Below are 133,597 nucleotides of genomic sequence, written 5' to 3'. Positions count from 1 at the left end.
TCTAGAATTGTGGGAAATTAAAGATATTTATGGAAATTGAATGAGATTTCATAAGGGGGAGTTTTCAGATCTTTATTTGCTTGTGCCCAATCTACAAAAGAATGAAGGCTGTTCAATTTCATGCTTTAAGGTTCTACAGATAGTAATTTTACAGTTTTAATCATAGCAAAGCACACTTCCTTAGTTCTGCCTGCAATTCATGTCTGTGTAATAGCTTCTTTGTTTGCACTTTGATGAATCTTAACTTTGAAAAGCAACATAGAACACTACGGGATCACAATGAAGATATTTTCATTTCCATTTTAACAAAATGGCTGTAGATGCATCCTAAAAATTCTACAATTTATTTTCTCCTGTATTGGAACCCCACGTTGAAGGCCTAGAAATGGTTCGGGTCGTATCTGGGGTTGCCTGTAGGAACATTCCTGTTGCATAACAGGAAGTCTATCTCCACCATGTTGTGGCCATCTGCTAGTGGAGCAGCTCCTACATTATTAAACCTTCAGGAACAGTTACAGAAGACTGGAGGTGATCCCTGCATGGTCAAGTGCTCATTGACCAAAAAGTGAGGGTCTTGTGCACCTACGTTTCTGTTGTCCATGGCAGCAGAGGACATTAGCAGAGGGTGAAGGGAGAAGCAAATGGCTGAAGTTGGAGGCTGATGAGAACCAGTGAAAGCATGCTTGATTAATTGGAGGAATGTTTTTAGTGTACTGCTCACAAATACACTCAGTGAGCACTTTATTTGGTATTTCTTAGACTTATTTTTTAGACTTATTGGTCTTCTGCTGCTGCAGCCTATCTACTTACTTGAGTTGTGTGTTCAGAGATGCTCTTCTGCATACCAATGTTGTAATATGTGGCTATTTGTGTTACTATCACCTTCCTGTCAGCTTTTAATCATTCCACGGTCAAAGTCACTTAGATCACATTTCTTCCTCATGCAGACATTTGGCCTGAAAAACAGCTGAACCTCTTGACCATGTCTGCATGCTTTTATGCTGCCACATGATTGGCTGATTAAATAATGCAATGAGAAGCTGGTGTACAGGTCTACCTAAGACGTTCACTGTGGAATGATTGTTGGTGTCAGACAGGGTGGTTTGAGTATCTCAGGCACTCCTGGGATTTTCACGCACAACTGTCTCTAGAGTTGAATGAGAATGTTGCGAAAAACAAAAAACATTGAGTGAGCAGCAGTTCTGTGGCCAGAAACGCGTTGATAATGAGAGAGGTCAGAGGAGAAGGGCTAGACTGGTCAAAGCTGACAGGAAGATGACAGTAACACAAATAACTACGCATTACAACAGTGGTGTACAGAATAACATCTTTGAGCACACAACGTGTCAAACCTCACGCATCAAAAAATATATCAAATAAATACCTAATAAAGTGCTCATTGAGTGTATGTATAATGTACATTTCAGCCTCCTCACTCAAACCTACCTGACAGTTAATGGTGATTGTCACAACATAAATGCATACTCACACACAAATACACAGATTCACAGAAACTCTCACACACATGCGCACATGTCTGTGCGTGTGCTCTTACACACACACACACACACACACACACACACATATACACTCATGCATGCACAAAGATACATATTTTGTTTCACTGCGATTATTGTGAATTCCAACAGTGCACAGTATGGAGCGAGGAAGAACTGTGGTAGGTGGAGCTAGCTTAGCTAACACTGTTAACCAGAGAAGCTAGCTCACAAAAAAATCGTGACTACCTCTAAAACAACATGGGTGCCATTAAAGCGCTCACTTCAGCTGTTGAGGCTGGCTCCAAGCCACTGGGTAAAATGGAGCTGGAGGCATTGTGTCAACAGCGCTGTGTGCGCCTTTACAGATGAGCTGTGCCAGTGCCAAAGATGCTGAAATGATTTTGTTGGCAAGGCGTGAAATCTCATCAATGAATTAGGTGTATTCTGCACAGGGAAGGGCCAGTCACAGAAGAGCAGCCAGGTGGGGAGTGGAGGAAAAACAGAATTTTCCCCAGAAAAATAACTGAGAAGGGAAGTTTGACATCTGCTATGCAAATGAATTGTGAGCAGGCAATTATTTCCAAATGTTCTCTACAGTTCGCTCATTTCCCAACACAAACAGCACCCGAGCAGAAATTAGATTTCAGGGAGAGTGAAGCTGTACAATCAGGGCCAGTGAGCAGGTAGTGCCTGTCCGGGATTCTCAATAGTGTGGATAAGAAAACAGGAAGACTGTGTAGGTGATTGCACATATGTAACTCAACCTACTCATATAGGAGCAGGGCAGATGCATGCACAGTCGTATCTTTCTGTTGCCCATGGGCTTGGAGAGAGGGCTCGCGGTCTTACCCTTTATACTGTTCACAGGTCTGGGAGAGGCATGGGGGCAGCCCTCCCGGATCAGCCCATTGGATAACATGGCCAAAGAACTGGGATCCCATCTGCTTCAGGTGAGCACACTACCCGGTCACTGCAGAGTCGGCAAAGTCGTCAAACAGGAAGTGAGTTCATATTTCAGTAACGCTTTGATGTATCGACACCAAACTTGGTACATAGACTCTTGAGGACATGCAAAACAACGTGACTCATTTGACCAGTGGGGGGCACCGCAATAAGTAAAAACACATTTTGCCCAATAACTGTTGATGGGTTTGCCATAAAAAAGTAATTGTTGTGTGTGGTTATATCTTGGGAGATACAAAAGCATTCGTCCATTACAGTCAATCAAAAATGGTGGCAAAGTCACCAAACCGGAAGTTATAACTGGACATGGACTCAGGACCCCATTTTGAGGAAACACAAAAAATGCATTTTGGCTAATAACCGGTGATGTGTTTGTTTAAAAAAATTTTTTCCATGAGAGGTCCGAAGGCCAAGACATGGCAACTTTTCATGTCAACCTAATTGATGCAGCCGACATATTTCACAGACCACCAAGTTTGCCCAATCTTTTTGGCACAAATTATCTTCAGACCAAGCCTCACAAAAGTTTTCGAAATTGTTTGTTCAGTACAGCCAATTGAACAGGAAGTGAGGGAATATCTCAGCAAAGCTTTGATATGTTGATACCAAACTTGGTATATGGACTCAGTGGGATGTGGGAAAAAATTGGTGTCATGGTGACCCTACCCTGCTGGACTGCTTGGCCCCCTTAAACCCTGCTTGCAGGTTTAATTCTAATTGTATTAATTTTATATTTCAGTTGATATCACTATGTGAGTTGCAGATAAACAATGGAATTACAATGTACTGTAATACTAAGAAGGAGTAAATATAAAAATACATTTGCAGAGTGAGCATGAGCAGAATATAACATCTCTGAAGTTACTGTACAGCTCATTTTCCATTCCCTGCTTGTTTTGGCATGGTGTTTCTGAATTCACATTCTCTAATAATCACTGTGTGTGTCTCTGTTCAAGACTCTGGACGGCTTTGTGTTTGTTGTCGCCTCGGATGGAAAAATCATGTACATCTCAGAGACAGCGTCTGTTCACCTGGGGCTATCACAGGTGAGTGTGCTGAAATTTTTTCTATAACATTCATTTCATTCTTAACTTTCTCACTTAGCAAATGTCAGTATCATAAACAATTTTGTAAACATTGACTGTGCAATCCCATAGTAAAACGTACAGTCACAATAAAATAGAAAATATACCACTGTCAAAACATATAAATGTATGAATGCCTAAAACATATTTGCCTTGGTCCACAGAAACAGATTCATAGGATCTGTGTGTCCTGGGGGGGTCTTTGTACACATCTGTAGTATTTGGAGTCCTCACTCAAATCAAGGTCATGTTAGGAACACCTGGCCTCAGCTATCCAAATTTAAACATTTATTCAACATGTAAAACAGAGTAGACAATGCAAAGTAAAGGTTGTCCCGAGGTTTACTGACACAGATAAGCTAGAGGCAAGCGAAAGGTGTTGGCAACGGAACTGATTCCACTGGCCTGAGTTTTGACGTTGTCAGCTACCTTTTGTGCTCCTGCCGTCAGCATATACTGTTTTGCGAAAACAGGAAACCCCTGCAGTCTAGCGCCGTGAACTGCGATCATGAAAGACAACCTACAATACGGGGCAGGTCTCAATAGCGTTAAGAGGTCAGCCAGGATTCATATTCCTGTAGCTGCCAGAGGATGACGCTTGATGCAGATGTTGAGGAGCAATCTCACACCTGTACACGCAGTTCCCAAAATCTCCTGCATTTCAAGGGAGGCAATCATGTTGGCTTTTAGTGGCTTGCAACCTTGTGGCTTGCACAGCCCATTGGCACTGCCCCTCTCCTCCAAAATCTCACTCACTTCTCAGTAAAATGTTCAGTGGTACATCAACTATGGTCCAGAGTCAAAGCAAATTTACTCTGTTATAATTGAATTCATGGATTTCAGAAAGTTATGATCTATGCTCTAGTCAGTGTGTATTGTATATGCACTGACCGTGTTCTTGTGCTACCAGTGTAGATGTATGGAGGGCAGCAGATAGAAGGCATGGTGTGTTAGTGCCTGCCCCACATGCCACCTGTTACTGACAGAGCTCTGCACTGACAAGGGATTTAGTTAAGCCAAATGTATCAGTTTTGTGTCTTCAGCCCTGTTCCCAGATGAGAGAGACTCACACAGCAAAGAGCCTTTGTTGTTTCTCTATTATCTGTGGTTGTAATGGAGGGGTGTGGGGGCACCATTGCAAACAGCGGGGTGGAGATATTAACAGTCTGTTCTCTGTAGGGAGGTTTACAGTATCGTTGTTCAAATGTAACTCTATGGGGTCACTGGCCATATTTTGTCTGCAAACACATGAGCAGAACGGAGAGCCTCTCTCGGAAAGTCCATTGGCATGTCTCCAAGTTCACAAATGCTTGTTTTCTCAGCCGTGCCGATTCCAAGGGCCCTGAGTGACAGGGGCCCTCAAAATCAGGTTGTAATTGTACAGGGATGGGGTGGCCTGGGATGCTGGGGCCCAATGTGAGATCTTTGCCTAGGGCCCAAAATGCTTGGCTGAGTGAGATCATTGTGATTCTAACAATTCATTACATTTTATGATGACGTTCAGGAACATCTATTCACAAGAAAACATTTAATTGCCCTGTGATGGACCGGCGACCTGTCCAGGGTGTATTCCTGCCTTTCGCCCAATGTATGCTGGGATAGGCTCCAGCCCCCCTGCGACCCTGTTCAGGATAAGCGGGTTAAGATAATGGATGGATGGATGGATGGATGGTGTTGTCTCGTCTGAGTTTGAATTCTGAATTCTCATTGGGGGAAAATACTGTATATATGGGCTACTTTTAATTTAAGGCAACATTAACTTGCACAAAATGTTTTTGTTCAATTAGGATAAAACATATTGATCAAAAACAAAAGTAATATTTAATATGTTGCTTGAGTGAAGGCAAGACTTCATTGAGCTAAACCTGACTTCATAGCTTTATAGTACCTCAGGCAAATGCCTTGGGTTCTTAAGGGATTGTCTTGTCCTTTTTGGATAATTATCAATAAAGGATAGCTGGAAGTGAATGGAAGGCTCATACAAAATATGGGAGATTAATGTATAATATGGCTTTTGATAATGTCCCATAGGGAATGTGTACTGCACATAGATGCAATAGCGGTACGCTCATCCTTAATGATATTTCTCTGCTAGTGTCCTAGTGTGCTTACCCAGCCTGATGCAGTGCTGGAGACTGGACTGGTCTCTGGTGCTGTGTGTAACATGATGAAAGGAATGGTCAGATCCAGCTCCATCACACATCTGCTGATTGGCTAACGCAAACCTTCACCACGGCAACCCCAGTCTTCAGCCTGCCAAAAGAGTTAGGGTTGAAGACCCATGTGCAGGCTCTGTCAGCATAGTTTCCTCTGGATCAAATAAACAAGTAATTGCATCATTTAAAAATGGCCATGAACAGCGGGGAACATGAGAGGAGGTATAGAGCAAACACAGCCAGAGCAGTTTGATTGCATTATTTGAAGAATGCATGATCAAATTAATGCCTCTGTTTAACAGATAACTTCAAGCAACAAATTAAAATGAATGTTATTATTGTCAATGCTTATTCACCGTAGTTTGCAAATGAATTACACTGAGGCAAAAATGCGCACAAATTTAATACAGACTGGTTGGTCCTATTTTCTCACACCACAAAGAAAGTGAGCCAAACATGCTGATATAAAGAGCGTGTATTCAGAGAGAAAAGAAGCCTTGATACATCACCTGAGCAAACTGCAGTTGACTTGACCTGACTGATGTGGCTAACAGACACCTTTCAATGCACTACAAAAAACCTAGTATTTAAGTCTTATATTTAAACTTCAGATCTTTTTTCTATTACTTTTTTTGCTGAACAAGACAAAAATGATTGCCAATGAGGTGAGATAGTTTGACTCATTTCAAGATTTCACTTGACAAGCAAAAAGTAACTTAAAACAAGCTAATAGTTTCTACTTGAGAGACAAAATATATATTTTAAGTCTCGTTACAAGACTAAAACAGTTTTTAAGATTTTTTTGCAGTGTGAGGAGCTTAAGGGTGTCAGGCAGAGTGTGAGATTGTGTAACCGGGACGGCTTTCAGTACACGTCTAATTATATGCAAATGCCCCAGCCATGCCACTGCGCTCATGACAGCAACACCTGTGCCAGCCAAAACATTCAAATGCTTCTCTGACCTGTGGTTTTCTGTGTGCTTAGGCTGTGCTCCACTCATTACCATTTTATATCTGGGAAACTTGTGACTGGATGGCGTGTGTTTCAAATCTTGGACAAGAATGAGCACACTTCGCTTTGGGACACGCAAGTTTGTTGGGAGGTTAACGAAATAGAGTGACCTCATAGGTAAAAATAAGTGTAAATAGGTAAACATCTCAGGTTAAAATAAGTGTGTCTATCAGTGATGGTCTGCAGCGCATTCAACGTTAGCCGCTCCTCAAGTGACTACAGCCACCAGGCAGGCCTCACACATGCTGTTCTCCCCAGTCCATTAGCCTGCAGTAATTCTGCGGCACTTTACATACCCCCAAAGCAGAGCAGTTCCCGTCACCACAATACCCCTGAACTACAAAGCTAGGATTAATCCACAGGACTGATGCTGTGAAGAAACCAATTTGTACTTGAAGTGCGGAGCAGCAACCCGCATTTGTGTCTGATCCGACCCACAAATTTGGAAGGAAAAATAGATCAAAGTGTAACCAGCCAGAGGGGGAAACATTGTTTTGTTTTCACATGCAAATTTCTGCCCCTAAAAAAAATAAAAAATGTAACCTCCCTGTTCCCTGACACCAGCCTCTTTTACATCTGCTGTAAAAACTGAGCCGCTCTGTTGAATGAGTTGCAGAGATCGATTTCAGCAGTAGTGGGATTTGTTCCCACACACAGGCATGAGCATGCACGCGTACACACACACACACATGCGCGCGCACACACGTAGACACACACATACATGCATCATCACTGCACAATATGCTTTCTCCAAAGTGATGTCAACCTAACACAATATCACAAAATGTCAATGGTCCCCCACCATACAGGGTTCAAATGACCATCAGAAAATAAGGATTGAGGTATTTTCTTTTTTATGACCAACCTATGCTCACCCTAACCTACTCAGTTCTAGGCTTGGTTTGGTGAATGAAAAAAGAAACAATGGAGCAAACCATGGTGTCTGACTGATTAAAAATGAACCACGGTTAATTGGTCCTGGTTCAATTGATCCATTCTCTGTCTCTCAATCACACATCATAGCACTTCTAGAGTAAATAGTTGACTTGTCTGTACTTGTGTCAGGTGGAGCTGACTGGGAACAGCATCTTTGAGTACATCCACCCATCGGACCATGACGAGATGACAGCAGTGCTGACGGCCCATCAGCCCCTCCACCCCCACTTCCTGCAAGGTACCGCTGGCAGCCAATCAGCACTGCCCGCTTCATATCACATCCCTGAGTACAACCAAGGAGCCACATACATAAATGTGTATCATTAAAATGCATTTCGCAAATATATATACCTTTTTCTCTTTAATCGCCTTCTTCATCTGGTTTATTAGCAGGTAGCTTAATCCCGTTTTCTGCTTTGAATTTGATATTGAACTGGTTTACTTCAGAATTGGTTACTCAACTGAAATTTCACACATTTTAATAGCTGGAGTCCTGCTGAAGCATTTGGGGTTCAGTGGCTTGCACAAAGGTGCAAACGCAGAGTCGCCCAACATGTAAGTGCGGGACCTGCAGAGTCAATAGGTCTCCACACTGCAGCCACATTTTAATTGAGCACTAAGACAATTGTTCTATTGCAGTATCTCAGAGCTGAAGATATTTGGGTTTTCTTTGTTAGAAAAAGAAGAATTTATATGACTGCAGTTGAACATATGAGGGAATGGTGGGGGAGGGTAATTCTGTTCAATACATAAAATAGAATAATCTAACACAGGAGCATAAGAAAGGTAGGCATGTTGTCATTATTGTTTTTGAAGGCACAGTGTGTGGCATTACCTGTCAACAGCTCTCACGAGCTCAAGTGCTACCCTCCTGTGGAATTTAATAAGACACAGCTCCCCGACTGGATTACTCTGAAATCTACGCAGGGAGAGCCCCGGTCAGCCCGCACCATGGAAACGGCGATGCCCCCGTGCAAAGCGCATTACCGTGGGCGGTGTCATTTCAGCGTCGAGAGGGCGGCGCGGCTTAAGTGTTGTTGCCGCTCACGTTTCTCATGTTATTATTACTGCTTTCCCGCGGTCTCCCACGTGCCTCCGCACCGCCGCAGAGTACGAGATGGAGCGCTCCTTCTTCCTGAGGATGAAGTGCGTACTGGCCAAGCGCAACGCCGGACTCACATGCGGGGGCTATAAGGTGAGAGGGAGCCGGGTGGAGGGGAGGAGATTGGTCATGCACGCTGGATGTAATCTGGTGAAGAGGCATCCGTAACTAAATTAATTTATTCACTACTTCTATTGGCCATGTTAAATGTTAAATTTGTTTGTAGCATCATATTTGTTCATGCTGTATAGTACTGAATGCTTGAAAGGAGAGTAATCAAATTTAAACAGCGGTAGCTACTGAAATGTTTTAAATGAAAGGTCAGCTGTTCAGCTTTTGGTTGTAAGACAATGGAAGCACAAGGAACAACTGGCTGGTCCAGAGTAACCACTGTGAGATTCTGTGAAAACCTATGGGCTCTACTCCTGCCAGACATAAGTCTATCAAAATAAATATTCCTCCTCTAATGAATCCATTCTGGTACTTTTCCTGCACCTTTCTTTGAGTGGAACAGCTGTGTGCCCCAACATTCGATACAGCTTTCTCAAACAGTCCTCTCCATAAATCAGCCTTTGAAAATTTACTTTAAAAATGTACATTAGCAATAAGCAGCCAATTTATGCCAAGTAGCGGATAAATCATTCCTTGCTCAGCAGTGTTACGGAATGCCTGGTAAACAGGAAGTGAGAAAGATAAATACTGCTGGGCAGGTTCCCATCCACCCCAAAGCACACATCAGCCTTGGGCCCAGAGGAGAGAGAAGGCCAAGTCCACTGTTCTGGGCAGCAGGTGATGGGCATGAACATGTGGAAAGTGCAGCATATCTGTGTGCAACTGTACCATTGAGCAACAGAGAGAGGCCCACTGCTGGTCACACTGCACAACTAGCTACACAATTAGCTCATTGAGCTTGAGACCAGAGGGGTCCCCAGTCAAGGGAACTAATCAACTTTTATTGAAGCTTTAGGGCATGAGGTCACGTGTAGCAGATGTTCACAGGCTTACGCATGTCTCCAACTGCATCGACAAACCATAATAAGCCAGCCCAACTAGTAACATGCAAATGTCAAATGGTTGGTTATTGGTGGATATGGTGGGTGATCTTAGATGGTTGGCCACCACTTGCATGTCAACAGCCTCCCGACATAAAAATGACATACAGCCGACATTTAACCAACTGGGTCACATATGCTGGGTAGTAGGGCAAAGGAGCTGAAATAATTACAGATGGGTACCTGCCAAGCAGGTTTTGGATTGCAAATGTTTCACAGGCTCTGTGACAATAAATGTATTTGGACAGAAGCAATATCTGCGGAATAAACTCTCTCCACTCCCCACGTAACTCGTCCTGGTCCTCAGGTGATCCACTGCAGCGGGTACCTGAAGATCCGGCAGTACGTCATGGACATGGCTCTGTATGACTCCTGCTACCAGATTGTGGGGCTGGTGGCAGTGGGCCATTCACTGCCCCCTAGTGGCATCACCGAGATCAAGCTGCACAGCAACATGTTCATGTTCCGCGCCAGCCTGGACCTTAAGCTCATCTTCCTCGACTCTCGGTAAGCTCACCCATAATGTGACATTACTCCCCTCCAAAGCTTGGTTCTTCCACTGGTTTGTCACACGTGAACTTGCTCCATATGCTGTGGCCCCTGAAAGTAGAATTGGCGGACGGCCTCAGAACCACCGTGGCTTCAGACAGAAAGTATCTCCCACGAGTTGACTGTTAGCCATATATTGTTGTTGGTCATTACTGCAAAAGGCTAATCATGGCAAAACACATGTTTAACCTTTACAGACAATAATCATGATACTATTGATTATATGCACATGCTTTTGTGCCATAGATTGTTTTGGGACCTAATGGATTGAGAATGCTTAAGATGTGCTTTCTCTTACCATACCGCAGCTCCTCCTACTTTCCTCCTCTTGTGTGTCACAGGGTGGCTGAGCTGACGGGTTACGAGCCGCAGGATCTGATAGAGAAGACCCTGTACCACCATGTCCACGGCTGTGATGTGTTCCACCTGAGATACGCCCATCATCTGTGTGAGTCTTCCCAGAATCCTCAGGGCTCACCAGAATCACTTCACTACAATGACCAACATTTTAGCGTTCAACTATAGAAGGCAAAACAAAGTTTGAAGAATTTACCTTTCTGAAATATTGCTATAAAATGCAGGATGTTTCATGTCCATAGAAATGACCAGTTAAATGTCCCCTGGTTTTGTCTGCAGAAACATTGGGAAGGCTCCATAAATTATGACTTGCCATCACAGTATGAGATTTATGCTAAACACCCTCAGTTTCTGAGATGCTGTGGGTCTGGACTGGGGTCATGCCTAAAATGAAAGCAAAGGGTTCCATACTAATCAGCCAATTCAAAGCACTCCTTTTTATTATTTCATTAATTCCCAAGATAACATGTTCCATGGTGCCTGTAGGCACGGCAGCTCTCAATAAGCTCGGTTATTTGAATTACAAATATACTTGGTTGGACAAAAAGGCTTTATTGAATTTAGTATGAGTGAAGTTGTTTGTTGATTTAATGCTTAAATGAAGAGCTACCTCAGTCAAACTGAACACAGGCTATTTCCTTTGTGGTGCAGAAGTGACAGTTTTTTTTGACACCATTTGAAAGGGTTATAGCTGCGAAGCTGAAAACCCTCCAGCTATGTCTCTCTACCAGGCGTATGGGTTTGGTCCTGCTATGGCACATTCCCTGCTGTCTTGTTCTCTGGGGAGGTTGGGGGGGGGGGGGTTATAACGGAATTCTTATCAAAATGGCAGAAAGACATTGTTACTCCTTACGTTAGCTCTCTCAGTTTGGGCCGTGGGAATGGCTGTGTGCTGCTGGAGGCAGGTGTGAACAGGCTCTCTCCTGCTTTGTTCTTGCAGTGCTGGTGAAAGGCCAGGTCACCACAAAGTACTACCGGCTGCTGTCCAAGCACGGGGGCTGGGTGTGGGTGCAGAGCTACGCCACCATTGTGCACAACAGCCGCTCCTCGCGCCCCCACTGCATCGTCAGCGTCAACTACGTCCTGACGTGAGTGCCAACGGCCCCTGACATGATTTGTACCGTGCATGTATGACACAACCGAATCCCGTTCACAGGGGATCTGCTGGCCACCACTGAAATGTGTAGTGCTCCTATGAATTCTATGGTGTGTAATGCTGCATTGTCACTGCAAAGAATGCTGATTTCAGTTGTACTGCTTACTTACTCTAGTGCAGCTCTTTGGTTCACTCTATGGTATGCAATGCTGGTGCAAGTTGTGCTGTGTTGTTCCACTGTAACCATCATTTCTGTGTCTCGCATGCTTTCTGTGATCTGTAAGGCTGAATACAGGCCATGCTGTGGGCTTGTTGAAATGACAAGGTCTAGGTCTTCCACAATTTCTATGGTGTGCAATATAACCATCTGTGTTGTGGTGTCATGGCCACTCTGCTCAACCTTGCAGTTTGTAGTTCTAGGTCTCTTGTGCTTTCGATGGTATGCAATGCTGCAACAGTCTTGGCTGTGTGCAGCGTCTGCTCTAGCTCTCACATGCTTTCTCTAGTGTGTAATGCTAAAACAAGCTGTGCTGTGTGCTGCCAGCCTTTGGCTGCTCCAGTACTGTCAGAGGTCCTGCTGTTGGCTGTGATGCTAAAACAAGCTGCTCTGTGTTCCCGCAGGGAGATTGAGTACAAAGACCTGCAGCTCTCCCAAGACCAGAGCAGAACTGCCAAGCCTGGCCTCGCCTTCAAGACCACACTCACTTCCTCTCAGGACTCCCGCAAACAACTCAAAGCCAAAGCAGTCAAGATCAAAACCAAACCCAAAATGGCCCCCTACCCCCAGGTAAGACCTCATATTCTGGCACAGGCCATATTGAGGAAAACAAACTCAAAACAAAATGTTGCACTGTCAGTTCCCCTGAGGAAACATAGCTCAGCTGGACATGTTTTCATAGTTGGAGACACCAGTGCAAGATACAAAAATCATTCTTGTTTTGTGTTTTTTTGTGATTGACTCAAATGATTTTGAACTGCTGAGTGACTGAAGGGGACTATTTAACTCAAACTCAAATCCTGGAGCCACTGTGTCTGCTAGTTTTGATGTGTTCCTGCAGTGCTTATTTTAAGTCATTGATTGGCAAACGTCTGCACACCTTGGTTCCAAGGCCTAAACCAGCTGCTGATTGAAAGGAAATCACAAAAACCAACAGAGTTTGAGGTCCCTGATTTAACCACTGCTTACCTTAATACTATGGTAGTAATGTAAATAATTACCTGCTGTACTGTATGCTCTATTCTCTCCACTGATGCTCCAGCCAAACAACGCGTTTAATCCGGACAAAATGGATTGTGCCTCGCAGGCAGGGACCTGGAAAGAAAGCCCCCCATTCGGTCTGACACCCTGCCAGGAGACGGGCGGGGCGCCCGAGGGGGGCGAGGTCCTGTGTGAGGTGCCTTACGGGCTGTCCTTCCCCTTCCCGTACGGACCCTTCCCCACGGACGCCCCCACGCTGGCAGGCAGGAAGCTGCGGCCTGCCCAGGGCTCGCCGTGCCAGGCTGCACGCCAGCTCCTCAGCTCCCTGCAGGCCCGGGGCGAAGGCCACTGGAGCTGCAGCAGCCCCTGCTCCGTCCGCCCCGCCAAGACCCTGCCCAGCCAGGCCCACAGCACCTCCCCCCTCCCCTGCACCCCAACATTCTCAGGTACCTCCCGCTGGGGGACTCGTCCAGGACGAAAATACATCGCAGCTCCTTTTCAAATCTCTAAGCTTGAGCTTGCAATACTACTACCAGTGAACATGACACATAATCAAACGGGTATCAATATACTGTAACCATATTTTGGGAGTTACAGTATACAGACATGAGTGTCTGTGACGTGTAATACAGTTAAGTTTCCAATATTGGACTTTTTGCTCTCTTCTGGGTGGCCTTGGTGTACTGTTCTCAGCATTAACATGTTTTAGTTTTGGTATTAATCAACCCAGCAAACTGTCTTTTTGAAGAAAAAACATGAATATTTGCGTTTATTTGTAAATCAGTGATAATATTTTATTTTTTACTGAGTGAGAGCCTTAAAGAATTGTACATCAGAAACAGGTTTTGAGATGTACAATTTCATAAGGGGTTAAGGAAATGACAGTGGGTTTAGAATGAACGACTGGAGGAGAGAATAGGGTTACGCAGTAGGCGTAGGTTGGAATGATACTGAATGCTGAACAAAAGTGCTGCAATGAATTCCGTAAAATATGCATTTTCTCCAGCGTTTTGTACAGGGGTTGCTTGTGAGCCAGGTATCTGCTATATCGTTCAGTCCATTTTCCCCCCCACTTCGCGTAGCCAGCCGAGCACTTGTCCCTTTCTAACGTAGCGTTTCATTTCCGATGGCAGGGCCCGCAGCGAGCAGGAGGTACGCAGGTGGCGATGCGGCGCATGAGGGATTCTCCAGCTGCTCGACCCCCAGACCCAACAGCAGGTTGAAGGAAGAGCCTTACGAACATCACCCGGTCGGACAGGCCAAGGCAGAGGGCAGGCTGCAGGCTCCACAGCAGACCCCGAAAGAAGACACCAAGATGCAGTTCATCCGAGACCCCAAACACCTCCTGGGCTGCAGGGAGAAGCCCCTCGCAGGGCCCCTGGGAAGCCCCGCCCTGAGCAAAGCCAGCTGCGACCACCCGCGGCCCCTCCACGGCCTCGGCCAGCACTTGCCCATGCAGGTGGTGCTGGAGCAGAGGAGGAGATTGTGCATGATGGAGGCCCCGCACACAGCCCACCTGGCGGAGCAGCCCGGCCTGGGGCAGTCCGACGGCCTGGAGCACGGAGGGGAGGAGGAGCAGAGGGCGCCGTACGTCTCCCTCAACTTTCACCACGTCCTGGCCAAGCACGGATCCTTCCAGGCCCCGCCCTACACCCTGGCAGGACACCTGACGGACAGCTACGGCTACAGGGGGGCGGAGACGAACCCTTACCTCTACAAGAACCAAAGCCCCGCCTCCAGCTCCTCTCCAGAGATGCACAGGGAAATCCCGCACTACATTGGCACGTCCGTCATTATAACCAACGAGAGGTGACACACTACAGGCCCAGAGAGGGTGGGCAGAACTCGCCTGGCTCCGCCCCTCCACCATGCCCTGGGACTTAATGCTTAATTATTTTCAGTACAATGTCAGAAGCCATTACTACTAAGATGTAAGATGAGACTTTTTTCAGCCACAGCCCTCACATACACATGTCAACATTAGTTGCTGATGGATCTTTTTTGCACAGAGTAATAGGTTCACCAACATCAAGACTCCTCAGATGGGGAAGAAACAGTAATTTCAGGTTTATTGCCTGAGCATTTTATACATATTTTTTGCAAGCCATTTTAACAATTAGTATATCTAATGTATTGCAATGCCCTAGTTCTAACCGTAATTTTTTCTTAGAAAGTCAGTGCTTATGAAAAAAACATTCTTATGAGAGCTCACTGTATCTTCATCTTCAATCTGGCCTGAAAATGTTGAAACTGTTTATACAACATTGTTGTATTCATTCCAAGGTGTTATGTGAATGCTAGTGTTGTCCTAACTTCTGTTGCTTATGTTGTAATCAGCTCAATCCTTCAGCATTTTAAGTAAACTACAGTTTGTATCTCAATTTAATACCCGTGCCCTATAGGAACTGCACAGGTGTAAATCTATACAGCTTAGCAGGCATACATACAACTCCAAGAATCAAGTTTGACCCCCCTGATTTATACTCATCAGCTGCTTGCAATAAAAAAGTCCAACTCAAAGCTTCAGCTTCTTTAAAAACAAGTGTGAATTTCTGAGAATATCAAATTCAATTCCAAGCATGTTTTGCAATATCACTGAATTTTCAATTTCATTCAAAGCAATCCCAGTACAGTAGAAAGTACATGGTACATCATTTCCCAAAAATGTGCTAATTCCTTAAATAAATAAATTGTTCAAATGTAATACACACAGAATGTAAGCCTGGGATATGTGTTCATGTGAAGAAATGTCATTCTGTAAGGATCCTATTGCCTTTATATTAAAATAACCAACACTTTTTGACAGTGATGTGACTCCATTTGTTGCGATTTGCCATCTGGTAATGATGAAAAACATGTAACCTGCTTGGCTTATTTGTGACATTAATTCAGGGTCATAATGTGCATAATGGAAACAAATGAAAACAAAAATGGAAAATACTAGTTTGCTTAAAGACTCAATCAAAGTGGAATGAGATGCTGTGGGTCTGGACTGGGGTCATGCCTAAAACCGGATTGTATCAGCCGGTTCACATGGACAAACCTAATTTCAGTTTTTGGCCGTTTCCTCAGGGACAGTACAGACAGTCCACCTAGTTCTCCCACTAACAGAAATCAATGCAAGGGCACGGTACTGATCAACAGCCCCCAGTCAGATAGTCTGCAAAGGGCTTAAACACAGACTAAGGGGGGCTGCAGTGATGTACTCTGATCATTGGCATAGACAGAAGCAGGCCGTGAGAGAACAGAACCTGCACACCAACTGAGAGTGACTAGGTCAGAGTCAAATTCACTCATGGATTCAACTGTATGATGGGACATACACAACTAGGCCTGTTAAGTCTTCAAAATCACTAAAGAACAGATTTAAAGCCGCAACATGAAATCATTTATAAGCGCTGTTACCACCAATATGTGAAATTGTACTACCCTAACACACCAAATCAAAACATGATGGGGCGTTACATGATATTCAAGCTGATGTGCAGTAGCGTACGGAATGACAGTTTATGTCTGCTGACAAATGTTTATGAATGTTTCTGTGTCTGTAATGTGTTACGTATTGCGTATGCGCAAAGTAGAAAAGTGTAAAGAACTGCACTGGGATTTAAAAAAAAAGGAAAGATATTACCCTGAAGGTGAGCCAAATGATTCTACTGCACACTGCTGCACTTCTTCAGTCTCTGGGGATGCCAGATTGAGATATGGTATTATGCAGCCAATATTAAAGAGCATAGATTTCCTTTGACCCTGGACACCTTCCAGCCAAATTGCTTAATAGGATATTGAGATGGCCACATTTATGGATCCAAAGGTGAGCTATTTGCGTAATGAACTTTGGAAACTGCTTCAGGCTTGAGGGTACAGGATTTGGATTTAACTGCCACTTCAGAGAAGCCCGATACTGTGAGGGGCAGACAGACAGGGCGTGGCCAGAGCAGACCGCTCCGCTCATGTTTCACTGGCTAACAGAAGCTGAAGCCTCCAGTGGTTCCTATTGACTGGGTTACACAATTCACAGGCACAATGACAAAATAAGCCACGGGTAAATTATTTCTTCCTTAATCGTCGACAGCAACCACTACAAATTCTCAGTTGCAGCTTTTGAGCAATGAACCATAGGCGAGACTTGGGTTTGAATCAGGGATACAGTTGGGGTATTAGGCTTAAATGAGCTGGGGCTGTGTACACACTGGAGGGCCAGCTTGCATATTTCCACTTCATCTGGCAGAGATGAGCCAATGGCTTGAGGTGCCAAAGACAAATGAAGTGTCTTTTAGGAGGCCAGCGATGAGCCAAACGCTGCACTCCCCCGCCCCTCCCCCGCTCTCACCGCACAGGAACGCGGCCCTTCCACATTCACAGGCCGCTGCCTCACCCCACACCCGTCTGGAGCCCACCTGCAACCGGGGCGTCTCCAGCACCTCATTACCTGCCACCGGAAGAAGGGGGCGGTCCGCTTCCTCCCAGGTCCCCACGGGTGAGCGGTTGTGCCCCGCCGACAACATGTTTCCCATTAGCAATCCTCCCACAGGCACCGCCCCCTACAGCCGGCAGAGAAGAGTAGACCAATGGGAGGAAGGGAGAGAGGACTCCTCTTCTGTGGTGCAAAACCAAATCCTGCCCCTATTCTTAAAAGACCGGTTTTCATAGGTACACATATAGAGCCAATGAGAACCAGCACTATGATATTAAGCCTATTCTATTCAAGTGAGATTAAAGTTACCTGGCACAGCCGGAGGATTTGGAATCGGTCTTTTGGACAGCAATGTTGGTTACATAAGTAGCACGGTGGTTTGTGTTTTAATCAATTAGCAGTGTGTCCGTTTTGTGCGCTGCCAGAAATGGACGTGAGGCGCCAGAGCAGACATGCCGCTGTCAGACCACCAGCACTGGAGTTTAGAAATGGCTTCAATTTTATTATTCCCCTGCTTATAAATCTGGAGACATCTTCATATTGTGGCTTGAAAAACACTATAAATGCAAGAAATGAGACTGCACAGGGTCTTTAATAGTGGAGGCTCCATACTTACTGCAAGACTGCCTTGCGAACTACCTCACTAAAACAAACTAAACTAAAGCTAAAACACTAATCGGCCTGTTGTTAATGTTACACTTCACAGCTACACAAGCTCAGGCCCTAAGGGAATCCTAAATCTTTTTCCTATTATGATTACAAATCCATCCTGCTCTCTTTGAACTTGTATTCAATGCAACTGAGCATTTCAAAAACTGACAAAAATGGGTAAAGTTCCTGCATAATCCAGTTATTAATAAGCATGAAAACAAATGATCATAGAGTACATTTCTCTGTAGTGTTATTCATCAGTAGTCAAGTGGTGTTCAACAGCAATTTCACTTAACTAAATAAACAAATCACTTCAAAATACAAAATAACATGAGGTTGTCTGATAAATGTTTCATAAGAACAACCAACTGCAGCAGCTAAAAACAACATAATTACTGAAAGACCAGGTATATAGTAAGTTCAGCATGCACATTGATAAGTGTGCAAATATTAGGCACAATTTAACAGACGCTGAAATCTTAATATCTCATCAATAGTCCAACATACAGCTCTCTTGGGGGGGGGGGGGGGGGAGAGAGAAAAAAAAAAAAAAAAGCAAAGCTGTTTGTAATTCAAAATTGATTTGGATCATATAAGTGAAACATCGCATACAATAGTTTACAGGCCATTGGTTATTTATAGGCATGAAACTACAAATGTTAAACAAAAATCAATTTGCACTTTCCTGCCTCCTGAATTGGAGTCAGCTTTTTTGGAAGTCTATTACAATGTGTTTGCATCAAAACTGACACATTCGCATTAAACCGGGTGACCTCACATGTCAATAACATTTGAGTACTGTTAAACACTGTTTACCAGACCGAAATATGTTTGAAATGTTCAATCACCATCACATACCAAATGTACAAGTCCTACTGGTTCTGTGTTACAACGAAATGCCCTGGTGGGTTGCCAGACAAAAGCAACATCACTGTGCTATGAAGTGAATATCAATAAACTGACGGATGTCTAGCATTTAAGCAGATGGAAATCAGCCCCATGTATAGGAGTCTTTAATACACTGCTGGTACAAGGAAGGAAGACTTACAGAGTTACAGTTCTTAACTAATCACTCAACTGACACACAGATCTCATTATGAATTTTAAGTGCTTACACTAAATTTGTCTAATTAATAATTTGCTTTACATCAAACAAAAATATACTCAACTCAAATCCAGAGTAAGGATTTGCCCCCAAAAAAACGATATAAAGATGAAGAAATTTACCCTGTGTTAGTAACTACACAATACACAAGTCCCCTCCATTGTAATTTCTATAAAAATAAATACTCAGTTCCTTTAATATAACTATTATCCTATATCTTTATTCAAAATCATGTATTCCTTGCCCTTTGGTTCCCCCAGGTTCCAATCTTGAATTTTTACACAGAAAAGAAAATAATTAAACTTCAACAGTTTCTGCCTTCAACAAAAAAGTCTTCTTGGTCAATAATGCCTTGCCGTGTAAACCGACGCATTTGAGGCTGGTCGGGTGGTTCCACACGGTCTAGCTGTGCTTGCTCACGACCAGGTTCCTCAGCATGTCGAAGGAGTTTCCATCCGGCTGCACCGAGACCACGCCCTGCTCCTGGGACCGCACCTGCAGGAAGCCGTTGTCGTCCAGTCCCACCACGGCTGCTTTCGGCCCATCCTCACTCCAGAGACGCACCTGCGTGCCGCTGACACACCGGACAAAACACCGCAGGTCAGAGGTCACCAAGCACCAAGCCACACGACAGCCACCATTCAATCAACAGTCATCCTTATCTCTAGCAAACCAATAAAAACCAGTGTTGTTGGCTTCTGAAACACAGTTTGGTGAGCTCATTTTGGGCTTGACAAAGTATTAGTGAAGTAGTTATGCAAATACAAAATGAAGGACAAAGCCCCGTCATACACAATCGCTCACGCACAAAGGCAGCGTGGGCCTTGAAACAGGCAGGAGTGATGTATATTAGTGAAGAGTTGAGTTACCCATGCACCCATCTCTTGTAGTAGAGGGGCAGGACGGCTTGAGGGCCCTGCTCCTGGAAGTCGCAGATGAGCTTCTCCAGGACGGTGACGGTGCGAGCGATCAGCTGGTCCGTGCCCAGAGGCTCCAGGGCCGTCCCGCGCTCCCGGTTGTGCTGCACCACCAGGTCGTTGATGCAGATGGTGGGGTTGCTGTTACTCACGTTGAATCCACAGCCTGAGAGAAACGCAGCTACAATCAGTATCTTCATTCATAAGAATCCGCACTCTACATTTTCCTATTAGGATGCTAAATATTACCATTTCTTCAGCATACTGTATTAACTACATGCTGCTGCAAAATGGCTGCCGTGCATCTTTCCCTCTCATCACTAAGTGTGAGAAAAGCATGACATAAAGGCAACCATCAATCTATGAGTAAAAATGATTTTAAAAATGTCTTTCTCTCATTTATTTTTTCTCTTCCCGAGTAATGTTCTGTCACAAATGCAACTTCAGACAGAAATTAACGGGGCACATCTGGGTACTTTTACACCAAAGGGCACCCAACCACACTGACTGCACTAGAACCCAACCCCCATACCACTAAAACCAATGACCATGGACAGAATGGAGGTCTTACCAATAAGCAAATGAAATGTCGGTCCCATAAGCGTGGAGTTCACCAAAACTCCGCCTAATTTCATGAGGTCACAGTAGTAAATGTCATTAGGCCACTTCAGTCTCAAATCAATGTCCTGTAAAAAAAAAAAAACGGATAAACAAATTAAATATAATAAACCTAGTATAACAAAATTTGCATTTAAAAACAATCATAGTATTAGAACATCTTTTAGAACGGGTATTTGGAAGTACATTAAAACCATCATAGTACCATGAGCAACAATCATAGTACCATAGTACCATTCTCATTAAAACAATCATAGTACCTGGGTAACTATGTATCTGTTGTATCTGTTACAACTGGTATGTCAAGGTAAAACTAACTGTGAGAACATACCATTACTGCATGGTCTCATCTGCCACAAATCTACCGTAGGTTAATCTATTTAGTCCAAGAATACATTTCCCATATCCCTGAAGGGCACAGCTTCTCTGTAAATGCCACAAATCAATCTCATCAGTGTAATATCCTGAAATACTGACTCTTCCTTGAGTGTGTGCTAACAGACAGTGTCCTGGCTGAACACTGACACATGTTGCCATCCCATCAGTCCACCCCAGCACCCTGTCATTGGGCAGTAACAGCAACTAATGACAAACTACCCAGTGTTGGGCGTACAGTGGGACTAAGGCTGACGTGAGGAGATTAACGGGGGGCTACTCCAGCGTTGGGCGTACAGTGGGACTAAGGCTGACGTGAGGAGATTAACGGGGGGCTACCCCAGTGTTGGGCGTACAGTGGGACTAAGGCTGACATGAGGAGATTAACGGGGGGCTACCCCAGTGTTGGGCGTACAGTGGGACTAAGGCTGACGTGAGGAGATTAATGGGGGGCTACCCCAGTGTTGGGCGTACAGTGGGACTAAGGCTGATGTGAGGAGATTAACGGGGGGCTACCTCGTATCCGGGCAGGGTCCGCACTGCCTCCACCACGGCCAGTGCAGCCAGGTGCTGCAGGAAGGGGATTCTCTGGCCCAGCCGGGAGCTGACGGGCACCTGCACGTGCAGGCTGAACATGGCACACCCCAGCGGGCTGAGCCAGGCGTTGCCCCCGCGACCTGCCACACAGCCAATCACAGAGCCTCATTACCCCAGTCGGGTCCGCCGAGCTTTCACCACAGTATTGTATATACTGAATGTAAAAATGAGCACGGTACCGCTGGTATATTTTTCAAACATATCACATTTGAATTAGCATGAAAACGTAACATTAGTGAAAGTGAGCCAGTGCAGCTCTCAGTGAGATTAAGCTTAATGGAATGTTGTATTCTGTATTGTAAAAGATGCTTTGAGCAGCACTGAGTGCATCAGAGTGGAGAGGTTTATTTAGGTACAATAACACAAAAGTGTCATTAACGGCCAACTTACTGTCACTGCGCAAACAATGTGAAGCTCATCGGAACAGCAGTGGAAAAAAAACTCATGACTGGACCCGTCTCTCTGAAAATGGCTCCCACTCGGACAGAATCTACCTCCTGAGGTCTTCACAGCCCAAAGGGTGAATGTTAAACAAACTGAGAGAGGTGGGAAAAACAGTGCCGATTGGTGGCTGTGACGGAAAAGCACTGACCTTTGCCCTGAGTCTGCCGGGCCGCAACAGCGATTAACCCTACTTCCTGTGGCAGCTGGAGCATCAACCTGCATATTGGGGAGGGGGAGAAAGAAGCCAGAATAGCAATCACCTTCAAAAGTAACCGTCACTCCACTCAAATAGCAAATTATACTCAATTGTTGGGAAAAAAAAACAAAAAAACAACAACATTAATGATGAATCACTCAATGATTCCTGAGCCAATAACTTACACCTATACTATGAATACTGACACAGAACATCAACCTTCTCCGCTAAGCAGGCCTGTTGATGTGTGAGAGTTGAAGTCCCATCAGTAATTAGCTCCTCACAGAGAAACCATTTCCCCAGGTAGAGGTTTGTCGAGCAGCGGAAAGCGCTAATGCGGTTTCGAAATCCCAGGGAAGGCCACTGGAGTAGTCCCTGCCCCCCGGACTGTAATTGAACCCACGACCTTCCCCCACAGGGTTCACATCCCAGTGCAGCCGTCAAATAAAATTCCAGCTTAAGAAAACAAGTGTCCACTTGACCTCTCGCTTCACCACATGTATGTTACCTCCAGGCCGAGGAAATCCCCAAGATCGAGCTGACACCGGGATGCCAATCACGATTCCAACACGAAGAAGAAACACCCTGAACCAAACGGACATCCCCTCCAGCCAGCTCCAGAGAACACTGGCTACCTTTTCACTTTTCTCAGAGTTTAAACTGAACTACCCATTGAGAAGATGAGGCACTACCTCCACAATAATATTTTGAATATTTGGTAGCAACTTGCCTTGTCACTGACTGAGAAGGCCTATAGACACTTTGGTTCTTTGCTGTCAAACGACAGAAATCCCAGTTTAAAATGAAGTGGAATCATACAGCAAAAAAGATACAAAAGCACTGCGGTCAGCTACACAACCATAACGTCAATCTAAACCCAACAGAAAGCTGACAGAGATGACATGGCTCAAGGCACATGGGAAGAAACAAAAAATTCAGTCGCCTGGGGCACCGTCAGGAAGCTTTCATACTTCCCAACCGATGGCATCTTTAAACATCTACACAGAGCGTGTGCCCAGGATCGTTTTCATCTCGTTACTGCCCAGGGTTCCTCCAAAATCACACTGCCATATTCTCCTGCAGACATAAATGGAGTGTACTGTTCAGCTTAATGAAGAAATGCAATGCGCTACTTCAAGTGATTGACCAATCATTTGCAAACACCTACAATATGCGTACCTGAGATATTTCCAGGTTAATGTTTGTTTAAATTAAGGCTGCAGGCTATTTCGCTCAGCATAAACCTTTGGGCACTCTAAATTCATCAAATACAAAGTTAAACATTAACTGCAGCTTAAATTTTAACCCAAGAACTTTCTCCAAAAAAACCCCCCACTCAATTCAAACAAGCCCTCCAACTCTCAAGACCATCTTTGTTTGTTTTGTTTTGAGAGGGATAAATCAGCTTTTGACATAAATTCCCCTGAATTTTACCAATGTAAAAATATTATTGTTGAAAACCGATCAGAACCATATGCAATAGAAAGTACAAATAAAAAAACAATAATAAGATGACAGAAGCAAAAGCGAAGGATCATACAAGCACTCATTGTTCTCACTGTAGTGCACTGCTTTTATTTAATTCTTTTAATTATAAGGAATATCTGGTCATTCTTTTAAAGTCTCAGGGCATCATTTTAAAGTTTGCACCCATCCAAACCTTGTCTGAAAACAGCGAGGGGCAGGACTTGGGGCTCTGCTGTAAATGTCCACAATGTTTCTGAATATTGCGGCCATGGAGGCTGAATGCCAACAGGTGCCACAGGAGCCCAGCACAGCTCACAAGAAGTGCGGCCTTCTCTCAACTGCAGGCTGGCAGGGCTATCTCAGCGATCTCCCCAAAAAGCAAAACAAAATGACTGAGCCATGAAGGGGGAAATTAAGAGATACACAATCTTGAAAACACCTCAACTAAAATAAATGTGGATATTTCTTCGACGGGTCTCATGTCGACAGTGCGGGATATGCTTGAGTTTGAACAGGGATAACCATTCTGCTAAGGGGGTGGGAGCGCTTTACACAGGGAAGTGAGTTCAGTATAATTACTTTCTCCAGCTCAGCACCGAGCACATATGACAGCCTCAAGAAAGGTCCCTCAGCCAAACAGAGCGTATTCCCTTTTCCCCCCTCTTTTTCTCAACGGTCGGATGAGATACACTGACGGTAATCTGAGGAGCAATCTGTCAGTTACAGAGGAAATGAATTTACCCAACAGATTAGGCGAGAAGACCTCCATTTAGTTGGAAGTTAACAAAGATTCTAAAAGCTGGCAAAGCTCAAAGAAACAGGGGAATGCACGCTTTTATAATGCAAAGGAACTGTGTCAGGGAGGCAGATTAAACAGTTCATGATTAATCCTTCAAATTCGCCGGCCACAAAAAACGCTTCCAAAAGCCTGTTTTGTGACCCGGCTTATTGAGACAGCTGGGTTGTCCTCTGACGAAACTTCAATTTTAAAAGTGTGATGGCGGGAAAGGACTTACTTTTCTTCATTACAATGAGGGGTTCGCCGAGATATATATATCGTTAAAATGAAACGGACACGCTTAAATACAATAAAGCCAGTTTCAATTTCCTGACGGGTTCGTTTATTTTACATTTTTGAAAACTTTTACTTTTTACAAAGAAGCACAATAAAAGTTTTCAACCATTTGGAATCATTTTACAACAAAGGAATTTGCTGGTAATAATTCTCAGGCCAAACATGACATGGAATGTGTCAGGGAGAGAACTGAAAAGGGACAGAAGTGGGATAGTAAAATGGATGCACGCTGATTTGCAGATGAGGAATTTCGATTTTCAAAAAACAGTAATTATGTGGGGAAAAAATGGCCCAGTGGCCAAGCTGCTGCCACCACCTACTAAATGAGGAAAAAGCTACAAAAACCTAAAACCTGGGCGGTTACTACGTCAAAAACATCCAAGAACTCAAAACCTCAACTCATTTCTGGCAACGGCCTCAAATCAAAACACTCTCCCTTTCTCTCACGCTCGCTTGCAGAACCTGAATAAATTAAAATGAGATCGGTTTAATCTGGCTTCCAAAAAAAAGCATTGAAGATAAAGCATACCAATGCCGAGTAAATAATACAGACATTATATTTTATTGTTAATGAACCATGAAACCATGAGTGCTGCTCAATTTATCCACTTTTACAAAGTACACAAATAAGAGTGGGAAAATAATGTACGTAACCATGCGCTGCACAAAGCTCTTAAAACTCCTTGCAATTAAACACACACACCCAGACAGACAGACACACACACACACACACACACTCACACACTCACACACTCACACACTCACACACACACACACACACACACACACACACACACACTCACACTCACACTCACACTCACACTCACACTCACACACGCTCACACACGCTCACGCACACACACGCACACACACGCAGCACACGCACACACACGCTCAGACACACACACGCTCAGACACACATACGCTCACACACACACACACACACACACACACGGGCTGCAGTAACAATGGGCACAGTGAGGGTGGCAGGCGTGCCGCAGGCCGGTTCCTGTGGCGGTCTGCAGGCGGGCTGTGGAGCCCGCAGGAACATGACCTCCTCGGCGCAGAGGCAGGTTAAGCAGACCGATTGAGCGCAGTGCCTAATTGAGAGCTTTCACTGTTTGGCAGGACCACCGGAGAACCCTGTGCACTTGTTCGTGCCGGTGGCAGCTCCGCTGCGAATCAAGGCCTGACGAGCGCAGACAGGGGGCCCAGCTGGCTCTCTGGAGTCCTCCAACCAAATAAATCAACTTTTAATAAGAACATCAGCGCCTAACAAGGCAAGGAAGGCCAGTCATGACCTCTTAGTCAAGCCGCTAGTGTACTTGTGCAGCGACTAAATTGGGCACACCTAAGGGAGCGTATGATACAGGGGTGTGTGTGTGTGTGTGTGTGTGTGTGTGTGTGTGTGTGTGTGAGTGTGTGTGTGTCTGAGAGATAGATGAGACAGTGACTGAGGAGAGTGCCTGCATTTTGTATGCGAGATGTTAGAGGTTTTACACAAAGAATAAAAATATCTAGAAAACAATTTAGCAATTGAGCAAAATGTAGAGTTTTAGATCTATTATGCATTATGTGAAATACAAAAAAATTCACATACTACTGATGAATTGCAAAAAATGTTTGGAAAAATGCTTTGGATGTGCATTCAAAAACTCATCGGGAAAAGCTTAATGGCATCAATGTGAAGACTTCTACAATTCTACAATACTGATCTGGGAATATGGTTAGCGACTGAGCTGATGAAGATGTTGGCAATGAATCATCACTAGATAATTACAGTCCATACCAAATCAACACAAGGCAATCCTGCCTACAGCTAGCCAATGTTAGTTTGCTTATGTTAGCTAGCCAAGTTAGCCAAGATAATTAAATTCCTGCTCATTCCTCCTTAGACGTCAATGGCGTGATGTTGACAAAGCAATCTATTGCTAAATCCGTGAAGATGAAACAGGGTGAATTGTGTTTTAAGTGAATTAGTCTACTCAATTACTCAATAGTCTACTCAGCTTTTATTGTTAAACATTATAAATAGTTTTTATTTTATTTTTTTTACTGTTAAAGTTTTACTGTTAAAGCATTTTTAAATGGGTTAACAGTAGTGTGTGCCAATGTGGCTTCTTCCATGTATAAGACCTACCAGCAGGTCAATGCATCCTCATAAAAATAGATAAATAATAAAACTATGAGAATGTCCTCAATATGATCTGTGTCTACAATCAGGTTTAGATTTCTGTATCACATAATTAAATATTTCTAAAGCCTAAAAGAAACTCAGTTTATCAAAAGCATATCTACTAGCAGTTAAACACATTTGGAAAGATGTGTTTTTAGCTATGTAACGGATGCTAAAAGGTTGCATATGAAACACCAGTGTTTCCTCTTGGACCATTGGACCCCCGCGCTGAGGGGGGGGGCCCCTGCAGTCCTGAGGGGGGGACCCCTGCAGCCCTGAGGGGGGGACCCCTGCAGCCCTGCTCCTCTCCCGGTTCATGCCCACGCTTCCACACATCCTGGAGCGACAGATTCATCCCCCTCCCCTCTGAACTGCATACTCTACATCCATCTGGACTTTCCAGATTACCTGCTAGCTTAATACCTGAACCATCTTAACCTACAGGCCAGCGGAGGACGGGCATCCCCCCATAGCCGGGTTCCTCTGGAGATGTCTTCCCAATCGAGGAGTTTTTTCTGGCCACTGTTTGAGGGTTCACCTCATATGCTATTTTGGGGGCTGATATTTCACATTTTTACTTCCCTTCTGTTTACTATGTAAAGTGTCTTTGTGGCAGTCTACTGTGAAAAGCACTATACAAATAAAATTGAATTGAATTGAATTGAGTGTTTCTGGACAGGGCGAGACAGAAATGTCACCTCTGGGTGCAGTAATCTGTGGGGGGAGCCAGGGGCAGACTGAAGAAAAGGGATTGTCCGGGGGCCCACAAAGAGCCTTTCTGGGTTATTTTTTTACCCCAAAAAATATCTCTTTTGCAGCCTCATTCTGCCTCCTGTGTCCCCGCTGAAATCAATCCTGGGCAGATTAGCATGCAAAGCAGCGTCAAATTAATTTCTGAAACGCAAATATGAGATCAGCCCGGGATCATACAAAACATCTCAATCCTAAACACAGTAATGCTCTTATACGCTCAATGAGAGACTGTCAATAAAAGAGGGGGGGGGGGGGGGGGAGCTCAAGTGAAGAGCAATCTATAATAAGCTAGCTCAGCCCGCGCAGTGCAAAGCTGGATGCTAATGCATTCCTCTAGAAGTTAATCTCATTTTGAAAGCACATCCACCAAGAAGCACTGAGGTCGGCTGTGGCCGAGAAACCAAAACTCCATTAAAAAAATTCTCAATAACGGCCACAAAAGAAATAGAGGAGAGAAGAAAAAAAGGCACACAATTAGCAATTAGATCCCAACAATGGCCATTTTCACTGCAAGTGCAACTTATCAAACACAGCCATTCCACCCACCCACCAACCGACCCACCCCCCTCCCCGGGCAGGGAGCGGGAGGCTTCAGTTAGCAGGGAGAAAAAGTGGTGTGTTAATCCCTTCAGTGCTCACAGGGGAGTGTTGAGCAGCTCAGATCCCATACCCCCACCTCAAAATGAACCGTCATATAACTCTGGAAGGAAACTGGACCCAAAAAATTCATAAATTAAAGAACTTTGTAGAGGGAGGATTGTTAAGTTCATGTATGCTGTCCAATCCCTTCTCTAGGGATGTCGGTAGGAGGCTAAAAACATACATGTGAAGGAGTGGTGTGAAGTGTAGCAGAGGTTATGGAAGCAGAAAACTGTTTGTCTGGCTGTCATTGGACACTTTAGCAAAGTGCTAAACATGAAAAGCTTCAATACGTATCCTGAAGTACGAATGGTTATTGGTTACATGGATAACCTGCCAAAAGTATTGTGGTGTAAGTCAGTATAGATAACAATGATCATTCAGCAGGTGAAACACAGAGATGCTAATAAACAGAAAAACGGTGTAGCCCCCCATAACTGGGGATCGAACCTCCGTCCACACAGGGGGTCTCACGCACGGCTGGAGAGCAGACCGCAGGACTGAGGAACAGCAAAAAGCCAGATGCTCGGTAACACGCCCGATCGGCAGCCGGGCAGACCTGGGAGCAGCGCGGCTCTCCCGCCAACATGGAGGAATGAGCAGCCAACCTGGGAGCAGCGCGGCTCTCCCGCCAACATGGAGGAATGAGCAGCCAACCTGGGAGCAGCGCGGCTCTCCCGCCAACGCAGAGGAATGAGCAGCCAACCTGGGAGCAGCGCGGCTCTCCCACCAACGCAGAGGAATGAGCAGCCAACCTGGGAGCAGCGCGGCTCTCCCGCCAACACGGTGGAATAAGCAGCCAACCTGGGAGCAGCGCGGCTCTCCCGCCAACGCGGTGGAATGAGCAGCCAACCTGGGAGCAGCGCGGCTCTCCCGCCAACACGGTGGAATGAGCAGCCAACCTGGGAGCAGCGCGGCTCTCCCGCCAACACGGTGGAATGAGCAGCCAACCTGGGAGCAGCACGGCTCTCCCGCCAATGCGGTGGAATGAGCAGCCAACCTGGGAGCAGCGGGGGCCCGGACGGTCAGCCCCATCGATCGCTCCATCGGCGTCAACGGGGCGCAAGGAGCATTCGCGCCCCGGTAATTACAACAAGCACACAACAAAGACATACAAAGTAGCATGTCTGGAGATGAAAGAGGGTGGCCACATCGTCCCAACAGAGAACCGAAGCTTTTAAGTCAAGACACCCCCTTTGTTTGCCTCTGGTGAGCCAGCCAGCTCTCAAAAGCTTTTGTTGGAGACCAGCTGAACCACCCCCTAAGGGTCACTTACCCAGGGCCTTGGGTCAGGGATTGGGATAAATGATCACCACCCAAGTCATCCATGTGACAAGTGGGAGAGAAGTGGTAACAGACACGCCCAGACTGGGAAATTCTCTCAGTTCTGGATTAGTCCACCGGTCACCTTGTTTGGGACGTCCACAGGGTTGGCTGACAAAAAGAGGATTTGTGTCCAAAGGAACCCCAGTCTCTAGCTTGACTGCCACTTTACCCACACACACACACACACACACACACACACACACGCTCACACAAACCACACACAAACGCACACACAAACCACACACACACGCACACAAACCACACATACCCACAAACCACGCACACGCACACACAAACCACACACACACACACACATTATAAGAGCAAACTTCATTTACAGCTGAATTTCCATTTGATAAGGCTAAAATCACCTGGAGCCCAGCACTGCAGCCTTCATTTAGCACATTTAGCACACTCATTTTATTTGACAAATTGCAATTTCAGCAGTCAGCACCTCTCAAGCGCAATCACCCGGCAATATAAAAGACAGACATATCCGAAATTAAGAGCTTTTAGAGATTGTTCTTCACATCAATGCTCATTTTAAAAACTGGATTTGTGGTTATTAGCATAAGCATATTTGTATTGACTGGCCAGGGGCAAAAAATAAATAAATAAATAAAAAAGACATCATAATCAATAAAAGTAAAAAAGTAATCTGTAAATGTGATTAATTGAGCTAATCCTGTTTCCTGAAGAGCACAGCCAAATTATCCTTTTCAAATAGCACTCCTCGCACTGATCAATACGAGTGGTTCCCCTGTAACCCCACACTACGGGGGCGTAATTCCCATTTTCCGCAGTGCTGCGGAACCTGAGGTCGGGCTGCTTTCAGAAACACAAGGCGGACGTCTCTTAGGGGCAGGGCAGACCTGGCAGAGGTGTGTGCCTCCTGGCACAGCGATACCCCCACCTATGCCTCAGTTGCGTGGTTTTGACTTCTCAGCAGTTCCACAGATAGCGCCCGTAGACTCATTTAACCCACCTAATTTTTTGCCCATTCTTAGGCGCCAATGTGTTATCGCTTGCAAAATGAACAAAGGGAGCCTTTCTGCAACTTCTATACCTGGGACTCGTGTTAATATTTTACATTAATCTGTTTCCCCCCACCCAACCTGCCACCTTGCCACCACTAGTTTCCTATCAGCCTGGGTATAGTTTGTAACTATGCGCTCACAGGAGATGTAAAGTTTTACTTTACCCTGCCACGCCAGATGTTGGGAGAATATGAAATGAGACTGCAGGCATCTGCTTACAATTTGACGTAATTGCAGGTAGAGCATGCAAGGTCAATTGGCCCAATTTTATTTTGTGTACAAACCTGCTGCAGTTATTGCCATGCTTTTCTTTTTACAGGGTTGGTATTTTTCACAGGAAACAGGACCTAATTCCATAGTGTGTCAGTTTTGATTGTGGATTCCCTGTCAAAACAAACACTGATTGCCAGCCCTTTCGCTAGACAACTGCTGCATTTTGACCAGGAACACCCCCTACCCCCTTTTGCAAGAGTGAGGTGCTGTGCTCAATTTGTATTAAAAAAAAGAAAAAAAAGGCCCTCTGTATATTTCTGCCCAGAAAACGGTTTCTCCTGCTTTAGAACAATCTGCCGATGCTGCATTTTTAATAGGAAAAACTAACAGTAGCCTAAATGTACACTTGGTGGGCTGGGAGGCAGCGAACACTTGCCAATATGTTTCTTTTTAAATAAATATTAAACGTAAATTTAAGATTTCCACAAACAGTATCGGTCTTGGGCCGATCTTGTCGTTTGGTTCTACATATGCATTTTTGGACGTCCAGCGAATGTTCAGTTCTTCAACTCCACATCACCCTCCACAGAATAAAATGAAAAAGCAGACCCCCTGGGGCCCTATGTATACTAACCTGACAACTGCACCAGAGACAGGGAAGAACGCGGACAAAAAGAAGCAAAGTGCTCCAGGCGCAAGGATCGGGTTTTCTAGAACAGGAAAAGCATCATTAAAATGGCTACCAGCAAAGCCGTATCGCGTAGGAACACCGTGGGTCTATCCCGTCTGCTCACATGTGCTTAACAAATAAACACTTCCACACACTTAACCACCACTCCGGGAGCCAACTGTCCTTAACAAAACAGAGTGTTTAAAACCGCTGTCTGATCGAACTCACCGGTGTTGTTCGGAATAGGTATGCTTCAAGCGGGCCTGTTTGAATATTAACTCGAACAGATAATTAAAGCTAATAACCCACGGTCACGTTCGGTCAGACACGCCAGCCACAGTATGGGGAGCTTCCTTTCAATTGAATGTGACAAATCTAATTAAAATACGCAATTATTATTTTTTTAAATAGAAACGCTGTGGAGGTGCTAAAATAAGTGTGCAGTCTTGCAGGTCAAAGGACTATCCGCCGCCACTGCCTCGACGCAGAATCTCGATGTCTACATTACTGAAGCTGATTTGGGAAAATTGGGAGTGAGGGTCCGCGGTCAGGCAGGCGGACTAGCCGGGCGAACTGCCGGGGCATTGAGATTCCAGCTCGGTTCTGACCTTGTGAGAACACCATCCTTCTGTCTCGGCTCCCTATTATTAGCTGCTCCTGGCCAAACAAAAGCCTAATACTCTGGACAAACAGACGGCCCCCACTCGGCCAGCTCTGCTAGCTCTGCTGTCAGTATTAGCCTACAAGTCTTCATCAGCTCCCCCAGCATACAGCACAAATAGCACTTTACCCGTCCTTCGTTCATTTCTTGCTTACTGGCCGACAAATGATCTCACAATTATGGACGGTTTTAAGAGTTCTGGTATTGGGCTAAAACACAGAGACAATTTGCTGAAAAATTAAAATATCTGTTAAATTTGAAAATCGTTTATATCTCACCCTGGTGTACATTGAGAGAACGAATAGTCTATTTTTCATGCACACCTTAACTGCTCATAATGAAGATGGCATGGAAAAGTGCTGTTGCTTAAAAAAAGAAACTAATGCAATACTAGTATGAAGCTAAAGCTGATCGTTAAAATATGGGCTTTAAGATTTTGTAACAACAAAACATTTTATAGTACCACATCTGTTGCGATGGAAGAAGTGAAAAACCAAGTATGACTGTATGTTCTCTTTCATATTCTGTGCAATATAACTATATATATAATATATATATAATATAATTTAATATTATATATATATATATATATATACATATATATCTTTATTCTGAGAATTCCTACTCCGACGCAATGCATAATTCTATTAAATTAATAATAAAACATAAAAACTAAATTCCACTTTGGACTTTTAATTTCTAACTAGAAAAAAGAAAGAAAAAAGATTTACATCGGAATGTACAATTAATTGCTGTTCATAGCCAGATCAATTATATCCATAAATTATTCAGTCTATTTCCACTTCCCGTTTCAGGTTTAGTGAAGAAAAAATAACAGCACTTACGGCAAGAAAGTGTTATTGTTTCTGCACTTACACTTGGCTAGAAAGACCCTTCCCCTCTTCCTGCATTGGAAATATTCCCTCTTGTATTAAATAAACACTTTATAATAAAGGAAGCAGTCATTAAAGCAGATGGGGGAAGGGTTTATTGGTAAGACCCCAAAGAAAATGTGTAAAAACCATGTGTAAAACCATATACGCGACCCTCTTACGCGACCGGATACTGTTCTCCGGTGACCACCTGTACTATGACAGCACGGATTACCGTTATCCATTATCGAGTTAAGGGATGAGGGGCAGTGCACCCCCACACCCGAAAGAAAGAAAAAACTTTCCTCAGTGAACTCAGGATAGCGCCAACCCCATGGTACTGGGATCATTAGCAGCAAACCACAATCCAAACGCACTCATTTGTACCTGTCACTCTCCTGGACAAAGTAATCCAGAAGGTGGTGCTTCATAAGATCATGAGAGAATTAACTTATCTGGGAAGGGGTGAGAGGTAATCAAGAAGATATTATATACATCTTCACTTTAATAGTACAAATTGAAAATAAAAAAAATATATATGACATGAGCCTTATGTGTCATCTTGGAAACACATGAACTTGAAAAATGAAAGGAGTCTATGAAAGACACTTACGTCAAGAATAATAACATTTAATCAGGCCATAGCATGGGACATCTGGAAATTAAACGAATAATCAAGGGGATGTGAAATCAAACTTTTTGCCTTTTCCCCTCCGTCTCCCCCCGTCTCCCCCACCCTCCCCCCCCCCACACTTTTTCGTTACCTTACAACCCTAATGACAACACTGTCAGTTCCAATCACTTCAGTGCAGGTCTAGAATCCATTTTTCAAACTTTATGACAGGTCTAATAGCTTCCACCTGTTTCTGGGATCCCGTCTGTTGACTGGCAAGTTTCCCAGTAAGATGTGGAGATGTAGACAAAGACCTCTATTAGGTGCAGCCTGCTTCTACTGCTGTGAGGTCATTCAGGCATTAAATTAGTTCCAGCCTACTAGCCTGCCCCCCAACTGCATGGTGGAGCGCTCTCTCTCTCTCTCTCTCTCTCTCTCTCTCTCTCTCTCTCTCTCTCTCTCTCCTCTCTCTCTCTCTCTCTCTCTCTCTCTCTCTCTCTCTCTCTCTCTCTCTCTCTCTCTCTCTCTCTCTCTCTCTCTCTCTCTCGCTCCTCTCTCTCGCTCTCTCTCTCTCTCGCTCTCTCTCTCTCCCTCTCTCGCTCTCTCTCCCTCTCTCGCCCTCTCTCCCTCTCTCGCCCTCTCTCGCTCTCTCACTCTCTCTCTACCTTTCCTTCACTGCATGGTCTTTTCTTTTAGGTAGTGATAAAACTGATCACTCTGAGCAAATCACAGCCCAGGGGTTTCAGTGCTTAGCTACAGGACGGTTGCCAACACGACAGCGCTGCCTGTCAATCTCTCACACGGGCCAATATGGCGCAAACCCGGCACCGCTTGGCCTCCCCTCCACCCCAGACCCCCACTCCGCCCAGGACCCACGGCCCTCAGCCACACATTACCCCTCCAGCAGGTCCATGGTGGTGGGGGTGACCTCGGCGAACAGCAGGCTCTGGCCCAGGGTTCGGGTCCGCAGGTTGAGGCAGTAGGTCTCCAGGCTGAACTGCTGGGAGACGACCTCTGGGGGCTCGGTGACCAGGGCAAGCACCCCCTCCGGTAGGACCAGCTGGGGCTCCACACACGAAACCACTTTGAGCTTCGCTTTGGGAGACTTCAGGAGCCCCTCTCCATCCACCTGCCTCTGCAGCCAGGCCAGCAGCTGGCTGCGGGACTCCTGGGCAACGTGGAGAGGAAACGACAGCTCATCATTACGCTCTCCACCCCAGCCCACTAAACTGCCATTACAGCATTCACACTTCATATTTAGCACCAGCCATTTTCTTTTCTTAACCAAGCGTAATGACAGCCTCAAGTGACACCACTGATGGCATTTGGAAGAGCTGCGCTGCTTGATGCACAATTCTCATTGGCCAAATATTTACTTTACAACAGTTAATGATATAAAGTGGAGAAATTGTTCAATTATAAGACAAGTGACAATTTAAAGCATCCACACTTTAATAGGGGAAAATTTATACATTTGAAGAGAATAGTGATAATGAGGACAGAAAGCTATAATAAATGGTATGCTTTATGCCAATCAAATTAAAGAACATAAATAGAAGTGTTTCTCTTCAGCAGAATTTTAACAGTTTTAGTTTTTATTCCAAAACCCCCACTACTCAAAGACTGTGTCAAATTTAGGAATTACTTCCTTATGACACACTATAATTCAATGCCTCTAGCTTCAAGAGTCATTTAGGACAACTTATATTTGATTAATAATGTTGTAATGTAAAATTGTACAATAAAAAAAATATACATACAATGAGCTCCAGAATTATTAAATATGCGCCAAAAATACTGCAAACTAAAATAATACAGTTATTTACAGAACATAACCAACATGTGTACAGTGTTGTGCTTTAATAATGATTCAATGGAATCAACCATTGAATTATTAACAACCAACGTTTGTGACACGGCTAGAGAACACATTTTGAGGGATTTTTTGACCATTGACATCTTTGGTTTTGCTCTTATGGGCCCCCCTCTTGCGTTCAGACCACAGGTTTTTGATGGACCATCCATTGAACAACATGGATTTCGTCTTCACCATTCCTGAGTGGATTTTGATGTACTGTAGGTTTGGAGTAATTTTCATGCTGGACACTACCTACAACCAGGTCTCAGATTCCGAGCATGAACAACCAGATTTTCTGCCAAGATCTCCTGGTACTTTGCAACCATTCCTTTTTATTTATATATATATATATATATATATATATATATATATATATATATATATATATACATACACACACATACATTATTGCCTTTACTGTGCTAAGTGGTATGTTTAACTATTTACATACATACAAACACCATGCTCCTGAAATCCAGGAACAAACAATTGCATTAATCATTTATGAACTTCCCCAAATCTAAAGGATGTCTCTCAGACTCCCATCACCATATGATTCAACATACTCTACCTCCACTGTGCCAGCTGACTTTGGCTGTTTCAGTGGCAAACATCTCCACTTGAACTTATTCATAAAAGATGAGAACGAGATATGCACGGATGACGATACGCTTGAGTAAATAGGAGTCCGCGGTTTGGATTCTCGGGGTGCTGCAAGAGTCCGTACTTGGCCCCCAGGTTTCTTTGCTGAAAACCTCTGAAACAGTCAGAGTGGAGAGCAAACACAGTGAGTTATGTGTGTTTGTTTAGCTGCCCCCACGGTATCCCTCCAGCAGCATGTACCAATCTAGAGCCTCATCAGACCCGCAGAGCAGCACTTTGTTTAACCTTAGCACCGAGGAGAAATCGCCCACGGGAGATCCTTTAAAATGAGTAATGTCATTAGGACCACAGAGAGTCCATCACAGCCTGCACTCCTGGAAAAGCTCCCTTTTACCTGAGCTGGGGAGAGGGAGGGGGGGGAAATTGCTCTTGAATGCATGGCAAGTCGTCTGAGGGGAAAGCAAACTGGCCACATGACGACAGCAGTGGATTGATGAAGGCATAAGGCAGTGCTTTTAAACCAAAAAAATAAAAATCCATGTTTTTATTTAATTTATTTTTTTACAACACCACAAACTGACTGACAGGCTTGCTGTGGCAGTTGTAGCCAGTGAAAGTGATAATGGGAAATGGGGAAAATATAGAGTGTAGTACCCATGATGAAATGCATTGTTGCTGGTGGGTGCAGAGGGGAAGGATGAAGGCTGAGGATGTTCGGACATGATTTTCCTTGTTCTGGGAGGGGCACGTGGACGAGAGGGAGACCGATTCTTTCATCAAACAAATGAGGTGTACGGGGAAAAAAAACCCTTTCAGTCACCATCTGCTGTCCCAAACTGTGTGATTAGCACTGTGGGTGGGGGGGTGCTGGTGAAAGGACAAGGATGATAGTCTAATTAGGTGAAATCCATATTTAGGGAATACAGTGATGGTTAATCAATTAGAATCGCTTATCTGCAAGCTTCAATTATCCGCTTTGTGCAAATTACAAAAGGGTGGTGGGAGGGGAGTCCCAGGAGACCAATTCAGCCACTGTTAACCCCCTTTCATCTGGGGTGGGGGCTGAATGGGTTTCTCCAGCCAAGGACAATGGGCTGAAACTCTTCTACAGCGTGCAGCACAATGATCACACCATTTCAAATGCATCCCTACGTCGTGTAATAACAGTATTTCAATGGAAAAGGTATTGGTAAAAACACTGGGTATTACACAAACCTTTTCACCATTGTTATTTACAGGAATTGTTGGGCTGCCATCTTTAAAATAAAATAAAAATAAAATAAAAAGAGGCAGGGTCCCTCATAACTGGTTTACATAAACGGTGTCACACTTACTATAATAATGTATTTGAAGTTCACGCTCGAAAATGGTGCAGAAATGGCTTGGCTGAACCCATGAAGCATAACTTCAATAATTTATTTAGAATGGCCTTTTCAAAATATATTTAGAATTCTGAGAGTTACCAGACTGACAAAATCAAAACTGTGCTCACTTGATGCACTTTCCACTTCCAGTTTTTTTCTGTTCAGCAGCAACCCACACAAACATTATTTTTAGCATTTGTTGTCTTTACTGAGTGTGGAATTTCATGAAAAGAACTTCAGCCAGTGACCAGAACAGAACATATGGAGACACTGAATACTCTACTCACACTGTAGCAACTCAAGCCACGTTTTTGCAAGTGTATCAAACTTTAAAACTATGCCATCACTCATTTAATGCAGTACCCCCCTCCCCCCAAATTTTATTTTTAGTAGCATTCTACAAAGGTAGTCAATTTTAAAATGTTCCCTTAAATTAGAAATAGGCCATCACTCACTCAATGTAATTTCTACTTTCTACTTTCCTTTTTCAACAGCAGTTATACATATGTGGAGGACGTCCATTTCCAAGGGACCGCTCAAATCAAAAATAGGAAATCATCACTCACTGAATATGATTTTGTTGTTGAGTTTAGTTTTTTTGACACAGTAGGAGGTTTCCTCTGGGACCGTGGATGTGGCTATGTCTCTGCTCTGGTCACCAGTCCAGGTGACAGAACTTGGAGGGTAAAAGTAAGCTCTGAAGGCCCCCATAGGGCAGGGCGGGTGAGAATGTGCGAACCCCACGCTCCTCCAGGGGGACAGGCGTTTCTCTCTCCAGAGTCGGCAAGGTGCACAGACCTCTCACTATTCGCCTCTCCCTGCAATTTTCACCACCAATCTGGAAGCAATCCCACAGGCAGCTGCTTTCATCATCCATGTGTTTGTTGTCACAAAAGTGGCTGGGGGCAGGGGTCAGAGGTCAGCCTGAACTCAAAACAAACCCCATAAATAAAATAAATAAAAAATGATACTACAGTTTTCAGTTTTCGGAAACACTGTTCATTGTGTCTGCTCAAAAGGCCAACAGGGCCAAGTGGGTGAACAAATGAGTAACTTAACTTGTCAGAGCCGTTCAAGTGTAGACACTGTGTAGAAACGGGCAAAATGCCTCGTGTAGACACGCACGGCCTGTAGTACACCCTTCAGTTATGTCACTGAAACAGCACTGTGCGGGAACAGAAAACTGCTTACAGCAAATGCAAAGGCAGACAAACCCAGGGTTATTTTACCACTGTTGCTTGTAACCAAGTAAGATCTGTGCTGCAAAATAACACAAGCCAAAAAAAAAAACTGACATTTGCAAAATGATTTATTGTTTAAAGGTATAACGTTTAACCTAGTTAAGTCTTTCTATCTGCTGGACACTTGCTATGGATGATTAATGCTTTCTCTGAAAGAAAATGCAGCGCGAAAGCAGTTTTAACACAAGGTGGAATTTGGCTGCCACCTAGCGGCCATTTATGTCTAATGCAGGCAGAGTTCATACATGCAGTACTTGCTAAACAGCTTTTTTGTTCAGGAAAAATTAAGGCAGTAGGATAATATTCATGCTTTTACACATTTCTACACGCAGATATCTTTATTCTTGTGGGCACCGTTAAGTTCTGACGGCTGCAGAGAAATGTCAGTTGAAATCATTGACAAAATTCAATCCAACAGCCACTGAAATACGGATTACATTACATTATTGGCATTTGGCAGACGCTCTTATCCAGAGCGACGTACAACAAAGTGCATACCCATAACCAGGGCTAAGTGTTTTTAAGGAGGTTTCATTCATTCATTGCCAAGCGGCCCTGAATTTCCTTTCAGGAACCTGTGAAATGCAGATAGACACAGAAGCCCCGTAGACACCCTGTAGAAATGCAGCGGATAGCTTCATGCGGCCCATCTCCAGCACTGATTAATGCAGGGTGCACACTGCCCACATATGTCCACTTGTCCAATAGGGCCATCACTGTTGAGAAGTTCTGATGTGAATGCTATTACCATGGCCAGTAGCAAGCTGTTATGGCAGCAGCCTTTTCAAGCCACAGGTTTCTGTATCATTTTCCACGCAATTATATATGGAACCAGTAAGTGACACTGCTACCCAGTGTCTTAATGCGAGCCATTTTTTGTCTATGGGGCATACTAGCTATAATACAGTTGAAACCATCTTCATTATGATTACCCAACAGGATTATGGTTATATGGAGATTGGGACAGGCTTAGTCACCAGAGGCAGGGTCGAGGCTGAATACCAATGGGCCAGAGGGCCTCACAGAAACAATGGGGGAATCAAGCCCAGAGGTGTGCCCCATAGACAAAAAACGTCTAGCTGCAATAAGCTCCATGCCGCTGGCCCTTCCCTTAACTATTTGCTGACTGCCTTCTTCCACCGCGCGGCTCACCATCGCCCATGTAAATGTTTATTATGGCAGCCAAGGAGAGAACCGGCCCAGACAGGATGGACATATGGAAAACATTTAGGATTTGTAATGTATGCAAATGGATGTCCAATATGCAACAGCTCACAGAGTTTATATGTCCAGAGGGCCCATGGACATACAGTGGACCAGGGGGTATATCAAAAGCAGGATTACGGAGTTAGCTGAATAACTTCACCGAGCAAACACCATAACAGCTGTTTTTACTGTAGTCCATGTTCCAGTTTTGGAAGGATTCCGGGTTTTACTCTGAAATTCTCCAGCTAACCTCCATAATCCTGCTTCATTATACACCCCCCAGAATCCAATGCAAAGACAAACAGCATCGGTGGAAGATGTCTTTGATTGCCATTCTTCCAAATCCTTCAGTAGCTGGAACTGAATGAAGAACAAACCTTTTTTCTGTAAACATTTGGAGAATGTCAAAAAGAAGAAGAAAAAAGGGAAGCGGAGAAAAAAAAAAATTGACAAGAATAAACCACGGGAGACAAAGTCTCTACAATATGTTGTCAAGACTCTGTATGTTATTCAAAGGAGTTCCTAAACTTTAGAGACCTGCAATCCACGGTCGGTGTTTGTCTACGGCCAGTCAAACCTAAAGAGGGAGCCCTTAAAGAGATAGTTTGAATAAAATGTCAGATTGTTTTTCCTGTATGTTTTTAATTGGGTCAGACAGTTTTGTGGTTGATTAAGTATATTTTTGATATTTCTAGTTTCTGATGACATACGGGATACACAAGGACAGGCAAAGGGCATTGGAGAGTGTGTGGTCTAAAAAAGGAAAACACAATGCAAGCAAAGCAGCTTGTACATTAATGTTGTGCCTCTTAGAGGATGGCATTGCATATATTACACAATTATTCCATGCTTTGGTTGGAACCATTTCTGTTGGCACACGCAACCCGAGATGACTACTCAACTTGAGACGTACCGCACAATAAAAACACTGAGACTTGTGTTCATAGTTATCGTACAGTTTAGTTTACACGATGAAGAAACAGAATGAATCTGGAAACATAACATTGCTGCACACTTTGGAAATAAGTGATGTGTATTACTGTATTTTAAATCTCTGAAGACTCTACACCTGCCATTGTAAAGCGGACAGGTCATTTTTTTTTTAAATTTTTTTTTTTAAAAGTAATTCCAAATCCCAGAAAGCCAATCACTTTGACACTCGCAAAGCACATTTACACTGGTAATCCACTGTATCAATATACACTTTTACTTACTGATGATCATGAGTCTGCTAAATAAATTGAACAAGCAAAGAGCTACAAAAATTGCCAAGCTCATTCTCCAGCAAATACAGCATTCTTACTGAAGTAAAAGGACTGGCTGGTGGATGGGGTCAGAGCTCAGGCCTTACCGGAGAGGCTGAGAGGAGGTAGACGGGGCTGGGCGGAGGCACCTGGCTCAGCTCACAGCTCAGCCCCAGGGAGCTCAGCACTTCCGTCAGAACCTCGTAGCGCCGGGTGTTGCTCATTTTCAGCTCGTCAAAATCCTGCACGCGCTCCACCTCCTGGGAGTCAGGCGCCGTCTCCAGGCGGACCTGCGGCCGGGCCAGAGACAGGAGGGAGTTGGTGGATTCAGAGGCAGAGATCGCACTGGCATCACATACTGGTTCTGTCCAGTTCAATTTTATACAGCCCGTTAGACAAAGGACCAATAACTCAAAGCACTTTGCAGACATATTCGGCCCAACCCCCACCACAGTTTAGAAATAACGACAATTAACAAACACTTTAGTCATATGTTGTCAAACTAGAGTGAACTTCAGCAGTTGAGACCTGTCAAATATGTATTTGAAATGCAGCCAATCCTACAGATATGAAGCCATCCAGAATGGGGGTTATTTGGAAGTCAAATTTGGAAATGGTAACTATGAGTACTCTAGACTTCTTTTTAAAAGAGGGTCTCCCAGCATAGTGGAAGAAACTGCCCTAAAGTGTGAATTTTTATCAGCCCTAATCTGATTATAGAGAGGATGCCACACTTAATTATCATGGTTACTAAGAAACAGGGCCCTCCATTTCGAATTGCCTCCACATTTGGCTACAAAGAAATGAATCTAGTTAAGGAGAGATATGACTCATGAATCATAGAATGAGACAGGGAGTGGGTGATTGGGAACAGGCTCAGACATCAGGAGCAGAGCTTCATATGCAGAGGTGCAACTGCACTGGCAGGAAACTGTAGCTTACAACTGAATATACTAGTATAGAGTCCAGGGCTCAGATTGACTCGGCTGAACCCAGGGGTGTTTCACGCATTTCAGATCATACAGTAGCTATAGCTATATCGTTTCAGAAGCGCAAACAATGTTAAAATGCGCTTCAGAGGAGAGCACATGGTTGTCTGCCTTCTCCAGAATCAATAGCAGAGGTTGCAGCAATGAGATAATATGCCAGTGAAAAAACTACACTGAACTACACTGGTGTCTGTGCCAATTGCAGGGTGCTTAGCTGGAGTTTAAACCTCAGGTTTAAACCCCTATACCACAGAACTGCATTATATCTGGGACCGTTAATCCATATTTCACAGATTTGGATATGTGGTCAAGTTGTAATACAGTTCTGTGGCTTCCCGTTTAAACTAAATGATAAGAATGGTTATAGGTGGGACTGACCAGATTACCAAAGCCCCTCACTTTCTACACAAAGATTAGCCTTGCTTGTGTTTGGCATGTAGGACTCATATTTACTGTGTTCTGAGGGCAGCATTAAGTGATAAGTACAGGGATTTTAAGACTCGTTTATGTGATCCGTTTTTTGTTTGCTGAACACAGTGAAGGTTATGTAAGCGTTTTGGCAGGCCAGTGAGTAATGCAATACACTGATCAGGACACTGTAAAATAAAAGAACAGCAGTTCGTTTACCCAGCCACGATGATATGCTTCCTTTTCAGAACAGCCTATTTGTACCCATCAAGACAAGCCCTCCATTTTCAGAAATGAACCCATTTCTGTTGTTTATAAGCATAAAATAGAGCACAGACAAATCTATCTGCTATTCTGCCAGTCCTGTTATGGGAAGAGTCCCTCAGATGGTATGGGTTAGGGTTAGGGTTAGGGTTAGGGTGAGGGTGAGGGTTATGCCTGTGCTGTTGTGTTTACTGTCCCTCAAGCTGTAAGGGTGAGGGGTATGCATGTGCAGTGGTGTGAGCGGTCCCTCAGGTGGTGTGGGTTTAGTGGACAGAACGTCTCTCCAGCGTGTACCTGGCAGAGTATGGCCTCCCCTCCCTCCTCTCCGTGCGTCACCCGGACGATGGCCATGTCGCGGGCATCCCCGTGCAGCTCGCCCCAGAGCTCCACCTGGTCCTTGGGGCCCAGGGCCCCCTCCCGCTCGAAGGCCCTCCCACCGGCCATGACACTGAGCTCCAGCTCGGAGGAGTCGGCCTTGGTGAAGCTCAGCCTGTGAACCCGGTTCCTCTGGGCCTCCCGGGGCACCACGGACAGGGGCCCGGGGCAGAACGTGGAGCAGAGACCCAGGACCTTCCCGCCCCGGCCCAGGTAGGCCAGGAAACGCTCGTGGAGCTGCGGGGTGAGGGCCTCGTCGGACGCCAGCACCAGCAGGAGGGCGCTGTCGAGCCAGGGCTCACTCAGGGCCTGCTGGGGTCGCAGGGGGTAGACGGTGTAGTTGTCCGTGTCCACGCACTCGGCCAGGACCGAGCGCACCCGCTCGAACCGCTCCAGGCAGCCGCCAGTGTACACCAGCACATTGGGCGGCTTGCCACTGGGGTTGACCCTCCGGGTCTGGCCCGCAAAGCCCTCGCCCTCCTCCTCACTCTCGCCCTCCTCCCCGCCGTAGTCGTCGGGAAGGTCGGGGATGTTCTCGGCCGAGGCGAACTTGACCGACAGGATGGTGCTGTTCTCCAGCTCCTGACACTCGTGGCAGCTGGACAGGTGGAGGTGGTGGTGGCCCTCCATGTGGCTGCCCCTGGTGGAGTCGCAGTCCCCGTCCTCCTCCTCCGCCCTCGGCCCGGAGCTACGCCTGCCCTCCAAAACTCGCCGCTCCTCCAGACACCGCTGGCCCTCCTTCGCAGGGGTGGGCGGCAGCCGCAGACTGCTCTCCTGGGATGCGTGTGGCGTGGCGCCTCGTCCCACAGCGTTTTCCTCCTTGCAGGGCGAAGGTTCTTCCACGGGCAGGTCTGAGATGAGCTCCGTGCGTCCACGGCTCTCCAGACGTTTCTTCTCTACAAGCTCTTCAAGTGCAGAGTCCTTGAGGAAGACAGCTGACAAAACACAAAGGGGGGAAACACAATTCAAAAACATTCAGTCGCAGAACTGGGATTTCAAATTAATGAGTCAAATTTTGATGAGTCATGCTAAGCACAATTGCAGAATCTACTCTTACACCTTTTTTTCTCTTCCACCAATACAAAATCACAAACTACCCCTCTCCTCACTGCTGTGCCAAGCATACACACTTAGAGCTAAAGCTTGTCCACACTGCTGTGCACTTGGCAGTGAGCCAGATTTATACATCACAGGCCAACTGTACTAAAGGAGCCCTGTTGCATCCATAGACATCCTGTGGCTCCCTGACATGTCAGTTTCAGATAATGCTGCAGTAATCGCAGAGACTAATATAAACCTACCTAACACATGTCAAAAGCAGGCACCAGACTTCAGCCCACAGAGGCAGTGTGTGCTAAGACCAACCACATTTACTAGCAGAGTCCTCAGCCAAATGTCTCGATTCCAAAATATTTTTTTTTCCCCCACAATGATCTCTCATTAACTTTTAATCTGTCTGGAACCAGGACAAGATAGTTGGAATATGGCTGTTTACTGAAGTACTTCACAATTGAAGCTTATCTGCTACCGCTAAGATAAAAGTGCCATCTCTCTGAAATTTGAGGATATTGATCTTAGATGACTTGCCAGGCAGGATGATTTTTATATAGAAGTCACATGCCATGTAATGTATCACAGCCGTTAGATGATGGGCACAGATAATTTGAGCTCTGCCTTGCTAAAAATGCCTCATCTGCAGTGTTGCAATGACATTTCATGAATATTCAACAGTCAATTGGCCAAAATTCTGGAGGATAATGGACATAGCAGGAAAGATAATCATTCATGGAAGTGATTCAGAGACATTGGTATACAGAGCCCAACTGTACTGCAGCCATCTCCCTTTGGCACGATTCAGCTTATCCGCACAAGACTATTTCTACCCTATCAGCCAATCCCAGTACAGAATCACAATGCGACAATCCTCACAGGCCAGCTTTATGTGACCGGCGTTCAACTCACAGACTATCTTTTCAGGTATAAGACCATGGTCCATTCGCAGCCGGTTTTCCATGAAGGCCACTCCGAGCCGGCTGAAGTTCTCCGCGCTGGCCTCTGCCACCGCCTTGTATGGCTGGCCAGGGCTGCAGGCAAGAGGCAGGCAGTGATCTGACCACTTAAGCACCTGGACAATACAACAACAATGATTAATGTCCACTATCATAGATATACCCCATGTAAAAGGCAATGAATTCACAATTAGGATAAGAAATAAAAGGCAAACTAATATTGACGTTTGACGCTTATAGACGTGATGGATTTACCATGAATGTTAAGTTTTATTACTTCACAATTTACAGTTACAGTTGAAAGCTGCCAAATTTTCCTAGAACTGGACTGGGTTTTACAGTGCAGACTTAAGAGCGCGGAGGAGGCGTTGACAAATCTATATACATTATCACTGAAGTTGAGATTTTCGGCATCATATAGTTGATTATACTTATTTGTGATAAACACAATGTTATTTATAATTACTGAATGACTGTATTGCTACTATTATTTAGCACAAAGTGAAGTTTCAGCTATCCAATCAGCCACATGTTTCCAAGCATCTCGACGGGAGATTGAAATTCAAAATAATATCAGCAGACCTACCTTCTTGTTTGATGAAGTAGGTGAATTGCCCACTCTTTGGCCAGATGCTGCCTCTATTACGAAAGCAATGTTTTCTGTCCTTGGACCATAAGCCACAGATGATCCTAACAGCAATGTCCACTTACTGATGTCATCACAAGCCTAGAAACACCAAAACAGTCTTAGTTATTTTATTTTGCGAACAGTAACATCACTAACGTTAACCTTTTTTAAGGCTATGGCCCAGCTAATAGGCACTTCCTTAGCATTAGCAGTTCGTTTTCATCACATAGGGTTAGTTTTACCTTAAATGCCCCCCAAAGACATGTATGCTAATGATTTTTTTTTTTTTTTTTTTTTACTTGCCAAAAGTCGTCGCAGATCTACAGCTAGTCGTCATAGCTAACAAACGTTAGGTAAACTTGTAAATCTGCCGCCTTTGTTAGCTTGCTCATTCAATTACCCAGAACTGAAACGACAGGGGAAACAATGCAGTCTTGACCATTCATATTCATGTCCCACACAAACTGACAAGGCCTGAACAAGACGTATAAAAGCAAGCTACACAACAACTAGCCAGTTCGCATGTCAGCTAATCACCTGCGGTTCGGTAATGTAAATGACCTTGTTGCCAAGCTTGAGAAAAACTGTATCTTCGGTCGAGGTAGAACGCTGCTGTTGAATGAAACTTTGATCACCGGTGTCTTGCCAGCTCTGTGCAATTGGTGGTTTCACAGCGCAAAATGTAAAACTGCTTCTCGTTCCGCACAGCCTGTTCACGGTACTCCGGATAACCAATGTGTAGCATTTCTGAAACCGCACCCAAAGATAGACATAGCACAGCGTTATGAGCATTTTTGTGTCATCGGGAAAGTCGTCCTGGAACCCATCTGGCTGCAGACCTTAGGTAGATTCTGAGTCGCCCTCGTTGTTGCTTCCCTGTTGCCCAATATACTCCGCCCATAGTGAATCGTCATCTCCCCAGTGCACTTGATTTTCAGTGGAAATCAATGCGTTTCATGTGCCAGCAGAGGGCGGCAAAAGTAATTAGGGGGGTCACCTCATATTATAGCTTGATTGTCTGTATTAGATATAATGAGGAATCTGTATTAATTGCATCAATTTCATGGACATTCCTAAATATACAAGTGTTCGCAAACATCCTTGGTTTGGTTATTCGGTAGAAATATATGTGATATCAGAAGTGTAAAGTTTTCTCAGAAGATAAATCGCCCCCCCCCCCCCCCCCAACACACACACACACACACACACACACAACGCACGCCCCCTTTACACAGCGTACCTCACAGAGCGCTCTTCACTTAAGGAATTTCATCTGGTAAAGCCGGTCCAAGAGTGAGGATGCTCCCACTTAATGTGGATATGAAACCTGCAGCACACAGAGTTCAGTCCAATGAAAGTTCCCGAGCTACAGGAGTTTCCGTCAACCTTGGGCAAATAGAAAGGTAAGGTGACATCTCATTATTTAAAATAGCAGACATAATAGCCTCCTACAACGACTGATTAACTGCTCTCCGCTTCCACATTTCAGATATCCTGCCATATGGAGACCGTGGGTTCTGGCGCATAGAGAAGTTGGAAAGCTGCAAGAAAAAGTATATTTAATTACTGTAATAGAAAAATGTCCGATGGAGATCATGGCCGAGCATATTACGAGATTCATATCGATTACACATTAGCTACACGATTAGCTCAAAAGTTGTCTTGGCTAAAGTTCAAAAGCATTTTAGAATTATAAAAGCATTTCAAACTTTAATGTACTGTTAGTTTTTAGATGTCTCTGTATCTTGATGGCTGTATATAAATGACTATATATGTGACTATAAATGTATGTTTCTTCCTGTTTCTAGTGTGGAGCAGGTGGGAAGGACCAATTTAATACACAGATGGCTAAAGGCGCTCTGGGATTTCAACATCCTGTCAGGTTTGTAATTATTTTGCAATTGCATATAAACATCTGTAGTCCTTAACATTGATATGGTATTGGATACATATCCTTATTACAAAAATGACAGCATATTTTGCAGTACAAAAACCTCTTAGTTTATTTTGAAATGATATAGTGTGAGCAAAATATTTCTGCTCTCCCATATAAAATCTTCTTATAAAAGAAGAAGCTGAACTTTTGGTCTTATGGCTGTTATTACAGGAGACGTCTTGCAGTTTAAAGGTGGAAAGACTGCATCTTGTTAAAGAGTCCTAAAACATACAGTGTAGTATATGTATTTGGACTGTGACACAATCTTTGTTGTTTTGGCTCCAGCACAGTAGATTTTTTAAATGAAACAATGAATGCAAATATTATGAGTCAGCCAGGGACACAACTAAGAAAATAGTGAAAGTACAAAAAAGACAAACTTGAACAAGACACTTGTTGTTTTGTGAGCAATAGAAGGCAGTGTTCCCTCAAAAAAAAGAAAAAAGAAAAAAATCAATGGCCAACTGCAGTGATGAGGACACAGTGCTGCAAAACGTTGACTGCAAAGTCATTCCGACAGGGATCACTCCATATGGATGTAAATACCCTAGTTTTCATTGTTTTAGTTACTCCAGTGTGATCAAGCAGTGTAGCACCAAAACAACAAAAATTGTGCCACTGTCCAAATACTTATAGACTGCACTGTATACCAAATAATTTAGACAATGCACTTTTAAATATTTTAAATATATCTACATATTCCCACTGATGTTCCTACATCACAGTGAGGCAGGCAATGAATACTCCTTTCTGTAGTATTCTCTACATCCTGCGATTCTGCAGTAATGTCATTACTCATGTCCTTTAGGCTATGCGTGCCAAAGTCCAGGACCCAGGAGTACCTGTCTCATCTGGGAAAGAAGGTTCTAGCCAGTTTCCCCATCCAGGCTACCCTCCATTTCTACAACGATGAGTCCAGCTCTGAAGAGGAGGAGGAGGAGGAGGAGGAGTAGAGCAAGAAAGAGGCAGAGTGACGTGATGGAGGAAGGGCAACTTCCTGCGGTCCATGTGCAGAACACTCTGCATGTGTGTTCATGCAGTGCTGAGCCATTTTGAGAGACAGCTGTAATCACTGCTCAGTCTTTCCATTTTTGTGCTGTTTTCTGAGGAAAAAATATGTTTATATTTCCGATTACATTTTTGTGTACAGCACCACAAAAAGGGCAGTGGAATTATCTAAATTGTTGAAATGTGATATTTTTGAGTATTTACATATTTCAAAGCGATGTTGACTAGGTGTCATATTGCAAAATATTCATGTATGAAATGTAAATGCCTACCTGGTGTTAGATTGACTTTTTCTCATTTTTTAAAGAATAAAGTGTTTTCAAACATGTTTATCTATTTTTTATTTTATGGCAAATATTTATGTTCATATCAAAAAGGAAGAATACTAGTCACCCAGTGACTGCCTTAGAAGATATAATATTGAGTGGCACATAGAAAGTACACTGACTAGTCAGACATCACTGAATGTCACTGTACAGTATAATATATATTTGACCCTATAATAAATCATTTTGCATTTTTGGTTCTCTTCCAGGGATTTCCATTTTTTGTTTATGTGTCACAAAAAGTTTAATGGTGAAAAAGTGGTGTGACCTCAGAAGTACCTAAAACACATTAACAAGAGTTACCATAAAGTGATGAATCACCAAGTTCTGTAAGGTGAGATGATCAATTTCAGCTGATGGGGAACTGGGAGAAACTGCTGTTCAGCCAGTGCACATACAGCTGATGGTATGAGGGCCTGACCCTGTGAACTTCTGATCCCTGGGTCACAGCCTTCCTTGGCTGTTCCAGCACTGCTCTGAACAATGCAGGCTTTGGGTATGGACAATCCCAAACTCAGTGATCCATTTCCAGGCTATGTGAAAAAGGAAATGGGTCTGCAAAGAGGGAAACTGAGAAGCTCTGCTGCATCCTCTCCCAGGTTTCTTCTTACCTGCCCTTCAATGTCAGGAAAACCCCAGTTTTCGCAGACACTTAAGAGTACTTTTTGACCTCCATTGATGGATGACCCATTCATAAATTGAGTTAGTCAGTTAGTATCGTAGCACAATAACTAGCATTGCGTATGAAGTTGGGATCTAACCCAAGTACATGTGATTCCTATGGAATGCAAAAGAGACCTGAAATAAAAAAGCTCCTCAAAATTCCAGGCCAAAGTATGTGTTGGATACTATAAATATGGCCTTTAGTAAGAAATGCTAAAGGCCAAAGGATGCTTTTCTGCTCTGACTCATAAGATTGGATCAAGGATTACCAAAATTATAAAGATATATTCATAATATAGTAATACCAGTATCTGTTCACAATTGGCACAATGAAGGCTGAAATTCCTTTTTTTAACACATTCAAAAAGGCACACAATTCTGGTGCTCATCTGCTTCTTACATTTAAAAAAGGAACATAATTATTTTTGATGTAATATAGTATATCATTCCTGCATACACTGGAGTTGTGCCCCTTCTGGTTGAAATGTAAAATGGCATATTCGTTTTCTATGACAATCTCCCAATGACCAAATTCCCAACACAATCTCCAAATGACCAATTCCAGACCCTCCTGTTGTGGGCAATAAAACATTTTTTTTGTTGCTGCAGGTTAAAAAACAAATTTAAAATCTCAACTGTATTTAACAGTCTTGATATTACAGTACTCGTATTCTATGCATCTTTACAGGTAATGTAACGGTTAACAAATTATGAGTTGGCCTACACAGGGTCTGCAAAACTGGGAACAATGCTCAGGTCATATCATCAGTTGCACCTTTAAAGAATATGCATGATGGGGTAGAAAAAAATACAAAGATGGATTGGACACTGGCCACTGATCTATGTGTTGACAGAGGTCAAAGTGATCAAAGTCTAGGATTGAGGTCAGCCTTGGGGCAAGTTTAGCTCACAGCCTACAGTGAGGTCAGCCACTGCTGGAGATGGTGGGATTGGGGGGTGAGTGCTGGACACGGTGGCGCATACAGGGTTAACATTGCCCAGCCACATGATCCAGCCCTGTTTGGTTTTGATGCCTTATCTCCTGCAGTGGTCAATAAGGCTCACTGAACTGTCTGGAGCGAGGGCTGGGTCGAGATTACAGGAGGTGGGAGGGGGTCGAGTCGGGGTGGGCACTGGACATGGATATGGCGATGACGGTCAGACTGATTGAAGAGCCCTGGTGAAAATCCGGCAGATTTTGAGATAGGGGATCAGACGTTTCACTTGCGGTCTGAGCACTATGAGAGGTCATGAACTGCCCTGACCCTTTACATACAGGCACTCCACTCAGTAACAGAGAAATGCAAAATAACTTAAATATGGGCCAATGGAATTACAACTTCATGTAATGGCCAGTGAAAAACAATTATGCATTGCATGCAAATTTCTAGGAAAAATAACATATTAAATACTAGAGTAACTCTAAGCGGCAAGGAGTATCGGTTAAGCAGCTTAAGCATTGCGGCAAATTAACCAAGTAGTAAGCTGGAATGAAAATTCACATATACACGAGGGTCAAGAGTTGAGATATAAATATCTATCTAAGTCCATCATTCTTGTCATACAAAGAGCCAACCACAGACAGCAAAAGCTATTATTGATAATCATCAGAAGCCGATGAGTTTATGAGGAGCTAGAGCAAGGGGTTCATCTGCAAGTCAAATCTTTGTCCTGTGACAGGTAAGTGATGGAAAAGCTGCATCTAAAACCTCAGTAAACTCCCTTAGTGAGGAGAGATGCCAGGTATGGCTGCAAGCTAACACAAGGCCACCAACTCCACTCCTATTTACCTGTCACACCACATGTATTGTAATAGCAGGAATTTCTGAATCAAGATATGTCAAACCAGGCAAATACCAAAATTAGCTACATTTAAAAGGACGCTCGGGAATTCTGAGAATGCAAAGTAGATACTAACAATGAATTTTTGGTTCATTTGCCTAGTTCGACAGTTTAATGGAGAGAGACTGAGGGTGGAGAAGAAAACTGAAACCAGAAAACTGTTGACATTCTATTAGCCCTTGTCTCTCTGGGAAAATGGTAACATATTTTTTTTAATATTTGGTCTGGAGATTTTCAATGCAAAATTTTTATGCTGGTTGTACACAAAGTCGTCTATGAAGCTGATACATTTTAGTAGCATTATTGAACTAGTTTCAAATGGTAATTTAATTAAATTCCCAAGCGAAAAGATTATTGCTTTAGGAAATAAAACCCAGGTTATCCTTTCATTTTTAACTCATAATTTCAAGCCAAAATACCGAAACAGTATTTTACCTTCATCTTTTTACCAAAATTTGTGATTTTAAAAATGAATCGCAAGAACAACCACAGACATGAGACGCATGAGATAATAAAGGTTGTGAATGGAACTAGTGTGACTTGACAAACGTTTCAGAGAATAGCACTGTGGACCACCATAAGCCTGATTTACATAAGGCACTCCATTTGCATGAAAATGCTGCAAGACCAGGAGTAGAGCAGGGAGACTAAGGTTCAACATGACTTATGCCTAGAATGTGAAATACCATTAGGATTTCCTGCCCACATTGAGGCAAACAATTTTCTTAAACATACTGCATTTTAAATAATGCTGTATTCAAAGCCATTACACAGGATGAATGAATTCAAATACTAAGAACTTTACATGACAATTTATTCAGTTACAGTTTATCACAATTGAAAATATATTAAGATAAGAACAAATGTCACAAACATTTGTTCAGGAACACAGGATCATAACACGTGATTATTTTCTGGCTTCTCACTAATATTTATATTTCAAGGAAGTATATCAAGGAAATATGTGCATTTAGGGCTGCTGGTGGCATCCTGTTCTAATGCATCAGCTTGGCACACAACACAGAATTGGCTCTAGTGTCTCCCAGACATGGATGGGTTTCAGTAGGCTGGTATGACAGCATCTCATTGCAAACACGCAACCCTTGTTCATTGATCGGCCACCAATAAGTCTTATGCCGTACATTAAACTTCTACCTCTGACTCATGTCTGTGCAAGCCCAACTTACCAACTACCAGATGAAAAGAAGCAGTGACTAATCGCACGCATCAGAGGAGAGGACATGTGGTCTCCTGAATTAGTAGCAGAGGTTAAGGTAAATGACTGGGACACGCAAGGTCGGTGGTTCTAATCCCGGTGTAGCCATAATAAGATCCGCACAGCCGTTGGGCCCTTGAGCAAGGCCCTTAACCCTGCACTGCTCCAGGGGAGGATTGTCTCCTGCTTAGTCTAATCAACTGTACGTTGCTCTGGATAAGAGCCTCTGCCAAATGCCATTAATGGGTCAGATGGGTGCCTGGGATCAGCCAGCACAAGTTATGCTAAATTATTGGCTTAGTTATTGGCAAGTTATGGATTGTAGAACAAAGAGTGATTGACTGGCTACAAAAAAATTCAGAAGATCCACATGCTAGCTGTCCCACCAAAACAGACACAGATGCCTGCATGGTAGAGGCCAACAATCATGCTTTGGGTTTATAAAAATATAATAAAAAATACTTTCACTATTTTGGTCAATTATATTCTTGAGGCGACAGATAAAAAATTCTATTCACTTCACTAATGGAGATGTCTTTTAACCTGGGTATCGCCTCCTTTTGACAGCGCTCCACCTGCTGGCTTCGGGCATACCCATCTGCAAAAATCACAGACACAAGAAGTCTGAATACAAGTGGTGAATAGGCCATGTTCATACACTTGGCTTGATCTCTTGACAGTGATGCAATTGTAGTGTCATCTGCATCATACCTGTATTTCTGAAAGGCAACCAATTAAGAAAAAAATACAGCCTGTTAATATTCTGGGATTCTAACTGTGGTAGAAACGAAAACCAGCATACACAGGGGTACCCCAAAAAGCCACCCACCTGTAACAGTGTCCACAGAGCAGAGGGGAGCAGTGTTCATCATATTCACTCCAAACAGAAGGATGAAGCATATGGTTATGGCTACCAGGAGATAGATTGGCACAGCAAGTGCCCAGTACCTAAAACAAATAAAATATGAAGTTCACGTTGAGTGAATAAACCCTCACCACGCACGCACGCACGCACGCACGCACGCAATTAAGAAAACTCTGATCTCATGCACTTACTTTTGAGGCCAGTAGGTCAGCCCAATTGAATGTAGCCAAGATTCTGGAACATACGCCCACACTAAATACAGACCTAGGAAGACAAAACGTAAGAGTCAGGTCTTTCTGCCTTACTCTACTGGCGACTAGAACACCAAGTATAGCATGTTTTAAGTTTATTGCTGGCAGTTACAACTACACGCAACATCGCCTTCACACCACGATGGTCGATTTCAAACTGCTTTAACTCGATCCTATAGTGCTAAATGCAGCTGTGCCAGTGTTTATATTTTATATCAAGTTTCTGGTATCGAGGTTTACAATAATATTTTTAGAACAACCATCGTGTACACACGCAGGCGAACTATGTAGAGTTTTGTACGTTTTATGTAAATTCTGGAAACCAGTAATATGCAACTGCACATGCACGGTTTCCAAAAGGCAATTTGAGACAAAACAATCTATATTGTCTGCAGCGTAAATTCCCCTGGTTACAACGTGCATCAATAGTTTACATACTATTTAACACAACCACAGATGAAGTTTACATACTATTTAACACAACCACAGACTAATCTAGCTAACAACCGGTCTCATTCAAACGATCAAACTGAAATGTGCGTAGATAAATTGACTCACAAAAACCAAACTGAGAGCCGAGGAAGAGAACAAATCCGTAAATGGCCCTCTCTGGTAGCGGGGAAGGGGAGTTTTCCACCATAATCGTTAATTTACTTGAAATAAAAAGAGAAAGATTAATTAGATGTCTATAGCAAGCGGTGACTAATATGCATGGATACGCCAATTAACCTACCAATCCGTTTGAACAGTACCAACACCGAGCAGACCACATATGATTGGTCGTATCGTAGTAGAAACGTGTTGGAATCCTCGTTAACTACCAAGAGATATGCCACCGTTTAAATATAAAAGCAATTCAATACAGTTATTGCCACCCTGAACAACATAATCGAGACGTAGACTCATTTCATTGTCGGTAACTTCGCATTTCTATGGTAGCTACACCGCGATGCAAATGCGCCTACCGCCACCTACTGTGTTGGAATGCGCATTCATTTCAAATGTAGCGGTTCGGGTCATATACTGTACATACTAATAGTATATCTCGATGTTTTCTATTGGCGTCACTGTCTCTATATACCGTATTATAAACTGTGAGGTCAACTAACATTGATATATTGATATAGATGATGGTTCTAGTTGTTTTTGAGAGGTATGAACACTAAACGAATTAACATAGCATGCTTTCGAATATAAAAACTATCCCTCCCTTTCTTTATATCTATTGTAGCAAGCATTTTGGTGATAACACTTTATTTTAGGGTAGTGACAAACAACATATAACCTATCTCGCAATGGCTTGTAGCCTATAACATTTAAAAATGCCTAACCACTTCTCTTTCACTTGGTCTTTGTCATTTGACCCACAGTGAACCATCACAGAGGAGACGTATCCACAAAACCCTCATAATTTGGCTAAACTAGCGCGCGTGCTTGTTTGCTAGGTTCTATTCAAGATTTCCGGAAAATAACTTTCATTTCTGGTCACGTGACATTCATCATTACGCTAGCAATTCTTAGCTGGCTATTGTCTCAGGGGGAAGCGACTGGGTATGTAAAGCTAGCCAGTTAGGACATCCAGACTTGGTGAACCCGTTGAGTAAGGTAATTGAGGTCGGGGCAAGACGTGGTAACCTGCAGCTGAACACTTCTTGATATTCTCGAATTGTTGATATTTCGAAGTGAACTAGCTGCTTAAATAGGTGGAGTCTTTGGCCGCAAGCCAAACATTAGAAACGACGAAGGTACTGAGCTAACGTTCGTGAATCTACCACTGCCAATTAACGTTAGTGAAACTGTAGCTCGCTGTTTAGCTAAGACATGATAACAAGGTAGGTAGACACTACATTTTAATGTATAGTTGGCTCATTGGAAAACGTAGCTAATTTCATCATCAGGCATGTCGGCCTAACGTGGCATTACTACCTAGCTACTAGCTAGCTAGCTGCATGGGGTTGCCACGTAAATTTGCATGGCAAATGTTGAAAAGGGAATTTTTGTGTTCAGTCTGTCGCTAGATAGTTTGATATTTTGGCTTGACCTGAGGCCATCATATTAGCTAGCGGTGTATTATAGCTAACGTCACAACTGGGACTTATTTTCGCGCTCTTTAAGTTCTGTTTTCACGCCAGCTTGCTACCATAGTAAAATAGCTAATTAATATATATAGGTAACTATACACATAGATAACTTTAAATTACTAGTTGTGCTATTAGCCTTAGCTTCATAAAGTTATAACTAGCTATTTCGTCAGCACAAGGTCCAGTAACTTAACCGAGAAGCATCTGAAGGAAGGGCTTCTAGCGTTGTCCCAAAATTCAACGTTAGTAACGTTAACGTTAGTGGTTGCACGTCCAGCTCTTGACAGTCGGTTATTATTACTGTTATGGTAGCCTAGCTAGCTAATAGCTGTGGTTTGCTCAATCGCCGAACCACGCACTGACTATAATCGGATTCCATGTTTGGACAGTATAATATTTTAAGATCAGCGATGGTATTGTTGTAAGGTGGCAGGTATCAGACAACCCACCATTGTAGCCAAACATCTGCCATTCGTATTTTTAGTCTTGACACCTGGTTTGTCTGGTGTTAGTTTTGACTTCAGACATTGTCTCTGGAGCGAATCGCACAATCACACGTTTACGTATACACAGAGGAATCGGTTGTGTTTTGAACCCGGAAGACGCCTCAAATGTTCTCACAGTACCACGATTGTCCGATTAACGTTAAATATGTTGTAACCGACTTTCACATTGACGCTATTTAAATATGATTTTTTCTTTGATAAGCCTTTCAGAATGTCAGATTCAGACGTAGAATCGGACATCGACGAAGGTCCGGAAGAAATCCCACACACGACAAGTAGGGTGAGTGTTGGAGTGGTTAATCCTGACATAAAAATGTAATGTAAAAAAATAATTGCCGTAATTAAATTGTAAAAAGGTCAAATCCTGAATGGAAGTCTTCAATTGGTTCATTTACATTGGCAGGGACGTGTAATTCATCAAATGTGAATCTTTAGTGCTGTTTTCCTGTGTTTGTGCAAGCAGTTAGTTCACTGTTGGTATTAGATTAGATCGAGAGCTTTGAGCATTGGAGTTACATCCCCAGCTGTACAACAGCAATGTTGGAAAACGACTGATCTTTTTACCCACAGGTCTATTTAAAAAAAGTTTCACCGCCAGTAAATTCTTTTGGTAAGTTGCAGTACTTATAATTCACAATTATTATTATAATTTTTTTTTACACAAGATTGATGTATTATGATTTCATACAAGTGAGTTATTGTGAGTGTTGTTCTGCTGATATTTGGTTGAAGACCATGGTTTAAAAATTGCATATTATAGTTGCCATTTGAAACCTTGCTGTGTGCTGGAATGAACATCAAGGATATTGAGGTGATTTTAAAAAAGCAAAATGTTTTGTGTGTCTGAACCTGAAGATGTTTTTGAGCAATGGAAGCAGATCCCTGTGTCAGTGAAAAAGAAGTCGGGCCACTTGATGCACATGGGTGTGTTCTGGTGGAACATTCTGCTTCGGCAACAGGACAAAACCAGCGTCACGCACTGGGCTGTACAAGTGGGGTTCCTGGATGGCTAGTGAGTTCCTCCTTTTCTTTTCGAACAGAGTTTTTAGTTTGATTCTACTTGAGATATTGTTCCTCTTGAGTTGCTGCCCTGCCCCAAGTACATATGCAAGAAGCACTGCAGCTGAAGCATGTATTCAGTGCTCTTGCCCAAGAGCTAGTGACTGCTTTGAGCACAAGAGATTACACAATTGTTACACAATTGCTTGCAATGATGAGAGGAGAGGATTCGCAGATGGTTGCCTATGGCATATTGGTGGCAGGAGTTACTGCGGCGGCAACTCAAGGGGCCCTGGCCACCATAAGACTATACCACCCACGGTGGGGTGGGATCATGCAGTCTAAAGTAATGAATCTCATGCTTTGGAGCACCTAATTTTTTTTTCTCTTGCTTTTTGTCCCGCAGCGTGACTAGTGACTTGAGTTTGAAGAGACTCTTTAAGATAGAAATCTTGGAATCTCTTTTCCGAGCTTTGGAGAAAGGATGTGTAAGTCCCCACCCCGATTTGTGGTTATAAAATATTGTATGTGACACTGATTTTGTTTACATTTCGGATTGTTCCATAATGATTTGTTTCCCCTCCAGTTATCTGACGAGTTAACACGGCATTTGGTTTCTCTGGGTACCCGATTTGACATGGTAAGCCTTTGTCCCAGAAGTTGAATATGTACTTGACTACTGTCAGTTCCTCATCCAGATATCATAATTCAATGTGATTTTCTGTCTTGATGATTGTGTAACCCATTTCTTGTTGGGTGGTTGAATGAACAAGTCCATTGTCTCGTCAAACATAACATAACGTCATGGCGAGAACAGGCCATTCAGCCCAGCAATGCTCGCCTTTTCTTGGCACAAAGTGTACCTACTGCTTAGTTTGGCTAAAAGCTAAATGGTATCTAGCACCATATCTAGCCTGGTTTTGAAAACTCCCGGTGTTTCTGCCTCTGTAATATCTATAGTATACTTTCAGTGCTGCAGATGATGCGAGTTTTCCTGACCAGTAACAATATACCAATTTTTGAAGTGACCATTGAACACCATCCATTTTGTCTTTCCCAGTGTCCTTCTAGTCAGCAAGCAGACTGTATGGTTGGAGCTATGCGCTGGCTGGAAATGACAGGAGAGCCTGGGATCCAATTGCAGGTTCAGCGGCTTGGGAACCCCAAGATTCGTTATCTCACCCTGTCATATTTGTTCACTGAATGTGAGTACAAGTCCAGATCTGATGTGCCACTTGCAGTCTGCACACTAGTGGCAAATTGGGTAGTCTTCTTGCATTAGAACGGGATGGTGGTGCTTATACTGATGAATGAAATACTTTATTTGTGTGTTACATTTCAAGATGACAAAAACATCTACAAGATTGTGTCAAGTTTAGTTGGTGAATTAGGAGTAATGCTTTCTCTTTATGCGCAGGTGTTTGGATGAGACTATAAAGATTAATTTTTGCTGTTGGAGACTCAGTCTCATGACACTTTGCTTCAGTCAAGTAATTGAAAGACTGAGAAGTAGGAGAACAAATATGAAAATGAAAATTATAATGATATCATGAACCAATATCTTGGTGAAATGAAAATGTATATAAAAAGACCATAATGTTAGTGCAGCTAAGCATTAGCCAATTATATGATATTTTTGTCTCCTAATGGAATTGCAACATTGCACAATTCATAATGGGTGTGGTTCAGAACGTTACGGATTAGAGCATACAGTGAAACCTTTTCACTCACAATGTTGTATCAGAACAATACTGGATGTCTGAATTCATACGTGCGCATTCTTCTCTTATTTTTCATCTGTCTCCTGGGCTAACTTGATATTTTCTTGAGGAAAAGAACTTGAGGAAACAAAAAGGAAAATTGGTTAAAATAAATAGAGAAATAAAGAAATAAATAAAATGAATGCAACCAATAATTAATTACTAGAGCTTTCAGCACTGGTATTCCATGAAAGCAGTCCCTTAAGGAACAATCCTTTGTGTCAAGAAAGTACTCGGGAGGGAAGGTGGGGAGACCAGGGCTGAATATCTGACCATTGTACAGAATATGTCTTAACCTATAATTGCATTAGGCAAAAATGTAATGGCAGTTTACAGTAGGTCTTAACATTATTGCACCCCGAGTGTGTTTTTGTGGAAGGAGCTGATGCACAACTCTTAGACTTCTGAATCTTCGCTCTCTTGTTATTTTTCAACTCCAGATGCCCATTATGTCCATGCCATGGCATATGATAAAGAGGACACTATTGAACGGTTGATCACCGCAAACTGCAAGTGTTGTGTAAAGGTATGGACTGTTCCATCATGGCTCTTTTTTTTCCAGGTGTGGTGGGGTGATGTTTTTTTTTATTTGTCAAAATGTGTTTATTTCTTTATTTTTTATAAAGAAGGGGGAAAAGCTAGTGGGAATAATTACTGTTAAAATGGTTAAATGCATAACTGGAGCCAAGAATTTGGGAAGACTATAAAATATTGATCATTTCCCTACCATGCTTTTTTTATGTTGCTTTTTGATGGCTGCACTCTGTGTGACTCACTCACGTGATGACTTAATTCCTGTCATTTTGCCCTCAAACTCTCAATCTGATCTTTAAGAAGCCTCTCTGCCTCATGCCAGTCTGTCATTATAAGTAAGAATCTGTCTTTAATTGACATGCCTGGTAAAATAAAGGTTAAGTGAATACATCAGCTAGTTAGCTTTGAAATTAAAGAAATCAATTTTCCTGAGGACACGACCGGCCAGTGAGTTAAGGAGAACAAGTGATTGCATGTGATTAATATTGTTCAGTTCATCTACGCCACATGACTCAGGGGGCATCGTGCAAGCATGCATGTTGGAAAACTTGGACTGGCTCGCCAATAATGTGGAATTATTTAAAAGTTTGATTTATTCCTCTGTACTTTTGTAAGCAGACAAATAAATACAAAAAGAGGTTGTTTAATATTGTAGAGGAACTAGTGGGTCACTTATGTCCTGTCCCGTAAGGAAACCATGAAACCAAAGCGAAACATGAATGAAAACATCACAGCAGGTGGGCGGGGGGTGATTAGATCCGGGAATCGGGGTGTGGAGGATTTGGACCAAGGTATGGGATGGAGGATGCAACAAAGGTACTGATCAAAGAAGTACATTTCACTGGATTAGGGAATACACAAGGTTCTAGGTCGGCCCAGTACAACGTGAGATATTTAACAGGGGGTTAACTGTACTTGGCTCCCATGTTTTCCAACTATATATGGGCAGTACAGGACACTTGGAGGTTTGTGGTCTAAAGAAAGAACTTAAAATCGGCTTGTACAGTACTTCCTGACATTTCTCCATGTCTCCTCTGCCCCCCCCCCCCCCCCCCCTTTATTTATTTATTTATAATTTAAAAATGATTATTATTCTTTTTTAGAAAAGTGAAGAAATGAAAAATAAGGGAAATGATTTGTTCCGGAGAAAGAAATACGACGCTGCAGTGAAATACTACACCAAAGCAATCCGATACCAGTGAGTTTTATTCTATCACTGCTCCATGTCCAATCTATGAAATGACATCCTATTTACTGTCTTCCATTAGAAGGAATTGCTAGTTGTGTAGTCATGGACAGTTGTATTCAACTTTATTGACTTTTATGACAATTTGCTTTTTTCTTCTTCTACCTTCCTTTCTCCCCAAAGCCCAGACAACCACTTTCTCTATGGAAATCGAGCTCTTTGCTTCATTAACAGTGAAAAATACCAGTAAGTCCTTTTAAAAAAATTAAATTAAATTAAAAAATACAAATCAATGAAAGTGGCTCATGTAAGCATCTGTATATTTTGTTCCCCTAGGAATAACATTCTTTATACAGTGGCTTCAGAAAGTAGTCAGGCCTCTTCACTTTTTGCACACTTTGTGTTGTTGATTTAACCCATAATGACAAAGTGAATACATTTTGGAAATATTGAAAACAAGACAATTTTGCAAATGTATTAAATCAAAAACCGATGCGTCCTTTTTGCTTTTATTATCCTTGATTTGTAAGTCCTGGATATTTGATGGCATGAATTAAATCTTGAATTAAAAATGTCATTTCGAAAATGCTTTTTTTTATTTTTTTATTTTTTAGGAAAGCCATTGGCGATGGAAAACGTGCCACAGTAATCAAACCGGACTGGGCAAAGGTAAACATGTGGCCAGTGTGTGCTCAGCAGAGCCTGCTGGCTGGGACGGGGGTGTTGAGCATTGGCTGGTGAAAGCAGCAGCTCCTCAGTGACTGTGCTTGTGTCCACCAGGGTCACTACCAGTTCTGTCAGGCCCTCTTCGCTCTCGGCGAGCACCGGCCGGCCCTGGCGGCCAATGAGAGAGCCCTGGGGCTGTGTGACGCAGACGCGGGGGGCGTCCGGGACCTGCAGCAGCAGAGGGACCGCTTCCTGAAGGAGATTCAGGAAGGCAGAGGTATGCAGCGCCCTGCCCCTCCCTGGAGAGCCAGCACACGGGTGTTGCTTTTGATGAGTTTGGAAACTGACGACACCTGCTGTCTATTTGCCTGCCAGCAAATTTTAGTGAGGAATTACTGTACGGGGAGCTGTCCTGTGATTAGTCAGGGGGAGGAGTAGGTGTTGCCACTCACTACCAGTTTAAAAAAATATATATATTTATTTGTATCCCTCCCCACAAACCTGTGTGTGAACCGTCCTGTGGCTGGGTGTTGAATTCCTGGCTGACTCTTTCTGTGCTGTTATTCCATCTCTATCGATAACAATCTCTACTTTCCTCGCTGTCTGAATAACGTGAAAGGGTATGAAAGCACGGTGGAAATAAATACATTCATTAATCACCGGAGCAGGTTTATCTCCTCTTTTATTCTTCCCCTCTGGCCTTCATACTTTTCAGAAATTAAAGTCCTGTGTTTGTAGTCTGGTCTCATCAGGTATTGTTCGTAGGTGGCGCAACGAGGAAGAAGGGTGGTGCCAGGAAAGACTTGAGTAAAAGGTGTGGATACTCTTCCTGTGCTCTTATATAGCTGTTCAGTTAGAATAAAGAAATGATGTATATTGCTGATGGTAACATAAGATTTGTGTCATTGATGCGTTGATGTTTTCATTAGGGTGGATTCCGTTCCCAGAATGGATGTTGAGAGTCCACTCCTGACAGACCCTTCTAGCAGAACAGTGCATACAAGGGCCAGCTCTGCCCCAGAAAGCAAGGTGAGATGGGACTTCACAAACATCTCTGTACATGCACATTTTCCTTTCTACCACGTTACTGGAATTGTTTTCATTCAGAAATATTCTCTTATCGTGAGCACACCAATTCAAACTTTTCCCTTCACTCAATCAGGAGCCAGAAGATAGGAGTCGTCCTGCCAATTGTCCAGGTGAGTTTTGTTTGTGACATTTAAATGAATAATCAGAACCGGTACTGGAAAACATAAACTAATGCCGGGCAACGGTGACTTCCTGTTCCACTGCGCTTGTTGGAGAATAAGATTAAAGCTAATGATTGACAATATGAATCCACAAAAGCTAAGTATGTGTCTGCCAAAACAAAACCCACTTTTTTTTTTTTTTTATGAAAAGTGTGTAGCTAAAAACAAATGTTGGGTTCTTGACACCATTACAGGTCACTTATTGCCAAATGTATATTGCTGCATAATGAGCATGTTGTTCCTGCTAAGGTGTTCAAATTAAATTTCAAAGGCTGGTGGAGGTTGCGCTCTTGAGTGCAGTTGAGTTTTATGGTGCAGTGTGGGCGTGTGATATCCAGGATTGTTACTGGCAGAACTTGTTCTCGAGTTATCTATATGTTGTCACACTGCTTTTCAACCTTGTGAATAGATCATCGACTATTTGCCTTGTAAGTTAGGTGTGGCTATGCACATGATTTGACAGTGAATCACATTAGGTATTTCCATGTTGCATGGGAGAGGTGCGTTCTGAAACCTCACAGCGCTGTCACTTCACGTTGTATGTTTATTCTGTTTCATTTTGTCTGTCACAGGTACCGCTGAAGGAGCAACGCGAACGGAGAGAAATTCTAAAGAGCCCAAACAAATGAAAAGGTAACTTGTTTCTTCATTATGCATATCCTTGTACGGGACCTTGCGTGATATACAACCTCATCTGGGCAGCTGCCTGAGGGGAATGTCATTTCACTTGTTGTTCCACAGCTGTGCAAACCTCAGAATCCACACACAACTCCAGTTCAGGGAAAAGAAAGGTTTGAATCATCCAATGTCTGTTAAAAACGAGGGAGCTTGTGTGTCCTGTGCATTATATGTGACAGTCCTTCGAGCTGGGCAGCATTTCCCGTCTTTACTCAGAAGCAGTTCTTTGAAAAATTGTTACCTGTTACAATTAACATTTTACTTGAACTGAAGCTTGTTTTTTTTTCCTTTTTTTATTCATTTTTTAAAGATGGTTGCAACTGGGTCTTACCTGACTATGTCATCTAGGAAATTTCTGTACTTACTGCATTTAACATGTTAAATCATGGCTGTTTAAGGCTTTTTTGGGGTTCATTTTAAGTTTTGCCTCTACCACACAAGAGCCTACTATATTTAGGCTTCCATTACCATTCTTCAAAAGGGGACAATTTTATTTTTTTCTTTCTTGAAAAATGGCTTTTACTTGGCAATAAGGATCATGGCAGAGAGGGATACTCGCTTGCGTACATAGTTTCCTTATACGTATACTTTTAGTTTCTTTTACTTAAAGGTGCAAGTCATGCTTGTTTTTTTTTTTTTGTTTTTTTTTTTTTTTTAGTTGTCGCATTTCAGACAATCGTTTCCTGTGTCTAGAGTATCTGTAGTCAGTTCCTGTAGTTGTAGGTTATTTCATTTTTGTTCCAGAGAAATTAACACTGCACAATATTGATAAAAACTTAGTGAAAAAGGTTACTCTGGGTAAGTAACAGTCGGCATCTAAGAGGCAGTAAAACGGTAAAAGGCTTGAGATTTCATTCAAGTTCATCTCCTTTGAGTTCTGATTTTGAATGGCGAAGTGTGTGCGTGTATTTGTTTTTGCGTAAATAATTGATGCAGCAATCATTGTAATTTATATGAATTTTCTGAATTTTCATTTTCTGATAACATCACATTCTTTTTGATTTTATTCCGTTTTAAACCTGCTGCTACATGGTTACTAACGGCAAACATGCATGCAGTGGGAGTAACCCACCAGACTGAGTCAGTACTTACTTGCTAGTGTTATTCCAGTAAGCTGCATATGCTTTGGCACTCTGCATTACTTATAGGGTTATTCTGTGTGACCACAACTGCACTGAAACGTCTTTGTTTTGATGGAATCTTGTTCAGGTTTGACAAGATTTTATTCTGTTTGTTTCAACTGCATCACACACCGAATAGAATGCACAAAATAATTCTGTTAAGGAAATGTTGTCCAATGTTACCCTCTATGACCTTATTAACCAAAAATATTGAAACTGGAAATGAAAAGCTTACGTACTTATTATTGAACCTGTAGTGAAATGCCAGGCAAGAAGACTCGCAAAACGGAGGCAAGCACTCCTGAAAAACCTAGAACAACAGTGAAGCATCCACCTCCACAAGAAAAGGTAGGTTTTTTTTTTTTCTCAACTTTTTTCAAATATAGAAGTGCAAAACTAGGCTGTTTAAAACTATTCAAATAAGAAATTACATTAACATTCAGCTTCAGTTTCATTTCTGCGTTGCTCTGCAGGCAGGAAATGTTTTTTTCTTCCCTCACCCATTTGCGGTCATAGGTTAAACCATTTTTCTTCCCTGCATGCTTTTTAAGTAACTACTCTTCGCAATATTTGATTGTATTCAACACGATGGTTTATTTGATTAATTAGTCTCCTTGTATTTATTGTGTACTGGTTTACATTTTTATTCCTTTTAAGTATTCTTTACATTAACCACAGTTAATAAAACCTGCAATATGTCTCCCAAAAAAGCATTGCTTAAGCCAGCAAATTTGGTATGTGAACCCAGAAGTTGGATAGATTGGCATTTATCAGGAAAAAATCTGAATGTTTGTCAAAATGAAAACTAAACCTCAGAATAAATGATAATGAGTGTGAGAAATTTTGGTATAAAGTTAAATGATACATTTAACAAATAAAATGGCATTTTAGTGGACTGCATTGACAAAAAATGAATTGACTGTACTCTGATTTTGAATGTTGGTTTATGGCATATTTCAGAGGGGAGTCAGCACAGATGGTGGGGATCTGAGGAGCAAGCTGAAATCCGCTGTAGAGGACGCTCACACTGCCCTGTACGACCAGCGCTGTCGCAATGCTGAACAGGCCTTCTCTCAAGCGCTTTGTTTGCTTGATTCCACGACACCAAAGGTACATTTTCTTCTACTTCATGCTTGTGTATTTGTTATAAATGACTTGGGCCAACACTTACTCAGTCTCTGCTGCTGTGGTGTCAGTAAATCAGGGGTTGAATTGGAGCAAAAACTACCACTGGTAATTAAGCTGCTTGTAATTATTGCCAGAATAGTTCATAAAAAATAATAATTAAAAAAACAGGTTATGAAACTATTTTTATATTAAACTATATAACTGGCTTTATCAAAAACCCAAGAAAGTTAGCAGAGCTGTCGTGGTCCTTACATGCTATATGGGATTGATACCGGTTTATGGTGGTGACATGGCACTCATTTTCTTTCCGAATTTATATCCTTCATAGAAATCATACTGTGTACTTAAAGGTCCAGGAAACTGAAATCTGTGACTTTGCTGATGTGCTGTTTTTATTACTTTTCCCCCCATTCACAAATGGCCCGGAGATTATTATTATTATTATTTTCTTCATGATTCTTGCAAAGAAAATGTAGAAAAGCTTGGCTGAATGTCAGGTTCAGTGGACAGGGTTATTTGGGTAACATCTATGTCACCATGAACTGCCAAATCCTTTCTTGTAATATGTATGTGATGCTCTTGGCATGGCAACTAATGGCAACTAGCAAGTGAGCTGGTTTGTGAAATAACTTGTAAATATGTTTATGACGTTCAACACTGTTACAAAAACGAGTGGCATTCCCATGTTTCTATCATAGCATCAACTGACCTTAACTTTTGACTTGTAAGTACTTGCCATGTTTTCAAATTATTTTGCTGAAATTGTTCATTGATATTTTTTAGGCGCTGGGCATCACCGAACGTGATGTTGTGGTTCTGAAGTATGGTCATGCTACTGCTCTTCTAGAAACCGGGCAACCCGATGTAAGTTCAGTTGACGATTTTGTTATTACGAGTAGAGCTAGTAGTCCATGTAATTTGGACGCCTGGTATAATAATTCATATTTATTTTAAACTCAATAATGAGTGAAGCAAGGTTATGTAAAAGTATTGGACTCTTTGCTGAATTCATCATTGTTTTACTATTTTCCTGCCCAGGAACTCATTCAGGCTAAGGAAGAATTTGACAAGATTCAGAAAATAGCCGACAGGAGCTTTCAGTGTTTGGTTTTCTTTGGAATTGGCAAGGCGTGCCTAAAGGAGAACAGGTATGACATTCTGTTTTTTAAGAAGCAATTCTGAACTGGCACCTGGCTAGAACTTCAATTTTCATTTCCACTTCACCAGGTTTTCAGCAGCTCTGGAAGAGTTCTCTAACTGTCTGCGGATGATCAACCTTCAAATCACACCAGGGAAATTGACATGGCCTACAACAAAAGTTATTGTTGAAGAAACTCAAACTGAAAATTTTAAGGTACAAACTATGGATATATACTCAGGACTTTGATTACATTTCTCATCATTTATAATGTTTCTTGCTTTTCACTGTACATTGTACATAGAGTAAAATTTGTTTATTCTCTGAGCTTGATTAACAAATTCCCTGCCCCACCCACCCATGTGAAGATTGTATCTTGAAGCTGGTTCAGGGGATGCTGTTTGATTACCTTCATATCTTTTTATTTTCTCCATGCAAGGATCTTCTGGAGAAATTTATGGAGATGTGCAAGTTGCCGCCCAAACCAGATGCAGTTTGCAGGCATGCAAATTGCCAGGGACATTCAAAACCCCAAATCTATTTCACAGACCCAGATTTCAAGGTGTGAAAGGTTATTTGTTTTATGTTGAATTAAAGCAGATCTCCTGTGCACTATGAGTACCTTGCTCCCATCACTGAAGTGAATGGTGTGTCACACTGAAGTGTGTCAGTACTGATGTGTTGTCATCAATTTTTTTTTTCAGGGATTCATCCGAATGATTTGCTGTCAAAAGTGCAATGTGGAGTTTCACATCAGCTGCTGGAAAAAAATGAAAGCGGCTGTGTTTTGTGATAAGAACGATAAGGTACTCTCCAGAACCACGATGCTGGAAGTGTCCAAAAATAACGAAGCCTGGATTTGATGCTTAATTACCGCCTGTGCCCTAATGGATCTTCCTTTGTTTCTTCATTGATTCTCAGGATTTTCTACAAGAAATTTGTTTTACTCCAGATTGCGGTGGTAAAATCTGCCATATAGTAATCTTTGGTTTAACTGGGCTGATGAAGTGTGAGGTGAGGTTTGCTTTGCATAGACATGTTTATATTTGTCACATCTTTAGGATTGTTTGAACATAACGTCTCCCCTTTTACCATCCAGTTTGAGTCTGCTATTAAAAAAATCACAGTAACTGCAAAGCCCAGAGTCAAACAGATATGTACAAGGTAAGAAATCTTTCCTCTGAAACTGGTTACCCTTCAGCAAAATTCAGTTCCACCAATTCAGGAAAATATGGCATGTGAATTGTGAGAGTTTGTTGGACAACAAAATTTCAAATTTCAATTTCAATTTTCAAGTTAATTTCATTAACCCTTAGTTGACAAACTCCAATGTAATTATGCTGTGGAGCTCTAGACTCCTTGAATGAGATTTCATGGGGCCATTCTATTATTGTGACTGTTCTAGCTATCATTGAGTAGTGACTGGTCTGGTGCACTAAAGTGATGTTTCCTTTTTAAATGTTTATTATCCATTATCTGTCCCTTATATTTGGAAGGAATTCATCTTGGATTGCATTTTCATGAAATGGCCACCAGCAAAGATGTTTATGAACCGGTTAAAATGAAAATGTGGAAAGGATTACAGGGTCCTTTGATAACCCGCATTTTGTTATTGCAATGCTAAACTTTGTTTTTCCCCACTTTTTTCCTCCAAGTCTCAAGAAGTTGAAATCTAAGGAAGATCGAAAGATAAGAAGAAAACACAACAGGCAAAAGGCCTCTCAAGCAAGAAATGAGCAATCTGAATGGGTACCCTTGGAAAAGAGTGCCATGTCAAGGGTGGAACTGCAAGAAAATGGTAGGAATACTTTAAAAAGATATTTTCTGGGAATGTGAAATTCTCTAGGGTGGCATGTCTGGGAGAGGCAGTTATTCATATGACATGATCCCAATCTGATTGTGTGAGTAGTACCTGGTGGGATGGTCCATAATGCTGCTTGGCCATAGTGCAGAGGGTTTCAGTCATGGTAACTACATTCACAGCTTAGTGATTGGCCATTCAAAGTGTGTGTGGTTTAAAGAAGGTGAAAATGATTGTAAGATTGCTCTTGTTTTTTTCATTTGTGGTGCTCATTCAGTTGCACATTCCATATGAATTGGGTTTGCTTTGAAAATGATGAGAAGCACTAGCATTACTATAAAAAAATAAAAAAGCCTGATAATTCATGTTTGATTTGATTTATTATTTTATTTTCCCCTCCACCACTTTACCCTTTCAGCTTCCCAATCCTGGCTGGTTTTTGGGGACCGTGTTCTACATCAAATATTTGAGAACAAGGAACTACTTAAAGAGGATACCCATAATATTTCTGATTTCATGAAATGCATCCATCCTTGGAGAGCACGAGAGAAGGGAAATGATAGTTCCGTGCAATGTCTAATGGAGCCAGGAACTATGGGAGATATAGTGGACTTGCTGCTGGAGCAGAAAAACCGGGTTTGGGCAAGAATATTCATACAGTATCTGAGTGACCTAGACATCAGCCCAAAACTACACAGCTGGGCACGTGGACTGGACAGTGCAGGTGCGCTTTGACTGCTCATTTCTGAAACACACTTGCGTTGTGGTCTTATATTGGCTTAAAGGTACAATAGGTCATTTCGGACTTCTAACGGTCAAGAGAGGAATTGTGGCAACAGACAGGCTCAATCCACAACACTGTTTATCCCTCCCCCTTCTCTGTGAACGCACGTTTAAACGCCATTGGCTGTGGCTGTGACAAATTTAAGGACATAAACACAGCCAGAGGGTGAGTCAACATGTCGGTGAGCCTATTTCAATGATAGGAAGGGATTTACAATGGTCTTGTAATAATATTTTAAAACAAAAATTGTACCTATTGTACCTTAAAGCACTGACGGAAATCTAAGGGGAAACTACCACTGCTTCATAGTCATCATAGGAAACACAGGAATGTTTGATAAGAACAGGTCTTTTTGCCCATTTAGGTTCATTTCATTATTTAATGAGTGATATCTCTTGCATACCTTGCATTCAACACTTAAGTTATGCTGTTGTATTGGTGTGGGGCTTTGGAACTTGCGGTGACACCATCCAAGAGCAGCAGAGAGGGAAAGTGCCAGGTGGTCTTGGAATATGGTTTCTGAATTATTTACATGATTACTTATTTTTACAACCAAAATGATGTTGGGCTGAGATCTATTATGGGAAGGTATTCTTGGTGAGGTTGGTGATTTTAGCCACAAAGAATAAATTAATTCACTGTCCGATTTAGAATCGGTGTATGCCGGTAGAGCTCAACTTAATGAAACGATAGACACGACAACGGTTTGGAAAATTGTCGTACGGTTTATTGAATATATGAATGTAGATAAAAGAATGATTATCTTACATTATATAACTCTGAGGTGAATTAAGCGACTAACACTCGTTAATCAATAACCTGTTCCTGAGCGTCTTGGTTGCACAGACGCTCCGCCTGGGTCTAGGCTGAAAGGGAAATACGGGGGGGAAAAGAGTGCTTTTCCTCACTGTAACTGTTTATTTGTAAATAAACCGATGTGGTTTCCAATCGTGGTCTGTGGCGGGCCACCACGATCAGGTGAGGTACAAGTTAGGGTGCAGCAACACCCATACAGGTCCTCTTCATTTTGGTTCTTTTTAAGTTTCGGCAGATGCCTTTATCACCGCAAAAGTTAGTTCATTCAGCCTTTTATTACCAAAAGTTGCTGATGTGAAGGAACACTATGTGGGCCCTACCGACCCAGGTTGGTGAAGTGTGAGATTCCAGGCAGCCTTCATGAATTGGTCCCATCAGATTTAACTGTTCATCAAGTGTGGCAGGGCCATCAATGACCCTTGCTGGACACCGATGTCACCCATGAGTAATCAGTGACTCCTCTCTGGTGCCACTAAGTCCGTTCAGTTGGGTCAGTTGTTGGGACAATATATTGGTCCTTATAATTTCAGACTTTGAACAATGCCAACTTCATATCGTCGGTTGGCCAGGATCGGCATTATCTCCTGAGCCATGTATCCCACATTCAAGAATTTAGGATCGGAGTACAGTGAGGAGGTATAAAACAAAATGTGCTTGTTCAGAGAAAGGACCTTAGGGGAGGGGCAATGCCATGAAACCAGATAGAACACCGCAAATGCAATGGAGTAAAATTATGATTTATTTGTGGTACATTCAAACAAAGGGACCATAGTATACACTCAGTGAGAATATTATTTGTTAGACTTTAGTTTTTTGACTTATTGGTCGTCTGCTGATGTAGCCTATCCACTTAAGAGGTTTGATGCGTTGCGTGTTCAGAGATGCTCTTCGGCATACCACTGTTTTAATGTGTGGTTATTTGCGTAAGTTGTAAGATTGGATGACTGTGCAATAGTGGTAGTAATGATAATAATAGTAATACACAGGCTAATTGGGGTTGTGTTCCTGGCAGGTTTGCAAGCGGCCGAGACATTTATCGAGCGCTACGCTAAGCACCTGGAAGAGCTGGACCTGGCCCCGCTCCTGCACTTCGGCCCCTTGCAGGACACCTTCATCCAGAAGTTTGGGACTGTACTCGAGATTTTCAGCGACGGCTTCACTGTGACGGATTACTTAAAACAGGCCCCTCCTCACGAGATGCGCCTTTTCATCTGGACCCTGGAGGAGCATCGCGATCTCTACGCACCTTTCCAACACGCTTTAAATGAGTATTTTGAGATAATGGGTATGTGGTGCTGTAGGGTTTTTTATTATTTATTTATTTATTTATTATCCTTTTGTCTTTTAAATAATGTTGGCCATTTGGATCAGTTAAGAATGGCTTCCTTGCACTCTCAACCATATACCCTAGTCTGAAGAAAAACTTTAATACTGTGTCTTATTTCTCTCCCCAGATGGTCTTTGTTTGATTATTAAGAAGACTGAGCATGAAAATCAAATTGTAAGTACCCACATATTGCTCACTTCTGTACAGGTTTATGAATGGATTTTGTTCCTATCGTGTGAAAACAAACTTGCATTTTACTCTTGTTTACTAAAATTCATGTTTACTGATTATTTTGTCAGATGTAAACATAACCCAAGCATTAGGCATCAGAAGTTTGTGAGAAAATAAACGCACTTCCAAAATCTGACTGCTGCCAAATAAAAATGGACTTTTGTGAGAACAAAAAAAGTCTGTGTACTGTGTATGCCGCAAGCAACATTTCGAGCCTAATGGCTCTTGATAATAAATAAAAATTTATATGTATAAAAGAGCATATACAATGTGAACTTTTTCATTACAAGTTTAACTGTGAAAAGCATTACTTGTATAAGAGGTTTAACTGAGTCACTGGTTTGAGTTAGCTGAAAATATACAGATGGGCCTCATTGGGGGGCAAAGAAAAAAAACAAAAAAATAAATTTATTTCTGTGGTTGTTTTTTTTTTTTTTCACAGAACTCTCCTGTTAGGAGTAAGAACAAAAGTCGAAAAAAGAAACAAAAAGAGCCGAAGGTACGCCAGCAAAAACATGATCTTATAAAACTTGTACAATGTTTGGGCTTTAGTCCGATGTGCCCTGTGGTCATGGGCTCTAGCTCTGGCACTGCAGGGTGTAATTGACATCGGCCAGACAGGAAGGGTCTCAGTAGGCTATTAGCACCGTCCCATCATGCAAGAGTGGTGACTGCTGGGCGAGACGCTCATGACCTGAGACTGCGCAGCTCAGCGCGTTGTAAAGGGGGAGAGCATGTGCTTGGTTGCACCGGCCTGGACTGATGGTGTGTGTTGTGATGATGTGCCTGGGAATGCAGTGGATATTCCAAAGTTGGAGAAAATAAAAGATTAAAACAGGAAAATTTGGGAATTGCCTCCCAAAAAAATTCTAAGTTGCCACTGTTTGTTTTGTTTTTTTCCCCAATTTGCGTAGCAATCTGTTATTGTCCTGTCGGGATCGAGGGGTGGGGCTTTAAGAGAGGAAGATGATGAAGATGTTTTATCAGAGGAAGATTCACTGTAAGTGATTGATCAAATTTTATTTTTCTTGTTTCTGTGTTTTTTTTTGTGTTAGTTTTGTTTGTTTCCTTTAATTGCAGTGAGATGCTGGGAACGATTCTGAACTTGATGTGTTTCCCTTGACAGAATGCTGCTTGACCCCAGTGATCCCTTTATGGTCCCAGAGCGCCTTCGAAATCAAGTTGCCGAATTTGAAGGGCGATACAACAACATTGTTCCTGGGAGCCATTACAGGAGAATTTTGGACAACAATCCAGATACGATAAAAGAGAGTTTATATGAGTAAGTGTATGCTCATTTTTGGACTGCAGTAATTTGGTTATCAGGGCTGGGTTTTTGTTTTGTTTGGTCTGGAGGAGTGACTGCCGTTCCCTGTGTGCTCACAGCTACTTTGAGCAGATTCTGGAGGCGCATGGGCCCATGGAGACTGACGACCAGCTGCTGGTGGGAGAGCTGGAGAACTTCCCCACCGAGGCCCAGCTGAAGATCCATGAGGCCGGGGGACTTCAGCCGTTCCTTCTGGAGTCCCTGCGCTTCGTGATGAACGACAACCTGATGGGGCTCATGAAGCACGCCGTCTCGCTGCAGGAAGTGACTGATGACTTCCAGCACCTCTTCATCAGCCCGGAGGATGCCTTGGCCTCCAGGGCCACCTCCCTCAACCCCTCTGCTAAGGAGTTTCAGCCTCTCTTTCCCCTCCAGGATAACGGTGATGCCAGTGCCTCTTTTGGAGATGCAAAACCGTTCAATAAGAAAGCGCCAGCAGGCCTTGCACAGCAAGACCGTTTGCGCCTTGCGTCTAGCCCTCTATTTGAAATGCCGGACCCTTATTCCGCATGTCTCGACCTTTCCCTGTTTGGCTCTCCAGACGTAGACGTGGACATGGATACTGGTTCAAGTGAGCCATACGATGAAAGGACAGTCTTGCCAGCCTCTTCAAAGCCATATTTAGACATTTTTTCTCCTGAAAGTGGCGTTTCACGCAATGTGACCGAGTCTGATGTTAAAATGGAAGATTCTGCTCATTCTATCTCTGCCGCAGGATCCCTACCACAGCAGGCGATTGGGCTACACCCTAAGGCAACTGCACATAAGATGGTGGAAGCACCGGTATGGGTTTTTGATCTCTTGGTGGTTTAACATGTTTCAAGGAGAAAAGCCTCTGTAACCTCATACCTTTTTCCTCCACTTGCTGTAGGCACTGGATCACAGAGATGACGTTGCTGTTAACACCGAACCTTATAAACCATTTGAAACAAATAAAGTGAGTACTGAATGCCACACTGTTTTGTACTGTAGGCTAATTATTAGTTTGGTATGGCCAAATGTATTAAGAAATGCATCACCAGAAGTTTATACCTTTTTTTATGCACTAGGGGGACATGATTAAAAAAGAAAAGGATAATGTGGAGTTTGAAAAACAAATGCATAAAATGAAAGAAGATTACAAGGAGGAAGAGCAAAGAAGGAAAGAAGATATTTCTACCCTTGAAACTGAGCTGGAGTCACTTCGTGTCAACACAGAGGTAGAGTACAAGCAGCCCCTGTTCTTTGGAGCTGTTCTTTGGAGTTTGGAATGGGGGCAGTGTAGGGAGCTTGTATGTCTCTAATGTGTGTGTGTGTGTGTGTGTGTCCAGATCACCAATAAAGAACTGGAGCTGTTCCAGCAGAAGTTGGAGGAGGAGGTGAAAAAAGATCAGCTGGAAAAAAAGGAAAACCAAGAAACTCTGAAGTCCTTGAAATCTGAAATTAAGGAGTTGTCTGAATCTCATGAGACGTGAGTGCTATAATGGAGATGGGACTGGGACTCGCTGTGTGGCAGTTTGGGGCAATAGAGTTCTTAGAGGCAGGTTTGTGTACGTTGGCTACTGCCACATGCTATACCAAGTGTTTCTTGGAAGACATATAGCAGCTCAAACTGCCATTCACGTATGACATTTTCATCATTGTTATTAGTGGTATTCCATGAATCTTCATAAGAAAACCATTGCACAGGAAAACAGTAAAACTTCATTGTAGCAAAATTAACTGAGTCCCAAACTGTATTTTGGTTCCTGCGGTAACTGCAGAAGCTGACATGTAAAGCTGTGTGCATCATTGATGATACTTTTTTCCACCAGCATTTCCAAGAGTGTCAGGGAGAAGAATAAGGAGTATGAAAAACATCTTGAAGATTTCTTGGAGGACAGGCAAGTATTTGAATGTTTTCAGAATGTGCTACAACAGCTGAGCAGGATTGAATGGGAATATTTTTATTTCTCATTCCATGCACCTGTGTTGTGTATGTGCGTGCTATTTACATGCTTGGTGCAAGTCTCTCGAAGGCCACTCTCAGGGCCACAGGAAAGACACTCTTTTGTGAATTCCACAGCAATCGGTGGGCTGCTGAGAAGATGAGCCTGGAGGAAAAGATACAGAGGTACAGGGACGTGTGCGCGGAGGCTACCAGGAGATCACAGGCTGCGGAGGTAAGATCTACGACAGACACAGACACTCGCTCTCTGTTCCCCATGTTTCCCTCACACTCACCAATCCAATCTTCTCAGATATCTATCCTGGAGAACCGGCGACGGAAGGGGCTGCGGGGCCTGAACAAGTGTGTGTCGGATGGGGAGACCATCCTGGCACGGATAAAGGAAATGGTGGCCAGGTATGCACAGGGCTTCATCAGAGCATGATGCCAAATGCACATACAGAGTTTACATGGAAGTGGTTTTCTCATTTGCAGTTTGAAGCAGAAACGTTTTTGTGTGGTCTGGCAGTGTGCTTGCCCTGCTCTTGTTTCGGGTTTTTCTGGGTGATGGTCACATCTTCCTGTGTGTCCTTCCACAGTTTCCCCTCGTCTGGATTTCAGTCTGCCGCTGAGAACTGGAGGGCCTTTCTCCGTGACGCCAGAGAGAAACTCCTGCACGTCGAGGTGAGCCTCACCAGTGACTGTGACTGACTTTGATGGGGAGGAGTGTAGGTTTTAGTCAGTGTGGGGTTCTGGGTTTCTGCTGCCTATGAGCTGCTTAAGGTTCAGATAATCTACCAGTTGTGATGACACACTGCTTCCTTGAGATCCTGGGGTAATTTATGGCTTGTATCATGGTTTCAGAAAAAGAACGCACCCACTCGGGCTGCTGGACTCTCATAAAAGAGGCAAAATAGGTGATTCAGAATTTGAGAAATGAATTGCTGACTCTTAAGTAAACGGTAGATTTGGGCTGTTATGACACACCTCTGTAATCTAAAGAGTCAGGAGTCACGTAATGAACCCGGTTTGTGGGATTGTGTTAGTGACTCCATTTTAATCTTCAGTGTCTGATAAGTGTGATAATTCCTCCCCCTCTCTAAAATGTCTGATTAAGACCCAGTACAAGGAGCAGATGGAGCTGGTGAAGAAGGGGACCAGGCTGTGTACTCTTCCCCTGGTGACTGTTCCCACTGCCTCCCCTCTGCCAGCCATGCCGGTAAGCATTCCCATTGTACTCCATTCCTGTTAGGCCAATCCCCCGTTTCCTGTAACATTATCAGGAAGTTACTCTGGTTCCCTTTGTCTTGAGTGCTCCTCGGTCTGCATTAAAAGTTCTCTTGGGATCCGACTGCACCTCAAGGTTTTAAAGAAAGCGGAATCCATCTCCTTTTAATGGGTTATTGGGTCAAAATAGAACGCAGCTTGCTAGTGCAAGCGTTTTTTTGTATAGTTGAGGCAGTTGAGGATGGTTTTTCCCCTACGTCAGCGCAGTGCTGGACAGGCAGGGCAGAGCCAGGGCCCCCCTGTGCCTTGCAGAGTGCCCCAGGGCAGAGCTGAGGTAGCCTGTGCAGGCCATGCGGATCATGCCAAAAGCATTCGACCCCGCACTCATGGGCGGCCTGTGATGTAGTGGTTAAGGTAAATGACTGGAACATGCAAGGTCGGTGGTTCTAATCCCAGTGTAGCCACAATAAGATCCGCACAGCCGTTGGGCCCTTGAGCAAGGCCCTTAACCCTGCATTGCTCCAGGGGAGGATTGTCTCCTGCTTAGTCTAATCAACTGTACGTCACTCTGGATAAAAGTGTCTGCCAAATGTCAATAATGTAATGTAAATGTCTCTTCTGTAACCGTCTCTTGTGTAGGCAATCCCCATGGTGCCGATCAACAACCCCACAGTGGTGCACATCTACCCTCCGGGCCCCGCTCACCAGCTCTTTGGGCCCCGCGGGGCCCCTCTGCCCATGAGGCACCAGCTGAGAGGGTCGTCACCGGGGCCCCCTGTCCTGCCGGAGGCCTCCCTGGGGAAGCCCGGCCAGCAGCCCGACCGCGGCACGCAGGTCTCCCCTCCGGTACCGCAGGCCTCCAGGCCTGCCGGGCCCCCGCCGTTCAAAGGCCCCCGAGCGGGCCCCCTGCAGCACAGCAACGTGTTCGAGAAGATCATCGACCGGCTCAGCTGCATGTTCCCCCACTACAGCAGGTACCCAACGCCAGAGGGGGAGCGGCCATTTAATCCAGAACCGTTAAGTGAATCATGATACCAATGGGCAACTTGACCTACATCTGACTTTGTTTAAAAATGGCAACCAAAAAAAATGGAACTCTCCCTTGTGATGAATTGGCAAGTTAGTCTGCCTAAATTAGCTACTACATGCATTTTCCAGGTGGGGGTCTCTGTCTATGTCTCAGGTGGATTTTTGTATTTCTTTTTTTTTTTTTCAAAAGGCACAATATTGTTTAATTTAAGCGGTACCGTCTGCATATGTCACAATTTTATTCTATTTAACTTCAATGTTTCAGGCCTACTCTGACAAAATTTATCCAAGAGGTCCGCTCTGCCAATGGGGGATATCTGAACTCTCTGTCCTTTGAAGAAGTCATCAACCGAGTGGCTCAGCTCATCCTGGACCATCAGGACAATGCCAGAGTAAGAAAGCAATGAGTTCATCTCATGCCACATTCTCATATCACAGTGATCACAGTAACATTGACTCAAGCCCCAAGGAACCTGTGTATCACAAAGAGGCTTCTAACACTGCTCATTTTATTAGAAGAGGGGAGAGAACTCTACATGATGTAATCACAGTCCATAAATACTGTATTGTGATTCTTTACAGGAGCAGATGAGCTCTGTCCACAGAGCCGATCCCGGCGTTTTCGGGGCCCAGGTGTCCCGTACCCCACCCCCGAGATCTGACTCTCCCGCAGCCTACCGCCCCTCCAACACCCCCCCTCCCTCGCACGTCTGGAAGAGTGTGGGGTCCCAGAACCCCAAATTGGGAACGTCCAAAGCGGTGGGTGTCTCTGCTCTGGCCCTCCGTGTTTCCATGCTGTCCACAGCTAAGAGAGGCTGTTTATTTTTACGTTTCATTTTGATGTTCTGACTATTGGTTCAAAACAAACTAAGCTGTGCATACAACAGTACAAGTGCACTCGTGCCTCCGCACATGTGCAGGGTATAAAGTAAAGGGCAATGCATTTAATCCTTGCCATAGTGGCTTATGTAGAGTAAGTGTTGATGCGATAAACTTTCGCTTGCCTACCCAGTTGAATCTGGAGGATCCTTGCATCATCTGCCATGAGGAGATGTCCAGGGATGACCTGTGTGTGCTGGAGTGTCGGCACAGCTTCCACAGAGAGGTGAGACGCCGCATGCAAAGCCCAGCAGTCACTGTAACGTTACTCTGCTGTAAGGCAGTGGCCGGAGTCATAAGTGGGGTTACTGTGTGCTCTCTATATAGGGCTGCACTATATGACAAACATATGCGATAACGTTGAATATTGCATTGACATGACTTTGAATAAACATGTTGAAGTGTACAGCTCTAATGTCTTCGCTGCTAATATAGTGCCCAGACAATGAGTAGCAGAACATCAGTTTAAATAGATACTATTCATTGCAGTTCAAGCTGTCTCTTGCGACGCGTTTCTCGCATGTTCATGTCTTGATAACGATAAATATAGTATATGATATCGTGGAGCCCTAGCTCTGTCATTCAAACTGGAGGAAATAATCATAAAAAAACATTGGTCTATTCCGTTTGCTCAAATTGATGGTTCCACCAGAGATGAAAATGACATTAATGCATAGCAGTTTGGGCCTTTGCAGGTCGTGCCATACATGAGTAATGTTATTTCCATCCCCACTCCACCCAAGTCTGACTCCTCTAATGTCTGGTGCATAGAGGCAGTTTCCTGATAGTCCTCCCCCTACACATGTCTGTGCAGTGCATCAAGTCCTGGCTGAAGGAGCAGAGCACCTGCCCCACCTGCAGAGATCACGCTCTCCTGCCCGAGGACTTCCCTCTGCTGCCCGGTCGCATACGGAGAGGCCCCACTCCTGCTGCGCCCTCCTCCTGAACCCCCGCCTGGGCCGACAGGGTGTGGGGCACGGGGCTGCGCTGCCAGCATGGGGTGAGGCGTGCTGGACCGTGCTGCAGTTCACCACACTTCACAAACTTCCTTTCATTCATTCATGGCCATTGTTAATTAGCCAGCCTCTTTTTTTTAACCCGTTTAATTTCATGCCCAATGCCTATTTTATTTGATATCATGATGTACCGTTGTTGTTTATTCTAAAGTGAGTTTGGAATACAAATGTAATTTTTGATTTTCTTGTCACGAATGGGCTATTTAATAGCAATAGCACTGAAATACTATAGGTCTTACTGTTCTACACCCAACATCGCTGCTCTGCATATAGTTTGAATGCTGCACTTAATGTGTGTAGAAACATTTTTTTTTTTTTTTTTTTATGAGATGAATTTTGTTTAGTTTAGTTTGAATCAATTAAGTTTGTTATTGGATATTAAGACTGGTTCAATCACCTTCATTCAGTTATTTTCACTTGTATTGTCTAAATAGTTTGCTTGAGTGCAGAAGTTGTCTTGTTAGCACTGGCATTTGCTGTAATTTAATGGATCAACCTCGATTGTTGGTGCATTCAACGCTGTTTTAATATTTTAACATTGTAATTTTACTTTTCTTTTTTTAAATGAAATCCTATAAACTGTTGACTGTGCGTTGGTTTGTGTAAAGTTGGTGGCAATGAATTGTGGGAATTTATAAGTCTGTAGAAGCAGAAGGGATACATTTCTTCTTACAACATTGCTCCTAATGAAGAGGACTTTTTATACAAATGATATTTTTAACGCTGGGAGTCACACAAAATGGGTGTGAATTGCATTTCAATCAACACTTTCTGACATGTTCAGGCTCGGCTGATTTATTCACAGGGCTGCAGAAATCCCTGGAAAGCAAAACAAACCGGGCAACACTCCTGGCCCTCGTTTGCACGTTGTCTCCTGCAATTCCCTCCTCATGCACAGTCTAAAAGCAACTCTTTGTGGCTAAGGAAGGGGGAAACTTTCACACCTTCAGACTCAATCCAGAGGCACTTCGTTTCCAGGACAGGGAGTTCTGTCAAGACCATTAGAGATGTACCGTGGTAAATGTGTCTGAACATTTGTCAGCCTAGGGTGGAAACGTTCTGCCTTTTAACTGCTTTGTCTTGCATGTCTTCCATACTTTGCATACGTTCTACAAATGCAAAGTGTTTTAGTTTTTTTTCTTCATTACAAATGATCACAATGTAGAAAAAAAAAGAGATCTGGAACAAAACCAAGTCCAACTTTTTTGATGACTGCTGCACTTAAAAATCAAATAGTCTGAATTGATATCAGTCCCATGGGGCATTGCTGGTATGCTGCACGCCTGGTCGTGGTCTGTCGTGGAGGGGCCAGAGGCCTGCAGTCTTTCAGTGAAGAGCTCACACCCGGCACAGCTTCAGAGGGAAGTTCTCAGTGATCAGGTGGTCATCGTGCAGAACTATCACCACGTTGACTTCAAATTCTGTATGAAAGTGGAAAAGGGTGCAAATTGCAATTTATTCAGTGGCAGTGCACCACAAAAAAGGACTAGATATGTCTAAAAACCATTGAACTTAACATCTCTGGATATAAGTGCTGTATACTTTTATACAGAATTAGGCACCACATTCTGATTGTAGTGTTCACGGTTAACTTTAGAAATAAAAGCTCATCTTTAAAGCACCTTGATTATAGACATCCAGCACTGTAAAGAATGCATTTAATAAAAAATTCCTTAGGGCTTGAACACGTCAAATTCCCACCTGAATTTTGAGTGTCCAATTGGCTATTTGCAACTGCAACCATGTTTATGTGTGATCCCCTCTCTGCTTTGGAAAGTGAAGAAAGTTTTGGAAAGTAGAGTCTGAGGAGGCGGCATTGGTACTCAATCAACAGGCTCCCAATCAACCATTGGGGGTTGTTGGAGAGCAATGAGAAGCGGGCCCCTAACTGGCTGAACCCTTCTCGTTCCCGGAGTGACACAATTGTGCGTCACACAGTGTGCCTGCACAGTGCAGATTTGGTGCAGGATCATGGGGCCTTAACCCAAGGCATATTCCACTTTAACTTACCGACTTTGAAGTTGGTGGTTTCCAGTGTGGGGCAGGTGAAGAGCCTGGGGAACACCATGTAGATGGGGATGGGCAGGCTGTGGCACACGTCTCCTTCTGCGATCTGGATGTTCTGGATCTCCGTGGCGTCTCTAGCGTAGCCCTCGGCACATCCTGTGCTCAAGAAAGACTCCCATCAGTTCCCGTTTTTTCTGCATATTTACTGATACCATTATCAGTTTTATCCTCCATAATCTTCCAGCATTATTAAAGTATGTCCTGAAGCTTGAATCCAAGCTAATATGTTACTTACTTAATTTTTTTTACATTTGTTATTATTCTAGGAAAGTATCATTTTTAGACTCTACAGGAAAATGGACTTAATCACTTTTTTCCACATCAATTGTGGTATATTTAACAGGTTCTTCGTTTCACCCCAAGTAAAGACTTAAGCTGCAGTGATTGGCTACTCGGATACAGTGGGTGGAGTAATGATAAATGGTCTTCAGGGCCAGCGATGCTAGCTTGCGGGTGCAGGGTACTGGCTGACAGGCAGGAGGCTGGTGCTCACCGCAGGTTTCCACCCGCACCAGCTGCAGCTCGATGCTCTTGATGGGCACCTCCGAGCTCTCCACCACCAGCTCCCCTGTCAGTGGCTGTGTGATCACACAGCTGGTCGCGTTCAGACGGCCCCGGATCATGAACTTGGGAAGGGAGCCTCTCTGAAAGGATAGGAAGACCAACAAACTTTGGAGCCGGAGACAGCATCCTGGTACCCCAGCGCTGTTCCGTTCATTTCAACTTGACTCGCATTAAGTTCTTAAAACCAAAAATGATCTCTGCTAATGTTGAAGCTCAACATTTTCAGATATCCTGACTGTACTCTTGAACAGGTGGAATGTTTTTTTACCTTACACAGGGGGTGTGCAGTTAGCACAATCTATATCTATCTGCTCAACCAACAAAATTATCTGTATTTAGATACACCAGCAGCAGGTGTAGCTCAGACAGGAAGATTATCCATCGAGAATATCTAGGTTAATCAGGAAATAAAATAGCTGATCATTTCTTCTGCATTCATTTTCACATTCGGAGGAGGACGTGCAGGGCTACTCTGCTGCAGGCTAGGGAGAGGGGGTTTCTGTCTGTCTCAGGCAAGCTGAAGGATTGGTCCATCACAGGCCAGGTCATCAGTGCGGATGTTAAAACTTTGCTCTGGCGGCCCTACCTCTTTGACGTTCTGCAAAGTCTCTGGGGTGATGGTGAAATCCACTGGACTGGGTATCAGCTTCCCTTTCTGCGGCTGAGAAAGAACGCAAGAGAGGTGTACCGGTCAATCACCAATCCCAAGGGAAGAATGAGAAGTGACCAAATGAATGCGATCAAAATAAGCCGGGCTCACATGCATAAAGAGAATAAAAAAGGCTATTGTTATTGACCATTAATGTAACGCCAGCACATTCTTATACAAATGGTAAATAACATAACTGATTTTTTACCCATCTTTAGGTGAGACTTTGCTTTTGTCCCAAATTATAATTGTAGTGAGAAATGTATTTTTATGTAGGACTACTGAAAAAGGGCAGTTTGACTCACTTCAGCAGAACAGATGATGTCACTGCGCTCACCTACCTGACAATGGACCATGAACTCGCAGCTCTTGCTCAGGTCTTTGGCCAACAAGGAACGTTTCATATCACAGCGCAGGGTGTACTAAGACAAGGAAGATATTGCCTTACTGATTATTATTGTGATTTTTGCTGCCTATGTTTTGAAATGGAAAAATCCAACAATTATTTGCTGCGAAGACACGCTGTCAATCACATGGATGTACCAGATTCCCTCAATCCCCAAATCTGGTGAAAGTCTTGTTGGCTTTTCACCCCTACACCACTCCACTCCATCCAGTCACCTCCTTCAGACAGTCACTTCCTCTGAAGGGTGGGGCCCTGATGCCGCAACAGAGTCAGGAATCGAGTGGGGTGGAGTGGTGTGTGTCTGTCTGTTTTGTAACATATCTGGAAAACTCTACAATGCATTATCTGTAACTGGGCCTGAGGAGTTCTGCTGGGAGACCAAGGAAGGCCACAGGTAGGGAAGGCCTCCTCTGGTGCAGAAAGCAGAGAAAGCACTGCAGGTTAATATCTAATTAAATGGATCGTAAAAACTAGGTTTCAGGCATACTATTCAGTACATACACATAGACGTTTTGTTAAGTTCATATTGGGAAAGCTTAATTTGGACAGAGTAGTTATCGTCAACCAACACAATTGCCATTGGCTATTGCAACTTCATCTGGAAGATGCTTATTTGAAGAGCAGATTACTACACAAAAAGGAATATACTACACTTAATTTGACTCAAAACCTTTACATTTTCTATGCGAAATGACAATACCAAACATTTATTAATTTGTCCTTTACAATTTTATAATTATTCCTCATTGACATTTAGCAGTCAACAGAAAAAAAATGAAGATGGTCTGGGTTTCCTACCTAGCAGATGAAACCCAAACAAATGTCCCTTTTAATGATCCTTTGTTTTACATACCCCAATTTGGAATGCAACCACAGCCGCATTTATGCTGAAACCCCCCACTGCTGATTCGGGTTCTGATACACAGCTCTCCTCCGAAACACACGCTACTTTACACATCGAGTCTACAGTTAAGCTTGAGCATAGAGTGGAGTCGGAGGAAGACCTTTCATATGCAGCTTTGACTGCAATGTGGCTGCCCGAACAACCAGCAGGGGTCGCTAGATAGCGATGAATGTAAAATCTCATCTAAACTGAACTGTCCCATTCTCTGAATTAACAATTGTGCATCATCCTATGTACAGGGTTCCAGTATTATTGGCACCTCTGCCTGGCAATGCACAAAAACACTTGAAAAATAAACTATAATTATTGAGATAAACTAAAAATGCCAAGGTGGAAACTTTATAAATTTATACTTTATACTTTATAAATGTTTCAAAGGAACTAAACAAAATCAAACATTCATTTAATCAAAAAATGATTTCACCAAGATCACCGTTCCATAATTATTGGCACCCCTGGTTTAGTACTTGGTGCATCAACCTCTGGCAAGGATAACAGCATGGAGTATTTTTGTTTATTGCTTGACAAGGTTAAGGAACACATTCGGAGTCACCATCCCCTCAATACAGATCCTTCAGATTCTTGTGTTTCTACATATGAACCACCCTCTTCTATTCAGCCCACAAGTTTTCAATTGGATTGAGGTCCAACACCTGAGATGGCCATTAGCACCTGGCCAGACTTGGCTGCATCTGGTTTGAGGGGGAAATCTAACACAATCCACCTTGGTCACCTGGGCTCTGTGGCTCGGCCTGTACCTGAATGTTGACGAAGACGCCATGGTAGGTTTCATACAGCACTTTGTTGCCTTTGACATTGAGCGGAAACTCAAAGGGGATTTCAGTCTTGCCCCCTGGCACCTTCCCTGGTTTCACCACCTCAATGTTGCTGGTGATTAGCTGGATGGGCTAGAAGAGGGATAAGGAGGCTTTTACACAAGCAAGGCATCAAAAGTTCCCAAGGCCTGCATACTCAAACATTCCATCATCACTTTTAACACTTGCATGGGAATTTGACGCATTATCTATAATTGAAATAGAGTTAAATACAGTTTCTGTGTGGACACATCCATGCTCTGGTGCACCACAGGTTGCTCACCTTGACAGAGTTGTAGAATGCCTCAAAGACACCCACACTCTTGGAGCTGAGCTGGAGGTTGACAATCCCTTCCATTGTGAGAGATATGCCCTGATGTTGGACTGCCTCCTTACTGATAATCACCACAACACCTGCCAGCACTTCCTGTGAAATAAAATAAGGACTGTGGATAGAGGTGATCTGCCGTTGGAACTAGTGCTTAAACAGTCAACTTGTGGTTCAACCGGTCAAGGTTGTCAAAGACTTAATATAATTTTGAATTTGGGTTGATGATGCATGTTTTAACCTGCTGGTCTGCATGCCTGTTAAAGCTGCATCTGAAAAGTCTTCCACCAACTCCAATCCAAGCGTTCCTGTCGTCTACAGTGTAAAAAGCTGTAGACTACAGCATGATTGCACCATGTGTTTTGTCAGAAAATAGTGGTTGTCTGTACACTCCTGAATTGGCAGTGGGGTTCACACATTTCTCCCAAATTTAGAATACCCAAATGTAGTCATTGCCAGCACTCATTACTGTAACCTTCACTGTCAATTTGAGAGACAACTGTGTTATCAGCTACCACATCTTATGACACTACTTTCTATAAGTCAAAGCGCATGCAGATATGGGTTGAAGGAAGACAGATGCAGCAGTAGATACAGAGGCGCAGGAAAAGGTTCAGAGTAGGGCAACCAGATTGATTCCATCAAAAGATAAATGTTATGAGGAAAGTTATGAGGAAAGACTTAAGATGCTTAATCTCTATAATCTTAGTAAAAGGAGATTTAGTGGGGATTTGATTGTTAATCCCTAAAATTAATTTAAAAGTCTCAAAGTGTACTACAGGCAATTGTTCAGGGTGAGTTCGGTTAGCAGAATGAGGGGGCTTAAATAGAAATTGGCAACGGATAAATTCCACTCAGGAAGTATTTTTTCACACAGAGAGTGGTCACTTTGTGAAACAGCTTGCCAGGACATATGGTGGAGGCAGAAACACTGGGGGTTTTCACAGTCAGGCTTGATACGGTGCTAGATACAATTTAGCTTTTAGGCAAACTAAGCAGCAGGTACACTTTAGTGGTAGGAAAAGGTGATCATTGCTGGGCTGAATGGGCTGTTCTCGCCATTATGTTATATTAAGACTTAACACTGGCACTGTCAAGATTCAAAACCAGACCATAGAATATTTCCACTAGAAAGTGATTTAACAGGATGAGCCTTAAAGTAGCCCTAGCAAATATTGGACATATATTAATCCTAATTGTTATATTCGCTTCATAATTTGCAAAGCTTTTTGGGTTGGTTTCAAGCTCCTATTAAATTAAATTAATTAATTGAATTCACAAAGTGGCACAACAATAACCTAGAACATTGAACAACTAGGCTACACCTATAATACTTCTGAGATTTCAAGATAGGATATTCTACTTCATTATTCATGAGCATTTCTTTTTAAAACCAACATCAATGTGCTTGAAGGTTTCAATATATTTTAGAAGGCTCAAATGCACTTAGAAGAGCCTACAGCACAAGTACAGACAAGCCACCTCCTCTCCTGGGCTCTATCCAAAGCCCTTCAAATGTGGCAGAGTACACATTGTGGGACACCCTGTACCCAAAGAGAACTGAAAAGGGCTTTGTTAGATTAGAAGCCATGCATTGCCAGGCTGAAGTTAACTTCATGTGGCCAGTGCATCGTCCCTGCCACTCAAGTTAACTGAGTATGGGATGATTTGGAGTATAAAACAGTCACCAAAACTGGCCTCTTTGGAAAAATCTTCGGCTAGCCTAGCGTGTGCGTTCACGTTTCTTCTCCTGATTCAAAAGTGCAATGAGACCACCGCCGGACGTTCTTTATGGACACTGCAATATATGGCTAGCTTATGTAGTCTCCTTGACGTTTGCAAAATTATTAGCCATATGACTAAGCTACCGAGGAAAAAGGAGGATTAGCTGCTCATCATCTACAGTAGCCAAATGTCACTCCTCATTTAGGACCAGGAGCCTGAGAAACGCTTGAGACTGCTCAGAATCTGTCTTATTGGAGTTAAATACAGAATAAATACAGATGTTAGCGCAAAATACTTGAGGCCACATTTTTTAACACTGACGCACCTTTGTAACGTAACGTGAAAAAAACGAGATGTTAAACCTGTTGCACAAGTCATTGAAACAAAGTCAACTGTTGAAACTGTTGATGAAACCAAGTCAAGTTTTGCAAATAACAGAAGTGTTCAACATTCAAGAACATACCAGTTACTTCTGTCTGACCGCTAGCAAACCCATTCTCAGTCCTATGCTATAGCGTAGTTGGTGTATGCTAGACATCGGTAACATTGCTATGTGTAAGAACAAAATTGTAGCTACATCTAATATAACCTATATTCATATCGCTACCGTTACATCGGTGAGATACACAGTACACATGAACTAATCAGTCTAACGTAATCCTAATGAAAATGCGTGGACAACACAGCACTACGGCTTGCTAGCTAACGTTAGTTAGCCTAACTACTAAGAAGCAAGCCGAAATCAAACAGACATATGGCCGTCTTACCCCCTCATGATAAACTTTATTGGCTCGCTTAAGTCTTATGTCCAAATTGGCACTCATTTTCTTAAAATGGAATTAAAGTGCTGATAACTACTACGGTGTTGGCTTCCACCCGTTTTTCGCGAACAATGTCTTCCTGCTTCATGTCATGTGACGTGAGGATTCCATTCATGTGACACCAAGTTCGCGATCACGCCAAAAAAATAAAATAAATAAGAAGAAAGAGGAAAAACTTCACTGCAATATAGCAATCATGGGTGGTTAGCTAGCTATAACTAGTATATAGTATACTAGTATATTAATATATATAATATAATATAACGTTAATTATGTATTGAAGTTATAGCATAATTTAGCTTGATAACTTGTACGGTGTTCGCGCAGTTTTTTATTATTATTATTTTTTAATCGAATTAGCACGTAGATAATCTTGATATTTGTATTTCTACTTAACGTGTTGTGGTGGATTCTCTAACCGTTGGTGCTTATCAGCAGTTCATCAGTTCAGGTATTGCGTAATTATGTCAAGACAAGTATTCAGAAATACTACGCGTGGTCTGGACTTCTCTGGTGCACTACAGTGGCGCAAATGAGATACAATTACTCATGCAGTAGTAGGCTACTTCAGCTTGAACTTTCATGTACACTCGCCAACTTGTTAGTTACGAGTTAATATTCAGTTGGTGCTAAACTTTGGCAAGCTGTTATTCATTAGCTCATTAGCACACAATTAAGTAGAACGTTTTATTTAATAGTTGTTTGTTGTTGCAAGTAGCTAAGCCTCTTCGAACTGTATCAGGTAATCAGGAAGTAAAGGGACCGTATACTGCCTGCTTTTATTTAAGTTACAAAACCGTGGAAATATGGAGCCCCTCGAGCACAATTAATAACTACTGCCAAAATACACTTCATAGCAAATTCCTTCCGTGCTTTAAAGCAGAAAATGTCAGACGTTTTGTAAAGTTGGCCACATATGTTTGAAATGTAATCCAACTGTATATATATATATATATTTTTAGATTAATAGATTTAATCAGAATATCTATTTAATTTCAATACTTTTTAATGTGTCAAAAACATTGTAAAGTTGCTCGTTTGATCTCTGCTCATTTAACATAACTCAATCACTGGGAAGAATAAATACACCATATATATATATATATATATATATATATATATATATATATATATATACACACACACACGATATTAAGATGCAGTTAGCAGTGTGCCACAATCGTTAGGGAACTAGGCTTGCAGCTCTGTTGCTCTGGATGAGAGCTTCTGCGAAATGCCTACTTAAGTGCAATGCTACTCGTACAATTAAAATGGCATAGGACTCATGAATGGCAAATGTAAGTTGACGGTGTAGGAACTTTAATAAATAAAAAATAAATATTTAAAAGGGTCCACAATTCTGACATTCAGCCTTCCAGTCCTGGATTCTGACAACCCTGTAGTCGCATACGATTGAAACCTATTTTACGTTTAAATTTAACGTCCATCATGGATGTTCAAGTGCTTTATTGTCCCCATAATGGATAACAAAAGAAGTTCTCTGTCGTACAATAAATTCTATTTCTAATGTTTTACACAGTACTGCGGAATCCAGCAGTGGCCGTCGTGTAGCCCCACCCCTTTGCATACGTAATTTGATTGGCAGTTTCTATGACAACTGCACTCTGTTCCTGCGTCATTGGTCCATCCGGGAACTTCGTAGTTTGATTGACAGTTGTCATGGTAACATTCTCAGTCTGCCACCATTTTGTTAGCTGCTTTTTCTTTTTTCAAATAATTTAGCTTCCCGCCTGAATAATGAATTTACCTTTTCTTAGTAATGGCAATAATCTTAAAACCAACGCATCGACAGGATCGGATTAAGAAAATCGAGGTTTTACGGAAGAACACGGTGGATATTTTTAGGCGGCGCCAAGCGTAGTGGCTGTCCGTGTCTCTATGGTCTGCCGGGCCGGTTCGCTGCGCAGGTTTGGAACGCGCGCCATTTTGTGAAATTTACAAAAAATCCTGTCCAAGAAAACAAGGTTTATAGCTAAATTGGTTGTTATTAAAAATTGTTTTTGAGGCTGTATATTATTGGAGACCGGAGTCGCCGAGAGATAAAAAATCCTGTGGTTAGATCTGAATGTATGTTTCTTCAGGCTTAGATCGAATAACTTTGTGTTTAGCCAGCTAGCTGGCTAGTTGACGGAGAGGCGCTGTTGATTTGGAAACTGAATTGACACCGAGTCAGAGGAGTGAGGGTTGTTGGTTGGGAAATCTGGGGGGCTCCTTGGAGAAGAGAAGCTGGATCCCTTACTTCGACCTACGGGTTCCAGGACTTTAAACGAAGATTGTTTTTTACAAATAGAAAAGGTGATACGTACCGACACAGGTGAGTTCTTATACTAAAATGTTTGTAATGTTTGTAATAGTTGCAATCCGCTATCTCGAGACGTGGCTTGTTAGCTAGCTGAGTAGCACGCTCAGCTGCTAGTGTTTGTTAGGTAGCTAGCTAGCTAGCATAGTAAGCCTGCTCATGTTGAGATGCTTGGTATGCGTATGACAACATGTAACCAGCTGGTTATATTGTGGAATTGAAATGTCATTTTCTGATAAGTGTGGACTTTTGTTGTCGGTTTCCAGCTAGCGTTAATCTGGAATATTAGCCTGTAGGCCACGATGATATATGTAGCCAACGTTACCTAGCTAGAGCTAGGTTAGTAAATTGACTTGGAAGCTATTTAGGTGGCTAACAGTATTACATGCTATGTGGCTACCGCGAATGACAGTTCTTCTGCCCTGGCGTATTGGTACATTGATAAACATTCGTTAGCTCGCTGTCTTGCTAACACCAATGAAGTGACTCGCAGGCTATGTGTTAAACCTGCTTACAAGCGAACGTTACACTACTTCTCAAGCCTTGAAGACGAGTGGAAATCTTAAATTGGGTACCCTGGCTAGGTAGCTGCCCAGGATGATGGCTAAGAATTATTCTCGAGGTGTGTGCGGATTAACGACAACTCAACGTTAGTTATCGGGCTTTTGCGACCAGTTGTCGAAGCATGGTAACTTATAACTGCATACACTGAAAATGATACCTGACGTTAGCTACGGTTTCATGTAACGTTAGCTAGCCAGGCTAGTTTGTATTAAAACGTGTTGCCTAGCCAACAAATTCTAGCTTACGTTGGCTACAGCGAACGTTATATGTAGCAAATGATGATTTCCCATCAGATAAGCTGTATTGTGCAGACACGCAGCTAGCTCGCCAAGTTAGCTAGGTAACGTTAGCTAACTTCACAATACCCCTTGGCCATATTTGACGAGTGTCATATTTTATAAAGATTCGCTTTACTAGCTAACTGACATTAGCTTGCTAAATACGTAATTTGTCAACGTGTGTCGGGTAACAACACATTAATCACAATTAATCTGTTTAACGTAGGATAGTTTGTCAACCAATTTGAGGTCTGTGAAATCTTTTCTAACGCATACTACTAGGCTCGCTAACATTAACTTCGATGCATCACAATGACTGTCTTACTAACTAGATAGCTGACGCCGAATGAAGCTAACGTTAGCTAGCGTTAATCCATGCCCAAGTTCATGAGCTGGTTAAGCAGATTGCTAAAGTTTGCTGTGATTGTTAGCAAGCTACGTTAAACACAACAAGGCCGGGTTCATGACTGTCTAGCATCATGTGGTTCATGGTTAACCTAGCTAAAATGTGTCACAATTGGCAATTATTGACTGATGCTTTTAATTCAATGCATGTTGCTGGTTGCCTCCGATGAGGAGCTAGCCAGCCAAGTTGGTCTTGCATATTGTATTTTTTGTTGTTGAAAAAGAGTGTGGTGAAAGTCGCACAATTTGTCGCTAACGTTAAATAGATATTAACAGCAAGGGTCATGTTAGCGGTTGCATGACCCGGTGTTTAGATGGTTCAGTTACCATCAGGATACCGAATTTTTACGTTACAGTATCTAGCTAGCAAGCTAGAGTTAGCTAGGTAGCTAGCTTTGTTAGCTGGGTTTCCAGTTAGGATTCAGTGATGTGTTGGAACGAAGCTCGTGGCCCAATGTTTCGTCAAAGTCACTGCCTTGAAATGCAGACGTATGGAAATAGCCAGATGTTTTGACAGATTCTTCGTAAAATAGCATTTATCGTTCAATTGTCATTTTACCTGTTAAGTTGCAATGTCTGGTAGTTATACACAGTAATTGCTGGCGAATCTTCATTCCCATAGTGTTTGACTGTGGCAATATTTTGTTGGTGCTGAATGTAGCTAGCTAGTACGTTCTTATTATATTGCATGCAGTTGGGCAACTTCTTTATTGGAAAACGCATACAATTAACCTGGCTCTGCGTTTTGGAAAAGGACAGGTACTTGGGCTCATTCATTTTTTGTTTTTTAACTTGGCCTGTCAGAGGAAGGAAATATTTATCCCGGTGCCACTTGGATTCACTCGTCGTTCATGTTACAGGGGTCAGTATATTGTATTTTTTTTTGCAGAAGATGGTATGTACTGCCAATGTCAAAAAAGTCATGCTGACCCATTTTTGCACGGAGACCTAATTTCTGAAAATAGGGAAAATGACAAAACGTCTCACTCCAGTAAAGTCATCGAATGTGATATGTGATATAGACCTTAACCCTGCATATCAGTATTCTTAGATTAAGATGGTAATCTGTTATTATACATGTACAAAGATGGTTGTTTTAACTCCCTATGTCATACCTTGGTTTTAAGTAGCTACGTCTGTTTAAATGAACTGTTTGAAGTGGACTCAAGACTGTATATATTCACACATGTAACTTAGGCCAGTTGTGGGTCTTCCTGTTTGTATTAAGACATATGGGCATCAGTGGTTATATAGCTTTCTTGAAGTTTTAGCATTTTCCTCAGTTTCCAATTTAAAAGAACACGCTTCTATCGATGTCTGTAAATTACCGAGAAAGGGGATAACTTATTATCTAAGTGTCAAACTGGAATGAGGACAAAAAGGCAACTTCTACCAGACCCATATTTGATTGCATATCGGATTCTATGTAAACACCTTGTGGACTTTTAAAATGCATTTTGGAGGCTTATTTTAGATCAAGGCAGCAACAGCTGCAAGTGACAAAGCAGGAAGAATCCTGTTGATTTTTTTCATTCTTGCTATTCCTGTGTGTCCCATTGAGTTTGATGCACAATTGGTTTTAAACGCCAAGGGAGGTGGGCAGTCTATTTTCTTTATAATAAACATGCTTTGTATTGAAGGCATTTATTGTGTTTGATGAATTAATTTTGATTTTATGGAATATGATATTTAGTCACTTTTAGAAATAGCTCTGATAGTTAAGTAATGCCGATTCACTAGCATGTACAATTTAAAGAGGAATCCCCTTATTCTGAGGATTTCCCCATTAACTTATGTCTTTAAAATACTTTATGAAGTGTGTATGAGACTGAAAAGGAGTGACTGAGATTGACTGACAGGCATTGATTGGCTGAATTTAATCCTGAAATGGAAGAATGTCAGATGTACTGTTGAAAGAGTGAGGTTGGTCTTTGGTAGTTGATGAGTCATCTTGTTTTTGGAGAACACCCACACTGCCCCCTCCCTCATATTTAAGTGAAACAACAGAATAACATGTTGTGCAAATGAATTCCAGCCAATAATGGCATGCATGGGCAGATGCATGCTGTAGCTATATATGTAAACTTTCCATAGAAACATTCCTCCTATCATACACGCTGAGTGTCATGTATGCAGTATTTACGGTCTTTGACTTTCAGAAGAGGCAATTGTCGATCCTCGACAACTAGTGATGTAGTCCTCTTCTACCATGCTATTAATAGAGGCATCCTTGGCGCCATCTACCTTTGAATTAATGAATGAATGGGTCATGAGCAGGTTACTCTTAGAATTTTTTTAGGCTGAAGGCAAATTAATGCATTTTATTGCATGGGATTTTCTGATTTTTCTCCTGTAAATGTAGATATACTCCTCCCTTTTCCCACAGAATGGTGTATTTTTGCTTTAAAGGGTACCTGTACCCAAAACAAGCATATGTCTAGATCTGTTCAATATATCATAAAAATAACTCGTAAGCTAAATAAGTCACAACTAATGACATATTTAATTAATTTTATCGGGCTGTGTCGGTCCCGTAACCCTTTAGAGAGCAGACATATTGCCAAATACTTGACGGAGATGTGACGTCAAGTCATTGTGAGCCAGGAACCAATGCATGTTTTATGTGATGCTTGCTAGCTAGCGATTGTCTGGAGGTCTCATAATGTCATCATCTGAATCGTCTCTACCTGAGTATTCTGAATGGGGAATCTTCAGTGGTTCATACAAATAACCAGTTGAAGTTTCTGTGTAATTTTCGCCACTCATAATGATGCCCAGAAAAAAGTACATTCTGTGTATATACTCCACTGTGTATACATTGGATTTTGCAATTTCCGGTTTGAGCTGTCAATGACTTGATGTCACAACTTCGTCAAGTATTCGGCAATATGTCTGCTCATTGAAGCGTTATGGGACCGATGCAGTCCGATTAAAATAAATGAAGTATGTTGTTATGCACAACTTATTTAGCTTACGAGAATGTTATTTTTATGATGTATTGAACAGATCTAGGCATATGCTCGTTTTGGGTACAGGTACCCTTTTAGTTTAATATTTTTTAAACTCTGGCCTTCCCCCTATATGGGTCATTCATTGCATGTTAATGATCAGCACACATTGATTATGTAATCATATTGGTAGTCTGCTGCAGCTGATCCTTCAAAGTTTTAAAGTTTTTCCTGAATAATCTACGTAATGTGTAGGTCTGTAAGACTCCGATATGATGGGAAGCCAAAGAACAAAATGACCTATAGGAGAAACTTCCCGCCGTTTACTGATATGTTACAAGTTACGTGTGCAGAGCTCTGCTGTGTTTGTGGAGACTTACTCACAGGTGTAACGATGATTTACGCTAACAATTGCCTTTGTTTGTCTTCCTTCCCAACTGTGGGGAAGGATTAGACTGGGTGTGCTGTGCAGAGCATAACTTTGCGATACAGGCCTGTGAACATTATTACTTTTTGGTAGCACTGTTGCAATTAACCTCAAAAGCCATCCAAAATTAAGGATCACTGACAACGCAATTCTTTATTTTACAATATATTTCTAGTATTCATAGGTTTTTTTGGAGGCTGTGTTTAATAATTGTTTTGCCAAGGGAACCTGAAAAGTCACATCCTCCTGGGTGATGATATTCACAAATTGGGCTCGGCGATTCCCCTCATGTGACCACCCACTTGGTCCTGGTTTGTGTGACCTCCGAAAGCAGTGCAACAAATCGCCATCCTTGTGCCATTATGAGTTGTTTTACTACTTGCTTTCATGAAAATGCTGTCTTTGGTTGCTACACCAACATGGGCAGTTTGCAAACCCCCTGTTTCTGGGAAAACAATGCAAACTGTTACTCCTTCAGTGCTTCACATTGGTCTGTACGGAGGTGTCTGATGCCACCAATGGTTATATATGCAACAAGCACTTAAGTGACACTCATCAATTTCAGTCAAGTTGGGTTTTGGAACAGGCTCATACTTACAGAAGGTGCGATACCATCTGTTTTTTCCATCTGGGGGATCATAAAAGCCAATTTGTGATTATACAAATAAACTATATCGCCATGCGGATTAAACACCATCAGTGGATGCTTTCACTTTCTGCTCAAACTGGGGGCAGAGTCTAGTTAGTGTTTTTCCAGATTATACCATAGTTTGAAAAACAAATGAAGAGTTAAAATGTATGCGTCTGTGACAGTATAGTCTAGCATTCTGTGATCATTTAGGTTGGACAAAAGGCATGCAGCAGTCATTTTATACATTCTTAATGTAAGTTTGCACGGACAAAAGGCTTGTATGAGACTGCCGATGAAGTTCATTCAAACTTAGTTCAGTTTAGCTTGAGTTCCAAAAATGTGCATTGACTGTATTTTCTGGGTCTGGACCCTTAAGTTTGCAGCAGTGGTTTAATGCAAGTCGTTACACTGAACCTGTTTTCATTTATCAGTGTACATTTAAATTCAAATGCATCAAGACATTACCCAGGCATTACTGCACATGTGATGTCCGGAAACTTGATCTCATAAGTGACTGACTTGACTGCCAGTCTCAGAGCAAGACTTTAGTTTTATTGGACATGTACTATGAATCTTGACTTTCATGAGGTGTTTTTCTAAGTTGTTTAGTCGGGAGGTTGTTTAAACGGTATATTTGAATTTTCTCCTGGGTTCCTATCTCTCTCATGCGCATGCACACAGATTTACATCTGTCTGCTTGGCTGCTACACTTGACCTAGTCCTGACACGCTGACGTTCCTCTTACCCTTAATGGAGCTTTTGAAAATGGGTCGAAAAGTCCTGTTTTTGACTATAGGTGCATGCTGAGTGTAAACAAGTGGCAGAACACTGTATGTGCTGTACGTGCTGCTTGTAGTTGGCTGATTCCCAGGCCGGAGTTTACATCCAAGCCGTTATCTTAATTGACTGAAACTGTTGGCAGCAGGAGAACAAACCATTGTATGGATTTTGTAATGTCACTGAGATTTCTTTAAGATTAAATGTATCCCCCAGCCATGACTCTGTAAGCTGAGCATTTCATGTGAACTTTATGTTCACATGATATTTAACCATTTGCGCTTGTGCATTTATATTCGACGCGTGGGCTATTTGGTCACTTTAACTTTTGGCCATATGGTTTTTTCTGTAGAGATTTCTTGCTTTATTGCAGTTCTTGAAAATCAGGGGGAATTGATTGGGAATTGTTGAGGAACCAATAGAGAAATCTGAATACAGTTCACCATGGATTCTGAAAAAGCTTTGCTGGTTTCTTTTTTTTTTTTAACTGAAAATGTTTTGACAACAAATGTGTTTTGTAATTCTTTAAAATGAAAACGTGCAACCATTAATGAAACTGTGGTACATGGCTTAAGCTATGCTCTGGGCCTCATTCTGCCTTTTGTGTTGAGCCATAGGATATTGGAAAATGCATGCAAAGCAGATTTGTATACCTTTCGCCATAGCTACAGAATTCAAGCAGCTATGTACAGTGGATTTCAAAATCAGCGTTTTACACTAATTCACTTGCATTCTGATAAAAATAGGATTACTATTTGTGTCATAATAAGCCCACCGGCTATCATACAAGACAGAAACTGATCACATTATGATTATAGAAACATTGCCACAAAAATGTACCTTTGTAATTCTTGCTTAGCCTACCATTGACAGCTTGGTGTGGTGAGCATGATATCTAGTTTTTTAATTCTCATCCAAATGAAGCTCTTTCTCTTTGAATCTCACAATGCTATCAAAGGCTGTGTAAATATTATGATCGATAAATACCACAAATGTCAGACGCAGAAGAGGATTGCCTCAAAGAAACCGGAGTAATTATTTCGCTGTGGCTCATGTTTAGATCGTTGTCCGTTGTAATCTTTAAAAAAATCTGTATATTTATTTTCCTGTGTTTTGCCTCTTTCTCTGTGTAAAAGTTTAACGCGATCTCTGATGTACCTTAGGAAGATGTGGAATTTGGCTATACTCTTCCATTGTCCGTTTGCATGCTGAAACATTAGTGGGATACCTGTTCAGTCATTTGACTTCCTCAAGCTTATTAATATGATCAACCCAATTCACGGACTGGTGCATCTGCAGCATGTTTTTTTGCGTTATTGGCTGACCTGATGTCGGCCCTTAATGAGCCTATATCCTAAGGACTGCTGCTGATATTGTGGGAAATGCTTATCGACTGGGCCATGTATTTGTTGAGCCCCTATTCGAAAGGTCCCTTTCAAGAAGCTTAGTTCATTTTGAGTGTGATTTTCCAATGTGATTAACTGGCTACTTGTAAATTATCATTGCGTTTACCGGACTTGGTCTTGGGTTTTAAATTATAGGTTCCTATGATTTTCATGACATGGAGAATGCGACCAGAATTGCAGAACACTGAATCTGGAAAAAATACGGAATGTGGCAAATCTTGAAAATGAGACTTTGTCATTGAAACTTGTTCAAATGGACAAGTGGCGTATTATGATGTTCTCTTCTGAGACACAAAGTTTAATGATGCTAAGGTCTGCCTCCATCTGGATGAGTAAAGCTATACCAAGATGTTGAAGTGTCTGCAGCTAAATCCTCAATAAATATTGGCCTAACACTATCAGTACAACAGTGTCAAACTTGAGACCAAACCAGTGAATTTTGCTGTAATTCAGTCATTTATCAGATTGTGGGCTATGAACAACTATATGGAATGGAGCAATAAAAATAAATGTCTTGCTAATTTACTGAAACTGAAATAAAGTTTTTTTAGTTTTTTTAAGGGGCCTCCAAACAAGATTTTATGGGGACTACAAATCATGTTACTGTACACCAACAGAACGATTAGGCATCATGCAGTTTTCACAGAAAATGCAGATTTCCAGTGTTTGCAATGGCATATTGGCATCTTCATTTTCAGGTTTTGAATGCTGATTGAATCAGAAGGGGAAAATAAATAGAATCAATTCTGTGCTCCCCAGCTAACCTAATACTGGGCACATTTTTGTGATCAGATCATTGCTAGCTGAGTCCTATTTGACTAGCTACATTCTGGTTCTGGGATTATGACTGATTTGGGACAGCCTGCGTTCATTCAGTTTTGGTTTGCATCCCGTTCTTAAACGGTTTTGAACTATGACTTGATATGTTGTGGATAGCTGAATGTTTCGCCTTTCTATGATGCTGAAGGTAATTATTTACCATTGTGAAACTGCTACTGTAAGGACTGCGTGCTTAGCTGAGTTGATGTATTTGATTTCTAAAAATCATTGTCGTTTATTAGTTGGCTAAATTGACAAAAATCTGTGACTTACAGGGTTGGGACTTTACTTGGAATATATATTTTTTCTTTTTTTGAAAGGATCAATGGAATCCACATCACTCAGGGAGAATTTTTTTCTGTGAACCAATAGATAAAATGGCTGCCACCTGCCAAACAGGTGCCTCAGTACATGTACAAAGACCGTTACTGAACGGTACAGTGAAGTATGTAGGTATTGTAAAAAGTAGACCGGACATTGGATGACCAAAACCCATTTGTTATGTGAATTAGGCTATGTCCTATTGTACAGTTTGTTAAATCACCCGTTGCGGACAAACACATAATCAATGCCAATGGGACAGCATATCGAACCAATAATTACACCTAAAGTAAATCTATAAGAAACTCCTTTTTTATATATGGAAACAGGCAAGACATTATTCTCCTCGGGAAACCCAGAAGTTAACAAAACTAGCATTCAAGTTTACATTCAAAGCAGATGCTCATCGTGCTTTACATGCACATCAACAGAAAATTATAAAAGGACTTGACACACAAATAAGAACTTTTGGATCCATTTGTTCTTCCTGGGAGCCTTGCATCTGTTGCTGTACCAAAAGTTTTTAGTGATCACTGCTTCTGCATCTGTGAGTGTGAGCTTTGAGGTTGAGATGTGAGAGAGGTTTCGGTAAAAATAAATGTAGTCCAGGTATTAGCCAATCCCTTCCACCAAAGGGTAGCCAGTCAAGAACATACCACTTTTTGTCCCAAAGGACTTTGGCTGTATGTTTTGGATCATTGTCCTGCAATTCCGTGACATCTGTATGCAAACGTTACAGTATTTTTGTTGGAGTGTCATGTGATCGCCTGGATGGGTGGCATCCCATGAACCAGTCTCTCCGTTCAAGGGCGGAGTTCGAGCGTCCGTTACCTTCCGGGAAACACAGGCTGGAGATTTTTTGCCCCATATTTCGGAAACGGAGCCGATGTTGATTTTAAAAGAGCCTACACATATAATTTAAGCATTTAATCCAAATACGCTCAACTGAAAAAAGCGTGATAGTGCTCCTTTAAAAATGTGTTCCTCTGCCAACCATTGAAAGTGGTTTGGAAGTCTGAATCCACTTGGAATCCTGTTCGATGTGTGCAATAAATGAAAATTGACTTACGCTAAGATAGTGATGGAAATTGTTTATAAAAACATTACTTGTTTTTAATGTGTGCATGTGTGTGCATGTATGTATGCATTTTTTTTTTTTAATTTGATGGGTTACGCTATGGAAGAATCCCTTGGGATTTTTTTTGACTGCTCTGTAATCTGTTGGTCTTGGCCTGCATCTTGATTAGAGGTGCACCGACGCCTCAGAACCTACCAGGTACTGATTATGTGGGCTGGCCTATACTGAGTAGCGATCAGAGTAGGCTACTTGGTTCAGAAGGTTCTGAAGACGCTCTCGCCTATGCAGGGATTGTTGTAGCGTTGCCTGCTTTGCCTGGCATGTCGTGCTCAATGCTGCACTGAATTCATCAGGCTCATTTGGTCGCTGAGCCCTCATGTTTTATCAGGTTCAACTTGTTAAAAGTTTCTTATATTGAGCCTCAAACACTCCCAAACTTAAAACGTGTGGGATTGCAAATATTGGCATTATGTGTGTTAGCCAATTACGAAGTTCTCAAACTTTGTAGCCTAAACCAAAGAGATGCCAATCAGGATGATAGAACAGGTCTATAGAACAGTAAAGTTTTAAGATGACCAGCAGCGTCCCATGGCTGTAGTAAAGCAAAAACACACCAGAATAGGCTTTTATGCAACTATTGCATAGACGTGTGTGCAGCCTATATGCACATAGCAGTCGAGTGCCATGCATGCAAATTTTTATGTTTGAGATGTGATACATTGTTGATGAGTCTTTGCCATTGGTGTAAATTGTAAGATGAAAGTAGATTTGATGGCTAACAGAACAGTCAAAGCAAATGTATCTCTGCTCACCTTGATACCAAAGGGGGTTTGTGGTAAAAGTGCAGTATGGTCTCCGAACATTGAATGGCGCTGTCCAACTTCATATTTTTCAGACATTTTAAAATATGAAACGATGAGAATAAGTTAACGCTGAAAACTATGAGCTTTTGTAGTTTGGATACCGCTGTCCTCTGCTACACTGAATTGAATTCAGTTTTCTTCCTACACTTTCCTCGTCACATAACAAAACTAACAAGCCGTTTCTGTTTCAAAAGCAGCAGTTACCAAGAGAAGGCGCGGGGATGGCAGCTGGCTGATGCTGGGGGGGATGGGCCGCTTGAGTCAGTGTGGGAGAGGGAGTCTAAACAGGAGGGAGTGACTCCTGAGTCCTGACCCTCAGCACAGCATAGCACAGCCCAACATTGAACCCGTGCTGCCCTCCCCACGGCACACAGCTGCCTCCCACCACCACACACTGCAGGCCACAGCATTATTAACATCATTAGGCCTACTCCTGCTGGTGCCGGAGGAGTTAATAAAAGCATATGGTGAAATTATTGCAGAATCTAGTCCGCTTTGTCCGACAGTTGTCATACACATGCCTGCATCATATTGTTATTGTAATATTGTTCTTTTACTGTTTTAGGTTTACTGCTATACTGCTAGTACTACTGCTTCTGTTGGGTCTGTCTGCTTGCACAAAGAACAGAACAACACGGTGCTGTGGCTTCTATCTGTTTCTATAAATTGTTTATGCTGTCATTTAATGCTCTGAGTCTGGGAAATGCACTCTGCAAATATAATAATAATAAAAATTATGATGATGTTGATGATGAGTGTGTGGAGTCTTACCATGCGAATAAGACTAAAGCAGATAAGGCCAGACTAAGGCAGATCATCATTAAGTGGGTTTGTGGCACAGTTTAGAAAGGTAAATCTATTCTTTGAATGTATCATTCCTTAAGTTAGTCTCCTCATGCAGAAATCTGTGATTGGAGCATGAGCCAGTCAATTGGCTTTACCTACAAACCACGAGCCAATGTGTATAATTTCAGAGTAGAATGAAGTCAAAGCAAAAATTTCTACTGCAGAGGTCATATTGGCAGGAAAGAAGACACTGTCACTGCAGCTAATGTCTGAGTATAGGAATTATGTAGTATGCATACGACCTACCTGGAGCATCATTTTACTTTTACCTATGTTTGTGCCTGGCTATGGAAACGGGGTTCCCGGGGAACACATGCAGTACATGCCATGCTGGAAAGGAGAAACGGCACAAGGGGTTTAATCTCAGCCCTCTACCCATTTACAAACACACTACACTACGACTTTCTTCACAGAACATGCATAACACCTAGAAAACATCACATCATGAAGCTTGCTCGTTGTCTGATCTGTGAGTTGTGTCCTCAGGGGTTCGTCGGCCCTGCATGCATATGTTTTGGGATCGCCCTACTGCAAGTCAGTTTTTGGTGCGACCAAGTGACCACAACTTTATCCAATATTCTTAATGGAGATATCCCATACTGTCCCAGAGTACTCCTTTTGAATGAAAATTTGAATCTTGATTTATCTCTACCTCAAAAATTGCACATAGGTGGAATCCACCGCGCTCTCTGTCTTGGTCTCACTGGGTGATTGGTTTTCTCCAGATTATTCACATGGAGGCGTCAATTGTTTGGATTCATGGAGCTGGTCAGAAAAACCTGGATGCCTGGCATTCAGCAGCTACTTCGGTTCAGTTATTACGATTTCAGTTGTTTTGTTGGGGGCCCGTTGAAATGCTTCCGGAAAAAGAAAAACAATAGGCCTACCACCTTAATCAATTGTTTCCACAAACTTCTCCTGCAACTTTTTCAAAACAGTCTATTCAAGTTTGTCGTACATTCTTTATTGTACTATTGGAGTGACCAGTGAATTCCCAAGTCCTCTAGTACATACTAAATTGGCTGTCTGTTTCCATTGCCATTTGGGGTGGTGGTGGGGGTCCTTGTGTGAACAGTAGTTACTGGTCTTTACTTGGCAGTACATGGGTGCAAAGCCATTTTGTCATATTCAAGTTCGAAATTCAAAAACGCCTGAGAGGGAAATCTTAAGGGCTGCATTTTAGAGTGTCTTCCAAATGATGCAAATCTGAACTACAGGTTTGGGAAGAGGCATATTAGATTTGATTTATCTGTCCTAGGGCTGTCCCAAAAGGCACATTTATTTTCCCTCAATAGGTTTCACAAGGCTTTTTGGAATAATCCCGAACCTGAATTACATCATAATTGCATTTTTGGAGACTGTTTTAGAAAGCAAGCTCAAGCTTTGTCAGAATATCACAGTACATCCGGCACATGCATGAGGAACGCAAATGGTTCATGCTTATGCGTTTATCTTACTAGTTTAAAAGTTTTCTGTCATAAAGAAATTAATTATTAATTGTCAGAGAACACTGGTTCCTTAAGTTTGAACAGTGTCTTTGAAAAGTTGGCCATTAAGTTTTCAGGGAAGTCTGTATCCCAAAATTGTAAAAGAAGCTCTGTCTTCTAAAACTTGATGGGAGAATGGAAAAATTAGCAGAAACTTTGAGTCACTGAGGAAGTGGAGATGCACTGCAGGGTGTACTATGAAGCTAGATTACGGGGTTAGCAAGCTAACCTAAGAGATAACCCTGGGTTTTCCGTACTATGAAGCTAAGTTACTTTACATCGGGGTGTATCTGTGGGGCAATGTTTGCTGCACGGCTAGCCTGGTCCAGGGTAGGTTATGTTTAGGCTATCGGCTTGAAACGCATAATAGCACCGCCCTCTTCAGGACATTCCTGTAGAATTCAGGGGTGTTTTTGCTGGGCGGGGACCGGAATCATCTGCTGGCTTTCTCCTGTGGCTACACTATGTGAAAGATATAGGCTAGACTCTCAGTGGAGGGAATACACTGACAGTGCAAACTTCTTAAACCCTGCACCTCAAGTTGCAGGGTTTAAGAATAACCTTTGTTTAAGACTAACCTTTGGTGTGTGTTGCATTTGGAGAGCCAAATCTATGAAGAATTTTGTGCTCTTAAACATGGTAGGAAAAGTCACCCCCACCAAGCATGGTAAATGAGACTAGTTTTACGCAGTTCACAAATGGTCAAAACACATCAAAGAAATGAAGCAAAAGTGGTTACCTGTGTTGAACTGGTTTATTTTTTTAGAAAATAAAGAAATTGGGCACACATCAATAAGTGACCCTTTGCTCTCTTAAAGGCTCCTACACATGGGCTTAATGGGTGGAATGACATTTTATTTTACAGTCACCGATGAGAAGCTTTCACTATTGTAGGTTTTCCTTCATTAGCCAGTGCCGCTGGTAATAGCATTAGATAATTAGCTAACATTATCTGGCTAGATACAACGCTACATTATACATTCTTTTTCACGACAAGCAGCCCGATATGGCAGTCGACATAAGCGAGGGGACTGACTTAGCTACCATTAGACTAACCTTAATTATCAATGATAACTTCTGCAGTAATGTTATCAGTTTGCTGTTTTACTTCGATAATGATTGTGTTTGGACTAGTGGATAACTGCAGTGGATACTGTAAGGTTAGTTAACGTAACCTAAACAATGTTCTGTCCTCAAAATGCCTTGGTGTCTCGGATGCAGCCAGGAAAGTTGTGTGTGTGAGCGAGCGTACAGTAGGGGACGGGGGGGGGGGGGGGGGGCTGACTGGCTGAAGCAACGGCGCCAAACACAATGTTTGAGATCTTTTATGTTATTATGAGAAGTGTACAAATATTTTTTGGTTCATTATGAAACAAATTAGACTGTGGCGCCCCACCACACGTGAGAAAATATGGCACTTGTGTAGCCTACGGCCCATGCTGCACTGCTACAGGCTCATTTCTGCATACACGGTCTCTTATGGGAACACGCCCAGCCCATGGTTAACAAAGCCAGTGTTCACTTGCAGTGGGTAACTATCTTCGTAGTACCGGTGAAGCCTGAATGTGGTTGTTTGCCAGGATGCGAAAAATAAACTCTGGGTATGTTAAGCTCCCTTCAAGCACCCCCTACTCTCTGTTTTGTGTTAAATATTATAAAATCATGATGCTATCCATGTGTTTTTTTTACATTTTGATACATTTAATTTCTTCAAGGAAAGGACTAATATTTTTAATTGCATTTGTGCCAAAACCACATCACTTTCATTTTGCACGTGTTTGAACATAAACACTTTGCAGTGACATGGCCACTAACTTATCTTCTCACAGCTGATTCTTGTGGACTAACTGGCATTTGGATTTGGTACATGGTGAACCAGGCCTTGTTTAACTGACTCTTTAAGAAGAACCAAATAAACTTTCCAGAAGGCACTAAAGAACTGCTGCTCACTGGATGTTTGTTGTTGTTTCGCACCATTCTCTGCAAACTCTAGATGCTAGTGTGCATGAAAATCTCAGGAGATCAGCCTTTTCTGAGGTGCTCCCACCAACAGTCATTCCACGGTCAAAATCATTTGGATCACATTTTTTTATATTCTGATGGTTGATGTGAACATTATCTGAAGCTCCTGACCCGTATCTGTGTTATTGTATACATTGCACTGCTGCCACAAAATTGGCTGATTAGATAATCGCATCAATAAGTAGGTGTACTGGTGTAATAAAGTGCTCTGAGTGGATATGCAGAACATTCCGTAAGCATTTAGCAATGCAATCTTTAGTAAGCAATCTTTGTTATTTTGGCTATTCTCTGGTTATTTTGTACCCCCACACAGCTCTTCCAAGTCTCTACTATAGCCATGTTCAGTTCCTCTTCGTTTTGGGAGCTTCATGCCTTCAGTCTTGTCTTCAAGTGAAACACAATTTCAGTTGGATTCAGGTCAGATAATTGACTGGGCCAATAAAGAGCATCCCCCCTTTTGGCCATGAAAAGCTTCTTGGTTGCTGTTGCAGTATGTTTGGACTCATTGGCTGGGTGTGCCTTGGATGAGCAGTTTCTTTCTCCACACTTTCCTCTCTGCAGGATGATATTTGTCACATCTGTCTGTCCAAAAGACTTTGCGGCAGTTTTTTGACATCCTTTTCCTTTTTTTTGCAAACTCTAACCTGGGTTTCATGTTCTTGAGGCTTATCAGTGGTTTGTATCTTGCATGAACTCTCTGAGGTTATGCTGGTATAGTTTTCTATTTATGGAAGCGTTTGACACACAGCATACCAAACGGTTGATTACATGCAATGTTTTGGGCATGTCTGTTTTGGGCATTGTTTCATTTTCAAATAATGCAGTGAAGGCATTCATAGTCCAAAATAAAGTATGTTTCGCCATTTCCAAATATTTTCGAATATGTGGCTCACCTTTGACCCACTAAGTGAAATAGTGGGCTCCAGAATTGTTGGCACCCCTGACTGGCAATGCACATAAAATACCATAGCAGCATGGAGTCTTTTCCTGTAATGCTTGATGCTTAAGGAACACATTTGGAGGTATTTTGGACCATTCCTCTATGCAGATCCCTCAAAATCCTTCACATTCTTGGATTTGCCTTCAGTTCAGCCCACAAATGCAGTAATATATTAAACCCTATTTCAAAAGTGGAATAGTACACAGTGGCTATACTGGGGATGGAAATTAGACTCCTCCATTTGAGATTATAGGAGTTTTACAGCTATGTAAAGAATCATGAAGTTAGGATAGTTGGAAGGGTTGAATGAACAAAATCCACTAGTACCAAAGCTAATTCTTTCTAGAAATGTTGACTAAGGATGTAACTTCAGCCTAAGTAAATGGTAAATGGTTGGCATTTATATAGCACCTTTATCCAAAGTGCTGTAGAATTGATGCTTCTCATTCACCCATTCATACACACCAACGGTGATTGGCTGCCATGCAAGGCGCCGACCAGCTCATCAGGAGCATTTAGGGGTTAGGCGTCTTGCTCAGGGACACTTCGACACAGCCCGGGCGGGGGATCGAACCAGCAACTCTCCGACTGCCAGACGACTGCTCTTACTGCCTGAGCCATGTCGCCTAATTACAGGGTTGGTTGAAACTTCTGAAATGAAACATTGAATGTTCCATGTGTCATATCTCCGCTAATGTTATTAGTAATGTGTTTGTCTTTGCACCATGAGAAAATGCTCTCAGATGACTAATTTACATAGCAAAATGAGTCACTAAAAGTATGTTTACTTTTGGAGATACAGTGGGGTCCAAAGGTCTGAGACCACTAGTGAAAATGCTTATATTTTGTATTATTAGCTAGCTAATGGTAAAGGGATAGTTTTCAAGCTCATTTTCGCTGAATTATGTAATAAATTAAGGACAGCTGTAACTAGCTGAATTAAAGTATGTGGATTCATATGAGCTATAAAGAGAAACAATCAATCCAGTTGTCATCAAGAAAAACCCCTCAAATGCCGCTGGCTTGCAGAGACTGAAGTTGTGCAGCTGTCCAGGTGTGATTATTTACACACAATGTTAGCTAGTTGTTGATTTTAGAAAAATGGTGCTCCGGCTCCACTTGGTGCAATGTAGCCCAGCGTGCGATATTGATTACGGCGAGTTGCCGCTTCAACGATACAAAGTTGCCAGGACTGAAATGGATACACTGTTGCAAACTAACTCAACACTTGGCTGCAGGTGGCATATGTGTGTGTATATGGATTACTTGGCTAATCGTGCCTGGGAGAGAGCGTCTTTTTAGACGCAGATGAGACGTCTGTAGGCGCATATGAGACGCAGATAAATTTGCGGAGAAGGACGAATGGCTGCAGATTGCACATAACCCTGAAGGTGGCATGTCTTTTATGGGATTACCAGGGTTGGCATTCATCACCGATACACCAACGATACATACATTGAAGGAATCAAAGGTCCGCCCATCTTTCATGAATCCCACATTGGTTCTTAGTAGGAACTTTCATTCAGAACAAAAGTAAGAAGAATTGAAGAAGCTTTGTGAATGAGGCCCTTTGTCACCGTTCTCAAAATTCAGTGGAAACAGAAACCAGAACACATTCCGGGAACTACCAACTACCGAATATAAACCATAAGAACCCTCAGCGGGGGGGGGGGGGGGGTTTTTCAGCAACCCATTCATTGTGGCATTCCTCCACCCAAACTGCAGTGCCTTCTTTGGCCATTTCATTAGGTCCTGTCAACAGAAACTGTATTACTTCCCTTCAGCCTCTGTTTTGGTTAAATGGGAAATGCTTCCATGCTTGTACCTCATGTAAATGCCACATATTTTATAATGTTCATATAATGCACAGGAAAATTTATAGTTTTTTTTAAAAAGGATATTTACAAGAAAAATACATCATTTTAACAAATGCATTACTCTGCTGTATATGGATTTGCTCCGGAGTTAAAATTTTAGCGATTTGTGGAAAGATTTCGGGAGAGTTATTGAATTATCTTGTCCCCTACCTCACAGAGGTGCATCGACATTTTTGTCTTCGTATAGCCAATGTTTATCTTCAGTAATGATTTAAATGGTTTTGAATTTCTTGACTAAATTGAATGGCATGTTATTTCTTTGCAGATCCACACCAATGATTGTGCTGGCTATAGACAAACTAGAGCACCCAACAGTGAGAATCTCTGTTGTAAAGGAAGGGGTATTTTCACCCGGGAACCACTTGCAAGTTGGCTTAGGTATGTTTTACTTATTGTAAATTTAATATTTAGGTATTTGAATGGGAATGTAGGGTTCTTTAATACAAAAGGGCAAACTTCTATTGATCAGAACAATAATTCAGTTTACTTGGTATTGAAGGGGAGGGTTCATTTGTTCTTGGTTGGAACCACTCCCATAATATAAAACTAGGCTAAAAGAGTTTGCTTAGGCTTCTTGATAGGTTTTGATATGGTGTTTTCTTGAATTTCATGAGGCCTCCTTTACAGTACATATTTATCTGAATGCCGATAAAGTCGAGCATAAATATGATCCTTTATAGTGAAAATTAAGTGATGGAAATGGAAAAATAAGTTTAATTAAAATACCAACTCATTTGTATTCTTTTTGATAAATCAGACCACCAAATTGATGTGAAAATGTAGGATCACATGTCAGTATTTGATTTTGAAACGATCAATTTAAATGACCAAGTCCAATTTAAATGAATGAAGAAGGACTAACCAAGAAATTACTCTTCAGAGTATTAAGAATATTATTTTTCTGGAAGCAGCTCTTTAACGGCACTTTTGTTTTTCCAGCATGAAGATAAATGACTATTACTACTAAATACTAATGCTTATAATAAAATTTGTAATTATACTTTTATTTTTTTCCATTACCAAAAATCATGTTGTATCAGAAGTAATACAATAGTCAAGACCGTTCAGGATATTTTGACTGTGTAACTAACCATAAAATACATTAAAGTAATATTCTGTGCCGGCAAATACAATTTCTTAGCTCTGGCTTATAATATGACAAAGTCTGGGGCATGCGGCAGGACATTGAAATGTGTCCTGAGATAATCGTGGTATCTTCCTGACTTGCATGATTATAATGGTCTGTTTTCATTCTTTGTAGTGGGTTGTGGTTTGCTGCTGGACTCTCCTCCCAGGATGATATGAGATTTAACAGGAGACGATGCATACAGGTTAGCTGCCATTTCCTTTATCTTAATGTCTTTGGAGGAAAAACCTCCAAACCTTGTATGGAGAAATGCCCATAAAAAGAAAGGCCGCTGTGTCAAGTAAAATTTTTGTTTTTGACCCCAAGTTGCGAGCTGTGAAGAAAACGTTTTAAGACGTCTCGTGCTTGGACGACAAATGTTGGTTCAGAGAGAGAAACTTGTTCGCTGTATTTTGTATTCAACTGTCATTTGTTGATTTGCCTCCTATAATATAAAATCCATACCAGCCTCTGTATTCTACTTCTATAATTGGCTATGCTGTTTCCTATGCACTTCTCACCCTTTTGGTGGTGAATGGCACGGATTGTGCGCAATTTTAATGCATGGACTTTACCATGGATGGACTTTAACCATGGATTGCATAGGATGTAGTTCGGGGTGATGGATTTCAGTCTTTCCATATGAGTTGTGCAACATATCCAGTATGTCTGCAACAAATTAAAAGTAGCTTTGGAGTCCACTGACAGTGCAGTGCCATGAACAGGCTCTTGTGCCAAATGAGTACACTAGAAGTGTTGCATAAGTCTGTAGGCATGCAGAGAATGGACATCGGGCTTGTCAAGTTACCTGAAGTTACTGCCTGAAATATCCCTTCACATGGTTGATACTAAAGCCAATTCCAGATTCATCTGGCACCTTCTGGCTGTGTTTCCTGCATATGAGTTTGCAATGCCATTTCTACATTTGAGGTTTTGCTCAATTCAATTACGATATCCGCCTCCATTAAAAGGTGGCCAAACTTCTCTGTTTTACCAAGAGTTTAGACCCTGTTATGAGAGTTAAGAAGACAAGTTTCCAGTTTTGCTACTCCTAAATGTTTAAAAGAAAATATATATATTTATATATATATATATATATATATTTTTTTTTTTTTGCTAGATTACACCTGCCTGTCAGAAGGAAATTGGAATGCCAGTTTACTGTAAAAGCAATTGTAAATGTGCTGCCTCAGCCCTGTTGGATTTCCCAACAGCATACTCATGCTGTCTAGTAGAATCAACCAAGCAAGCTTTAAATTGTGCATTAATGTCTTTTGCTGAGAGAGTATTAAGTGTGAGTCACAGAAACTACTGTAAAAATTCAGTGTAGTCAGTGTATAGAAAGGCAAATGCTTTGATTTGAGAAACTGTGGCTTGAAATCAGATTCATTTGAGCTATGATCTTGTGCATATCACCACCCAGATAATTACCATTATTTATGTGTTCATTATTTGGTAAATAGAATGTACAAATTAACTGGAAGCATAGTTGGAGTGGAATTGAATCTGATTAACTTTCTTAGATTATATTTCCATGAGATATATTTGTGAACTCCTTTTAATTAAATGTGGCCTCCTAAACTGAAGGTATGTTGCATTTGATAGTCTGTATTTTATTCTGTTAGTAAATACAAATATTCTCATTTGTGTTTCATGCAATATTAACAATATTACTTAAATTCAGCTTTTAAACTCTTAAATCTCTAAAATGTAAAGCTAATTTTTCCCCTCATGTTGCTGTTCATTTATTTATTTTAATTGTTGTGTACAAAAGTATGCAACACTGGGAAGCAATTAAAATCTTTAGTTTTAATTTTCATTATATGTCCAGGTTTAACTTTAATACTGTGTAAAAAAGGACTGCCGAACTATAAATGTACCAAAATATAGGTCATTCTGTTCATTGCTGCAGTAATATTTTTTTCTCCATCATCATCTTAGATGCGATGTTTGAATTCTGTTCCTGGACCAGCTGAATCCAGGTTCTGAACTGTTCCACTAATTTGCTTCCAGGGACTAAAGTGTTAAACCCAGCTTGGAAATGTGACAAAGTGCAATTTCATTTCTTGTTTATTACTTGTTTTCCTATTGGACAATAGATGGCAGCTCTGCCCTGGCAACAAAAGTAGGTTATTTGCATACTGCCTTCTGATTGGCTTGTGCATTGACAGGCTCGCCCAATCACACAGTATCTTCCTGGTGGTAGGCTATGCTAATTAGGTGCTGTTGCTGGGGTTCAGAAGGGTGGTTACTCTGTGTGATTCTGCTGCATTGTGTTGCCTGGTGAGAGACGTTGATAAATGAGTACTTAATGATCTGCAGAATTCCCACTCACTGCAGACAGACCGAGATTTCAAAATAGAACTGAGAAGCTTCGATTGCTGAGCCAAAGGCTTGCTTTTACTGTTCAGTTGAATCAGTCAAGAAAAGTACTTAATGAAACCTGGATTTCAATGATTTCATCCAAAAGGTAATTTTTAAAGTGTGGTTTTTAAATAATGGTTGCCCTCTTTTCTCAAATCCCCTATAATAAAATGCAGTTGGGGATGAACCATATAATTAGCAAGTAAATTAAACCCTGTTCCCTTCCTGGATGAGACCCATTCTTTATTTTCTTTTTTTGTGGTTTTCAATCAGTTTTAAGTATGTCTGTCAAGTTTTTGTGAAGTTTTTTTTTTTTTTTGTGTGTGTGTGTGTGTGTGTGTGTTTTTTCCAAGACCGACATTTCTAATTATTGTTTACCTAATACATTATTAATAAAACCAGGGTATCTAGTGGGGGGGGGGGGGGGAAGTCCCAGCCCCAGCCCCAGCCCCAAGCTCTTGGAATACATAGTTGTCTTTATTCCATGAAGTTTTCAGTATGCATATCTGTTTTAATGCAAACATTTTCTAGCTCATAAACCACAATAAGCATATTGCTTCTTGGTCTAAATTGTGGAATTGCTCCCTTAAGTTTAATTACACTCTTAAGTTATGGAGATCATAATGAATGTCAAATTTATCAGGTGAATAATTTACTGTACTGTGATGAGCTGAAACTGACGGGCCTACACAAATATACTGTCTAGTTGTGTGTAATAGCTGTTGATTTCACCCTGTGAGTGGCAAGATATAATTAATTTGTTTTTGTCATGGTAGCTAAAGAAATATCTACATCTGTATTCTGTTTTCTCTTCTATCACATTATTTTATTAACAAATTAAGTGTTAACAGTAACTGCTATGATTGGGAGTTTTGCGGAACTACCATTCAATGCAATCCATAGTCAGTGACATTTTGGGCTTGACAGATGTGTATAATGTAGTTTTTGGCTATTCTGAGATCGAGGAGAATCTTATTAGCTGAGAAACATTAGCAGTGCAAAATAGAATTCCAATACAGAATGAAATGAGTGCAAACCTATGGATCTCCTCCGTAGCATTTGACAGAGGCTCTTGTCCAGAGTTAGCCTACCATTGCCTTGTTCCTGAAAACCCAACAGTAAATGTAGCAATTTGGAATTTACTGTGGCTGCAACTTATGCAAGGGTAATCCCTAGTGATGCACCAAACCTTGGCATGGTACACTGTTGTTTTGTTAGTAGAGAATGGGTAATCAATGAGTTTTCCGTGTTTTATAGTAATTCCATTTCATGCAGTGTATGGTATATAGGTTTATTGCTGTACTGTATGGTTTGGATGGTACTAAAACATGCATACACGCAGAGTTAAGCTTTCATATTTTTAATGTTTATCATGGTTTTCATTGCTTATATTCAGCATGTGTGTGTTTATAGGTCAGATTCTGCCAGTTAGAGGTATGATCGTGGCTTTTTATTGCTTTCAGTGGTGTGGTTTTAAATAATTGTCAACTGAATGTTCTTTATGTGTTTTTTAAATTTTTAAAATTTTATTTACTTTTAAATATAGTTTTATTCTAAACATACAAATAATGTCAGCGTCCTGTAGAAAGGCTTATTGTGCAGTCAGGGAACAACCTTTCTACCCATGTGTGCTTCCTCCTCATCTCACGTCATTGGCTGTCCGTTACTGCTTGCATCAAGTTTAAAATGTCAATACTAGCTTACAGGGCAGTTAATGATTTGGCTTCACCATGGCCCCAATCACTCTTAAGTTCCGGCCAGATCTCTCTGCTCTGCAACTTTGGGGCAACTCAGATCTCCGCCCTCTAGCACCCCCACCAACGGTGGATTGAAATTCCCATGATGTATGATATGCAAGTGTTTGGAGAACTAGCCAAGTAACATTTAATTTAAAAAAAGGCGGGACTTCAATTTCAGGTGTTTCTTGAAATTTGCTATGGGTGTAATCATATGTATTTGGTATTTGTATTTTGGTCCTTGGTTAATATGCAGTAGTGTTTTAGTGATGGTACATGCTCACTGGTGTTGGAATGTGGTTGCAGGTCTGGCACTATAAATTGAGTGAATTCACTCCCAACATTGTAAGTCATTATGGATAAGGGTATCTATTAAATTAATATAATATATCAATATATATATAAAGTACTTTGTACTTTATGGAATATCTTTTGACTGAGTGCCATAAAAATCACAATCCATGTTTCCAGCTTTCATTGACAAGTTTTATATTGGATGTTGGTTTGCAGTAGGGGGTGGGCAATATGGCCCAAAAAAAGCTAAATCACGATTGTTTCACACGTGTTTGGAGATGCATGTCCTGGTATGAGGTGTTAATCGTATTCTGTAATCATGGTAGCAAGATTAATAAGCAAAGGTTTTTGTTTTAGGCTTGACATCAGTTTCAATTTCTCTAAATATATTGAAGTCTTTGACTTATTTCTTCATAATCAGGAAATGCTTGGGCATGTAATTTCAAAAGGACAGATGTATGCATGCTAATGGTGTAGTAATATTATCACAGTGCATTTATATAGGCCAAACTAAAACCATGTTTATGGAGTTTTCAGCACCCGTATCTTACTGCCAGAAACCCATGCTGACTAGCAGTCCCGATCGAAGGCAACACGCAAAAGTAGGGAAAACACTGCACATTTACTCCAGTTTTACTTCAATATAGGAGTGAAATCCTGCACTATTGCTTGAGATGTCATTATAGCTAAGCAAGCAGCACTCTGCTGGGTTAACAGTCATATCTGGAGCAGACAAGTGAGGGACGATCGCTGTTTGCAGTGACTTCTACATTTTGAGTGGTTAAAATTCTCAGTTGGTAATCATTCGCAGTATTTAGGTCTTGACCAAAAGAAGCTGAAGGCAGTTTCTCCATTTTTATATATGTACGACCAATAGGGAAATGTGCTTTGTGTAACACTGAAGAAATTAATTGCATTGTTTGACAGATTTTCTAATTTAACAGAACTTTTTCACCTCTTGTTGGTTATGCAGTGACGTTTTTAAGTGTCTACAATGTTTTGCATATATTCAGAAGCACCATGTTTGCATGCTGGTTAACTGTCCGCCCAAGTGAAAAAAATCTTTTTGATGTTTGAGGTTCAGCTATTTTCGCCTACATCTATATATTTATTTGTTGATTGGTTGGTGAATGAACTACTAATTACACTTGCCCTACGATTGCTCTACAATGTTCCAGCACTTTTCGAAGAACTTTTGGCTGTATGAATTCTACGCATTTTCAAATGAACAGTCTTTGCCTACCCAAAATATCATTGCATAGCCATAATGCCTATTCAGTCTATTTAATCTGCTTTTAAGTTTTGATGAGACATTTTCCCATCTTCCATTCTGAATATATTTTGTTAATGCTTGGTGCTTAAAGTTTCATGACTGCGGCTCTGTGGTTTTTTCCTGAAAGGTAATTGCACTGGCAGGGATTAGGTATTTTTAATCTGAAGCGATGCGAGGGAAGATGACGTTACAGGGATTTTGGAGGAAGATGATGTCCAAATGCTGCCTGCGTAAGCGTCAGCAGCAGAAGCACGGGACATTCCTCAGAAGTCTCTCCCTCTCCCTCTTCCTCTCTCACTCTCACTCACTCCATCTCTCTCTGCCTCTGCCTCTCTATCTCTCTGCCTCTGCCTCTCTCTCCATCTCTCACTCTTTCTCACTATCTCTCTCTCCCTCTGCCTCTCTCCCTCTTTCTCTCCCCCCCTCGCTCTCCCCCTCTCTCTCCCTCCCTCTCTCCCTCCCTCTCTCTCTCTCTCTCTCTCTCTCTCTCTCTCTCTCTCTCTCTCTCTCTCCTCTCTCTCTCTCTCTCTCTCTCTCTTGCTCTCGCTCTTGCTCTCTCTCCCTCTCTCTACCCCTCTCCCCCTCTCCCTCTCTCTCTGTACCTGCTGTTGCTGGAGTGTGAGTGAGGCCTCTTTGGGGATGAACTCTGTACGGTGACGCAGCACTTTGCCAGCCCTCGGCGCTGCGAGGTAGAGGGAAGGGATGGTGGGAGGGGCCAGGGAGGGCATGGGGGCGGGCTGAAGCCAGCGTTTGGCTCTAGAGCGGTGATGTCGCTGCCCAGACAGACGTCTCACAGGCTGCGCTCTCCCCTCCGCTCGCTCAAACTTGAAATTCCCAAGCACCCTTTAATTCAAACTTTCTGCACATTAAGCCTATTTGCATTACTGCTATTTTCAATGGAATTTTTCAGCATAAATTCTACAGTTGTACCATATGTATTCATACTGCTGCATTTTCAGACCCGCCTCCATTAGGCCATAGGAAGTTATTTTTCCTCTCTGTATTTATTGTTCCTTAATGAAATGTGACTCTGGTGTATGACGCTTGTTACTTGCTCACGTCAGCAGCCTGTCAGAAAGGCAGCTGAAAGCCGTCTGTGACGGGAGCGTGACTGTGATGTGCATGCTGTCCTTTCGGCTGAAACCCGAGACCCAGGGCACGGTGTTGGGCTGCGACAAGTCGTGCCGTCGGCTGCATGACATTGTGACATCACTGGGAGCAGCTGTTTGTGATCTGATGTCATCCCGCTTGACCGCTGGCAAATGTCAAGAGTGGCAGCTTCTGCCGGTGGAATTGAGCAGAGAGTTGTGTTTCCATTAACCCTGGTCATGGGTGATATTTATCATTGCTTGGTTCCAGTGTCACTACCTAGGCTATTAACAAAAGGTATGATGTTCATATTGGAAAAAGTCTTGTTATTTTTATTTTTATTTTTTAATTCATGCAATGAATAGGAATTAAATCCTCTTCCTAGATATCCCATGTTTAAGTATCTTTGCTATACATTTAAAGTGCATATTTTTGTAACTAAAAGTTACGCATTCTTTACCAACTGCTTACACCTGTTGATGTCAGGAATTTAGTCCTACATTTGTCTGATGGCTATGATAAAAGCTAACAATCGTTCATGTCTGGTAAATTATCTGTCAATGGCCTAACGATCATGTGTTAAGCATGTTTACGTTTAAATGGGCCACCTTTTCTGCAAAGGAAGATTTTTTTTTTTTGTTGTTGCAGAATTTTAACTTTGCATTCTTTTGGCACTGTGTATATAAAGTTCCTATCCTGTTGCAATCTGTTTATCCCTCTTATTGTTCATTAAAGTCTGTGGGAAGTGAATATGCCATCCTGCCAGTGTAATGTAGTGTGGTGCGATCTTCTCATAGTGCGAGAGGTATTTAATTTCTCTGGGTCTTTTTATTTCCTTCATATTTTCCATCATAGATTCATATCAGGAGATGTGCCAGGAGAGCGTGTGCTGCCTTTTCTTTTACAGCTTCCTCCTCTGCTCTGTTTACTCACTGCTGGACAGCTTCCTGTTGGGCCCTGTCCACCTTTCTAGTGCCTAGGAACCTGTTGCTCAAGTTCAGTTACCTTGTTTATCCTCAGTTTTCAAAAGGTGTAATGAAAAAGCTGCTAAATCAAGCATGACATTTTTTTTAAATGAATGCTGACATGGGGCGTTGTTATGTTGCATTGTAACTCAGGACATGAGTGATCCCACTCCAGGAAAAGAACCCCACTCTGACCCAAGAGTCTTACCTGGGGCTTTGCCTATTGACTTTTGGCCAACCTGGATCCCATTAAGTCTAGCTATAGACCACGACTGATGTCCAGAACACTGTAGTGCATTGGTTTCTGTATGACTAGATGGGGTTTGTGACGTTTCAGAAAGCTCCTGAGCTGCAGCTGAGACCTGATGAACTTGGCAGTGAACAGTTGTGACATGGGCTGAAATGAAAGATTTAAACCATTTCTGCATGGACCATTGGAGTTACACCATTTCTCTTACAAGTCTTCATAAAAACGAGGCCAGCGTAAATGGAGTCAGACTATGCTGTTGAGAATATTCATTCCAGGAGGGGATGCTTTATGTGTAGGATGTTTTGTTTGTTTTTTTGTTTGTTTTTTTTTTACACCGAATGATGTGGACAAAGTATCAGTCCGTGAACTTTACTTTCTTCCCCTCCACACTGTCAGTCCCTTTCCGATTCCCTTTACGTGAGGCTGAATGGACACTTATAAAGTGATGATCACATCCTTACAGGAAAGCCGCAGTCGGCATGCCCAATGCGGCCTGTGATGACTGGAGGCTGCGTTAAGCTGTGTTTCTACGGCCGGCCACACCACCCTGTGTGTTCAGCAGTCTTAGTGGGCAGTTCTCAGTGGCATTGATTTCCTTTATTTGCTTTATTATCATCATGAAAAGTATTCATAATGTCTGTATTCCTATGTGCCATGGTTTATTATCGGTCAAATGAAGAGTAGGGCTTCTAGCAGGTTGCCCGTTTGGTTCTCCGGCAGGGGCACTGCAACAGTCTCAGGCCCTTAACCTGCATTGCTTCAGTAGGCACACCGCTGTGGGAAGGGGCAGTGGGCAAACCACGAGGCGGCCGTGCGCGCGTTCATCACTGTGAGCCAGCGACTGACCCCTCTTTCCCCGTCCGTTCCAGGAGGAGAGACTTCAGCATGCAAACCTTCATCCGTCCGGCTCGCACCCTCGTTTTCTTTCCATGCCGCTGGGCTACAGATGGCCACTCAGATGCCCCATTCGCTCCAGCAGTACAGTGACCGTCACCAGCAGAGTACGGACCAGTCCGTCACCGTGCTGCCCTACAGCGAACAGACGCAGCAGCCCGTCGCCAACCAGGTACGCAGCGTCCGTGCACCGTTTCGGCCTCTCGGGCCGGCCCGCTTTCCACACCGCTTATGTCCCCACTTCTCCAAGTGCGTCTTGATGGTCCTTTCGGGTGGCGTGTGCTCACTGCACGCAAATCACGGCAAGCTTGGCCCAGGCCCTCTCCTCCTCTGTACTTTCCGCACTCCATTCCGTTGTAGTGGACGGTCGCAGCCATTACCAAAATAATCTGTAATGTAGATGGAAAAAAAACCCATAGATTTTTTTCTCATGCTGAGGTTCTATCAGTCCTTGTTCTTGCATTAACATAGTTACCTATGTTTATATTTATTTTATTTATTTATTTACCAAAGCACGGTTTGTTTTTTGGTTTACAGTAGTTGTAGCCCCTGTAGTTGTGCCCTTTTTTTTTTCATCTTGCATCATTTTACAACGCATTAGAGTTGACAAGCCTTGTAACACTTCCACCACCTGACACACAAGCGAAGCGAATGTGAGAATGTCAGAATGGCAGTGCAGTGTACTCTGAGCTGTGCTAAATGTCAGACTCTCTGTGTCTGTTTAAGGTGACCCCTGATGTTGTCATGTTACAGAGGCGCATGCCCCAATGCTTTCGTGACTCAGCCTCCGCTCCCTTGAGGAAGCTCTCCATTGACCTGATCAAAACCTACAAACACATCAATGAGGTAAGAGACTCCGTGCTTCAGTGCCCCGGCACTCCGCAGGTTTGTGTCGTCTCACGCCCGTGCTCGCTGTGAACGCGTGAGCACAACTACGTGCGTTCAGAATACAAAAAGGGCCCGCTCATCTTCTCTCTCTAATGAAATATGCTGTTTCCGAGCAATACGTTTTTCCTAACAACACGTTAACAGTGGCCAGAAATCTCACGTAAAACCTTCAAGAAGATTCTAATTTTAAAGGCCTCATTGAGAAGTTAAAAAGTCAATTTCCTTAAATACAAACATTTCTTTAAAAAAACCTCTTTTTTTTTTTTAAACAAACCTAAAATAGTCTTTGGTTTCAAGGTGATATTTGTGCCTGGAACGTTCCGTGATCTCTTGGGTGATAACGCAGACTAAAAGAAACAGTCAGAATTAGCTTTTCTCCTCCTTTCTTTGTCTCCTTTCATTACTGAACTGCTTGCACATACAGCCAGATCATGGGTGGCAGTCTTGAGTGCCAAACCAATCAGCTTGCGTGCTTTACTTCAAATAAACCAATGAAATTTAAATATTTGGATCGGGCGCATTCCATATACCCGTAGCAGACCGATTAGAATGACCATTTTATTCAGTAGCATTCCTAGTATACCCAAACAACGGCCTTTTTTATCTTGCTGATCAGCATGGCACATCGTTTAGTTCCCCACGTCCGTAATCTAATCTTTTGACTTGTGGGTGCCATCCTGAAAATTTGTATATATTTTGTGCACTGATGATACTGGTTTTATTATGGTTTCATGAGAAAATAACGCGAGACGCATTGTCATTGTGTTTGTTCAGAGAATGTATATGAGCAAGCACGCCCTGCTACCCCTGTAATGAATGCAGTGCTTTTGTTGAAGAGGTCACCTCACTGAGTTCTGCCATTGCTCTGAATGGGGGAGCACAGCCAATTTAGAGCTTTTGTGCAAGTGTATGGAGACTCTTCATCAGTTTACTTGGTCGTTGGTGTCCTTGCTGATCCCTCTTACTGGTCATGCCATTGAAGCATTTTGCTGCACATCAGTACATGGACTGAAAAGTTTTTTTCTTTCTTTTTTTTCTCCCTCAAGTCAAGCGTTTGCTTCACTTTGTTTACCCACAGCCTCTGAATGGAAAAACTGAAGTCTAAACTGAAAAACCAAAAACACTGTTGCTTTTCATTTTGATTGGTGTGAATTCCCATGCAGATAATTCCTTATTGGGGTCAGTCCATTTTCCCCATTTCGTTTTTTTTTTTACTTGGGGAACCAGGCATTTTGTGTGAATGTGTGGTGCTGTCGGTTGGAAATGGCAGCAGTGGTAAGATAAATGGAGCAAGGCTGAAAGTTTGTTAATTAATATAAAGCTGAAAAACCTTATTGGACAGAAACAGAAAAATTGAGGAATGGTTCAGCTTTACTATACGTTACCAAATATATAGGGATGTATCTTTGTGTATGTGTGAATGTACTTATGTCATTACCTCACTGTAAGAGGAATCGAGGTTGTCCGTCTTTGTCAGATCAGGCTAATGGACCTCCTTTATATTGAGGCACATGTTTGTTTTTGTTCAACAGGTATACTATGCAAAAAAGAAACGAAGACACCAACAGGGCCAAGGCGATGACTCTAGCCACAAGAAAGAGAGGAAGGTGTATAACGATGGCTATGACGATGACAACTACGACTACATTGTTAAAAATGGGGAGAAGTGGATGGACCGCTATGAAATCGATTCCTTAATAGGCAAAGGGTCATTCGGACAGGTGATGCTACCTTTTATTACATACCGTTTAATACAAACTGATGTTTTTATACAACTGTAGCAATATTTTGTTTCCTTCAGTAGTTTTGATGAAAATAGTCAACACATTCAGTCATTTTAGATTGCGAACCTTCATGTATCACCAAGATAAACGTATCTCATAATTATGGTTGTGTTTATAAAACTACAGTAGAACCTCACATCCAAAGCTTGAAAACCGAAAAGTCTGGTCAACCGAACAGCCTATTGAATTGGAAGTGCAACATTAATTAAAAAATGATTGCAAAATGCAAACATGGAACACAAACTAAAAATGTGAAATTAAAAAAAGAATTACACGGCTGTTCCTAAAAATTACCCTGCAAGGAAAGTATCGCTTTTGACTTTGAAAAGGACCAGGGCAAATTGTGCTGTTGGATGGACGCCAACGGAGTTGAATAATTTCACATATCGTATGATTTTCGCTTATCATTGGTGTTCATCCAATTTTACCATAGGGATTTGTCTGATTTGACTACTTCACAAGTTGTAAGCCAATTTTTGGTTATTTAATGCTAGTTATGTGACCGTTAGCCTACTTTTAAATGCCATTGAGGTTATTGGTTTATTGTGACTCAAAACAAACGGAACTAAAATATTTAAATTGATTAAATTTATTTATTTCAACGTCACTTCATTTCCGAAAATATGAGCTTTCTGAACGATTCCCGGTGTGTTCGTGTGAGCAAGTGAGCATGGTGTCGGTCATTATATGTTTGTGTTGGTTGGCGAAAGTAGCAACTTTTAAACCTCAATCTCAATGCCATTTCTGTCTGTTACAATGGCAATGGTCTCGCAAATTGATGTTGGTATAGATACGTTGTGCGATTCCTGTGTTATGGATACCCCTAAAAAATTTCATAAATAATTAAGACTCTTTTTGTGCTAAAAGAGCTCAATTTCAATCCAACAGATCCCAACACAAGACCACAATTCAGAAATATGTGCTTTTTCTAATTTCACGACACTACACTTTATGAAATCGTAATTAGACCTCAAAATGCAAAATAGATTTAACATGGGGAGACACTAACTGGCTGATCTAAAGTTCTAAATGAACATGAGACCTTTATGTTCTGCCAAGTTCAAAATTCAAAAACGGATACAAAATAAATTATATTACATACATTATAACATTTAGAATCAAAGTGAATTGTGGGCGACACTATCATTGAATGACTGAATACACAATAGTTAGTTATGACTTTGTTTAATTGGTAAATATTGAAAGATTTAGTTTTAATGGAATAATGAAGGGGTAATTACCTGATTTCAAGATTTCAAGTGAGCTGAAACTGATGCAAGTTTATTATTTCTTGGATGACTCTTCGGTGGTAATAAAGTTGCCTTTCTTGCTCTCTCTCTCCCTCTCCGTGTGTACTGTACATGCGTATGTTTGTGTATGTGCATGTGTGCATGAACCGGCTGACTTCACCGTGACCTTTCTTTACATCTTCCCGCAGGTTGTAAAAGCATACGACCGCGTCGAGCAGGAGTGGGTGGCAATTAAGATCATCAAGAACAAGAAGGCTTTTCTAAATCAAGCCCAGATTGAAGTGCGGCTTCTCGAGCTCATGAACAAACATGACACGGAGATGAAGTACTACATAGGTAATGATGAACCTGCACTGCCTCTCTCTGGTTCTCCTCCTTTTACTCCTGTTACAGGCTCTGTGATGGCAAAGGGGAAATCAATTCAGTCTCTAAATTAATTTACTAACTTACTAACACTTTCTCCAGATTTAATGGTTATGGCTAATGGTCTGGCCATTGTGAAAGTCACTGTACATTGAATATGTATTGAATAGTTTCCTCTTTATGTAGTCTGTTCTGCAATAGCCTTTATCTTCAAATCTTTAAAACAGAATTCTCAAGAAGGCAAAAATTGGCTTCTTGTGTCTTTCATATGCCAACAGAGCATTATAGTTTATTCACTTGGGGTTTGAACCAACTTTATTAGTTGTTGAATTATGAGGTACATGAGAATGCATGCGTGTTGTAAAAATCAGAATGGCTAAAATAGAGGCCTTTTCTTTAAATTGAGAGGGAATTTTTTTATTTATTAAATTTTCCCCCTAATTTTCTCACTTTTTCCTGCAGTTCACTTGAAGCGTCACTTCATGTTCCGGAACCACCTCTGCCTAGTTTTTGAGATGCTGTCGTACAACCTGTACGACCTGCTGCGGAATACCAACTTCCGAGGCGTGTCGCTGAACTTGACCCGCAAGTTCGCCCAGCAGATGTGCACGGCGCTGCTGTTCCTGGCCACGCCCGAGCTCAGCATCATCCACTGTGACCTGAAGCCAGAGAACATCCTCCTGTGCAACCCCAAGAGAAGCGCCATCAAGATCGTCGACTTCGGGAGCTCCTGCCAACTGGGGCAAAGGGTGTGTGTGCTGCGGCCTTCACGGCGGCCGTGCTCGACTCCGCCCTCCAGGATATTATTACTATTTACAGTTTATTTGATAATTATAGAGCACAATATATTGATATACACTTGTGTGTGAATGAATGTAACATTAAGCATTTTTGGAAACGTTGAGATTACAAAATGTGACTAAGTGTCCAGACTAACCTTCTGTTTGGAAAACCCTCACCTCATTGCTGTTTATTTTGCCACCTGCATGCTAAGTGCCTGCCTACCTGGACCAAGCGGGCGAATCAGTGTTTACAACTCTCAAATTTATCACCTGCTAGGATAATGTTAATGCCCGACGCTAGCACCTGGCGCCTTTTTGAACTTTTTTTAAGCCTATGTTTTTAGTAAGGCACAACAGGAGCTTGTACAAGTGTACGTGTACCCCGTCAGCAATATGGCCCTTGAATCCCAAAAATAAAAATGCCGCTTCACAACTTGGGACTTCTGTAAAAGACGATACACGTTGTTATATCTAACACCGTGCCTTCTCTCTCAGATATACCAGTACATTCAGAGTCGCTTCTACCGCTCCCCTGAAGTGCTGCTGGGAATGCCTTATGACCTGGCCATAGACATGTGGTCCCTGGGCTGCATTCTGGTGGAGATGCACACTGGAGAGCCTCTCTTCAGCGGAGCCAACGAGGTAACGTGCTTCAGTTCACACATTAGCTTATGTACAGCTGGCGAAATGCAGGCTCTTCGCAAGATGATGTTCGATGGCACTGCTGCTTGGGAAACCCGTCGTGGGTGTTGCTGTTCATGTGCTGGTTCTGTACATTGTGGAATGGGATCGCCAAGCTAGAACAGTAGAGGGTGCTGTAGTTCAAAGAAATGCTGTGCTGTTACTGTAAAACCTTTTTTTACTACGTTTCATTTTCATTTAGGAGTGTATTTACTTAAAATGTTTAATTAATTTAATTTTGTGCCCTTTACTTTCATTCCCAAAGCCTGTATGGCCTTGTGTTAAACAAACAGTCTGTAGAACAGTATAATGAGCATTCGTATTCATGGTGTTTGTTCATTCTCTGCCAGGTGGATCAGATGAATAAAATAGTTGAAGTGCTTGGTATCCCTCCCAGTCACATACTGGATCAGGCGCCCAAAGCCAGGAAGTTCTTTGAGAAAATGTCTGACAGCACGTGGAGTGCAAAGAAGACCAAAGATGGCAAAAGGGTAGGTATAATGGCACTTTGTGTGTATCATCGAAAGAGGCAGGGAGGGAGGAAGTGCTTGCTTGTGTGTGGGGAGTGGTTTCCCTATATATCGCTCACTTTTGGTCTAATCTTTATTGCGTCATGGAAAGAAATGGAAACCAAAGTTGCTGCTTGCTTTGCCCGTAGCCATAAGTGATGCAATCTTTGATGGACCCGCTTCTCGCTTTCATCCAACCGCAAATGTTGTCCTTTTTTCCGTAAAAAGCGGTCATCTTCTTTCTTTATAGGCCACTCTTTAGCAACATCCACTCACTTTTCAAATTTGTATGTAGTTTAACATTTTTCTCAATTAATAGTGTTGCTCGTTTGTGGTTTGCTGTCGTCATTATGGATTAATGTTATAGGATACCTCTGATTCCATACTGTGTTCGGTTGACTTCTTGGTTTTCTTATTCTCTGAGGTTCTACTTTATGAAAGTTTTCCCACTTTTTTCAGTGTAGCTTGTTACCTTTGTCTTCTGTCTGAAGATTTTTTAAAACTGGTATAAAGGCGTTTGTCTTCTCGGCCATGGTGGGCATTACGTTTGGTTCGACCTCTTGGTTCCCTCTCCCTTTCTCTATCAGTTTGTCTCACTCGCACTCTCCCATTCACTCAATCACTCTTTCTCCCTCTCCCCCCCTCTCTCTTCCTCTCCCTCTCCCTCTTTCTCTCTCTCTCTCTCTCTCTCTCTCTCAGTATAAGCCTCCGGGCTCCCGGAAGCTCCACACCATCCTGGGGGTGGAGTCGGGCGGCCCCGGGGGGCGACGGGCGGGGGAATCGGGCCACGCCGTACCCGACTACTTGAAGTTCAAGGACCTCATCTTAAGAATGCTGGACTACGACCCCAAGGGCCGCATCCAGCCCTACTACGCCCTGCAGCACAGCTTCTTCAAGAAGACGGCCGACGAGGGGACCAACACGAGCAGCAGCGTGTCCACCAGCCCCGCGCTGGAGCAGTCGCAGTCTTCAGGAACCACGTCCAGCACGTCCTCCAGCTCAGGTAACCCCCGCTCCCCCCGCTCAGGCCCGGCCTCCGGCCTCCCGTTAGCACGCCCAGGCTAACGCCCGTGTCCGCCTCCGCAGGGGGTTCGTCCGGGACGAGCACCAGTGGCAGGGCGAGGTCCGACCCCACCCATCAGCACAGGCACAGCGGGGGGCACTTCAGTGCAGCGGTGCAGGCCATGGACTGCGAAAACGTCTGTCCACAGGTGAGCCCTCCTCATCTCTTGGCCCTATGTTTTGACACTTCTTACATTATTCGTCACGCAGCAGACTGCTATCTTGAGGGTTCCACAGATGGCCCCACACAGCTTTCAAACTTTAGCGTCTTGTCCACTTTGGTATGCTGCTGCACTGTGGAAAAATTTCTTCCCCGATATTTTTATCTCTGTGAACTCAATGAAACTTTATTTTAGTGATGTATGCCAGGAAAGCCATGGTGGTTTTTGTGAATGAGACCTCTGTCCCGTCGCGGCAGGTGAGACAGCCGTACCCCCCGCCTGTGGGCTGGGCGGGCAGCGACGGGCCTCAGCAGGTGACGGTGGAGACCCACCCAGTCCAGGAGACCACCTTCCACGTGCCTCCTCAGCAGCCCAAGGCCTTGCACCCCCTGGCCGGCAGCAACAGCTCCCACCACCACCATCACCACCACCACCACCATCACCACCACGGACAGGGCCTGCCCGCCCGGCCTCGCCCGCGCCTCTACAACTCCCCCACCAACAGCGCCTCCACGCAGGACTCCATGGAGGTGGTCCACGGCCACCTGTCCATGACCTCCCTGTCTTCCTCCGCCTCCTCGTCCTCCACATCTTCCTCCTCCACCGGGAACCAGGGCAACCAGGCCTACCAGAACCGCCCGGTCGCTGCCAACGCCTTGGACTTTGGCCAAAACGGCAGCATGAACATGGGATTGGGTGCCTTCTCGAATCCCCGCCAAGAGACTGGCATAGCAGGACATCCTACGTACCCTATTGCCACGAACACGGGGCCTGGTCACTATATAACGGAGGGCCACTTGGGCATGAGACAGGGGATCGACCGGGAGGAGTCTCCCATGGCCGGAGTGTGTGTTCAGCAGAGTTCTGTGGCTAGTTCGTGACTAAACTGAGAATGGGTTTTTTTTTCTGTGTGTATTTTTTAAGGTGGTGTTTTTAAAAAAAATTAAATAAAAGTGCATAGAGATCAAAAGCTGCTTAAATCAGAAGGGAGATTATCACTGAACCGCTACCACAGTGCAGAGCCCAGATTTTATCTCTCCTCCCCACCCTGCCCTTGTCTCCCTTTTTTTCTTTTCTTTTTTTCTCTCTCCTTTATTTGAATTGGTCATAGGCATGGTAGAACCACAGGTTGGGTATGTATAAAACACATACGGACAGACGTGCATCCATATTCACCATTTCACTTCCAATATTTCACCACAGTTGCTTTGGTGTTGCCGTCAGCCCGTGTGCTTTGAAAGTGACATCTGTGGGTGAGAGAAAAATTGTCAGAAATTGTTTGCTAGTGGTCACAGGTAAAGAATCGTTCTTTATTTTTACTGGTTTTAACCCATACAGTTTAACCCGTCAAAACGTCAGCGCACCATTCTGTCCCTGTTGTCTTTTGTGTTCTGTAATGACGCTTTTTTCCCTTTCTTAAACAAGTTGTTCTTTTCGTTGTGCAATTCCACAGAGCCGTGTGCTCGGAGAGCTGTAGAGTGAGGATAGGGGGAGGAGCACTGGCAGTTAAGGTTCCATCCTCCCGTTGGCCTCCACAAGGGGGCGCAAGAAGGGGGACCGGGGGTGTCACACTTGGGGAGTGGCGGTTCGGGTGTCTCTCTCTCGGGGAGCGGGGGTTTGGGTGTCTCTCTCTCTGGGAGCGGGGGTTTGGGTGTCTCTCTCTCGGGGAGCGGGGGTTTGGGTGTCTCTCTCTCGGGGAGCGGGGGTTTGGGTGTCTCTCTCGGGGAGTGGGGGTTTGGGTGTCTCTCTCTCTGGGAGTGGGGGTTTGGGTGTCTCTCTCTCTGGGAGTGGTGGTTTGGGTGTCTCTCTCTCTGGGAGCGGGGGTTTCGGTGTCTCTCTTGGAGAGAGGTGTCTCTCTCTCGGGGAGCGGGGGTTTGGGTGTCTCTCTCTCGGGGAGCGGGGGTTTGGGTGTCTCTCTCTCGGGGAGGGGAGTTTGGGCACTGTAGGTGAGGCGCAACAGATGCAGTCCTCCCCCGTGGGGGACCAGGGGCCCAGGACTGAGGACATGCACTGAGGATCAGCCAGCAGGTGGGCGCTGCCCAGACGCAGCGACAGTCTTTTCAGATTACCCTTTGGCCTTATGATTTCTTGGACTCTGAATGGGGGGAGGGGAGGGGGGGGAAAGAAGCTGGACATTATCATTACAATGAAAAAAAATAGCTTTCCTGTATTTTTGAATTCTAGAAGTCTCTTAATTCTTAACAAAAAATAGAAAAAAGTAGAAAAAAAGCTTATTTGAGAATGGTGATTTACGAGGCCTTTCTTTAACACAATGTTATGACCTGGGTGGCCCGTTGATTACAGGGTCTTGTAAGTTCACATGCGTGTCCTAAACATGACTTCCTAAAAATCCCCAAGGTCACAGAAGTAGTGTTTGCGAGATGGATGGAATTAGCTACGACTGTGTCCCTTCCTGCTTCTTACCACTTTTCTTTTTTGCTTTTTTTTCCTTCAGCATGTGGTTCATCCAACAAAGCTTCTGCACAAATGTCTTCTGTTCATCTTGAAAATGAAAACATGCAGAATTTTACGCGACTGCTTTTTTTTGCCTCAATTATGCTGTGAATTTTACAAGAATTTATTTTCCCTTTTGATAATTTATTGTACCAAAGCTGTTTTTTTATAGCACATAGATGTCTGTAACCAATAATGTAGCAGTTCTGCACTTTGACATAAGGTGTATCAAGACCTTTTTTAAATGTCAGTTTAAAAAAAAAATGGCTGTATCTATTGCTTTAGCAAAACTGGAACTGTTGTTGAACTCAGTACATTAACTTAGCTGTATCCTGGACAGAATCGGTTGTTTTTCTTTTTTTGTTTTTGTTTTGTTTTGGTTTTTTTTTCCTTCCAAAAAAAGAAAAGAAAAAAAGAATCATTTGTAGAAATGTATTTTTTGTTGTTGAGGACTCGTGGGACGATAGATGCAGATACTGGTTGTTACTCTGCAGGTTCCGGAGTATCAGGAAATGGTCAATGTGGCTGATGTGTCAAGGCAAGACCTTGTATTCATGAGTTTCAAGCAAGAGGAAGGTGTGAACAGCAGTGCATTAAATCTTCAATTTGATCTGGGTTTTATCAGGCTATTTAAAAAAAACTCAAAAAGACAAAAAAAAGAAAAAAGAAAAAAAACGTGCCTATTTAAATGGCTAATGCTGCCTTAAAGTGCTTATCGCAGTCAACATGGCAGTGGCTAAAATGGTACCCCATCCCATGAAACAAAGAAGCAACCTAAATCTAACAGAGGCACTGTACGCAAATTTGGGAAAATGGACAAAAGTCGAGAATAATCAAAAATACTGAAATCCAAATTGGTTAAAATCCACAGGAATGACTGAAGCCCTCAACACAGGGGTAGTACACAGCGAGTAGCGACTTTACAGTGAGTCAGCCCTGCCTGCTGGAGGTCCCCGCTTCTGCTCCACGGCGTGATGGCAGAGCATTGGCCATTTAAAGCGGGCCAGTCACAAGTCAGCACGGGAACAGCGTCAGTCTAGAGGTGTCCATGAAAAGCAGGTTTCAGGTGTTTACTTTTCACACACACACACGCATACACACGCACGCACACACATGCACACACACACACACACCCTCCCCCATTTTAATAGCTGAAATAGAATTTATGTACATATTTATATTTTTTTAATAAAGGAAGTTTAGAACTCACTACTTTTTTCCTAATGGTATTTTGATTACATTAAGTCAATGTGGAGAACATGCAGTGGAAGTCTCTGTGATTTTAGTCAATGGGTAACAGTGCTTCCAGGCCAAAGTAGTTGACAAACTGCAGTACAGTGCAGTACAGTACAGTAGGGTTTAAATTTCAAACAGGAAAACAGTAGAACTTCATACTTTTTAAGTATTTTAGACAGGGTATAGTGTGTGGGTGTTTGTCTACGAACCTGGATGACAGCAGTGTTTTAATTCTATATACATATAAATATATATAAGCAATTATATATACGTATTACAGGAAACCTTTTATTGTTGCGTTTAATTGGCACAAGCTTCAACAGTGGGTCCATTTTAAGTCAGGCTATTATGTGTGGGTGCACACAACTGTCTACACAATATAATCTGTGCATTGTCAACTTTCAAACATCAAACATAATTCCAAATGTTTTTATTTCATTTTCTTTCTTCCCCCTTTTTTGGGATGTCTACTCCCTGTCCCCCTTCCCCTGTGTCCCCCAGTCCAGTTTTTTAGTGATTGACTACACGGTTTGGTTACAGGCCGTCTGACGTGCACTGTAAAGAGCAGCAGCATGGTAAAAGGATGAGTACCTGTGTCCACAGATTGTAAGATCTAGTCGAGACTTGCTGTGTATATGATAATGTTACAAAAAGAAAAAAATGGACAAGCCCTTTGTATTATATTCAAGCGGTCTTATGTATGATATAAAAAAAGTTCATTAACTTGTCCTGGGCCTTTTTCTTCTTTCTGTGTTGCTGTCATTTTTGTGCTTCTCCACTATGACGGTTCAGTTGCTGTGGTTCTTTTATGTGTTTATATTTAGATGGCTTTTGAACGCCACTAGCGTCATTGTGTCCTGGAGGAATATAGCGCCTTGCCTATACATGCCAGACCCACCCAAGTTTCTTTTCATTTTTATTTTTTTATTTTTTTTTATGTTCCATAACTTCAGTCAAGCAAATATTTTGAATGCTTTATAAGCAAGGAGTACACGCAAGCTAAATGGGGAAGGTTTATTAATATTTTAAAAGCTTCTTTTTTTTTTTGTCTGAACAAAGAATTTTATGAGACAGCTGACTATTTCTATTTCAAATGTTTTGAATATTCCCTGGAAAAAAAGACGTTTTAAATGGCTTGTAAAAGCTAAAAATAAAATGTTGCTCTTCGCACTGAATGGAAATCTTAACCCTCAGGAATGAAAGAAGCTGTGCTGCTTAAAAATAAAAGGCCGATCATTCAGCGGCTTCCTAGAGATCCCAGATAACCTATTCCACCCTCCAACTCTAAGTACAGAGGCAGTCGCAGTCATATTGAACCTACAGGTCCACTGTGCAAGTCATGTATGGGTGCCCTGCATTATATTAGCATATATATTGCATGCATACATTGTGTGTGCTTCCTGCTCCCTTTTGGCCTTTCTTCTAGGTTTCCCCTCCCACTCCTTGTCCATGGAGGTCTTTACTGGCAGGCTCTCATGTATGTTTTCTATCTTCCATTTATAGATCATCTTTTTTTCTCCTCCTGCATCTCAGCGGTGGAACGAACTGTCTGCTGACTTTACAGCGCAGTGTCTCCTTGGTTTCGCTCGTGTCTTTTCTAGAAACAATTCACCCTTTCGTGAGTTATATTTGCTTTGAGGATCTCCGTATTCTAGTGACTAGATGTGTTCTCAATTTTTTCTCTTACCCGTGCCTTTTTAAATGGTTATAAATACTTAAATAATCAATTTCTTTTGTTTTACCATCAACACAAAAAATGTGCCTACTCTATGCAGAAAATGGAAACGATTCAAGTCTCCTCAATTGTTGGTTGCCCTATAAGTGGGTATTTACAGGTTAAATTCTGTAAACTAATACGGTACAGTACAGTACATTTCTAGTTGGTTATATATTGTTTTGCTCTTGCGTCTTACATTGTGTATTTTGGTATATACCTTTTGAATGAAAAGACATGCCATACTTAATTGGTTTAATGCAATACGCAATTACTACACTAGAGAGCACTGTAGCCCTATTGTATCTGCAGCCATGCATCATGGAAATACATGGCTGTGGTGCTTGTAATATATTGTAATGATTTCTGATCACTTCGATTTTGGAAAGGTACATTTCCTAGATGTGGGAGTTGAAGTGCATTGTGGTTTCTAGTATCTGCTGAGAGTAGAATGCTGCACAGCTATTGAATGTAAATAAAATTATCTATTGAAAGACGAAGGGAAGAATTTCACAAAGAGCCAAGTGCTGGCTTTCTTTGACCAATGAAAATTCATACAGAGACTTCTGCCACCAGGTTTCCATCGATAAATGTGTTTAGGTTTGTTGGTCGGTCGTCTGTCACGGATGTCTCCAATATAGCAAATCAATCACGCTTTCACAGGTCTTTAAACATACTGTATCAATTTATTTAAAAATTTGGCACTGTAATCATTAGAGTTTTCTGTACAGTTATTGTGCTTCATATAAAGCATGCTTTCATTCCATTGCCCGTGCACAGACACACTGAAAATAATTGCTTACTGGAAGGTCGTAGACAGGGAGACACTCCAACCATATGTGCGTTTTATACATTGACTAAATTGCACACAAAGTAGTGGTTTCATTATAACACATAAGTTCTGTTTTGATTATGCAATCTCTGCTGATATGTTCCCCACCTTGGAAACACAAGCATCTTTGTAATGTAGATCAGTCAGATTTTGAGTGTAAAAAAAGACTAATTTGCCTCTCGGAGCGAGTTGTGCCAATGTTGGAGACAGAAGAGGAGGGCGGCTGGGAGGTGGGAAATGTGTCTGTTCTATAGTTATATAGACCGCCTTGCTTGGCCACTGATTTGGCTCATTGTGTCTTGTAGTGTGATGCAGAGTGATTTGTAAACACAATGCAGATTTTTTTTCAATAAAATCTATGGTAGAAAAGTGAATAACCACCACATGTAAAAAAAGATAAATGTGAAAAATCAGTCCGTTACTGTGACAAAAATGTCACAGTGATGCTGTGTTTAACAAGAGAGATGGGTGTGAGATTTGGCTTTTTTTTTTTCTTTAGATATTGCAGTAAGTTGTGAATCAAAGACAGAATGGACTTCCACCTACACATTCAGTTTTACAGTCGCTTTTATTTCCTGTCATCTGTGTGTTCAAGTACGCCGTGTACACCTGTGAGAGACAGCCATGTATTAATTTAATTCAGTTATTTAAATAATAAGAGTGCTAGTAACTTGCACTAAAGTATTCAAGAATGTATTTCCTCTGGGAACAGCTCTACCTTCCCAAAACCAAAGATACCCCCCACCCCCCAAAAAAAAAAAAAAAACCCCTCAAAATGTAATGGGAGGTTTTGATTCAAGGACCACAGTTCAAGTATTTGACACATTATCATTTATGTCACACCAATCATGTTTTGTATGTTTTTACCATTACTCACTATTCTGGTAACATTAAGGGGAAAAAGGCCTGACCACCTTTTACAGGCCTGGTCCCAACTGCCATGTTCCTTCAGTGTCTGATCTGTCTGTTGGCTGGCTCACACGTTTGCCGCAGAGCAGAACCTCCCTTATTCTGCTGTCCGCCAGCACCTCCTTTTTTGCTCCGAGCCCATCACAAGACAACTCGCTACGTCACTGCTCCACTGCTGCGTCTTTGTCACTTCTTATGACATCCCATCTATATTAAATCAAATTAAATGGTGGTGTGGCAGACTTTTGACATCCACTGATGCGATATTGAAGATATTGGGGAAACTAGAGGATGAGTCGTGTGACTAACGTTCCCTTTTCTCTCCCACACACAATAGGAAAATGAATGTAATACAATCTCGGTTTCGTCCACATTCCTATATCTAATATACACTCACCGAGCACTTTATTGGGTATTTATTAGACATTTTTTAGACTTCTACTGCTGTAGCCTATCCACTTAGAGTTATGATGCGTTCTGTGTTCAGAGATGCTCTTCTGCATACCACTGTTGTAATGTGTGGGTATTTGCATTACTGTCAACTTCCTGTCAGCTTTGACCAGTGGCTATTCTCCTCTGACATCTCTCATTAACAAGGCGTTTCTGCTTGCAGAACTGCTGCTTACTGGATTATTTTTTTTTTGCACCATTCTTTGCAAACTCTGTAGACTAGTGTGTGTGAAAATCCCAGGAGATCAGCAGTTTCTGAGATACTCAAACCACCCTGTCTACCACCAACAATCATTCCACAGTCACTTAGATTGCATTTTTTCCCCATTCTGATCAACTGAAGCCCCTGACCCGTATCTACATGATTATATGCATTGCACTGCGACCACACAATTGGCTGATTAGATAATGACATGAATAAGTAGGTATAACAAAGTAAAAATATATCCGATTGACATTACAAATTATATAGATTTGGTAATGCTTGTCTGCACATATACAGTATCTCTGACTTAAACTTTTATAACTCATTTTCAGGGAGTGTTCAATACTAATAGTGTACAAATAAGAAATTACTAGTTCATCATTAGCTGTATTTAGCAATGGCAGTTGATGGGAGTGATGGTGACAGGTTGTACCAACAGACCCATCTGTGTGCTGGAGGAAGGACTGTCATGGTTGTAACTTTTGATGCGGACACCATAGCTGGGTATTCACATCACCGGGAGGGA

At 42.4% G+C, this 133,597-nt stretch overlaps 7 protein-coding genes across 16 annotated transcripts in view; 4 read left to right on the top strand and 3 right to left on the bottom strand.

Moving 5' to 3' along the window:
• Nucleotides 1-15,530, top strand: part of sim2 (SIM bHLH transcription factor 2) — a 20,412-nt gene extending 4,882 nt beyond the window's left edge. Inside the window, 10 exon segments of the mRNA XM_061250064.1 lie at nucleotides 2,367-2,449; nucleotides 3,419-3,508; nucleotides 7,780-7,888; nucleotides 8,760-8,845; nucleotides 10,112-10,311; nucleotides 10,695-10,801; nucleotides 11,651-11,798; nucleotides 12,428-12,593; nucleotides 13,066-13,407; nucleotides 14,041-15,530. Coding sequence (XP_061106048.1) covers nucleotides 2,367-2,449; nucleotides 3,419-3,508; nucleotides 7,780-7,888; nucleotides 8,760-8,845; nucleotides 10,112-10,311; nucleotides 10,695-10,801; nucleotides 11,651-11,798; nucleotides 12,428-12,593; nucleotides 13,066-13,407; nucleotides 14,041-14,817 — 2,108 coding nt within the window. The 3' untranslated portion in view covers nucleotides 14,818-15,530.
• A 2,464-nt stretch (nucleotides 15,531-17,994) lies between these two features.
• hlcs (holocarboxylase synthetase (biotin-(proprionyl-CoA-carboxylase (ATP-hydrolysing)) ligase)) lies at nucleotides 17,995-46,946 on the bottom strand. 2 transcript variants are annotated; one of them, XM_061250557.1, is made up of 11 exons: nucleotides 46,577-46,946; nucleotides 45,974-46,114; nucleotides 45,341-45,503; nucleotides 43,298-44,313; nucleotides 41,450-41,632; nucleotides 34,723-34,994; nucleotides 22,277-22,344; nucleotides 21,604-21,764; nucleotides 20,666-20,780; nucleotides 20,047-20,260; nucleotides 17,995-19,751 (listed from the first exon to the last, which is right to left on the bottom strand). In XM_061250557.1, the coding sequence occupies exons 1-11, from the start codon at nucleotides 46,805-46,807 to the stop codon at nucleotides 19,580-19,582; spliced, it is 2,736 nt and encodes a 911-aa protein (XP_061106541.1). In that variant the 5' UTR covers nucleotides 46,808-46,946; the 3' UTR covers nucleotides 17,995-19,579. The 2 variants fall into 2 exon arrangements, with proteins under 2 accessions (XP_061106541.1, XP_061106540.1); XM_061250556.1 differs by having other exon boundaries at nucleotides 46,553-46,927.
• A 328-nt stretch (nucleotides 46,947-47,274) lies between these two features.
• ripply3 (ripply transcriptional repressor 3) lies at nucleotides 47,275-49,039 on the top strand. Its single transcript, XM_061247611.1, has 4 exons — nucleotides 47,275-47,418; nucleotides 47,505-47,568; nucleotides 47,824-47,897; nucleotides 48,760-49,039. The coding sequence occupies exons 1-4, from the start codon at nucleotides 47,315-47,317 to the stop codon at nucleotides 48,902-48,904; spliced, it is 387 nt and encodes a 128-aa protein (XP_061103595.1). The 5' UTR covers nucleotides 47,275-47,314; the 3' UTR covers nucleotides 48,905-49,039.
• Nucleotides 49,040-52,587: 3,548 nt separating this feature from the next.
• pigp (phosphatidylinositol glycan anchor biosynthesis, class P) lies at nucleotides 52,588-55,103 on the bottom strand. Its single transcript, XM_061248870.1, has 5 exons — nucleotides 54,856-55,103; nucleotides 54,681-54,775; nucleotides 54,063-54,135; nucleotides 53,836-53,954; nucleotides 52,588-53,604 (listed from the first exon to the last, which is right to left on the bottom strand). Exons 2-5 carry the CDS (start codon nucleotides 54,760-54,762, stop codon nucleotides 53,483-53,485), a joined length of 396 nt encoding a protein of 131 aa, XP_061104854.1. The 5' UTR covers nucleotides 54,763-54,775; nucleotides 54,856-55,103; the 3' UTR covers nucleotides 52,588-53,482.
• Nucleotides 55,104-55,611: 508 nt separating this feature from the next.
• ttc3 (tetratricopeptide repeat domain 3) lies at nucleotides 55,612-80,096 on the top strand. 5 transcript variants are annotated; one of them, XM_061248862.1, is made up of 46 exons: nucleotides 55,612-55,727; nucleotides 56,912-56,989; nucleotides 57,280-57,319; nucleotides 57,565-57,721; nucleotides 58,115-58,196; nucleotides 58,295-58,348; nucleotides 58,769-58,913; nucleotides 59,909-59,994; nucleotides 61,106-61,200; nucleotides 61,372-61,434; nucleotides 61,803-61,857; nucleotides 61,969-62,131; nucleotides 62,620-62,668; nucleotides 62,784-62,883; nucleotides 63,017-63,053; nucleotides 63,677-63,737; nucleotides 65,161-65,251; nucleotides 65,864-66,013; nucleotides 66,815-66,895; nucleotides 67,070-67,179; nucleotides 67,259-67,385; nucleotides 67,609-67,731; nucleotides 67,874-67,975; nucleotides 68,091-68,183; nucleotides 68,269-68,333; nucleotides 68,825-68,967; nucleotides 69,389-69,694; nucleotides 71,583-71,855; nucleotides 72,025-72,071; nucleotides 72,571-72,627; nucleotides 73,043-73,128; nucleotides 73,255-73,410; nucleotides 73,515-74,238; nucleotides 74,327-74,392; nucleotides 74,505-74,654; nucleotides 74,766-74,905; nucleotides 75,249-75,317; nucleotides 75,500-75,596; nucleotides 75,675-75,778; nucleotides 75,961-76,045; nucleotides 76,479-76,580; nucleotides 77,228-77,562; nucleotides 77,883-78,009; nucleotides 78,200-78,376; nucleotides 78,630-78,722; nucleotides 79,311-80,096. In XM_061248862.1, the coding sequence occupies exons 2-46, from the start codon at nucleotides 56,921-56,923 to the stop codon at nucleotides 79,440-79,442; spliced, it is 5,667 nt and encodes a 1,888-aa protein (XP_061104846.1). In that variant the 5' UTR covers nucleotides 55,612-55,727; nucleotides 56,912-56,920; the 3' UTR covers nucleotides 79,443-80,096. The 5 variants fall into 5 exon arrangements, with proteins under 5 accessions (XP_061104846.1, XP_061104840.1, XP_061104842.1 ...); XM_061248856.1 differs by having other exon boundaries at nucleotides 77,228-77,604; XM_061248858.1 differs by having other exon boundaries at nucleotides 55,645-55,673; nucleotides 77,228-77,604.
• A 195-nt stretch (nucleotides 80,097-80,291) lies between these two features.
• Nucleotides 80,292-90,224, bottom strand: vps26c (VPS26 endosomal protein sorting factor C). 2 transcript variants are annotated; one of them, XM_061248868.1, is made up of 8 exons: nucleotides 90,119-90,224; nucleotides 85,201-85,344; nucleotides 84,861-85,010; nucleotides 83,134-83,214; nucleotides 82,730-82,804; nucleotides 82,073-82,223; nucleotides 81,523-81,675; nucleotides 80,292-80,933 (listed from the first exon to the last, which is right to left on the bottom strand). In XM_061248868.1, exons 2-8 carry the CDS (start codon nucleotides 85,273-85,275, stop codon nucleotides 80,851-80,853), a joined length of 768 nt encoding a protein of 255 aa, XP_061104852.1. In that variant the 5' UTR covers nucleotides 85,276-85,344; nucleotides 90,119-90,224; the 3' UTR covers nucleotides 80,292-80,850. The 2 variants fall into 2 exon arrangements, with proteins under 2 accessions (XP_061104852.1, XP_061104851.1); XM_061248867.1 differs by lacking the exon at nucleotides 90,119-90,224 and adding an exon at nucleotides 87,738-87,901.
• On the top strand, nucleotides 89,481-126,241 carry dyrk1aa (dual-specificity tyrosine-(Y)-phosphorylation regulated kinase 1A, a). 4 transcript variants are annotated; one of them, XM_061248864.1, is made up of 13 exons: nucleotides 89,481-90,126; nucleotides 108,066-108,178; nucleotides 109,062-109,131; nucleotides 117,767-117,963; nucleotides 118,545-118,637; nucleotides 120,212-120,400; nucleotides 121,902-122,049; nucleotides 122,539-122,825; nucleotides 123,354-123,500; nucleotides 123,890-124,030; nucleotides 124,748-125,051; nucleotides 125,135-125,259; nucleotides 125,529-126,241. In XM_061248864.1, the coding sequence occupies exons 3-13, from the start codon at nucleotides 109,122-109,124 to the stop codon at nucleotides 126,150-126,152; spliced, it is 2,265 nt and encodes a 754-aa protein (XP_061104848.1). In that variant the 5' UTR covers nucleotides 89,481-90,126; nucleotides 108,066-108,178; nucleotides 109,062-109,121; the 3' UTR covers nucleotides 126,153-126,241. The 4 variants fall into 4 exon arrangements, with proteins under 4 accessions (XP_061104848.1, XP_061104847.1, XP_061104849.1 ...); XM_061248863.1 differs by having other exon boundaries at nucleotides 118,518-118,637; XM_061248865.1 differs by lacking the exons at nucleotides 108,066-108,178; nucleotides 109,062-109,131 and having other exon boundaries at nucleotides 118,518-118,637.
• Nucleotides 126,242-133,597: the final 7,356 nt, after the last annotated feature.

Source organism: Conger conger, chromosome 7, assembly GCF_963514075.1.
Source record: "Conger conger chromosome 7, fConCon1.1, whole genome shotgun sequence".
NCBI classification, from domain to species: Eukaryota; Metazoa; Chordata; class Actinopteri; order Anguilliformes; family Congridae; genus Conger; species Conger conger.
Note: the sequence above shows the minus strand (reverse complement) of the source record. Positions and strands in the feature narration are given on the sequence as shown.

Bases quoted from the DNA above. Each gene is read 5' to 3' on its own strand.
- hlcs (XM_061250556.1), bottom strand. From the start codon at position 46,807: ATGCTCATAACGCTGTGCTATGTCTATCTTTGGGTGCGGTTTCAGAAA. The intron at 45,504-45,973 runs GTAGGTCTGCTG...TGTATTGTCCAG, and splicing joins CTACTTCATCAAACAAGAAG to GTGCTTAAGTGGTCAGATCA. The intron at 20,781-21,603 runs GTAGCCCCCCGT...TTTTTTTTACAG, and splicing joins GGACCCTGCCCGGATACGAG to GACATTGATTTGAGACTGAA.
- vps26c (XM_061248867.1), bottom strand. From the start codon at position 87,794: ATGAGTGCCAATTTGGACATAAGACTTAAGCGAGCCAATAAAGTTTAT. The intron at 82,805-83,133 runs GTAGGTGAGCGC...GTTCTTTCTCAG, and splicing joins AGTTCATGGTCCATTGTCAG to CCGCAGAAAGGGAAGCTGAT. The intron at 80,934-81,522 runs GTAAGTTAAAGT...ACTTTCATACAG, and splicing joins AACCACCAACTTCAAAGTCG to AATTTGAAGTCAACGTGGTG.
- ttc3 (XM_061248856.1), top strand. From the start codon at position 56,921: ATGTCAGATTCAGACGTAGAATCGGACATCGACGAAGGTCCGGAAGAA. The intron at 63,054-63,676 runs GTGAGTTTTGTT...TGTCTGTCACAG, and splicing joins TCGTCCTGCCAATTGTCCAG to GTACCGCTGAAGGAGCAACG. The intron at 67,976-68,090 runs GTACTCTCCAGA...ATTGATTCTCAG, and splicing joins TTTGTGATAAGAACGATAAG to GATTTTCTACAAGAAATTTG.
- ripply3 (XM_061247611.1), top strand. From the start codon at position 47,315: ATGCTCCCACTTAATGTGGATATGAAACCTGCAGCACACAGAGTTCAG. The intron at 47,419-47,504 runs GTAAGGTGACAT...TCCACATTTCAG, and splicing joins AACCTTGGGCAAATAGAAAG to ATATCCTGCCATATGGAGAC. The intron at 47,569-47,823 runs GTATATTTAATT...TCCTGTTTCTAG, and splicing joins TTGGAAAGCTGCAAGAAAAA to TGTGGAGCAGGTGGGAAGGA.
- pigp (XM_061248870.1), bottom strand. From the start codon at position 54,762: ATGGTGGAAAACTCCCCTTCCCCGCTACCAGAGAGGGCCATTTACGGA. The intron at 53,955-54,062 runs GTAAGTGCATGA...TATTTGTTTTAG, and splicing joins CTGACCTACTGGCCTCAAAA to GTACTGGGCACTTGCTGTGC. The intron at 53,605-53,835 runs GTGGGTGGCTTT...TGATTTTTGCAG, and splicing joins CTCTGTGGACACTGTTACAG to ATGGGTATGCCCGAAGCCAG.
- dyrk1aa (XM_061248863.1), top strand. The intron at 120,401-121,901 runs GTGATGCTACCT...ATCTTCCCGCAG, and splicing joins GCAAAGGGTCATTCGGACAG to GTTGTAAAAGCATACGACCG. The intron at 122,050-122,538 runs GTAATGATGAAC...TTTTTCCTGCAG, and splicing joins GGAGATGAAGTACTACATAG to TTCACTTGAAGCGTCACTTC.